The 121896-nt window shown below is 44.0% G+C and overlaps 1 protein-coding gene across 1 annotated transcript; it reads left to right on the top strand.

The window, feature by feature from the left end:
• The first annotated feature begins 17895 nt into the window (after positions 1 to 17895).
• LOC115460185 (myb/SANT-like DNA-binding domain-containing protein 3) lies at positions 17896 to 69982 on the top strand. Its single transcript, XM_030190018.1, has 4 exons — positions 17896 to 17971; positions 40814 to 41264; positions 62391 to 62534; positions 68675 to 69982. The coding sequence occupies exons 2-4, from the start codon at positions 40847 to 40849 to the stop codon at positions 69079 to 69081; spliced, it is 969 nt and encodes a 322-aa protein (XP_030045878.1). The 5' UTR covers positions 17896 to 17971; positions 40814 to 40846; the 3' UTR covers positions 69082 to 69982.
• Positions 69983 to 121896: the final 51914 nt, after the last annotated feature.

The raw sequence follows: 121896 nt of genomic DNA, 5'->3' as shown, positions 1-121896 counted from the left end.
GGAGGAGCATTCCCCAGCAGAATGGCTCATTATCTGTGCAGCACGGAGAGCACAGAACCACCGCTGGAACGAGAGAAGAATATTCCTGCTGTGGGTATGTGCAAAAACAGACCGGGGGGGGGGGGGGGGGGGGGGGAGAAATTTGTAAATGCCTAATGCCAGTACTGAAGAGTGCCAGAGGGCCTATAGCACAGACTATATTTGGGATCGCTTGACATGGAGTCAGAGGAGCCGGAAAACGTGCCCGTCACCATCTGGGACGTGGGCGAACAGGACAAGCTGCAGCCCAGCTGGAAGGATTACCCGCGACCCAGCCAGCAGCAAACAGCGACCAAGGAAGGGGGAGGAGTACTCCTTCCCTGCCTAGGAATCGCTGGAGACTGGCTGCCAAACTAACGAAACAACTGCACACCGACGCACCACCTCCATCATTCGAAAGGCATCCACTCTTTCTTCAACAGAAATGCAAACTAATAATACAAAACAAACAAAGAATACATGGTTTCTCAGGCAGCTGCAGGTAACTCCCTACCCCCTTCCTCTTCCCCTTTTGCCGAAGTGGCCAAGGACGTGCCCAAACATCCCCAGCCTCAGGCAAGCAATCTCCCACCTCGGGGATTCCCCGAGCACCCGGAAAAAGATGGCACTGATTCCTGCAGCGCATAAATGTTCCAGCATTCCCCTGCAGCTGGCCTGAAATGGACCAAACATACTGGATCACCCCCCGACGGCCCGAGACCGTGCTCTTCTCCCTTCCGCCAACTTAAAACAACCATCCCCGTCCTCAGGCAAGCCGTCACCCACCTCCAGGATGCCCAGAACCCCAGCACAATGGAAAAAGATGGCGCAGCTTCCAACAGCACATTTCTCTTCCAGCATTCCCCTACAGCAGCCCTGAAACGGCCAAAAAATACCGACAAAGAACGTGCTCCTCTACCTTCCGCACATCTAAAACAACACTGCTGCTTCAGCACAACACAAAAAAAAAACATGGAAAAAAAAACACTCAACAAAGGCTGACTCCCCTACAACCACATTTACATTTCACCAACAGAAAGACCCCCCCCCCCCTCCACAAACCTCGACAGACAAAACCACACACACACAATACAACAGAAACACACCCTCAAAGCCACACACCAATCCAACCCACTTTGCCAGCACAGCACAGCACATCCCCCAACCCCCAAGCAAAAAACAAAACAAAAAAAGACACACATCAACAACCTGCACACACACCGCACCCTCACACACACACACACACACAAAATAACTCTGTGACATACACACACACACCAAAAAAAACCACATGCTAGCGCCCGTTTCATTGGTTTCGGAAACGGGCCTTTTTTACTAGTGAATATATAATACGCACCTCCAACATTCTGAAGCTGACTGCATGGCTGAGGCATTCCTGCTCTCTGTATCCATCTCCTGAATTGACATCACGTACTTCCGGGTTCGTCACAAGCAGAAGTGACCAACCACACGAGGTTTCTTGGCTTCAGAATGTTGGAGGTGCATTCTATTAAATAGGATTGGTCAGTTCCTTGAAGCACAGCCAGAGCTCAGCGTCCTGCACAGTAACGGTCAGACACCAGAGAGAGAGGGGGGGCCTGACACCAGAGAGAGGGAGGGAGGGGGGCCTGACACCAGAGAGGGGGGGGAGGTATCTCTGTCACACACACACTCTCTCTCTCTCACAGTCAATGTCTTTCTCTCTCTCACTCTTATGTCTCACACTGTATCACATTCACTCTCTATGTGTCACACAGTCACTCACACACTCTCTTGGTCTCATACACTCAGTCTCACAGCAGTGGTGTTCCTAGGGGGGGGGTGGGGGCAGTTTGCCCCAGGTGCACACCGCCGCTGGGAGGGGGGGTGCCGCGTGCGCCTGTCCGTCGTTCGTTCCATGCTCCCTCTGCCCCGGAACAGGGGCAGAGGGAGCATGGAATGAACGACGGACAGGCCGCACGGCACACCCCCCCCCCCCAAGCAGCGTGCACCTGGGTGGGGGTTCTTTCATGGGGGGTGTCTTTTCACCGGGGGGGGGCGCTACACCCGGGAGGCGGGGCGCATTGGTGATCCGCCCCGGGTATCAGCCCCCCTAGGAACGCTACTGTCTCACAGAGAGTCTGTGTCTCACACACACTCTCTCTCTTGCACACACTGTATCTGTGTGAAACACACTCTCTCTCTCGCACACTGTCTCACATACGCACTTGCACACACACTCATTCTCTCTCTCACACACACACACACACACACACACACTCTCTCTCACAGACACACTCGCACCCAGACTCACTCTCTCTCACACACACACACTCACACATTCACTCTTTCTCTCACACACAGTCACTCTCATATACACTCTCTCAAACATACACACTCCGAGGAAAACTTTGCTAGCGCCCGTTTCATTTGTGTCAGAAACGGGCCTTTTTTTACTAGTATTCTATAAACCGAACTAAAATTTAGGCATATTTTAAAGAATACACCTACACACATTTTTTGTGCCAATTTTTTAGGCGTAGTATATGTTGAATCTAGCCCTTAATCTGTTCACAATTTTTTTTTAATTTCTAGCAAAGTGCTCTGTACTTTGTAACAAAGGAAACGTATTGTAATTGGGTCAATCAGTATTTTCTGAATAATGGAAAAATGAGGAAGCTGCTGCTAACATTCTTCATTGAAGAACTTTTTGTAGAGCTGAAAGTTATTTAAAATATTGAACTGCACAGAGCCAGCAGTTCCAATGCATTTTTAGTGGGGAATTGGAGGCATTGATGCTTTAGCATTTGGACCTTTTTCCTGTAGGGTTTTTTGTTTTTGGTCATTGAAACAGAGAACATAAGAACATAAGCGTTGCCATACTGGGACAGACCGAAGATCCATCAAGCCCAATATCCTGTTTCCAATAGTGGCCAATCCAGGACACGTGTTCCTGGCAAGATCCCCCCAAAAATGCTCTCACTTTTTTTGTTTAAAGTTGGCTGGCTAGCAGGATCTCTTCCCTGCTCCCCCCCCCCCCCCCCCCAAACAAAAAAGCACACAGTAACTCTGGCCCATATTTCTTATACATAAATTCTACCTTTTCCATCAAAATTCTATTTATCTCCCCTTGTATAGCTGTCAAGTACAGTACCTATGGCGTCTTCAGTTTCCATATACATGCGATTGCTCCAGAAGTTTCAACTTGGCTATTAACTTACTAATTTTATCGTTTTTGCATTTATTGCTCTTGCCCAATATTCAATCAGTTTTCCATGCACTACTGCTGTCAGTGTCTCCATAACAAACTCAACTCCCACTTCCCCATTGTTGAACAGGAGATAAGTCCTCTAATACATTTTCAATCTCCTGAAATAGTGAAGAGTCTGCTAATACTGAGCAATTCCTTCCCTTCGCCTTAGCTTCTTCCTCCCTGCTCCAGGTTAACATGTATCCGTGCATGTTTTGACAATGTTATTTGCCCAATGAAACAATTTATCACTTGTCAGTAAAGTACTGCATCTGGTAAGAAAAAGTAAATTCTGGAGAAATAATTATGCACCACTATATAACAAATGTGGAGGCATATTTTCAAAGCACGTAGACTTACAAAGTTATGTGGAGAGGTATATCTACTACAGTAAAGTTCTATGTTTCAACGGTTTTTATTGATGACTTGAAGAAATACAAATCCGACTCAGCATCTTAATGAAATTATAACAGTACAAACTCAGCATCATAACAAAACAGGTACAGTAAAGTTCTAATGATGCAAACAATACTGATGTTGCATTGTCATCACAAGATTCATCAAAGATAATTGCAATCTTCTTAGTTTAAGGATCAGTTTTAATTTTTCATTTATTTCAAGGTAAACATCAGGTAAATATGTATCTCAGTCAGTTGTGTCCTTCCAGGAATTGCACCACCACTGCAAACACTAATGTCAAGAAATTCTTTTACAAGCAGGATATTGGCACCTGCTAGTGTCTTCACCCACATCTTACAAATCTGAAAGAGGAAGGAAGAGGTCTTGTGTGCCTTTATCCAATGCGATTCACAATAATAACAACACATTATTGCAATTATAAAGACATAATTGCCATGACTGCTCCCCTTCACCGTGTGTGTGTTGGGGGGGGGGGGGTGCTCTCATGCTGTTCTTGACCCACTCCAATCTGGCTTTCGCCCTCTTCATTCAATTGAAACTGCACTTACAAAAGTTTCCAACGACCTGTTTCTGGCCAAATCCAAAGGTCTCTATTCTCTCCTCATTCTTCTCGATCTATCCGCCGCTTTTGACACTGTTGATCACAGCCTACTCCTTGATTTGCTGTCTTCACTTGGATTCCAGGGCTCTGTTCTTTCCTGGTTCTCCTCCTACCTCTCGTTTTGCACATTTAGTATACACTCTGGTGGATCCTCTTCCACTTCTATCCCACTACCAATCGGTGTACCTCAGGGTTCTGTTCTCGGTCCTCTCCTGTTCTCCATCTACACTTCTTCCCTTGGTTCTCTGATATCATCCCATGGCTTTCAATACCATCTCTACGCTGACGACTCCCAGATCTACCTCTCTACCCCCAATATCTCAACCAGCATCCAGTCCAAAGTTTCAGCCTGCCTATCCGATATCGCTGCCTGGATGTCTCAACGTCATCTGAAACTTAACATGGCCAAAACCGAGCTTCTCATCTTTCCCCCTAAACCCACCTCTCCTCTCCCTTCTTTCTCTATTTCTGTGGATAGCACTCTCATTTTCCCTGTCTCATCAGCTTGTAACCTTGGGGTCATCTTCGACTCCTCTCTCTCCTTCTCTGCTCACATTCAGCAGATTGCCAAAACCTGTCGTTTCTTTCTCTATAACATCAGCAAAATCCGTCCCTTCATTTCTGAGCACTCTACCAGAACCCTTATCCACACTCTTATCACCTCTCGCCTAGATTACTGCAACCTGCTTCTCACCGGCCTCCCACTTAGCCATCTCTCTCCTCTTCAATCAATCCAAAACTCTGCTGCGCGACTCATTTTCTGCCAAAGTCGCTATGCCCACATTAGCCCTCTCCTTAAGTCACTTCACTGGCTCCCTATCCGTTTCCGCATTCAATTCAAACTTCTCTTATTGACCTATAAGTGCATTCACTCTGCCACTCCCCAATACCTCTCCACTCTTGTCTCTCCCTACACCCCCCCTCGGGTACTCCGTTCTGCCCTATCAGACGGACTCTACACTTGTCTTTAGATTGTTTAGATCGTCTTTAGATTGTACACCTGTCCTTTAGATTGTAAGCTCCTTGAGCAGGGACTGTCCTTCCATGTTAAATTGTACAGCGCTGCGTAACCCTAGTAGCGCTTTAGAAATGTTAAGTAGTAGTAGTAGTTGATAAATCTCTATCTGTCCCCTTCTCTACTGCTAATTCCAGACTCCTTTCATCTTGCTGCACCTCACACCTGGAATAAACTTCCCAAGCCTGTACGACTAGCCCCTCTTTGGCCGTTTTCAAGTCCAAACTTAAAGCCCACCTCTTTACCACTGCTTTTGACTCCTAACCACTGCTCACTTGCCCTGTCCTTTTATCTTCACCTCTTTATTCCCTTACCCTTAATTGTTCTGTCTGTCTCCTGTCATATCTAGATTGTAAGCTCTTTGAGCAGGGACTGTCTTTTTGTGTATGGTGTACAGCGCTGCATATGCCTTGTAGTGTTATAGAAATGATAAGTAGTAGTAGTAAAATACGGTTCTGTGTCCACTACCGTGCAGTTGTGCTTCATTGTATACCTTCTGGTGTTATATTGTCCTTATAATGCCCTTTTGGGCCCTACATTTGTACCCTTATCTTTTGACCTTCTGGTGTTTTCCTTTTGGTGTGCCACGCCTAGGTTTTCCCTTTTTTTTTGCATTTATCATAGGGGTTTTCTTTTGGACTGTGTTTAATGTTCATAAGTAATTTGAATAAAAGAGCAATGAGTGAGATGATCAAATTTACTGATGAGAAAAAAATTATTCAAAGGTGTTAAAGCAGCAAAGGGCTGTGAGGAGTTAATAATATTGTTAAGTCTGATAACTGACAAAATGTAATGTGGATAAATGGAGTGAGGCACATAGGCAAAATAATCCCAACCACATGTATAAAATGCTGGGTTCTGAGTTAGGAGTCATAATCCATGAAAACGTTAGGGCTCTTCAGTTTGCAAAAGAAAGTGAAAGGGAATATGACTGACATTTATGAAATCATGAATGGGGTAGGATGATTAAATGTGGAACTGTTTTGGGTTTTTTTTTAATGAGGACACCCCATGAAACTAACAACCAGTAGCAGAGGGGGAAATATCACAGAATGCTCTTTTGTTTGTTTTTAAACACTACAAATTAAGCTTTGGAAACTTACTGAAGGATGTGGTTAAGGTGACTGACATAGGTCAATTCAAAAGAGGTTTGCACAAGATCCTGAAGATAAAGTCCATAAAAAATTATTAGCTGGCTAAGACTTTAGAAAGCCATCACTTAAGCCTTGAAATGCACTATAAGAAAATGGATCTACTTTTTGGGATATGCCAGCTACTGGCAACCCAGAATGACTGCTGCTGGAGTCAGGATGCTGAGTTCAATGGACCTTGATCTGACTCATCATGACTTTTCTTAAGTTCTTATTCAAGATTCCTTTGTTATGTTTTTCTCATTACCTAATGCTGGTTCAGATTATCTTAAGAAAAGGTTAATTTCTTATGTGCCTCTCAGATGTTTGTGCTCTGATGAATATTATTGGATAGTTTCGGCATTAAGGGGCATTTTCCCAAGTGGCTGCTTTCCTGTTAAATTCTCTATATAATGTCTGTTTTCACTTCATCCCTGGTGATCTCAGCAAGGCTATACAGCCAGAAGAAAGGAGGAGGAGGAGAAAGTCACCTGAGACAGTGGCAGAACTTGATACAATGTTCTAGCCCCAAAATGTGCAGTGTGTGACAGCTGTAGAGCCCTTTTCTCTTTTGCCTGAACAGCATCTTTGTGTTGGCCTCGGTATTTGAAAGATAAGAACATAAGAGTAGCCATACTAGGTCAGACCAATGGTCTATCTAGCCCAGTATCCTGTTTTCCAAACAGTGGCCAAGCAAGGTCACAAGTACCTGGCAGAAACCCAAATTATGGCAACACTCCATACAACAAATCCCAGGGCAAGCAGTTGCTTCCCATGTCTGTCTCTATAGCAGACTATGGACTTTTCCACCAGGAATTTGTCCAAACCTTTTTAAAACCCAGATACGCTAACCACTGTTACTATATCCTCCGGCAAAGAGGTCCAGAGCTTAACTATTCATTGAGTGAAAAAAATATTTCCATGTAATTCCTCAAGTGTCCCCTAGTCTTTGTACTTTTGGAATGAGTAAAAATTTGATTTACTTCTACTTGTTCTACACCACTCAGGATTTTGTAGACCTCAATCATATCTCCCCTCATCCATCTCTTTTCCAAGCTGAAGAGCCCTAACCTCTTTAGCTTTTCCTCATACAAGAGGAGTTCCACCACCTTTATCATTTTGGTTGCTCTTCTTTGAACTTTTTCTAATTTCGCTATATCTTTTTTGAGATACAGCGACCAGAACTAACACAATACTCAAGATGCGAATCCATCAAGGAGCGATACAAAGGCATTATAATATTTTCAATCTTATTCACCATCCCTTTCCTAATAATTCCTAGCATCCTGTTTGCTTTTTTGGCCACCACCGCACATTAAGCAGAAGATTTCAGCATATTACCTACAAAGACACCCAGATCTTTTTCTTGAGCGCTGACCCCCAAGGTGGACCCTAGCATCAGGTAACTATGATTCAGATTATTCTTTCCAATGTGCAACACCTTCATTTGTCCACATTAAATTTCATCTGCCATTTGGATGCCTAGTTTTCCAATTTCCTAAAGTCTTCCTGCAATATTCCACAGTCTGCACGTATTTTAACAACCTTGAATAGTTTTGTAACATCTGCAAATTTGATCACCTCACTCATTGTTTGGATTTCCATATCATCTAAAAATATGTTAAATAGCACCAGTCCCAGTACAGATCCCTGCGGCATTCCACTTTTCACCCTCCTCCATTGAAAGAGAGATAAAATTTCTAGAAGTATTAAATGACTGCTTCTTGGAGCAGCTGGTCCAGGAACCGACGGAAAGGGGAGTCATTTAGGATCTGGTCCTTGGTGGTGTATAGGGCATAGTGCGAGCGGTGGCGGTATTGGGTCCCCTGGGAAAAAGTGATCATAATATGAACAAGTGTGAGCTACTATCTGGGATGAACCCATAAAGGAAATCAACTGTAGCTGCATTTAATTTTCGAAAGGGTGACTATAATAAAATTAGGAAAATGGTTTAAAAGAAATTAAAAGCATTGGCTGCAAAGGTTAGGACTCTAACAGGTGTGGACGTTATTCAAAAATACCATCTTGGAAGCCCAGACCAGATGCATTCCATTTACAAAGGTGGAAAGAAGAGAAAACATCAGCCAGCATGGTTAAAAGGTGAAGTAAAATAGGCCATCACAGCCAAAAGATTGTCCTTCAAAGAATGGAAAAAGGACCCAAATTAAGAAAATAATAAACAACATAAGCACTGGCAAGTCAGATGCAAAGCAGTAATAAAGAAGGCTAAAAGAGAATATAAAGAGAAACTTACCACAGAGGCTAAAAATCAAAGTAACCACTTTTCAGGTACATCAGAAGCAAAAGGCCTGTGAGGGAATCCATGGGACCATTAGATCACGAAGGAGCAAAAGAGGCACGAAGGAGAGGACACGGCCATAGCGGAGAAACTGAATGAATTCTTTGTTTCTATCTTTACAGAAGAAGATGTAAGAGATCTGCCTATACCGGAAATAGTTTTCAAGGGTGATGATGTGGAGGAACTGAAAGAAATCTCAGTGAACCTGGAAGATGTACTCAGCCAAATTGGCAAATTAAAGAGTAGTAAATTGCCTGGACTGGATAGCATACATCCAAGGGTACTCAAAGAGCTGATTAGCTGTTAGTAATATGTAAGCTGTCATTAAAATCGTCCGTACTACCTGAAATTAGAGGGTGGCCAATGTGACAACAATTTTTAAAAAGAGCACCAGGAGTGATCCAGGAAATTATAGACCGGTAAGCCTGATATCAGTGCCAGGCAAAATAGTGGAAACTATTATCTATATAAATAAAAATGTAAATGTTCGTTTGTTCAAAATCTTAAATCTCCGAAAGTTCTTCACCGATTGCTTTCAAATTTGGACACAACGTTGCATTCGAATACGCGCATGTTTTTATACACCTACTACTATATAGATGTCACAGCTGTTGTACTCGCGGAGCAGAAGCAGTGCGACGAGTAATTGCAAATCAAACTGAGGAAGAACGGCCATCACCGAACGAGCGAAACGGACAAAGAATGGCTCAAATACGTGCCGAGGAAGCAGCAGAGCGACGTGCAGCCAGACTTGACAATGCACGGTTGCGAGCACGGCGATCGCGTTCTGCAGCTTCAGATCGGCTTCGTTCTCAACAGAATCAACACGACAGGCTGAGTGGCTTAAATCTCCGAAAGTTCTTCACCGATTGCTTTCAAATTACGCGCATGTTTTTATATACCTACTATTATATAGATGTCACAGCTGTCGTACTCGCGGAGCGGAAGCACTGCGACGAGTAATTGCAAATCAAACTGAGGAAGAACGGCCATCACCCAATGAGCGAAACAGACAAAGAATGGCTCAAATACGTGCCGAGGAAGCAGCAGAGCGACGTGCAGCCAGACTTGATGATGCACGGTTGCGAGCACGGCAATCGCGTTCTGTAGAAAATAAGTTTAATTAATATATGACAGCTGTCAATGGTGATCGCGTTCTGCAGCTTCAGATCTGCGTCGTTCTCAACAGAATCAACATGACAGGCTGAGAGTGGCTTAAATCTCGAAAAGTTCTTCACCAATTGCTTTGAAATTACACGCATGTTTTTATATACCTACTATTATATAGATGTCACAGCTTTCGTACTTGCGGAGCGGAAGCACTGCGATGAGTAATTGCAAATCAAACTAAGGAAGAACGGCCATCAGCGAACAAGCGAAACACACAAAGAATGGCTCAAATACATGCCGAGGAAGCAGTAGAGCGACGTGCAGCCAGACTTGACGATGCACGGTTGCGAGTACGGCGATCGCGTTCTGCAGGAAATAAGTTTAATTAATATATGACAGCTGTCAACACACTGCAAGTGCTTGCAATGAAGTTTAAAAAATGGATGACAGCTGTCAACAATGCATGTACCTGCAAGGAAGTTAAAAAAGAAAGGGTTGACAGCTCTCAACCTACTGCATGTTCCTGCAAAGAAGTTTAATAAATGGATGACAGCTGTCACCACATTGCATATTCCTGCAAAGAAGTTTATCACACAAATGACAGCTGTCAATTTATTGAATGTGCCTGAAAGAAGGTGAAAAAGGGATGACAGCTGTCAACACATTGCATGTTCATGCAAATAAGTTTAATTAATGGATGACATCTGTCATCACATTGCATGTGCCTGCAAAAACGTTTTATAAATGGATGACTGCTGCCAACCTCTTGCATGTTCCTGCAAATAAGTTTAATTAATGAATGACAGCTGTAACCACATTGCATGTGTTTGCAAAGAAGTTTAAAAACTGGATGACAGCTGTCAACACATTGCATGTGCCTGAAAAGAAGTTCAAAAAGAAAGGGATGACAGCTGTCAACACATTGCATGTTCCTGCAAATAAGTTTAATTAATGACAGCTGTCAACACATTGCATATACCTACAAATAAGTTTAATTAATGTATGAAAGCTGTCAACACATTGTATGTGCCTGCAAAGAAGTTCATAAAGAAAGGGATGACAGCTGTCAACATATTACATGTTCTTGCAAATAAGTTTAATTAATGCATGACAGCTGTCAACATGTTGCATGTGGCTGCAAAAAACTTTAATGGGTGACAGCTGTCAACCTATTGCATGTTTCTGTAAATAAGTTTAAGTAATATATGACAGCTGTCAACACATTGCATATACCTGCAAATAAGTTTCATTAATGTATGACAGCTGTCAACACATTGCATGTGCTTACAAAGAAGTTTAAAAACTGGATGACAGCTGTCAACACATTGCTTGTGCCTGCAAATAAGTTTAAAAACTGGATGACAGCTGTCAACCTATTGCATGTTCCTGCAAATAAGTTTAATATATGACAGTTGTCTACACATTGCATGTACCTGCAAATAAGTTTAATTAATGTATAACAGCTGTCAAAAATTGCATGTGCCTGTAAAGAAGTTTAAAAAAAATGGATGACAGCTGTCAACACATTGCATGTGGTTGCAAAGAAGTTTAATTAAGGTATGACAGCTGTCTACAAATTGCATGTACCTGGGATGACAGCTGTCAACACATTCCATGTTCCAGCAAAGAAGTTTAGAATACAAATGACAGCTTCAATTTATTGAATGTGCCTGCAAGGTGAAAAAAGGAATGACAGTTATCAACACAGCTGTCACCCATTTTTAAAACTTATTTGCAGTTACATGCAATGTGTTCACAGCTGTCATACATTAATTAAACTTACTTGCAGAAACATGCAATAGGTTGACAGCTGTCATCCATTTATTAAACTTCTTTGCAGCCACATGCAATGTGTTGACAGCTGTCATACATTAAATAAACTCATTTGCAGGGACATGCAATGGGTTGACAGCTGTCATCTATTTATTAAACTTCTTTGCAGGACCATGCAATGTGCTGACAGCTGTAATCCATTAATTAAACTTATTTGCAGTTACCTGCAATGTGTTCACAGTTGTCAAACATTAATTAATCTTATTTGCAGGAACATGCAATAGGTTGACAGCTGTCATCCATTTATTAAACTTCTTTGTAAGCATTTGCAATTTGTTGACAGCTGTCATCCATTTTTTTAAACTTCTTTGCAGGGACATTAAAGTAGTTGACAGCTGTCATTTGTATTCTAAACTCTGTTGCTGGAACACAGAATGTGTTGACAGCTGTCATCCAGTTTTTAAAATTATTTGCAAGGAACATGCAATAGGTTGACAGCTGTCATCCATTTTTAAACTTCCTTGCAGGCACATGCAATGTGTTGACAGCTGTCATCCATTTTTAAACTTCCTTGCAGGCATATGCAATGTGTTGACAGCTGTCATACATTAATTAAATTTTTTTGCAGGTACATGCAATGTGTTGACAGCTGTCACCCATTTATTAAAATTCTTTGTAAGCATTTGTTGACAGCTGTCATCCATTTTTTAAACTTCTTTGCAGGGACATTCAAGAAGTTGGCAGCTGTCATTTGTATTCTAAACTCTTTTGCAGGTACATGCAATATGTTGACAGCTGTCATCCATTTTTAAACTTCCTTGCAGGCATATGCAATGTGTTGACAGCTGTCATACATTTATTAAACTTCTTTGCAACCACATGCAATGTGTTAAGAGCTATCATCCATTTATTAAACTTCTTTGCAGGCCCATGCAATGTGTTGACAGCTGTCATCCATTAATTAAGCTTATTTGCAGGTACATGCAATGTGTTGACAGCTGTCAGACATTAATCAAACTTGTTTGCAAGAATATGCAATAGGTTGACAGCTGTCATCCATTTATTAAACTTCCTTGCAAGCACATGCAATGTGTTGAGCTGTCATCTATTTTTTAAATTTCTTTGCAGGCACATGCAATGTTTTGACATCTTTCATACACTAATTAAACTTATTTGCAGGTAGATACAATGTGTTGATAGCTGTGATCCATTAATTAAACTTATTTGAAGGAACATGCAATAGGTTGACAGCTGTCATCCATTTATTAAACTTATTTGCAGGTACATGCAATGTGTTGACAGCTGTCATCCATTAATTAAACTTATTTATATGAATATTTATTTATTACATTTGTACCCCGCACTTTCCCACACATGGCAGGCTCAATGCGGCTTACATAGTAACAATATAAAAATTTACAAGTCATAAGAAGAATATACAATTTGTAGTAAACATAATATTAATGGGGTTAATGGGTAAGTATTAAAGATCATAAATGTTAAAGTAAATTATAAAGTAAGTTGGATAAACAGTTCATTTCAGGCACAAGAGATAAAGGGGTAATGCGTTAATGTTCATTAGTGACAAATTGATTGAAGCCATCAGGTGTAGAGAATTCGGTTTTATCTGGTTCTGATATAGTTTTGATGATTAGGTCATTTATGATGGTTCATTATTGTGTCTTCTTGAGCAGGTTAGTCTTTAGTAACTTCTGGAAGGCTGTTAAATCGTGCATTGTTTTTAAGGCCTTTGGTAATGCATGCCACAGTTGCGTGCTGATGTAGGAGAAGCTGGATGCATATATTGATTTATATTTAAGTCCTTTGCAACTGGGGTAGTGGAAGTTCAAGAATGTGCATGCTGATCTTTTTGCGTTCCTGGTTGGCAAGTCTATGAGGTCTGACATATATACTGGGGCCTCACCATGAATGATTTTATGAACCAAGGCACAGATTTTGAACGCAATTCATTTGTTCTTTCAGTGGGAGCCTGTGAAGTTTTTCTCTTAGGGGTTTGGTGCTTTTGTATTTCGCTTTTCCAAATATGAGTCTGACTGCAGTGTTTTGGGCAGTTTAGAGTTTCTTAATGATCTGTTCTTTGCATCCAGCGTAGATGGCATTACAATAATCCAAGTGGCTTAACACCATTGGTTGTACCAGACTGCGGAAAATTTCCCTTGGGAAGAAAGGTTTAACTCTTTTGAGTTTCCACCTTCCCCCTCCGATCCACTCACCCCCCCCCCCCACCACCACATATACCACCAGGCAGTAATAACCTAGTACCACTGACTGGGAACAATGGAGGAAGAACCCCACCGTAACCAGAACACCACCCAATCCCCCCTCCCCTGGCCGCCCCCCACAAAAACCTACTCACCCCCCCCCATTTCCCCTGCTCCTCCAATCACACACCCCCTTGTTCCTAATCCCAACCTGTTATCTAACAACAACAATACATTACAGGAACATAGCCTATAAGAATCAGGGTAACACTAACAGAGCCTAAGCAAAGAAAAAGAATACAGCCAGTCCAAACAAGTAAATCAGGTATCTTCCTGAGCGTTCTTATTGTGGCGGGAAACTCACTTCCATTTTTGAAGCTTGACCCTGGCAGTGGAAACCACGTCAACTGGTAGAATATCCTTGTTCATCAATCCAGCACCATGCAATATCTTCCAAACATCAGGTAGCAAAGGAATCCACATCAGGTAGCAAACAAATTCGATGCAACTTGCCCTCCACAGTAAAACAAAGGGGAATGCCCAGCAATATGAGATTTTGTTCTTAACCAGCACTTCCAGCGCAGGCTTCTTCATAGCACGTTTCTGAGACAGAGTAAACCGAGACAAGTCCTGAAAGACCATAACTTTGGCTTCATTATATTCCACAAAAGGCACCTGGTGCGCCCGTTGCAACACTTGCTCTTTAACCAGAAAGGAGGCAAAGCAAAGAATAATATCACGAGGATGGTTGTCCGCTGGTCTCCCAAGGGCCCTATGTGCCCTTTCGATTGCCATGTCCTCCAACCCCAGCAATTTTTCACACACCACTCACACAATGGTAGCTACATCCTCTTTGTCTCCCGATTCAGGGAACCCACGGAGGCGGAGATTGTTCCGATGCCCACAATTTTCTAAATCATCTATTTTATGTTGCAAATCCTCATAAGAAGCCAGGAGCTTTGTTAAGCGAGCATTGGCCCCACTCAGCTCTGATGATTTATACTGTGCCAAAACTGAAACCTCTTCTTTCTGGTGGATAATAAAAGGAGCTCATTGTGAACACTATCCACCCTAAAAGGTTGTTTTGTGGCTGTACATGAGGAATAGTGATATTGAATAAATAAGTGCATGTTTGTGTCCCTAGTCATGCATCCAAAGATGATTTAATCCTTTCAAGAAAGCTAGTTAATTGTTTAACTTATTAGTGGAACATAACCACAGAGGCATGGTATGGTCGCATTTTCAATGTGGTAATACTAGGGCCCTGCTAACAAACAGGTTATTGTCAGTTAGTCTTCACTGGATCAAATTTACTTTCCTTGTGCCATCACTATCCAGTTGGATAGGCAGTGTCTTAAAAAGTGGAGGTTTTTTTTTTACATATATATCCCACATTATCCCATGCAAACTCGGGTTCCATGTGGCTTACATTTGAAAATACAATGAGACAGAATAATAGAATTCAGCAACATCATGAGAGCAAGTAGATGGATATGTCTGAAACATTTAACAAAGCTGAGATTTGCATATATACTCAACTGGGCATTTAAAAGTCAGTTATTTAAACATTATCACATGCACACACATATTGCAAAAGTAAATAACTTCAACAGAGTACATCTAATTGTTTTTTCATTTCCTTTTTTCCATCTTCCAAAATTCCAGACAGCAAATCTACACATCAGTACAAAGCAGTCCAAGTCAGAAACAATACAGTTTATATTTTATTTGTTCAACCACCCTCAGGTTTCGTCTTTGGGTTGCATGTAAGGTCTAGAGTGGAGTGGAGTGGAGGAGTGGCCTAGTGTTTAGGGGTGGTGGACTTTGGTCCTGGGGAACTGAGGAACTGAGTTAAATTCCCGGCACAGGCAGCTCCTTGTGACTCTGGGCAAGTCACTTAACCCTGCATTGCCCACCGCATTGAGCCTGCCATGAGTGGGAAAGCACAGGGTACAAATGTAACAAAAAAAATAGATAAATTAAACCCATCAAAGTTTTAAGCAAATGCCCCAAATATGTAATACTTAGCAATGATGGAATAGTCACATAGCAGGCAGCCAACAGATTTATTTTCCACTAAAAATAATTAACTTTGTATGAACTTAGTGGCTAAACGTATGCTGTTTGCATTTACATCCAAACAGACTTTAAGTAGAAATAAATATATATAACAGAATTGGCACATTTAGACTGATTCCGGACTTCTGCATGAACGTAGCTCATCTCTCATTATTCAATACCTCTCTTAAGTAGTAATAAAAATATCAAGTGCATATTTAAAATATACCACTGCATTCCACAAAAAAGGAGCATATTCCCACATACTATTTTTCTCTTCTGATCTACGCACAGGGAAAAAAGATTTTAAATGCTCCCAGGTTTCAACCTCGGTAAGGTTTAAAAAAAAAACCCCTTTGTAGTTTAAAATAAAAACTGAATGTTGAGCACCTGATTCTTTTAACATGATAATCTGTTTTGGTGGCCTTTTACTACGTAAAAACATCTCTGCATGAATACAATGCCTGCTAGGGTGTCCCTATAACCAGCCCCTCGAAATGACACATCGATTATGATTTAAAAGTAATTACTACTCTAACCAATTAAAGGTTATTGTGTTCTGACAGTTCCTGTGTACATCCATATGCTTCACAAGCCAGCATATTTCTGTAACCGAGATGAAATAAAAATACTACGAATAAGCATGCAGCAGTGGATAGTTTGTTTTGGTGTCACCAATAATGGTGACTGCATGGGAGGGGGGGCAGCTTCAACTTTTGACATCATACCATCTCCTGTTTTCATTAAACCTCCTTGACGCCAAACAGTGAGATTTTTCAAATGGTGCTGCTAGGCCTAAATATGTTTCATGTTTCTTTGCAAATGAAAAAAACCCCAATATATAATATTTGATTTCTTTTTGTGCCTCTGAAATTAAGACAATTCTCAAATGAATGTGCTATGGTAACTAAGCTCTCCAGGCTAAGAATGACCCTCTGTTCAGTGGCTAAAATTATGTACATCATAGAAGCCAATTTTTCAAAATGATGGGGGATGCTAAACCCTAGAAATTACTCCTCTCTGGATACAGTCAAGGAGTGTGCTTAATATTGGAAGTGCTTAAAGCACCCACAGGGCAGACTCATATGATGCACATAGATTTCACTACTATACTTGTAGGTGCAGGAAAATTAAAGAGTTAGGGGGAGGCAAAATACTTCAACCACTTGGTTTTTTCTTCTGGTAGGCTTGCCTTTCATGAAAGCAGTGATCAGGTTCAGTACATTGGGGCTCCCCTGTGCAGCGTGCAAGAGAAAGGGCTCAAAGAGAATATAGGACTAAGCCTTAAAATGCGTCCTAATAAAGAGATTTGGCCGTTCTGTTAGGCTGCCAAGTAAGTCCAAGCACCAGTGCCCGACAACATCTCTGCAGCTTCATGCTTGCAGCCAGGACCAAACCTGTGTACTTTCAAACAGTGGCCACGCCTTCACCTCCTCCTTTATCTCTCTCGCCCTAGCCCAACACGTCGACCACCTCTCCTTCTGCTAGGAGGACTAGTGTTTTTAAAATGCAAAGGTGTTAGCGATATTAAATTGTACAATCCGCAGTGTAACTGTACAGTCTATAGCTCCAAGCACGAGTTGGCCTTTGCCCTCAACACGGGGTCACTAAGTCATCCTAGGTGAGGCGTCACTGTTGAATCCAAGCTCCTCACCTCCATTCATGCATAAGTGTGTGTGTCTGTGCATGAACCGGAAACAGAAGGCACTTCCTCCCGGGGCTGGAGTGCTGGAATCCAGGCCGGGCTTTGTAAGCGGCTGAGCTTGCTCTAGGGAGGAGGAGGAGGAAGGCCCCCCCCCCCCCTCGGCATGCACTTGATTGAAGAGCCGTGCATGTCAGGAGCTGCTGTGGGAGGAATGTGTTGAGTTGGCCTTTGTTTGGGCAGGAAGGGGGGGGCCCCAGCAGCGATCTTGGAAGAAAAAGCAGCGAAAGGCAGTGGTGGGGGCGCCCCGTGCCGCTGCTCCTCCTCCTCTTCCTCGCCGGTGCCCGGGAGCCTGGGCGCGCGCGCTCTTGCCTTTGTCCGAGCTCCTGTCTTCCGCTGCTGTGTAGCAGCCGGGAGCCTGCCCGAGTCCCCCGGCCCCATGCACCAGAGCCCGGTAGGATCCGTTCAGATTTGTGCTGTGCTCGGGATCCAAGTGGACACTTTGAACTAGTGCTCATCTCCCCCTTCCCTCCACCCCCCCCCCCCCCTCTTAACTGTTTTTAAGTTCGGTGTAGAGTGATTTTAATTGTCTAATATCAGTTGTGCATGCTACAGGGTATATAGCAGGCATGAGGCAAAGGCTGGAGGACCATCACTGAGATGTGGACGGATTTTACGAGTTCAGGTTTTGTTTGATTGGTTTTAATTGTGCAATCAACAGTGTATACTCTGCAACCTATAACTGTTACTAGGTAAGGGCTAAGGAAAACGTGCTGCGATGCAAGGACTACTTTTGCAAAGCATCTCTGGCCGAGGGACCTCCAGAGACACCTCAAGAATGCGAGCATGCTCCACAAAGAGCTAGTTGTGAACGTGCCAGATTCTAGAACTGAATTAGTTCTGTAATTTAACATTTTAGCGCTAGTATTAAATTTGTTGGGAAATATTGGGCTAGCAACAAGTTTCAAAGAGCTAGATGCCAAGGCTAGGCATCACCACTTAGAAGGTTTTAATACCTCTGCAGTATTTTATGTGTGTTTTTTGCACTGAATTTCATATCTACTAATTTTTTATGGTCATTACATTAATTCACAGTAATTTGTATTGCTTTATTTTCACCCTTTATCTTTAGCTATCATCCATCCCAAATGATGTGCTGTAATGGTTCTAAGGAACTCTTGCTGGCCCCAGTGCTTTGTTGTCCAAGTTGCACCCTCACTGCAGCCTTTGGCAGAGGTTGCTAGTTTGCCCCAAATATCTTTCTCCCTGGGCCTGAGCACACCCCCTTTCCCCTTGATTGGCAATAGATTTGAATTCAGTTCTGTAATGTTAACCCTGTAAATGTTTTATATAAATTCAGTCCTCTTCATTTGCAGGATACAAGAACAGTGTGTGGGTAAGGGTTCTGCTGAATAAGGAATTTTCCCATAAGAAAAAACGTGATTAAATGTGTGTAGTGTGTGAAAAGCACCCTAGTTTGGGGATACTCAGGTACTATCAAACCCAGTCATGTAGCATTAATAGTTTGTGAGTACAGGAATGAATGCAACTTTATTCATTTTCAGTAGGTGGCTGTATTTCAAGATTGCCATCTAGGATACTTGAGTCACAAGTTCACTAATTATGTCCATGAATATAAACATACTAGTACTTAGGTGCATTTTTAAAGCAAGGCTTAGATTTCATTTGTGTGACTTAACACAGTGATAACAGAAAAATTGTGTATGTTTCTACTATGAAAAATTACTAAGGAGGGGAGAGCATGCAGATCAGGGCTCAAGGAATTTTCTGTTTTGTTTTTGGGTGCATCTTAGAGGGGAGGATTGTTTTGAATAAAGCGGTAACTGCACATTATGTACAGCTTCTTTTCAGCATTCTGTTGGGTTGGAAAGAATACAAATTGGTGTTGCAAGTTAATCACAGTTAACGCTGCAATTAATGCATTATGGGACCCTTTTACTACCCAGCGGTAGGGCTATTGCCAGGTTTGCACACAGGAAATCGGCCCTACTGTCGGGATTGCTCAGGAGCCTGGCAGTAGTTCAACGCTAGGAATGAGTTTTTTTTTATTTTCTAGCATCAGGGGTGTGCCTGGCGATAATCAGGCAGCACCGGAGCCCTCACCGCCTCCTATGGGCTCCTCCAGCAAATGGCTACACGCCAATCTGTTTTGTTGGTGCACAGCCATTTACTGGCCCTTTAAAGAAAATGACCTTTTACTCACAGTAGTAAAAGTTGGCCTTGGTGCACGGCAGTTCTACACACAGGCCACCTTTTACCATCATTTGGTAATAGGACCTTTAAGTTATTAATCATGGTTAAAATAATCAGTCATGTTGCAGTGTCTCCTCCAAACACCTCTTCTGCTCTTTTCCACTCCCAACCCCTGTCCTCAACATAATCTGGCATATTTTCTCCCCACCCGCGATTCAACATCACCCCCTCCCTCCGCACTGGTTTACCTTAAAGGTGGTCTTCTGTTGGTCCCTGGCAATGACCTCATTGTACATACGCTGCCTGCGGCTTGGACTGAAGCTTTCCCTTTGACCTGTCCTGGGGATCAACAGAAGATCACCTTTAAGGTAGACTGGTGGGGAAGGGGGATAGATGGTGGAGGGAGGGAAGCGAGCTACAGACCTGCAAGCAGGACTGGAGAGGCTACTAGTGGAAGCTATGGCTGAAGTGGTGAGCTCCAGTAGCCATGAAAAGAGCTTGGTGCTGCTCATCACCAAGTTTGTGTTGCTGCTGAAGGAGGTGGAGTGGAGGGGAGGAAGGGATGATGAGAGAGAATGGACCCCTAGGGAAGAGAAGAGGGAGGAAAGGGAGAGATGGTGATTTGAGGGTGAGAGGGAGGGATTATCAGTCCTTTTAAGGAAGTGAAGGGGGATAGGATTAGATAGATCACCTTTCTGTGGTTACAATCCAAGTGGTTTACATATGATATACAGGCACTTATTTTGTACCAGGGGCAATGGAGGGTTAAGTAACTTGCCTAGAGTCACAAGGAGCTGCAGTGGGAAATAAATAAAAATACGTTTAATTGTGCGATTAACCCCGATTAAAAAATTGAGAGCGCTTTTCCAAAACTCAGTCTATTTTTTGTAAGTTTTGAGCTATGCGATTAATTTTATTTAAAATGAGTTTTGACGCAGGAGTAAGATTCAGTAAATCTTCCCTTAATGAACCAAATTAATTGCATAGCCCAAAACTTACAAAAAAATGGACTGAGTGAGTTTTGGAAAAGTGCTCTTCAATTTTAATTGAAATGCAGCCCTAAAAAGAATAAATGATTAATAATTTGAAAGCATGATTCCAACTTGCTTTTCCATAAATCTTTGAGTCAAAAAACAAAAGCTTGCTCACATTTAGCAAGGCTGTGGAGTTGCCGTTGGTAAATATTAGGGCTGTACATTGCATTAATAAATGCAATGAACACGTAAAATGTTTAACATCCAGCATTGCTCTGGCTGCACTTCTTTCTTCTCTCCTCTGCAGCTTCTTCTCCATGCTTCTCATGGCCACTGCATTCAATTCAGGCTGCGTGTCACCCGACTCCAAGCCTCTCTCTGAAACAGGAACTTCCTGTTACAGAGAGGCTTCGGCACCGGCGACACAGCAATATGCTTTCACTACAGCGGCTATGAGGAGCAGGGAGATGGAGTTGCAGAGGAGTGGAGGCTGCTGGAGAGTTTGCACTGCCAGCAGAGAAAAAGGGAGAAAGATACGGACTGCACTGGGAGGGAGTGGGCAGAAAGAGAAGAACCAGGGATGCAGGGAGGAGGGGGCAACGGCGGGAGAAAGAGATGAAGAGCGAGCGATATGGGAGAGGGGTGGCAGCGGCAGCAGAAAGAGGTGACAGCGGGAGAAAGGAGAAGAGCCAGAGATGCAGGCTAATGGGGTGCTAGAGAGATGTGCCAGAGAAGAAAGAAGAGGTTCCAGGAGAAAAAAAAAGGAAGAGAGAGAAAGATGCTAGAAATAGGGATGGAAGAATCAAAGAAGGGAGATGATGCTCATAGAAGAGAGGAGAGAAAAAAAAAAGCAAAAAAAATGGTAATCATGGATGGAGGGAAGGGAGGACATAGTGCCAGGTGAGAGAAGGCAAGGGAGGAGAGGGAGATAGGAGGAGATGGAATCAAAGTTCTTGGATGAATGTTTAGGATCAAGTGATCAACCCCACGATTAAAAATTTTAATCGATGGACAGCCCTAGTAAATATGTGCTCCAACTTAAGCTTCAAAATAAAAACTTATAACATTATAATACATTTGCCATATATCATTTTATTCTCTCTCTATCTATATACATACACACATTTTGTTCTGAGTTTAAAGCCTAAATCAGTAGGAGTCAGTCGACAGTAGAAAAATAGAGGAGTCATAGGTTTGGTGTACCGACTCCACAGCCCTCCATTCTAGATAGTTTTACGTTTTTTTCTTTTTTTTTTCTCTGCACTGTGTGATTTTCTTTTAATGGCCAATGGAATCCAATCACCTCAAGAATTTCCAACCCAATGAAATGTTGGAAAGAAATTAGACATTTTTTTCCAATCCCTTATGTCTGTCTGCCTAAGTGCAAAATAACTGAGAATTTATTGAAATGAGACCAGATTTGGCATGGAGGAAAATAGCAGTGAAAAGACACATCAAGTTTAAAAATGGACCAGACTGGAATGGAAGTTTTGGAGAAATTAAGCCATCTTAAAAAATGGCCCAGTGCATTTTTATGAGAGAAGTAATTCCAGCAGTTGCAGCATACTGACTCTGAGAGGTTAAGAAATTGCACCTTTTCCAACTGCTCATTCCTCCCCTCTCATCTCCTGGTCACTGACAAACAGATAGCCATCACAAATATATACAAAGATGTGCACTCATAAAAACATAGTAACATAGTAGATGACGGCAGAAAAAGACCTGCATGGTCCATCTAGTCTGCCCAAAATAAACTCCAATCTTGAATTTGTACCTGTCTTTTTCAGGGCACAGACCGTATAAGTCTGCCCAGCAGTATTTCCCGCCTCCCAACCACCAGTCCCGTCTCCCATCACCGGCTCTCGTACAGACCGTATAAGTCTGCCCTCCCCTATCCTAGCCTCCCAACCACCAACCCCTCTTCCCCCCACCTGCTCCACCACCCAATTTCAGCTAAGCTTCTGAGGATCCATTCCTGCTGCACAGGATTCCTTTATGCATATCCCACGCATGTTTGAATTCCGTTACCGTTTTCATCTCCACCACCTCCCGCGGGAGGGCATTCCAAGCATCCATCACCCTCTCTGTGAAAAAATAGACATCTTTTTTGAGTCTGCCCCCTTCAATCTCATTTCATGTCCTCTCGTTCTACCGCCTTCCCATCTCCGGAAAATATTTTTTTGCGGATTAATACCTTTCAAGTATTTGAACGTCTGTATCATATCACCCCTGTTCCTCCTTTCCTCCAGGGTATACATGTTCAGGTCAGCAAGTCTTTGGTCATACGTCTTGGAACGCAAATCCCATACCATTCTTGTAGCTTTTCTTTGCACCTCTTCCATTTTTTTTAACATCCTTCGCAAGGTACGGCCTCCAAAACTGAACACAATACTCCAGGTGGGGCCTCATCAACGACTTGTACAGGGGCATCAACAATTCCTTTCTTCTGCTGATCACACCTCATAGCCAGACCTCACGGTGGGAGGGGGCCAGAGCCCGAGGTTGGGGGCACATTTTGAGTGCTGCCCTACCGTCCCCCCCTCCCCCACCACCTAAGCCTTGCCTCCTCGTCCCCTCCCACTGCCTCGCCTCGCTTCCCTTACAAACATACCTTTGCTGGCGGGGGTCCCCAACCCCCGCCAGACGAAGCCTTCTTTAGCGCCGGCCGTGTTCGCTGCCTGCCCCCTGCTCTTCCTTCTTCTTGCTCCTCCTGTGCACGCTGACGCTGAGCAGGGAGCAGGCAGCCAATGCGTCCAGCGCTGAAGAAGGCTTCGGCTGGCGGGGGTTGGAGACTCCCGCCAGCCAAACCAGGGGCCCGGATGAAATTTGCAGGGGACCAGGCCCCTGTGGCCCCCTGTAAATACGCCCCTGCTCATAAACACAGCCACACACGTACATAGGGGTTGGAAATAATTCCTTGAGGGATGCTTCACATGCTTTTCCTACCAGGTGAAAAAAAATGACTTTTCCTCACTTAGGGGCCATTTTACAAAGTCGCATAAGGGTCTATGCGCGTGCAGCACATGGTAAAGCAGCATTACTGCCCGGCTAGCGCTTGCGCCTGTTGGTGATTCAGAGCTTGGCGCACGCCGAAAACCTGTTAGAAAATAATTTTCTATTTTCTACCGCGGGGGTGTTCCCAGTGGTAATCAGCAGTTGGCACATGCTGGGCGGTTACCACTCAGGTAATGCGTGAGCCCTTACCGGTAAGTCAGTGGGTGTTGTTAAGGGCTCAGGCCGTAAATAGATGCACACTGGTTTTCATTTTGCTGCACTTCCATTTCCCGGCCCAAAAAGAAAACCCCTTTTTTCCAGATGCGGTGGAGAAATGGCCCAGTGTGCGTCCAATACACAGGCCCACACTAGCATGGACCACTTTTTGGTGCGCCTTTGTAAAAGGGCCCCTTAGACAGAGTGCATCCTCTGCCTTTAAACAGCTTTTTGGTTTATTTAGGACTTTAGTGCCAATTACCTTATCAGATGTTGATGAAGAATGTTTTCCCTTTTCTTGTTTGGCTATCTATTTTCAGGATAAATTATTAGGAATTTAGTCTGTAGTTGATCGCAGAGCCGTAGCCAGACCTCGAGGTGGGGGGGGGGGGCACATTTTGGTCTCCACTGCCTTGCTGCCCCCCCCCCCCCCTCTACCGCCACCTGACATGAGAGGAAGAGAGAGCGAGAGAGCAAGGCAGGCAATGCGGTGGTGCCGCTGCAGACCAGCACTGGACGAAGTCTTCAACTGGTGGGGGTTGGGGATCCCCACCAGCCAACCAGAGTAAATTGGGGGGGGGGGGGGGGGGAAGGCCTCTGTGGCCCCACCTAGCTACGCCACTGGTTGATCATTCCATCTAGGCTTCGGAAACTTCTCTAGCTATCCCTGCTGACCGGCACTGGAATGCCTTTTTTTGGGTTAGTGCTATGGAAGCTAAGGGTTTATTATCCAACCTCTGTTTCTTCTTGTCTATAAGAGAGTTGCCCTTCATATCTTATCTTATCTTATGAAATCGCCACCATCCATAATTATTCATTCTTACATCTTTTGTTAACTCTTTATTACAACAGGGCCTCTATCCAATTGAATTAGGCGGAATTATTCTTACTCCTGTTCTTAAGAAGTCTAATTTTGGTCCCTGTGCTTTCAGCTAATTTTAGATCGGTGGCCAGCATTCCATTATTGGCTAAACATTTAGAGTCTATTGCAGCTTCTCAATTAACTTCTTATTTGGATAGACATAGCTGTTTAAGTCCATTACAATTTAGATTTCGATCTTTCCATAGTACAAAGTTGGTCTTGCTTGCTCTCTCGTTTCAGATGCCAGATCTTTTTTGGCTAGAGGTATTCTACTTATTTTACTTCAGTTTGATAGTTGATTATGATATTCTTCTTTTTAAGCTTAATTCCATTGCCATTACTGATAATGTTTTACATTGATTTAAAGAATTTTTAATAGATCTTACAGGGTCAAAATGAAAGATATTATCTCAGAATCTTGGCATCAACCATGTGGAGTCCCAGAGGGTTCCCCATTATCACCCATTCTGTTTAATGTTTATATGACCCAGATGGATTTTGATTTTTCTTGTCTAGGTGTAAAATGCTACTCTGACATTATGTTTTTGTTACTTCCAGTTGAGAATGGATGGAGTGACATTTCATCAATGGTTATGTCTCGTATCGCTAAACTTAATCATTCCAGTCTTATCCGTGGATTTAAATTGAACACCAATAAGACTAAACTACTCTGGTTGGATAGAAATATTGATTCTGTTCCTGATTCTATAACAATTTCTGATAGCCTTTCTTTAAAGGTCTTTCTGTCAAAGATCTTTGGTGTCATTTTGGGCACCACTCTTTCTTTTGAACCTCAAGTAAATCACATTACACAAGTTGTATTTTTCAAACTTTGTCAGCTACGTTGAATTCATCATTTCTTTCATGCTTATCATTTTGCTACCTTGGTGCAGGCCACTGTATTATCTAATTTTGACTATTATAATATTTTATATCTATCCATTATTTATTTATTGCATTTGTATCCCACATTTTCCCACCTATTTGCAGGCTCAATGTGGCTTACATAATAACTGTATAACAGGTACAGAGTGACAATGTTGAGGTTCGTGTAGGATAAACACATCAAGGAATAAGGAGGAAGGGTTGAGTTGTGATCAATTTGAGTCTTAGTTTCAGTGAGTTTTGAGATCGAGTCATTTAAGTTGGGTTATCAGGGTATGCCTTTTTGAATAAGTAAGTTTTTAGTGATTTCTGAAAGTTTGATAGTCGTGAGTTGTTTTCAAGGTGTATGGTAGTGCGTTCCATAGTTGCGTGCTTGTAAAGGAGAAGCTGGATGCATAGGTTGATTTCTAGTTAATTCTTTTGCAGCTTGGGTAGTGTAGGTTTAGGTATGTGCTTGTTGATCTTGTGGTGTTTCTGGCTGGAAGGTCAATGAGGTCTATCATGTATCCCGGGGTCTCACCATAGATGATTTTATGCACTAGAGTACAGATTTTGAAGGTAATCCGTTTTTTGATCGGGAGCCAATGTAGTTTTTCATGTAGGGGTTATATTAAACTTCATTCAAAATCACAGATCTTACAAAGTATAGCAGCAAAATTGATATTGAGACTTAAAAGATTGGATAGTGCTTCTTGAGCTCTTACTTCCGTCCATTGGCTCCCATTCCAAGTTCGTGTTATTTTTAAATTGTCCTGTATAATATTCAAAATGTTTGATGGTTTTGTTCCTGTTTATATTCTAGATTTTTTTTTTTCATTTCCTACAGTTAACAGTTTTGTTAGAACTAGGGATCCATTTCGCTTGTTTCTGCCTTCTTTCTTAGCAGTCGGATACAAGCGTTATCTTGAGGCTTCTTTCATTTATCAAGCTCCTCATTTTTGGTAACTCTTCCATTAGAACTACGCTCTTTGGGTTCTTATTATTCTTTTTGCAAAAATCTGAAACTTTATTGTTTAAGACATATTTGGGTTAATTTTGTTATATCATTTTAAAAATTGTTACCTGCTTTGAACCACGTTCTATGGGAGTTAGCGGGATACAAGAGCTATATTACATTACAAGCTCTACCCCCAATCTGCTGTACTGCCCTGTCCCTGTTTGGCTGCTCTTAGTGATTCCAAAGTGTATTTCATTTTTGTTGTAGATTCTACCATGAAATTGGTGACTGAACTGGATAGCATTCTTAATAGTTGATATGTGTGTTGGCACCTAGTAACTGAGCTGTGCACTTTACTCTTGAACAAGAAAACCTAAAAATTCCACAAAAAGGGCCCTGTTTACTAAGCAGTGCTATAGGCACGCTAATGTTTTTTGCACGCGCTAATGCTAGATACACCCATAGGAATGTGGGTGTCTCTAGCATTAGCATGTGCTAATTTTTAGTGAATGCTAAAAATGCTAGCTCACCTTAGTAAAAAGGGCGCTTAATATTTTAGAATTTTGCAGGCTTTATTTGCCCTCATAGCATGCTATAATCACTCTTTTTGAGTAATAAATGATGAAGTTGCAATATAGAAATCTTTATTATCAAAGATGCAGAACATTTTAAAGTTTTGTGCAGAATTTCCCCGTCATAAATCCTTACCTTGTTTCACTGCCTCCATCACACCATCTCTTTCCTTCCCTTCCCTTGGCTTGATCACCCCCCCCCCCCCCAAACACACACACACACACACACAGCATGCATGCACACACAGGTTTTCTCTATCACTTAGCCCCCTCCAGACTCAACAGCCCCTTTCCCTGTTCTCTCTCTGCCAATCCTCTCTGTGGAAGACCATCAGATTTTATTCTCCTGTTCTTGCTGTCCCCCCACCCACTCCATTCCCTCTCCCAGTCAGTTACCAGCTTATTTTTCAGACTGTTCTCAAGATTCAGTAGGTGAACAGCTGCATCTCATTTTTAAGTAGCCACAGAAGACTGAATCATCCTGCTCCACCTTAAAGCCAAGAGGAAGCAGGGCCACTATTAGGCTTGAGTGGAGCACACTGCTTCTTTCTCCTGCTAGCTCTTTAACACCAAAATTATCTCTCACTGATAATGGAACCTTGGGAACAGAAAAATGGGGGAAATAGAGACAGGCTGTGCAACCACATGTGTTCTCTGAGTTTATCTCACAGGTACAATAGTCACCTTGTTTTGCAGCTCGTGCACCTGACATTGCTACTCTTTTTTTGCCTTTTGAATTTGTGAAATGCTGCTGCTTCTCTGCAGCACTGATGCTGCTTCCTAGTTCATGTGCTTAATTCTGCTCAGCAATTGCAAAATTCCCTCAGGAGTGTAGTTTGCAGCAGGTTGCTATGTGTACAGCTGTTTAGTGGTGGAGAAGCACAACAGTGGCATCTTGTGGCAAAATTGCAAAACTCATCCTTTGAAATTTGTTGCCAGTGACATCTAGTGGTTAGATATATTATCACACTTGATTTTATTCTTTTCAAATCAATGGAATGTGTGGGTAGTGCTCCATTCAAACAGCCCTGGCCCCCTCTCCTCTAAGTTAGAGACACACTGAGGCAACATATATACACATGCACACATGAAGGAGCTGGAAAAAATTCCATGTTCTGTAGAGAGCTGACCTGAGGACTGCATTTGTTTTGTGTGTGTGTTTGGGGGTGGGGGGTGGGGGAGGTGGTCTTTGCAAAATATAACACTTGACAACAATGTTAATGCATACTAAGTTTTACTAAAAGATCCCTTAGGTCATATATATAGGATCCCTTCTTATGAGAGATGGTCATATGTATTTCAGAAGCAATCCTATAAAGAAAAAAGTTATTTTTCTTTATAGGATTGCTTCCATAAAAATGTTTGGTGTATTTTTGTAATAAATGCACAGTGCTATAATATCGTACTGAAATTTATATTGATCCCATAGCATTTCAAGTGACTTGGCTTTTTAGTCTGCTAAATTAGTGTTTTCTCTATGTAGTAATAATTTTTTGCACTCTTGTATCTGCCTGTTTTGCTTCTTTCATTAACAGTCTGTTCCCTCTCAGCCTTAGTTGAGTTTAACAGCTTATATTGGCTGGTTAGAGAGAGGTGTAACCACTTGACGAAGGGAGGTGTTGATGCCCCTGTACAAGTAATTGGTGAGGCCCACCTGGAGTATTTTCAGTTTTGGAGGCCGTATCTTGCTAAGGATATAAAAAGACTTGAAGTGGTGCAAAGAAAAGCTACAAAAATGGTATGGGATTTATGTTACAAGACGTACAAGGAGAGACTTACTGACCTGAACATGTATGCCCTGGAGGAAAGGAGAAACGGGGGTGATATTATATAGACGTTCAAATATGTGAAAGGTATTAATTCACAAACAAACCTTTTCTGGAGACGGGAAGGCGGAAGAACTAGAGGACATGACTTGAGCTGAAGGGAGGCAGACTCAGGGAAAATGTCAGGAAGTACTTTTTCATAGAGAGGGTGGTGGATACTTGGAATGCCTTCCCACGGGAGGTGGTGGAGATGAAAACGGTAACAGAATTTAAAAATGCGTGGGATAAACACACAGGAATCCTGTTCAGAAGGAATAGATCCACAGAAGTTTAGCAGAGATTGGGTGGCAACACCGGTAATTGGGAAGCAAAGCTAGTGCTGGGCAGACTTCTACAGTCTGCCCTGAAAATGGCAAGGACAAATCAAGGTCAGGTATACATATAAAGTAGCTCATACAATGAGTTTATCTTGATGGGTAGACTGGATGAACCGTACAGGTTTTTATCTGCCATCATCTACTATGCTACTATGAGGGGCATTTTTGAACGAAACGTCCGTTGGGATTTGGACGTCTTTGTAAAATGTCCAAATCCAGAGGCTGGGATAAGCGTATTTTCGAAAAAAGATGGACGTCCATCTTTCGTTTTGAAAAAACCAAGGACGTCCCTAGACTTGGACGTCTTTGACTTTTGGCGATTTTTGAAACCAAAAACATCCATGTCTAAAATGACCAAGCCATTTGGACTTGGGAGGGGCCAGCATTTGTACTGCATTGGGCCCCCAGACATGCCAGGACACCAACTGGGCACCCTTGGGGGCACTGCAGTGGACTTCATAAAATGCTCCCAGGTACACAGCTCCCTTACCTTGTGTGCTGAGCCCCCAAACCCACTACTCCCAACTGTACACCACTACCATAGCCCTTACGGGTGAAAGGGAGCACCTATATGTGGGTACAGTGGGTTTTGGAGGGCTTGCTGTTTCCTCCACAAATGTAACAGGTAGGGGGGGGGGGGGTATGGGCCTGGGTCTGCCTGTCTGAAATGCACTGCACGCACTAAAACTGCTCCAGGGACTTGCATGCGCTATCGTGGACCTGAGTATGACATCTGAGGCTGGCACGTAATATTTTTAAAGATGTTTTTTAGGGGGGGGGGGGTTAGTGACCACTGGGGGAGTAACGGGAGGTCATCCCCGATTCCCTCCAGTGGTCTTCTGGTCATTTCGGGCACCTTTTGTGCCTCATTTGTAATAAAAACACGTCTGGGTAAAAATGTCCAAGTGTTAGACATGGACATCTCTGCCTTTTTCCATTATAGCTCAAAGACGTCCAAGTCATAGGCACGCCCAAATCCCGCCTTCACCATGCCTCTGATACGCCCTCCTGAGATTTAGACGGACTTCAGTTGGGGACGTCCAAAATCGGGTTTCCATTATACTGATTTGGATGTTTCTGAGAGATGGACGTCCAAGTTTCGATTTATGTCGAAAGATGGATGTCCATCTCTTTCGAAAATGTGCCTATACGTATTGTCCCTGAATATTTAAAGGTTTATATTCTCATTAAATAATGAACAGCTTATTCTAGATTTCAGAGTTCCTGAACATCTTCCAGCAAATGTTCCTGCGTTTTGTATGTATATAGCAAGATTTGTTGCACAATAAATTTCATACTTATAATTCTTTTAAAAATTTGCATTAATTTGGGACTGGAAGTAGGTATTGCGTTTATGGGTTGTTGTGGCTTTGGGATAATAGATATTAAACTGCATGAATATATCTAAATAGAATTAGGATTAACAGCTGTGATTTTGCACTGATGATATGGATACTCCTTAGGATACTCACCAAAGATAAAACAGGTTAAGACAAGAGTCAACAAAATAGTTTGGCAGGGTTGTTCCAAGCCTGTTCAAGGGCAGGGTTGACTTCTTCAGGAAGAGAGCATGGGAATGGTGAGACATCGTTATGATGAAAAGTTGATACCATTCAGTACCTTTTGGTGATTTCTGAGGATGGTTTGTGTGATGTGCATGTCTGTACATTTCTGATAGGCAAATGAAGAATTGCTAATGAGCTGTAATCTCTGCATGCAGATCCCATCTGAAGTTGCTGTTTTATAGCAGAAGAAAACTAAGTATGTGTCTGACTGTAACATGACTAGCTGCCAGTTGCCACTTGGGTGTTAATGAGGTGATAACTTTATTTACTGGTGCAGACTGGGTTGGGGACTGAATTGTATTGAAGCTTAGGAATTAAAAGAAGAAGCAAAACAAGAATAAGACAGTGCATTTGCACTAAGTTCATGTGAGCTGACTGTTTGAATCCTTGGAACGGTAAACAAAATTACAGTACTAAAGGAAGTTAATGTATATATTCTCAGGTTCATTTAAAAAGCATCCAAAGAAGGAACTTGTCTGGTCTGAATCTCATTGATGTCGTTGTTAGATAATATTTACAGAGCCAGACAAACATAAGAATTAAAAATTCTTGCCAAGAATCCCGTTCAGGACCCTGACTTGCGGGTTACATATGAGTGTTGTATTTGTGATTCTGTGGTGCAGGATAACCTTTTTTTGTAATGATTGACCGAAGACTTTGTACAGATACATTGAGCACAGTTTTACCAGGCTTTTTCTTCTGCAGTAGAGCTGTTGTTGTGACAGGGACATTTAGAGGCATATTTTCAAAGCACTTAGACTTACACAGTTATGTAGGTCACTATCCTGCTTATAATCGAACGAGAAAAACGCCCAAGTTCCGACCTAAATCGGGAGATGGACGTTTATCTCACAAAAACGAATAACGCGGTATAATCGAAAGCCAAACTTGGACGTTTTCAACTGCACTCCATCGCAGAAGCGTACAAAGTTGACGGGGGCGTGTCGGAGGTGTGGTGAAGGCGGGACTGGGGCATGGTTATCACCCAAACAGAGATGGGCGCCTTTCGCCGATAATGGAAAAAAAGTACGCATATGTAGCTAGAATTTAGGGCACTTTTCCTGGACCCTGTTTTTTCACGAATAAGGCCCCAAAAAGTGCCCTAAATGACCAGATTACCACCAGAGGGAATCGGGGGTGACCTCCCCTGACTCCCCAGTGGTCACTAACCCCCTCCCACCACAAAAAATGTTTCACAACTTTTTATTTTCACCCTCAAATGTCATACCCACCTCCCTGGCAGCAGTATGCAGGTCCCTGGAGCAGTTGTTAGGGGGTGCAGTGGACTTCAGGCAGGTGGACCCAGGCCCATCCCCCCCCCTACCTGTTACAATTGTGCTGCTTAATGCTTAGTCGTCCCTCCCCCCCAAACCCACTGTACCCACATGTAGGTGCCCCCCTTCACCCCTTAGGGCTATAGTAATGACTTGTGGGCAGTGGGTTTTGAGGGGGATTTGGGGGGCTCAACACACAAGGGAAGGGTGCTATGCACCTGGGAGCACTTTTACCTTTTTTTTTGTTTTTGTAAAAGTGCCCCCTAGGGTGCCCGGTTGGTGTCCTGGCATGTGAGGGGGACCAGTGCACTACGAATCCTGGCCCCTCCCATGAACAAATGCCTTGGATTTATTCGTTTTTGAGCTGGGCGCTTTCATTTTCCATTATCGCTGAAAAACAAAAACGCCCAGCTCACAAATTGTCGAATAAAACATGGACGTCTATTTTTTTCGAAAATACGGTTCGGTCCGCCCTTTCACGGACTCGTTCTCGGAGATAAACGCCCATGGAGATAGACGTTTTCGTTCGATTATGCCCTCCATGTAACTCTGTAAGTCTAAGTGCTTTGAAAATGAGCCCCTTGGTGCCGTCTAAAAAATTTTTGCATCAATGTACATTTTTCACATTCTGCTGCCTAAAAAATACAGGTAAAAATGTATTAAAGTAGGAGTTTAAGTCTTCACAGCCTTTGACTTCATACCTGGTGTAAGCATCTTTGGCAGCAGTAATAACTGAAGTAATTTAGAATAGGTATCTACCATCTTTGTGCAGTGGGATGATGAAGTTTTTGCCCATTCTTCTTGTCAGAATACTGAAGTTCTTTTAGGTTGCCAAGGGATGGTCTTTACACTGCACTCTTCAAATCATGTCATCGATTTTCTATTGAATTGAGGTATGGGCTTTGATTGGGCCACTCAAGGACATTTGCTTTCTTCTTGCTGAGTCCCACTCCATTGTTGCTGTTGCTATATGTTTTGTACCATCGTCCTGCTGAAAAGGAAATCTTCTCATTCTCAGGTCTGTGGCAGGCTGGAGCAGGTTTTCTGCCTGAATCTGTCTGTACTTTGCACTATCAATCTTTTCTTTGCTCATCAGAAGCCTCCCTGTTCCTACAGCTGCAAAAAATCCCCACAGCATAATGCTGCCATCACCATGCTTTACTATAGACACAGTGTTAGCTTACCACAGCCTTGAAAAAGGGCCCCTTTGTGATCTTGCAAGTCAGGTACATTTTAGATAGTAACTCGTGCACCCAAATGGAACTGGCCTTGAGCTTAGATTTGGAAAAGGCTTATAATCTAAAATCCAAAACCTGTACGTTTAGAACATTTTGCATATATTAGAGATGTGTATAGTAAAATTCAGATTTTTATTTTTGGATTTTTCAGAATTTTTCCTGATATTTGGGTGTGTTTTAATTTTGTTTTACACACTTGTTTTAATTTAAAAAATGATTAACGCATTAACATACAAACATACATAATATCATGTGCTAAACACTAGAGATGCCCATAGGAATATAGGCAAAAATGTTACCACAGCTTAGTAAAACGCCCTATAAAATGTTTAAGGTATGCAAATGAATGAAATTCGCACTAAGGAACACATCCCTTTTTGTTTTTTTCAGTTGTGGTTTTAGTGTACAACGGGGGTGATATGTACATTGACTTCTTGCCATAGATGACTGGGTAATACTAAGGGGGTCTTTTACTAATAATTAGCCCGTCATATGCAGGAGGGCCCATAGGAGAAAAAAATGAGCCCTGTGGCAGATAACGTGCAATAATCATTAGTAAAAGTTCCCCTAAATATCAGTTTTTCTGTAATAATGCTGTGGATTTTGTGCATGCAGTATTTTATAAGATTTCTACAGTACAGGAATTGGTCCATTATCCTGTTGAGAAACTCTCTCCTCAGATTTTGATCAAGGCAAATTTTTTTGTTGTTGTTTTTCCACTGAACATTTTTCATTGGTCCTCATTCACATGAGAAACCCATTTACTTTATACAATACGTATATAGTCCTGCATCTACTGGGTTTACTATAACAAATAACTGGGAGCCCTTTTACTAAAGCTTAGCGTACATTAATGTCAATTAGTGTGTGCTAAGTGCCAAATGGCCCATAGGTATAATGTAGGATGTGCAGCATTTAGTGCACACTAATTCTGTTAGTACATGCTAAGTTTTTGTAAAAGGACCCTTTAAATATTAATCTACTCGTCAAATATCTGATAAAGCCCCCAACTTTAATTTTACCTCCAACTGACAACAAATTCAGTGCTATCATAGTATGATACATTCTGGTTTTGGAGCACCTAGAGAGTCATCAGTGCTTCCGAATTTTTAACCCTTCAGTTAACAAAAGTAGTTACAAATTTCACCTCAGATAATGATGTTAATAGGACACTTTTACCTCCGTCTATGTGGCTTTTTAATATAGATAGGAGTACTTGCCTGTTGCATTATCCTCTATAAATGAAAAGAAAGGAACACAGATTTCATGAACCTTTTTGTCATTGGCTGCTTTCTTGTATGTCATTTTCTCCAAACCACACTTCCATTCCTTAAGGTAGATGGGTGTGGAAGACCACACTCCATTCTAGAGATAAAAAAACATTTACAATGGATTTGAGAAATAGAGTGGGACTGGACAGGTGAAGACTTTGGATCCAGTTTGTAAAGGAGTTTTCCATAGTGTGGGATTATGTCCGTCTACCAGCAGGTGGAGATACAGAGAATGCCAGAACTCTGCTATATAGGACCCTGGCAGCAGCCTCACTTTCAGTATTCTCTCCATCTAGCAGGTGGACAGACATATCCTGGCAGCTCTGAACTGATGCAAGACCCTGACCTTCGTGACAGCGCAGTTGACCAGTGGAGTTGGGTGTGTCCGCGTGGGCTTGGGGATACACCTGGTGGGGCCAGGTCCCCTCCCCTTTTTCCTCCTTCTCCCTTCTGTGGCACTACCCGGTATAAATAGAGCTAAGATCTCTTGCCTTATAAAAAAGAAGAGATTTTTTGTTTAAAGTAGCAAAGGCTTTGGGGGGGGGGGGGGGTGTAAACGGACTGTTGGAGGCTGACTGTTGTCCGGTCAGAAAGTGCTGCTCTGCCTTTGTCTCGATCCACCTCGCGTAGTGAGTACCTAGGTTACTCGGGGCTCTTGGAGCATGTTTGTGCCAGATGAATCTGTAAAACGCTGCTCTCAGTGTGAAGTCCAGAGAGCAGCATTGGGGGTGTGTGTGACCTGTTCTTGTGCTTCTCCCTTGCCTCCTTCCCAAGCTGCCATCTCTTCTCCCCCACATTCCAGTGTGTCGGACGCCTCTTCTGGAGCAGTTTTAGCGGGCACCGGACTCAGCAGTTTTGCAGCTGCTATTTTGGAAGTGCCAATGCGCGTCCGTTTCCTGACTTCAGGGCAGTTGATCTCATGGGGAGATGGGGTGTCCCCCCCCTGATGTCCAGGCAGATGGGGAGCCTTGCCACAGTGGGAGCCTTCTGAGGTTCCGTTTTCCCCCAAGATTGTGCTATTGATGGAGGCTCCTTCAGAGGGACCCATGGTTCCAGGTCTAAAGCGGGCATGCATGGAACTCTCCAGGGTCCTGGATGAGGTCTCTCTGTTGTCAGTCATCAGGGCACTTCATGGGGGATCCCTTAGAGGAGGGGGAATTGGCCCCGGACAAAGGAGATGATCCCACAGTGGCATGGATGTTCCACAGAGAGGAGTTGATCTTTCTTATTTCTAAAACACTTGAGGTTCTTAAGATCTCTGTGCTGGATCCGCCCGTTTCAGAGACAATGGCTCACCCTATGATGTCCAGGGTCAAGAAGCCCCTGAGAATGCTGCATATTCATCCTGCCATGCAGGTCCTGATTTTGGACCAGTGGGACGCCCTGGAGGCAAGTCTGCAGGTGGTGAGGGCGATGGCCAAGCTATACCCTTTGACTCCTATGGAGTTAGAGTATCTCTGCTTGCTGCATGTAAATTTTCTTATTACTATGGTCACTAAGAAGACTATGTCGCTGGTGAAGGGTGGCACAGCTCTCAAGGACATCCAGGACACGAGGTTGGAGTCCTCTCTTAAGCTCTTCTTTGAGGTAGCTGTGCTTTCTTTGCAGGCCATGGTCTGCGGCTTCTACGTGGCTCGCACCTGTTTAAGTTGGGTGTAGGCGGCCGCTGAGGGGGAGGACTTTATTCAGTCTCTGGAAGTGGGTCTTGCCTATTTGGAGGACCTTCTTTATGATCTTCGGGCGTCTGTGAAGGAGACATCCTTGGCTTTTACTGCTTGGTAGTGGCTTTGGCTACCACATTGGTCCGCAGATTTGGCTTTCAAGATGCAGTTTGCGAAGCTTCCCTTCTTAGGCAACTCCTATTTGGGGACAATTTGGCTAAGATCGTCAACGATTTGGGGGATTCCAAGGGTCAGCAGCTACCAGAAGACGAGGCAAAGCCACCTTCTGGCACTTCCCTGTCCCGTTCCCAGTTTCGGGAGGTGCAGCAATTCCGGCCCGTGAAGTCCAGTTCATTTCAGCAGCAGCCCTTTTGAGGGGATCAACATCTGGCAGGCTCTTCTGCTTCCAAAGTGGTGCAAGCTCCTGCTTTTCCCAATGTTGAGGTCTCGATCCATTCTACCAAGCTAGCCGTTGGGCGTTTGGCACTCTTTCTGGAGGAGTGGACTAAGATCACCTCAGACTAGTGGGTCTTGGAGGTCATTTGGGATGGTTACAAGCTGGAGTTTGCTCAAGCACTTCAGGATTTCTTTCTGGAATCCCCATGCAAGGCGGCTGCGAAAGTGTTGGCAGTCTGGAACACCCTCGACGGGCTGCTTCTGGTCGGGGCAGTGACAGCAGTTCCACCTGAGGAACTAGGCCAGGGCACTTATTCCACTTATTTTGTGGTGCCCTAGAAGGGCAGCTCCTGGTGTCCTGTCCTCGACCTCAAGCAGATCAACAGAGCCCTGTAAGTGAGGAATTTCCGCATGGAGACACTTCGGTCAGCGATAGTGGCAGTGCAGCCTGGGGAGTTCTTGACGTCTCTGGACCTCAAGGAGGTGTATTTGCATATCCCCATTTGGCTGCTGCATCTGCATTATCTTCACTTTTTGTGATTTCTTGGAAGACACTATCAGTTCCAAGCCATGCCCTTTGGGCTGGCAATGGCACTTCTCCATGATCATGGTGGTTGTAGTGGCATTTCTGCGGAAAGAGGGCATCTGAGTACATCCCTATTTGGATTCAAGAGTCCTCAATGGAGGAAAGTGCACAGGGATGCGCCGGGTGGTCAGCCTGCTGCGAGAGCTAAGTTGGGTGATCAACCTTGAAAAGAGCAAATTACAGCCCTCACAGACCCTCGAATATCTTGGGGTATATTCTGATATGCAGGTGGGGAATGTTTTTCTTCTGGAGGCCCACAAGCAGAAGCTGCCCTCTCAGGTGTTCCGCCTCCTCCAGTTGCAAGTAATCCCCAGGCATTTAGAGCCTTCAAGTGTTGGGCTTCATGGCTGCTAACTTGGAGGTACTTCTGTGGGCTTGGCTGCACGAGGGAACTCCAGCTGTTGCTGTTGCACAGGTGGTCTCCTCTGGTCAACAACTATTGCCTCTGCTTTTCCTGGACAGTGCAGGCCAGGATCGGTATACATTGGTGGCTGTGACTAGCCAACCTGTGGCAGGGAGTGTCAGCCACCCCTGACTGGGTCATCGTGATTACGGATGTCAGCCTTTTGGGCTGGGGGGGGGGGGTCATTGCCTGGACAGAATGGCGCAGGGGCTCTGGAATGCAGGGTATAGTATGAGAGGTATCTGTGTTGGATCTGTTGGGAAACAAGAATGGAAAAAGGACCCAAATGAAGAAAATAAGAAGCAACATAAGTGCTGGCAAGTCAGATACAAAGCATTGATAAAGAAGACTAAAAGAGAATATGAAGAGAAACTTGCCACAGAGGCAAAAACTGACAGTAACAACCTTTTCAGGTACATCGGAAGCAGAAAGTCTGCAAGGGAATTCGTGGGACCGTTAGATCATGAAGGTGCAAAAGAGGCACTCGGGGAGGACAAGGCCATAGCGGAGAGATTGAATGAATTCTTTGCTTCAGTATTTACGGAAGATGATGCAAGAGATTATGCCTGTGAAAAACCTAAAAAAAGTGAACCTGCTGTGTGGACTGTTTATGCTCAGGTTGATGATGGGATAGAATTTCTTCATGTCTTCAAGTCCTTGGGTCCTGATGATGGGGATGTCATCAGAGTTTTTCAGGTTGGCTTGCAGTCTGTCTTCATGGGGCTAGGGGACATGGTATAAGGGGATTCAGAATCCATGGTTGCCATGATGGGGTTCTGTGGGAGGGAGTCAACAGAATGGAGTTTCTTCCAGAAGTTAATGGTGTCACATAGGTAGCTGGAAGTGCTGGTAGCATAGGGTCTGAGGATGGAGTCCATGTAGCCAGACACTCCTACCGTGGTGGTGGTAATGCTAGAGCCAGTAGGGTGTCCAGGGTTCCCTGCTTTGTATATTTTGAGTAATAGGTAGAAAATAACTGATCAAGGCTCCTGGGCTGTGTCCAGGTTATTCATTTTGTGCATATCAGTGGGAAATCATTTCAGGAGACTGGGTAGTTTATTCTGATATTCCTCCATGGAATCTGAAGGCAAGGACTTATAAAACGCGTTAGAGAGTTGTCTGTTTGCTTCTCTTGTGTAGCTCGTGGTAACTGTGGCTTGCTTCTTTGATAATGATGTTAGGATTGTTTCTTGAGGCTGTGGATGGCTTCCAGTTCTGTTTTATTAATTAATTTCAAATGGGGCATGGCATTGAAAGCATTCTATGTAAATATCAAGAGGACAGCAGCATTTATAAAAAGTGTGGGATGGGCAGGGAAATAAATAGTTATGTAACCTTGATTTGGTGTAAGCAAGGAAAAGCCCTTTTTTGGAGAGTCATAATGCCAATAGCCTGCCACTGTACTCCTTTAGTACTGGACCCAAGCGGTGATTACTGCCTGACTCAAATCACAAAGACTGAGCACTGTTTGAACATGGGCAAGAGCAGGGATTTCAGAAGGTAGAGTTGATTTGTCTACAGGATAAAACAAAATGAAGAGGTTTTGTGTGTATCTGGGCAAACTGGGCCCTTTTTTTCTTTCATAGCAATGTCATTTCTGCTTCTCTTGTGTCATCTTCAGTCTCCATATTTTGTTCTTGGTTGTTTACCAGTTTATCTTTTCTCCCTCCCCACAACTCTCACTTAAGTGTACACATTGCATAGTCAAACTGAAAATACTGTTCATGGCTTTTGAGATGCAAATTTTGGTTTTACACAGTAAATACCTCTGCTGAGGAGTGTACACCAGTGGCATAGGCAGGATTGACGTTTGGAGGGGCCTGAAATTAACATGGAGGGTACTGGGCAATGTGGATGTTGCCACCACCTTCAGTTCTCTTCTCATTGGCTTGTTCTACATGCTGCTGATTTGGTGGGCCTGACTCCAAATTGGCGACACCATGATACACCCAGGCCAAGCTGTGGCTGTGCCCCTGGTGTGCACAATCTTCTACTTTGAGGGATATTTTCGATATGACACCTAAATCCAACTTTGGACGTTTTGCTGAAAATGTCCAAAAATCAAGTGGTGAACGTGGCCATTTTCGAACCTGAAAAAACATTTGTCTTTTTGTTTCGAAAATGGCCATTTCCTAGAAGTTTTGTGCTCAGTGCGTTTTTTTTCTTTTGTGGCCATTTTTGGAAAACAAAAATGTGCAAAGGAAAAACGCACAAAAACAAGCCATTGGGATGTATGGGGGGGGGGGGGGGGGGGGGGGGGGGGGGGGGGCAACATTCACATCCAAGCAGAGCAGTGGGGCACCCTAGGGGGCGCTGCAGTGGATGTCACATAAAAGGTCCCCCGTTGCCCCTTTATATTGTATGGGGAGCCCTGCAAAACCCACCAAACTTCTGTACCCAACTGTACACCACTACAATAGCCCTTATGACTGCAGGTGTCATCTATATTGTGGGTATGATAGGTTTTTGGTGGGTTTTGGATGGCTCACACTTTCCACCATAAGTGTACCAATTACAGTGGGATATGGGCTTGGGTCCCCTTCTCTACAATCCACTGCACCGACCACTACTCCAGGGACCTGCTTGCTGTTTTAATAGGACTGGCCATAGCATCTGACGCTGTCATAGAGGCTGGTATGTACTGTTTCTTTCACATCTTTGGGGGGGTGGGAGAGGGTCAGTGACCACTGGGGGAGTAAGGGGGGGTCATGCCTTAATCTCTCCAGTGGTGATCTGTTCATTTAGGGGCACCTCCTTATTACTTAGTCGCGATTGAAACAAGTCCAGACTAAAACATCCAACTTTTAGTTTTGGACATTTTTGCTTTGTTCCATTATGGCAGAAAAACGTCCAAGTTGTAGGAACGCCCATATCCCGCTCCCAACGAGCCTCCTTGTGATGTGGATGCATTGCAGAAGAACTGCATAGAAAAACGTCATACAAATGTCTTAGCGATTTGGACGTTTTTGCATGAAAAACGTCCATCTGGCACTTTATGCCACTTTTTGGATGTTTTTCTGTTTCAAAAATGATTCCCTATATGAACTGAGCCCCAGATCTGAAAGGCTTTAATGTTAAGATGTGCACATTTCTTTTCTTTTTCAGGAATTTTATCTTGCTGGCAAAACGTAGTGGAAAATGCAAAATAACGAAATACTCAAGCCTGCCAAATACTTCTCAGAACTAGAGAAGAGTGTGCTGCTTGCATTAGTCGAGAAGTACAAATATGTTCTTGAGTGTAAAAAGAGTGATGCGAGAACCATTGCACTGAAACAGCGCACCTGGCAGGCACTTGCCTATGAATATAATTCGCAGCCTAGTGTATCATTGAGAGATTTCAAGCAGCTGAAAAAATGCTGGGAGAATATCAAAGCACGGACCAAAAAAATTATGGCACACGAGAGAAGGGAAAAGGTCAAGTGGAGTGTTGGCCCAGCTATGAACAGTCATGAGTCGCTGAAAGAGAGAGTTGCCAGCATGATTCCGGAGCAGATTTACTTTTTACAGAATCCCCCGGATGAAGATTCTGAGTTCAAGCAGGAAACTTCTAACCAAGGTATAAACGCAGCTGCACATGTGTGTGTGCACAGGTGGGAGTCAGCTCTTGGGTTTCCAATGGCAGAGGTAATGCCAAAAGAGGTCTTATCACTCTTCAGATTTTGTTATGTTTATGACAGATTTGCATAGGGAAAGTGAAAGTGAGATACTTCTTTTATTGTTTGATATTAAATTGAGCAGTACATTAATCGGCACTAATTTAAAAAAATTTGTTAGTGTAAGGGAGAGAGGAATATAGTCTATGAATCAATAATAGTGTATGTGTTTTGTTGGGGGGGCGGTTGAGAGGGGTTGGCTCAGCATGTTTTCCTCGGGCTACTTTTGGGTTTCCAGCTCAGCCAGTATTGACCTCTGTTCAGGATTGGCATGACCTTTCATTTGCAACTGCCCATGGTTTATTCCCCTATTTCTTTGATGCCCCTCCCACCTCAGCCCAGACATCACTGTAACAGCCATCAGCCAGGGACCACAAAGTAGACTAGATGTACTAAAGGCTGCTACTGCATTAGTGCCATTAACATGCACTATAAATATGCTGTAGGTCCCACTGCAATAAATGTTCATGTGTGTTAATGCATGTTAGCGTGCCATAAGTCTGTAGCACCTTTAAGTAAATCTAGCCTTGTGGTACCCTCCAGGACTCGGCAAAACTGGCCTTTTCAGTCTGGCCCCTAGGTGTAGCTGTTAAACAATGGCTGAAGCTCCTTCTTTCACAGTAACCTCAGCCAGGCTGCAAATCAAACCCAGATTCTCTGCATGGCAGCACACAGCACTTGTCACTTAGCTATTGGGGTGGCTCTTGAATCAATAGTTCTGATGAATTCTAGATATATTTTTAAGGTCTGGCACATAATGCAAAGACTTGCAAATTGGAAAGGTAAATTTTAGAAACATTTGGATCGGGATGAGGGAGGGGCGCCATCCAGATAGAATATAGAGTTAAAATGAAGATGAAAAGTTAAGTGACTGGCAAACCATGCTGCCTATAATGATTGGTGATGAAAGCCTGTGCAGTACATTGTGGATTTTATGCCATCAACACATCTGATGAAGCATTAGGATCTACAAAGAATGGAGTTTTCCCTAGCATCAATTCAGTTATCAACATGCTGCATTCAGTAGATAACATAGCAATATTGTAAGATTTAGTACAATCTCTGCCTAATTAGCAATCTAAGATTTTAAGTGGTTATATAGCAATAAGATGTTTAGGACATAGGCTTGGTTTTCTAAGTGTTGTTATGGAACGACAGTGATTTGAAAACATTTTTGCCCATCCTCCTGATTTCCCCTATTATTGCATACAATATGTCACACTGAATGGTTTCTGATCTTGAAACAAAATGTATATTATACAAAGAGGACCTGAGTAAAGACATTAGCACAGTTTTTATTTATTTAAGGAACACAATTATCTAGCACTCATATCACCCATTTGAAAATAACTGCTCCTTAGCTACCCAGTTGACCAAATTTAGAGTCCAGTGCACTGCCCACTAGGCTACCCCTCATACTTCAATTGACCACATTTAATTTATAATTAGATTCATTTGATTGAACACAACCAGGTTTGATTTCAGCCAGCCCTGTTGAATCTAAACCTGACTTTATGTTGAACCTTACCATGAGTGACGTAGTCACCACAAAGTTTCAACAAGACTGCTATGCCAAGATTAAAGGAAACTTTAGAAGAGATGAGAAAAATGTTGTAGGAATAAATTGGTCTATTAAAATGGTTACAGAGTCATTTCTAATATTCTGGAATGCCACCAAACCATAGTAAGAGCCTTTATCTCTAAATGGAAAAGATTTGGAACAGTGGTGAATTGGCATGCCAAACTTACTCCAAGGGTGCAGTGTCAACTCATCGAGGAAGTCACAAATCAGCCCAAAATGTGATCCAAAGAACTGCTGGTGTCTCTAGCTTCAGCTAAGGCCAGTGTTCATGAAGCCAGAATAAGAGAGATGCAGGACAAAAATGGGATTCATAGAGTAGCAAGGTGGAAACCACTGGTATGCAAGAGTACTACTACTATTACTATTTAGCATTTCTATAGCGCTACAAGGCGTACGCAGCGCTGCACAAACATAGAAGAAAGACAGTCCCTGCTCAAAGAGCTTACAATCTAATAGACAAAAAATAAAGTAAGCAAATCAATTAATGTGTACAGGAAGGAGGAGAGGAGGGTAGGTGGAGGCGAGTGGTTACGAGTCAAAAGCAATGTTAAAGAGGTGGGCTTTCAGTCTAGATTTAAAGGTGGCCAAGGATGGGGCAAGACGTAGGGGCTCAGGAAGCTTATTCCAGGCGTAGGGTGCAGCGAGACAGAAGGCGCGAAGTCTGGAGTTGGCAGTAGCGGAGAAAGGAAAAGATAAGAAGAGTGCACGGGAAGGGGTGTAGGGAAGGACGAGTGTGGAGAGATACTGGGGAGCAGCAGAGCGAGTACATTTATAGGTTAGTAGAAGAAGTTTGAACAGGATGCGAAAACGGATAGGGAGCCAGTGAAGCGACTTGAGGAGAGGGGTAGTATGAGTAAAGCGACCCTGGCGGAAGACAAGACGGGCAGCAGAGTTTTGAACCGATTGGAGAGGGGAGAGGTGACTAAGTCGGAGGCCAGCAAGAAGCAGATTGCAGTAGTCTAAACGAGAGGTGACAAGAGTGTGGATGACGGTTTTGGTAGTGTGCTCGGAAAGAAAGGGGAGGATTTTACGGATGTTGTAAAGAAAGAAACCAACTTAATCTTTAAGAGTAGTAAAATCTTTTTTACACCAACACGATTTATAGCATAAATACTTCAGCAACAAAAGTTAATCATATATATTTTTCCTGAACCTCAGTGATGTAAATCGCCATCCTTTAGATAGAGTCGATTTAATAACATCAAATTCTTCACTGGTTCTTTTATTTTCTTTCTAAATTTATAAGTTTCGTATTCACTATATATGAATTTTTGAATTTATCACTTATCTTTTCAATTTTTCAAAGTTTGTCGGACCCAGGGGATCAACTGCCCGACATGCACGTTTCGCCCATAGTGGGCTGTCTCAAGGACATTCCCCTGCAATATAGATAAAGAGTTCGTTAATAGTCTCTCCAAATATTGGTAGTAAGCCTACATTCAGAGAGTACCCAGAGAACTAAAGATAAACTCACCCCGTGTTTCTTTTAGCGTCAGCTCAGCAAAAGTTATTAGCCAAGATGGCGCCAGCTTTTTTTAGAGCTAATTAAATAGACGCTGCGTTATGACGTTTTAGAGGTTTAAAGTTTGTAAGCCCCGCCCCTCAAGGCGTTCCACCGGCAGCAAAGAAAAACAGTAATGCGAAACTTATAAATTTAGAAAGAAAATAAAAGAACCAGTGAAGAATTTGATGTTATTAAATCGACTCTATCTAAAGGATGGCGATTTACATCACTGAGGTTCAGGAAAAATATATATGATTAACTTTTGTTGCTGAAGTATTTATGCTATAAATCGTGTTGGTGTAAAAAAGATTTTACTACTCTTAAAGATTAAGTGGGTATAAAGAAAATTTAAACTGGATTATATTACTATCTATTGCTATCTGTTGACAATCCGGTTTATAAAAATCAAAAAAATTTGCTCTTGCCTGCTGTGGAGTAAAGAAAGAAACGACAGGTCTTGGTGATCTGCTGGATATGAGCAGAGAAGGAGAGAGAAGAGTCAAAGTTGACCCCAAGGTTTCGAGCTGAGGAGACAGGGAGAATGAGAGAGCCATCAACAGAAATAGAAAACTGGGGGAGTGGGGAGGTGGGTTTGGGGGGAAAAAATGAGAAGCTTGGTTTTGGTCATGTTTAATTTCAGGTGGCGTTGAGACATCCAGACAGCAATGTCAGACAAGCACGCTGAAACTTTGGTTTGGATGCAAGGTGAGATATCAGGGGTAGAAAGGTAGATTTGGGAGTCATCAGCATAGAGATGGTAGGAAAAGCCATGAGATGAGATTAATGAACCAAGGGAAGAAGTGTAGATAGAAAAGAGGAGGGGACCAAGAACAGAACCCTGAGGTACGCCGACAGGCAGAGGGATAGAAGTAGAAGAGGCTCCACCAGAGTGAACACTAAAGGTGCGGAGGGAGAGGTAGGAAGAGAACCAGGAAAGGACAGAGCCCTGGAATCCAAGTGAGGACAGGGTATCGAGAAATATGCTGTGATCGACCGTGTCAAAAGCAGCGGAAAGATCAAGAAGAATGAGGATGGAATATTGACCTCTGGATTTAGCCAGTAATAGGTCATTGGAGACTTTAGTAAGCACAGTTTTGGTTGAGTGGAGAGGGCGAAAACCAGATTGTAGTGGGTCAAGAATAGCATGTGAGGAGAGAAAATCAAGGCAGTGGTGGTGAACAGCACGCTTAAGTAATTTGGAGAGAAAAGGGAGGAGGGAGATGGGTCGGTAATTAGAGGGACAAGTAGGGTCGAGTGAAGACTTCTTAAGGAGAGGTGTGACCACAGCATGTTTAAAGGCAGTAGGGACAGTTGCAGTGGAAAGTGAGAGGTTGAGAATGTGACAGATAAAAGGAATAAGAGCAGGTGAGATGGCATTAAGAAGGTGGGTGGGAATGGGATCAGAGGAACAGGTGGTACATTTTGAGGAAGAAAGGAGAAGTGTAGTTTCCTCTATAGTAACTTCAGGAAAGGAGGAAAAGTAATGAGGGGAAGGAGAGAGAGGGGAACGGACTAGTGGAGGGAGATGTGGCGAGGTAGAGAATTCAAGGTTTATCTTTTGAACCTTGTGAAAGAATTCAGCAAGGGTCTGAGGAGATAATGAAGGGGGGGGGGTTGGGGGAGGGGGCACCTTGAGGAGAGAGTTCAATGTGGTGAAGAGAAGTCAAGGGTTAGAGCCAAGAGAGTTGGTCAGTTGGATATAATAATCCTGTTTGGCGCGTAAAAGAGCAGATTGGAAGGAGGTCAGCAGAGTAACATTAATGCTTGTCTCGCATTTGCAAAAACACACCTGGATGATCACCAAACTTTTTGGGATAATTTTCTAAGAACCGATGAATCAAAAGTGGAACTCTTTGGACAACACAGGTTCCATTATATCTGGTGTAAAGCAAATAAAGCATTCTACAGTAAGGTCATCATACCAACAGGCAAACATAGTGGTGGTAATGTGATGGTGTGGGGAAGGCTTTACTGCCTCACTACCTGCAAAAACTGCCATAATTGAAAGAGCCATGAATTCTGCACTGTACCAGAAACTTCTTAAGGAGAATGTCTGGTTGTCTATCTGTGAGCTGGAGCTGAAGTAGTAATTGGGTTATGCAGCAATACAGTGATCCATAATTAAAAAGCAAGTGTACATCTGAATGGTTGAGAGGAAACAAAATTGAAAGTTGTTTGGATTGGCCAAGTCAAAAGTCCTCACTTGAGCCCAATAGAGTTGCTGGATTGCAGGTCCTAAAATGAGCAGTTCATGCCCAAAAACGTATCAGTGTGTCTGAATTAAAGAAATTACGTGAAGAAGAGTGGGCTAAGATTAATCAACAGTGATGTAAAAGATGGATATAATAATAATACAAAAAAAATAACTATACTTGTATACTGCAGTGGTTCCCAAACCTAGTCCTGGAGGTTCCCCCAGCCAGTCAGATTTTTCAGGATATCCACAATGAATATTCATGAGAGAGATTTGCATGCACTGCCGCCATTGCATTCAAATCTCTCCACTGGTATACCGCTGCTACCATAGAGTTCTAAGCAATTTGCATAATTAAAGAAGAATAACCAAGACCATCACTTGGGAATTACATTACAGAGTATAGAAAGCATATTTAAAGCTTTAATAGATTTAAAAATTTAAAAAAACAATTATTATCCTAAAGAAGATACTAAATTACACAATTAACATAAATATTTCCTAAACAGCAAAGTTTTTAAACTATTTTTTCTAAAAACCAAATAAGAGTGTGGTTGATCAGAACTTCTACAAACTTCATTCTATATCTTAGGGGCTTGATAGGCTAAAAGCATTTCAAATATCTTAGGCCTTTTTGTATGTTTCGCAGAGGGAAAAGCAAAAGGAATTTTCTTCTGTTTCTACTGATGTTAACAAATGAGGAAGCATGTAGGCAGGGCAGTCTCCATTTAGAACTTTATGTAAAATACAAGCACATTTGAATAAAATCCTAACTTCGATAGGAAGTCAACGAAGCCTAACATAAACTCCCTGAAATATTATCTTTTTTATTCAGTGAGTCCTCTGCAGTTTTTGTATCAACTGTTTATGAAGACTAATATAGCTAAAATTTCAATAATCTAGCTTAGAAAGTAGTAGAGACCAAATTAGAAGTCTAAATTGCTCTCAACTAAAATATTTTCTCGTCTTGGCTTTCTCATCAGAAAAAAAGAACTTTTGACTAAAGCAATAACTTGAGCAGTGAAAGAAAGTTTGATCAAGTCATACACTTAGGGTCTTAATTATCGGCAAGAGCACATATCTAGTCTGATCAATAAGGATGTGGTTAATTAAAGGATCTGGTTTATTGTCAAATGGCAAAAATTTTATTTTCTCTGTGTTCAATTTTAATTTATATTTCATTTTGAGGAAGTGGATAATAAAGAGCACTCCCTCACTGTTAATACAGTTTGGCCACCTGGCAGTAGGTGGCACTAGTCTGCAGAGGCTGAGCCTGAGGGGTGAGGCTCAGGCCAGGAGGGTGTTTAATTCCCTGAGTCCGAATGGTTCGGGGAGGCCCTGATACAGAGGCCCATGGGTTAAAGAGACCCTGATACAGAGGCCCTGGGAGGAGAGAAGCCCTGGAATGAGGGTCTCCACAGCTTGTAAGTAAGCTACTTGACCTGATACAAGATAGGGTAAACTTTAAGCCTCGTAAGTATGCTGTTCCTGGGGTCTTGCTGGAAGCAGACCTGTGTGTGATACTGTATATAAACTTTGAGAGTGAAAAGCCTGTGAAGGAACAAGCCTGTTATTTCCTTTTTTTTTTGTACAGAATAAGTCCTTTGCCTTTTTGACATTACACTGCCTCCGCCTGTATTTTATGAGGATTCCATGCCTTGCCATGGTTCACATTATTTCTGTGTATCTCCAGGGCTGGGGTCTCAGTACAGTTTTGGGGGACAATTTATACAAAAGGCCTTAGAGAGAGGGAAATAAAAGAGTATTAAGTACTGGATAAGTGTAAAATATATTAAATAATGTTGGAGATAAAGGAGATCCTTGTGGAACACCACATGAGTTTTGCTAATTATCAGAGAGATCATTATTCAGTTTTATAGGACTTGGTGGCTAAAAAAACCCTTGAACTAAATCAAGACATTATGAGAAATCCCAGTACTCTCAAGCTCAGCTAACAAGATTTCTTGGATCAAACTGCAGGATAAGGACTACCACCACAGACAGAAAAGAGCCCGCAGAACCCCTTTGTGCATCGTCCGCTGAATACCGTTCTCGCTAAACCGGCTGGAGCCGGTCAAAAATGCACAGTGCTGGCCCGGTAAATTTTGTGCATCAGGCCCTTAGTAAAGATCTAGCTGTATCTAATAATGATTCTACAACTTTCTTAGTACTATAACACATCCTGAATCCAGATTAAGATGAGTGTAAGATGTTGTGACAAAACAAACAATCATTGAGCTGAACACAAACCAATCCTTCATTTAGTTTTCCAAAACAAGGTATTGATGCAACTGACCTTCAATTGGAGACAAGGTGGCTTGGTTCCAGTGGTCTGCTGGAACCAGCCAGATTTCTTAATATTTTAAGAATTTTGGGATCTGAAAGCCATATTTACCTAATGCACCAGGCTACTCTGCGGGTCCAGTATTTCTGCAGTTGCACTCTGCCTCTGACCCCTCCTTGGCTTCTCTTAGTCCAACATCTCTCCCTCCTTGAACCCATTTCCCCTGAGTCCAGCACCTTTTTCCTTTTTTTTTTTTTTAAATCTCGCCCCCCCCCCCCCTTGAGTCCAGCACCTCTCCTCCCTCCAAGTCAGCATCTTTCTCTCTCCATGCCCTCCCCTCCCCCCCCCCATTGCAGTCTAGCACCTCTCCTTTTCCCTTCCCTTCACTGCTTCCTGCATACCTGCTCCTTCTTGATTAATGTTTAGGTCCCTTGGCCTCCTTCCATCTCTCTTCCCCCAACAATCATGATCACCCCAACACCACCCTTCCCAGAATAATCTGGGTAAATGAACTATTTGAAAACTTCCCCCTTTCCCTGTTGGTGAAAATCCCCCCCCCCCCCCCCCCCCCCCCCCCCCCCCCCCCCCATTTTTTTCTTTTGAGTTTGTGTGGTCAGGACCTATATAGGTTTGCTTTGTAGCTGCTTTTTTTTTTGTGTGCGCACTGTAGAAGCTGCTGCCCTAGGCAACTGCCTAGTCTTGCCCATAGGCTGAAACCATTTATTACTCTACTTTATTAACAGTTCCAGGCTAGATAGAATATCAGTTCCCCTCCCTGCTTTCACAGCTTCCCCAACCAAGCCAGGAAAAAAAATTAGCTTTTAATATGAAAACTTTTGTCTCTCTTACTGCATGTTCTCCTATCTTAGCTAAAGAACATGTCTCCATATTCTCCAGCATAGTTTAAAGCTGCCTTGGGATATACTGTCTAGAAATCCAAGGATTTCAATCCATGGACTCTTCAAGCTGTGTGTCTGATTATGAAGCCTGCTCAGAGTCCGTGATTTAACTAACTACTTGAGATAATGTGGATAACGTGTTCTTTGGCTCTGGGTTTCTGCAGCATATGATCATAGAAACCACTGTATAAAGTTGAATGTGTTGCTGAAAACTTTCTTTATATTTTAGATCTGTAAGCTAAATTCACTGTGCTCTATAGTTCACATCACTTGCTTTAAATACACCTTAGAATTATAATACAGGTTGTAATGACCTAGTCTACTAAAACTATTTATATATATATAAGAGAGAGAGAGTATATACACACACACACACACACACACATTTATTTGCATTGATTGGGGATTTAGACCACCATTTGAGTAACACCCATGTACCTTAGCTAACAAACGTTATGTCCTTTTCTGTCCTATATAATCTCAAAAATATCTCTCACGTGCTGGCACAAAATGTGTATGTATGTATATATATATATATATATATATATATATATATATATATATATTGTTCTGTGAAGTGCATTTAGAAAACTTCTTTTGAAAAAAAGGTAGGGAAAAAGCCTCAGCAATAAGCCCAACCATCCACACTTTGTGCCAGCATGTGAGAGATATTTTTGAGGTTATATAGTATCTACACTCTCCAAAATCCTTTTTTTGTGATGGATACTTTTGTGGCCTATCACATTTTTCATAGCAGAGTCAAATATTATCTAGTGTGCTCTCAACAATTTCATTCTTACAAGTGTTGAAGCAAAACAGCCATGTGTTAAGTCATGCAAATACAGTTAAAGAATTAGAAGGAAAAGTATACCTTTTTGCAGATGACACATACCCTGTTTCCCCGAAAGTAAGACATCCCCTGAAAATAAGACCTAGTAGAGGTTTTCCTGAATTGGTAGATATAAGGCCTCCCTCGAAAATAAGACCTAGCAAATTTTTGTTTGAAAGCAGGGCCGCCGAGAGCCGGACAAGGCCACCCCCGGGCCGCCCCCCCCCCCACCCGAGATCGCCGGGCCCCCCCTCCACCCACCCTCCGTCGCTCCCGGAACTAACCTTTAATGCCTCCTTTCACCTTCGCAGCAAGCAGCAACAGGGCAGACCTCTCCTTCCTTCCGTGCCCCGCCCTCACGGACATTACGTCAGGCAAGGGCAGGACACGGAAGGAAGGAGTGGCCTGCCCTGCTGCTGCTTGCTGAGAAGGTGAAAGGAGGTGTTTAAGGTTAGTTCCGGGAGCATTTTTGGGGGCAAAAATTAATATAAGACAGTGTCTTATTTTCGGGGAAACACGGTATTAGCAACAGAGTTGATACTTGGAAGGGAATGGAAATCATGAGAAGTGATCTACAAAAATTAAAAGCATCAACTAATGCTTGGCAGTTAAGCTTTAATGTGAAGAAACATAGCGTGATGCATTTGGGTGCAGAAATCCAAAGGATGGGATAGGAAGCGAGCGTATGTTATGCATGGACCAGGAAAAAGATCTCAGGGTGATGGTACCGAGAATATAAAGGTGGGGAAATATAAAGGTGGCAGTGGCCAAGGCCAGAAGGATGCTGAGCTGCATAAAGAAGGGTTTAACCAACAGACAGGAAGTGGTGATAATGTCCCTGTACAAGTTACTGTGTTCCATTTTGGAGAGCGTATTTTGCCAAGGACATAAAGACTCAAAGTTGTTCAGAGGAAAGTGACCAAAATGGTATGAGGTCTGTACCAGAAGATGTAAGAGAAGAAACTTGAAGACCTAAATATGTATATGCTGGAGGAGAGGAGTGACAGGGGAGATATGATGGCTGTTATAAAATTTCAGATTTATTTGATATACCGTCTTACAGATGAAATATCAAGGCAGTTTATAGTATAACAGTATAAGGCAGAACAGAAAAAAATAGGAACTACAGTTATGATAGGAAAAAGAATTAAAACAAAGATCACGTGCCTCCAAACCCCATAAAGCCCACCACTGCCTTGTAGTATTTAAAAGTCAAGATAGTGTAGCAGAAATTAATGGTTGGTCAAAGACCTTTTGAAACAGATGTACCTTTCCCTGATGAAGGGATAAAGGGAGACCTGTTCCAAAGGTTAGGGCTTGTAATACTAAACATAGTATTTCTGGAGGTATCTTAAAAAAAAAAAAGTGACGGAATGAAGGAACGACCAAAAAATGTTGGTAAGAAGAATGGGAGAGTACATGAGGATGAATACAGGATTAAGTAACGGTAAAGAAAGGATGGTAATCCTGAACAGTACATTTTGTGTTCAAGGATAAATATTCTTTTTTTCTTAAATGTATTTACTACTGCACAAAGGGCTGCAAAGTTATTTCCTGTCCCAAAGCCATCTAGATTGGAGCAGGACCTAGTATGGTAATTATGTTTCAACATTTTTTTTATTGAAATCAAAATTACACTGTGCAAACAGGTTATACCAATTAAAGAGACATGGGGTAAACTTTAGATAAGTTCACATCAGCAAAATACAATTTAACGGCTCAACAATTTTTTATACTCTTATTCCCACTCCCCCATCCCAAACATACGAACTAGACCTTCTTCATGTTGTTACTATTTCACCGCATAATTCACATTCCCCAACCCTTCCCCCCACTCTATACTCCCCCTCCCCGAAGAGGGAGAAAGAGAGAGAAAAAAAAAAGACTCCCCACTATTATAAACCATTTAAAACTGAGCTTCACGCACGTGGAGACAGGGACTGAATATAAGGACCCCAGGTCTCTAGAAAACGCCTTCGTGTCTTCTGGGAGGATCCCACCGCCAAGGATAAATATGTTGGTTTCAATAGGCAGCCAGTGTTCTGCTTTTAAGAGAGGTGTAACATAGTTGAATTTTTTTCAACTGTAAGCATCTGATAATCATGCATATAAAGACCCTTAAATAAGGCATTATAGTAATTTAAGTGTGTAATTACTAAAGAATGTATACGAATTTGTAGTGCTTTAGCCGCAGGTATGTTGCAAACAGAGCAAATTTGAATTTTTTTTTTTAAAACCCATTGGCTGATGGCTTATGAGATACGTGAGCAAAATGTCAGCAGGGAGTCAAGAATAACTCCTGGAATATCGGTAGTCTTGCTAATAGAAATCTGTGTGTCTGCGAGAATAAGAGATTCCAATAAGGTATGCCTCTGACCTTTGGACAATAATAGTGCCTTTGTTTTATTTAGATTTAATTGCATTCTATTCTCTTTCAGTCATTGAGAAACATAGAAACAGAGAAAAATGTAGGTTGATAAAGATTTTATGGCCTATCCAGTCTGCCTGTCCATGCCATCTACAGTAAGTTTTGTATTAAATGCCGAAAGTTCTTGTATACCACATGACTCAAAAGTTGGTAAATTTAGTATGTTGTCTACATAAAGGGAATTAATTCTAGTGTCTGTATTTGTGTAGCAGTGAGGATATAAAGATGGTTTTAAATAGAATAGGAGCTAGGAGGGGAGCCTTTCGGTACTTCACATGTGAGAGCGAAAGATTACTGTAGTATCATTATGCCAGAATACATTGTAAGTTCTATCAGAGAGGTAAGAGTTAAACCATTGCCAGTAGTGGAAGTTGTATTGATTCTGTCTTGTATTCTGTGTAGGAGAATATGATGATCCACAGGGTTGAATGCAGTTGAAAGATCAGGAGATAATAGAATTACAACCTTGTCTTAATCAAGGCAGCTTGAATAGATGTGATTCATACCTATAAGGGTTGTTACGATATCATGGTTTGCACAGAAACTGGTTTGATCCAAGTGTAAAAATATTTGTGTGCTTGATAAAAGTAATAAGTGATCTCATATAATACATTCTCCTGTTTTTGAAACAAAAGGGAGGTTTGCTATTGGACGGTAATTGGAAGATAGATCCTTATCTAGATTGGGATCTTTTTTGCTGGGACTCACAATAGCCGATTTCCAAACATGGGAGACAATACCATGACTGAGACTCCTAAGACCATAGATTAAATAAATGGAAGAAAAAGGTCATCAAATCTTTTAACCAGTTGTGATGGGAATGGCTCATGTGGGTGAGTTGTCAGTTTTATGGTCCTTAATGCTTGTGTAACTGTAAGAATTGACGGTGGGGGATTTTAATGTATGTATGAGCCCAAACATTGATAGTTTGTTGTATCTTCTGGAGAAGATTTTAAATTGGCTAAAACATTGCATTGGCTGGTTGAAGCAGTAGGATTAGTGGACGTTTTGAGAGATGGACGTGCAGGTCAGCGTGACTCTACATTTTATTTCCACTTTCACAGGAAGGCATGGAGTTGCTAATACTGATGGTAGAGCAACAAGCTATGCTAGATGGGGCCAGTACTGATGGTACTGCAACAAGCTATGCTAGATGGTGCTATTACCACAAAGGAAGTATTGCAGGCCATCAAGGCCTTGTCTTTGGGCAAAGCACCTGGACTGGATGGCTTCACTGGGGAATTTTTTTATAAAGCATCTACAGACCTCCAACACAGATGGAGATTCTGGACAAAGATCTGGTTGTATATATCCAAAGGCTGGGAATGAACGAAGAGGTGCTGTTGCTGCGAGATTTCAACTTGCCGGATATAGATTGGAATGTTCCATCTGTAGAATCGGAAAGAAGTAGAGAGATCATGGATAACTTTCAAAGTGCTCTGCGTAAACAAATGGTGATGCAGTCCACAAGAGAAGGGCAACACCGGATCCTTCTCATGAATGGGGAAAATGTGTCTTATGTCCAAGTGGGTGCTCCCCTCCCCCTCCTGGGCTGTAGTAATCACACTGTATGGTTTGATTTAAGAGCTAAAGTATAGACACAAAAACCTCTAGTCAAGGATTTCAAACATTCAAACTAATAAAATGAGAGGAGTACCTGAACGAAGAGCTGGTAAAATGGGAGGATATAAGAGAAGTTGAGTGTCAGAGGTCTAATCTGAAAGAAACTATAAAAATGGTAACAGATCTCTATGTAAAGAAAGTAAGCAAAAGCAAGAGGAAAAGGCAAACAGGAGGTGTTTATGAAATATAAAAGAATACAAAAAAGAACACAGAAAAGAATACTACTTAAAACTCAAAGAAGTGAAGAGCAATATATGGCTGGCAAAAGCCCAGGTGGAAAAAAATAGCTAAAGATTTTAAAAAGAGGGGACAAGAATTTTTTAAGGTATATTGGAGTTAGGAAGAAGCTAGAAATGGAATTGTGATTCTGAAAGTGTCGGAGGACTGATATGTGGAGAGTGATGAAGAAAAAGCAGGCATTGTAAACAAATACTTCTGTGTTCACGGAAGAAAATCCTGGAGGAGGGCCTCTTGTCAGCTGACAAAGGCATACATGGGAGTGGGAAAGGGAAATGGGACTTGATATACTGCTTTTCTGAGGTTTTTGCAACTACATTCAAAGCGGTTTACATATATTCAGGTACTTATTTTGTACCAGGGGCAATGGAGGATTAAGTGACTTGCCCAGAGTCACAAGGAGCTGCAGTGGGAATCAAACTCAGTTCCCCAGGATCAAAGTGGAGTAGGTATTGTACTGTTCACAAAGAAAGTGTTTTTTCTGAACAACTGGAAAGACTGAAAATGGACAAAGCTGTGGAGCCGGATGAGATACACCCAAGAGGTTCTGGTGGGGCCCTCTTCTAGATTTGTATAATAGATTTTTGGGAGGTTCCATGAGATTGGAGAAGAACAGATGTGATCCCTCTGCATAAAAATGATAGCAAAGAAGTGGGAAACTATAAGCTCGTAAGCTTCATTTCAGTGGTTGGAAAAATAATTAAGGAGCTGCTGAAGGAAAGGATAATTAAACTACCTGGAATCCAATGGGTTACAAGATCCAATGCAACATGGCTTTACTAAAAGGAATCATGGCAAACAAATATGATTGATTGATTTCTTTGACTGAGTGACCAGAGAACTGAAATGAGGGCATATGCTAAATGTGGTCTATTCGGATTTCAGAAAAAAAAACTTTGACATGGTTCCTTATAGGAGGCTCATGAACAAATTGAACTGTCTGAAGTTAGAACCCAAAGTGGTGAACTAGATTAGAAACTGATTGATGAGCATGGAAGTGCTCTTCTGCTCCAGATTTGTCCGTGATTTTGCTTAAATTGGATTATCTCTGTTTGATGTTGGAACTGACCACTATTAGGAGGAGACAGTTCACCAAATTTCATAACATCTGGGTTGTTTATTGCACTTGGCTGTATACTCCAGCAAATCAGATGTGACTGGAACCTTTCCATTCAGTGGTGGTTATTCTTATTTATTATTTATTTATTGCATTTTTACCCCACATTATCCCACCTATTTGCAGGCTCAATGTGGCTTACAGAGAGTTGTTATGACATCGTCATGACAGGATCTAGATACAATCAATATTAAGCAGAAGATGGAAGAGGGATAAGAGAAGGAAGGGTTATGTAGGGTGGTGTAGGGTATGTTTTAATTCTTAGGTGGGTTGGGTGGTGATAGTGTCATTAAGGGTTCATTTTGTAGGCTTTGTTGAAGAGATATGTCTTCAAGGATTTGCGACAGTTGGTTAGATTGTCCATGGTTTTCAGGGCTGTGGGCAGTGCGTTCCATAGCTGTGTACTCCTGTACGAGAAGGTAGTGGCGTATGCCTGCTTATATTTAATTCCTTTACAGCTGGGGAAGTTCAAATTGAGGAATTTGCGGGCTGATCTTTTGGCGTTTCTGGGTGGTAGGTCCACTAGGTTTAACATGTAGAGTGGGGCATCTGCGTGAATGATTTTGTGTACGGTCGTGCAGATCTTAAACTCAATGTGTTCCTTAAGAGGGAGCCAGTGCAGTTTTTCTCTTAAGGGTCTCGTACTTTCGTATTTTGTTTTTCCAAATATGAGTCTGGCTGCGATATTCTGGGCTGTTTGGAGTTTCTTAATAGTCTGCTCTTTGCAGCCAGCATACAGTGTGTTGCAATAGTCCAGATGGCTTATTACCATTGACTGTACTAGGGTACGGAAAATGTTTCTCGGGATGTAAGGTTTCACTCTTTTGAGTTTCCACATCGAGTAGAACAGCTTTTTCTTCGTGTTCTTCACGTGGGTATCGAGTGTGAGGTTTCGATCGATGGCGACTCCAAGGATCTTCAGATTTTCTGATATAGGAAGAGTGCAGTATGGTGTGGTTATAGTGGAGTATTTGTTTGTGTTGTATTGGGAAGTGAGTACTAGGCATTGAGTTTTTTCTGCATTGAGTTTTAGCTGGAAGGAATCTGCCCAGGAGTGCATGATTCGGAGGCTTTGGTTGATCTCATTGGTGATTTCATTTAGATCATGTTTGAACGGGATGTAGATTGTGACATCGTCTGCATATATGTACGGGTTAAGAGTTTGATTAGCTAAGAGTTTGGCTAATGGTTTCATCATTAGGTTGAAAAGAGTTGGTGAGAGGGGGGATCCTTGAGGAACTCCGCATTCCGGTATCCATGGTGGTGATCTTTCATCATTTGTTGTTACTTGGTAAGATCTGGTGGTGAGGAATCCCTCGAACCATTTGAGAACTGGGCCTCCGATTCCGAAGTATTCTAGTATATGAAGTAATATTCCATGGTCAACCATGTTGAAGGCGCTAGACATGTCAAATTGTAGTAGGAGTATGTTCTTACCAGTTGCAATTGTTTTTTTTTGAATGTGTTCATTGCAGACACTAGTACTGTTTCGGTGCTATGATTTGTTCGAAATCCTGATTGGGACTCGTGTAGGATTGAGTGTTTAGTTAGGTACTCAGTAAGTTGTTTCGTCACTATGCCCTGCATGAGTTTGGTAATGAGCGGAATGGATGCAACTGGGCGGTAATTGGTTAGGTCCATTGTGTTTTTCTTAGCATCTTTTGGCAGTGGAGTGAGCAGGATGTTTCCTCTATCCGAGGGGAATAGACCATTTTGGAGTCTGTGCTTTACTTGATTCGTGATGTCTTTTTTGAATTGTTTGGGGCGGCTCTTATTAGGCTAGTAGGGCACGTGTCTAATTTGCATTGAGACTTGGCGTATTTTCTAAGCCATTGTGAGAGATCATCTACTGAGATCTTGTTGAAGTTGATCCATGATCGGTCTGCTGGGTGTTCACCAGGTTTTGGATCTAGGGATTCAAGGATGGTTGTGTATTCGATGGTTTTGGTGGGTATCATGCGTTGGAGCTTTATAATTTTTTCGTCAAAGAATTTCACTAAGTTGGTTGCAGATGGGGGTGTCTGTGTTATTAGAGGTAACCGGTGTAGTATTTAGTAGTTTGTTTACGAGTGAGAAGAGTTTGTGTGTATCCTTGTAGTTTGGTCCTATTATGGTTTTATAGTACGTTCTTTTGGTTTGTCTGATGTTGTATTTGTATTTTCTTTATAATTGTTTCCAGTCTTTGATTTCTTGCTCCATGCTCTTTCTAGTCTTCTCCATGTCCTTCTATCATATAGTTCCTTGGGGAGGGAATCTCAGGGATGGGATGGGGGTATGAATGAGGGGCAGCCTATTGGAAGTTTGGGTTTTTTTTGTATACCTTCTATCTGGTTTCTGTATCTGTTTTGAAGATTTTCAATAAAATTAAAAAAAAAAAACCCAAAAAACCTGGCTGACCACATAGAAGGGTGGTGAATGGAATTGACTTGGAGGAACGAAAGGTGAGGCATATTGGCATTGGGGCCAATTCTATTCAGTATATTTGGGAATGAATTTGCTTTAGGGTTAGAAGGTCAAGTTTGCCATGTTGCAGATAACACAAAGATTTGGAGTGGACACCCCGGAGGAAGTAGACAACATAAGAATTGATCTAAAAAAAATTGGAAGAATGGTCTAATGTTTGGCAGGTAAAATTTAATGCGAAGGTGTGCACATGATTCACATTGGTGTAGAAAACTATAAGAAAGCAAATAGAATGTTAGGAATTATTAGGAATGGAAAACAAAAATGAGAATGCTATAATGCCTATGTGTTGCTCCTTTGTGCAACTGCACCTCAAATACTGTATGCAGTTCTGGTCACCACATCTCAAAAAATATATAGCGGAATTAGAAAAGGTACAGAGAAGGGTGACAAAAATTATAAAGGGGATGGCATGACTCTTATAAGGAAAGGCTAAAGCAGCTAGGGCTCTTCAGCTTGGAGAAAATGGACGACTGAGGGGAGATAAGATAGAGGTCTATAAAATACTGAGTGGAGTGGAATGGGTTGATATGAATCACTTGTTTACCGTTTTCAAAAATACCAGTACCAGGGGGCATGCAATGAAACTACTTAGTAGTAAATTTAAAATAAACCAGAGAAAATATTTCTTCACTCAGGGGTCTTTTACTAAGCCGCAATAGGTTTTCTAGCTCGCGGTAGAAATCAGCTGGCAGTAAACGCCGAGACACCCATAGGAATGTTATTATTATTATTTGTTACATTTGTATCCCACATTTTTCCACCGTTTTGCAGGTTCAATGTGGCTTACATAATACCGTAAGGCGTAAGCCTAGGCCGGTAGAGAAACCAGTACAAAGTTATATTGTGGTGGAATAAGTTACAATTGATCCAGGCATAATGGGGTCAAAGAGCGGAAGGTTAAAAGTGCCCAGTACTATAATGGGCATCTTGGCATTTACCACAAGCTAAAAATATTACTGTGACTTAGTAAAAGACCCCCTCAATATATAATTACTCCGGAATTTGTTGCCAGAAAATGTGGTAGAAGCAGTTAGCTAGCAGGGCTTAAAAAAGGTTTGGATAATTTCCTAAAATAAACGTCCATAAGCCATTATTAAGATGGGAAAATCCACTGCTTACATTGATAGTAACCGGGCTGATGATTATAACCGGGAATTACATATGCATTTTACTCTCATGTATTGCGTTTTGCCTAATTACTGATCTGTGAATTGTCCATGGTGTCATTCTGTTTACACTGCAGTGCTGGTAAGGTTATCCGTTTTTTTTTGTTTATTTTTACTTTGGTACCATGATTTTATTTGCCCTAGAACATAGCTTGGTTTTATAGCCCTTTTATGACCTTTGTATGAGTATTTGATTTTTGTGCCGTTTTCATTTTTTTTATAATGATAATCGGTCACAGCGTCTTAACCTGTTTTTTATGTTAAGTGGCTTAACCAGTTATTTAATACATTTATAACCGTCTATCATGTTTTAAATGCACCGCTAGCCATTGTTCTTACCTTGTTTTACCTGTTTTCTTTTAATTTAGATTCATTTATCCCCCACACTCATGTATTGCTGTTACTTTCCCTCTGATGTTATTATTTTTTTTTTTAAATATCACTATGTATATCTTCTATAGTGGAGACGGCTTATTCATTGGCTTTTGCTACCTCACCAGGCATTACTCTCAGTTGTCTCAGAGATTTCAGGTACTCTGATTATTTATGCACTAGTTTAGTTATGCTATCTTGAATAGTGTCTGAACACTTGGGGCCCTGTTTACTAAGGTGCACTAGTGTTTTTAGTGCGTGCTAACAGTGTAAACGCCCATAGGACTATTATGGGCATCTACATGGTTGGCGCACGCTCTAAAAATGGTAGCGGGCCTACATGGCTTAGTAAACAGGGCACTTAATGTGTGCTCATCTCCTTTACCATTATGTCGTTTATCTCTGCCAGCAAGTCACTGTAACAATTATTTAAATCATATCCTATCTAATAAAACGCACCTCCAACGTTTTGAAGCTGACTGCGTGGCTGTCTGGCTGAGGCATTCGTGCCTCTCTGCTGTAAGGCTACTGAACGTCACGTAGTTCCGGGAACGTCAGCCGCAGCACTGACCAACCGCACGAGGCCCCGCCCCTGCCGCCCTCGCCGCAACGCCACACCCCCCACAGGTCGCCGCCACCAGGCGTGCAGGCTCGGCCCTTCTCTCTCTGTTAGCTCTGGTCCCGCCCTCATTTCCTCTTTCCGCAATGAGGGCGGGACCAGAGCTAACACAGAGAGAAGGACCGAGGCTGCATGCCTTTAAACGCTGCTTTCCTGTGAAGATGATTTTTAAAACTTGGAGCGAGTGCGGATGGAACTGGGAGGGAGGGAGGGAGGGACGACGACCCTAGAACTGGGAGGGAGGGGGACCCTGAAACTAGGAGGGAGGGAGGGGGGGAGGGGCAGGGTGACACTGGAACACGACGGAGGGAGGGGGGGGGCGACCCTGGAACTCGGAGGGAGGGACGACCCTGGAACTCGGAGGGAGGGAAGGGGGGTGACCCTGGAACTCGGAGGGAGGGGGGCCACCCTGGAACTCGGAGGGAGGGGGATGACCCTGAAACTCGGAGGGAAGGGAGGGGGACGGCCCTGGAACGCGGAAGGAGGGAGGGGACGACCCTGGAACTCGGAGGGAGGGGGGCCCATGGCACACACTCTCATTCTCACACACACACTCTCTCATAGACACACTCGCACCCAGTCTCACTCTCTCTCTCTGTCACACACACACACTCGCACATTCACTCTCTCTCTCTCTCTCTCTCACAGTTAGTCTCACACACATTCTCTCAAACGTACACACTCCAAGAACAACCTTGCTAGCGCCCGTTTCATTTGTGTCAGAAATGGGCCTGTTTTACTAGTTTCTTAATAAATCTTTCTATATGCTTTTACTACATTGTGACAATATATACTGTTGCAGTCCACTTTTGTTTATTTACATTCATTTTATATTTTATTTATGCTCTTTGAGATACTAATTCATCTCTTATACTTGATCATGGATGTTGATTTTTCTTTTTGCATGCAGTTGAAAATAGTGATCGCGGCTGTGTCCGCTGAAACACGGCCCATATTGGGTCTTTTAGTTTTGGTGCTCTAATAAAGCTGCTTTCAATTTGATCTCCCTGGTGGATTGTCGTTGTGTCATCCTGTACTGCTTTGCTTCATTTCAAGCCACCAGTCATTGGAAAGAGTTTGTCGGGACATTTCAGTTATCTTATTCTTATCTGTCATTTAGGAAGAATATAAAGACTCTGCTCTTTCGGAAATTGTACTACAAAAATATTTTTATCCATAATTTTGTCACACTTTTTTTTTTATTTTTGGTTTTTTTTACTGTCCTCCCAGAGGATTGTTCTGGCTCTTTATGTTACTGTTACCCACTTCGAACAGGTGTAAGCAGGATATATGACCAGATGTTATGTTATTAACACAAGTTGTCTATAATTGGTGTTAATTGGTACTAATTAGCAGGCGCATAGCAAAGTGCATAAGTGCAAGGGGGCATGGGTGTGTTAGGGGCGTGCAAGCACTTGTACACACCAAGCTACAGAGTGCACAAGCATATGCACCAACCATTGAGCTAGCATAAGTGCTCATACCTACAGTCAGGTGCGTAACTATGGACTTGCACTAGTATACTGGCAGTTGTGCGCACCATTGTTGATACAGAATTCGCATCCCAGTGCCTAACCTTAGGTAATCGATCGATAATTACCGGTACACCCTATATAAGTAATTTATTTTCATTAAGAACAGTTTAACAAGTTCATACGGTGCTGTTTAATGCTTTTGATTTCATAATTATTTTTATTTTTTAACTTTAGATCCCGACTGCAAGAAAAATGTCTTGGATCTGGAGCTATTTATCGATGAAAAAGGCAAGATCCAAACCAAATCATTTAGGAGATCACCTGCATCCAACTCGGTGTTATTTGATGGAAACTCACCTCCAAGATCTTTAATTAAAGGTATCTCAAGTGAACAATGTTCTCGACAAAGGGTGCAGAGCAGTGGGATACACCGTAGGAAAATATTGGGCAATGGTAGTGGGACAGGAAAAGCATATAGGAATGAAAGAGTTCAAAAAGCTAAACTAAGCTTAAAATTAGGATGTGCAGTATTTGTGATGAAATTTAACAGAGAGCCCTGAGAGGTACTGAAATGCAATTCATTTGTACTCTTTTTCCAGACCCATGGATGTCTGCCTTCTGTCTGTGGGTAAATGCAGGGGGCGTGTTCTGCATTTACTGTACAGGGCAGATGGCACAGGGACATGGCCAGATCAATTTAGCACAGGCCCCCCCCATGCTATGGGCCCAGGCATATAATGCAGTCGGCTTGGGCGATGCAGGTGGTTTGCAATCCCCCCCCCCTTTCACAAACCCTGCATCCTGTGATAAAGCCCTGCTGCCCCCTCTCCATTAAAAAGCCGCCTCCGACAGCAAACCTATCCCCTGGCAGTACTGCAAGACTACTGCTAGAGGTCATTGGTGCCATTTTGGAATGAGGTGCCAACCAGGACTACAGTGGAGGAGGATCGCTGCTGTTTGGCCCCACTGCACTACCAATTCTGATCCCTGGGGGGTAATCGGGAGAGGCCCAGGTTTGCTGTCATAGGGTGGATCTTCTCGTGTGGGGCAAGGCTCTTGATTTGGGAGGTTTGGTACTTGAATCCGGAGGTTAGGCCAGGGTTGTATCGGAGGATGCAAGGTTTGTATGTGTGTTTGGGAGAGGGGGATCAGAGTCTGTGCCACCACAACACTTTCACACACACTGTAAATTTTATTATTTTTTAATTGTTTTCCTAAGGTACTTTTTTTTATCTGATGATTAGAATAAACATAGTGGTGATGTAATAAAATGTTAAAAAACCACTTTGGAGGTTATACTTTACAAAACGTTTGTGTGTTTTTACAGTAGTGGCCTGTTAACAGTGAATTTCCTGAAATGAAACAAGATTTGAAATGAATGATAAATCCAGTGCTAGGATCTTAAAGCATCTTCAGAGAACTGATGTGTTCTCATCAAGGTGGAGAATGATTTGCCAAGAAATAACAATTTTTATACCATGTCTTCTGGGTAGAGGGCCCTATTTGGGTGTAAATTTGTATTGTAGCATGTATTCTTTCTAAGGCCCTGCAACTGCTAATGTAAAAACTAGAAATATGGAGGGTTTGCACTTCGCCATGGTCTCTGTGATATACACCAATCAACCATTTTAGATATCTGGTTACTCAAGTGAACTAAGGTTTTGCAATTGCCATGTAGCAATTAACACATGATAACTGCATGCTATCTTTGTGACGAAAGGCGATCAGTTAAATGTAAATAGATAAAAGGAGATAGAACAGCATTTAAACTATAAATTGGGGGAAAAGCTGACAGTTGCTCAAAAGCATATGGTTTGGATAATGGTATCTTTAAAAATATCACCAAAACAGGGAAGATAGGGCAGCTCGATAGCGAGGCTGCAAATGAGACCATAGTAGACTAAGAGGCATATTTTCAAAGCACTTAGCCTTCCAAAGTTGCATAGGTTTCTATGGAACTTTGGAAGGCTAAGTGCTTTGAAAATATGCCTCCAGGTGTCTTTAAATATGGAACAGATAGATTTTAAAGATTGTAAATTATCACTGTCAGCTGCTGAGCAAGTTGTAAATAGGAACAAACATTGTTTGAAATGTATGTGTGCAAATGCCAAAAAAATAAGGTGGGAGAGTTAGAATATATTGCTCATGCATTGCTCATGCAACTATCATAATTCTGGGTGATTTTAATCTCCATCTGGATAACCCACAATCGTTGGATGCGAACCATTTCCTGAACCTTCTCCGTCTTTGGGACCTAATTTGCCCTAGCATTTGTCCATCTCACTCAAAAGGTCACTCGCTAGATCTCATCTCCTATAGATTCCTGGCCGAAGTGAATTTCCAGCTAGATGGCTACACCTTGGTCCGACCATCTCAAACTGCAATTCACCTTGCACTGGTTAAAATCGGGCATGCCTCAGCCAAGCGAACCCTCTGCATATTACTCAAGAGGAATAGTCGATCCTCAGTTATGTTGGTGGTCAATATACAGTGATAGCTGGATAGCACAATCAGCCTCAGAATACTATATAACTGCCTGGGAGAATAGATGCAGATGTGTCCTAGATGATATAGAGGCATATTTTCAAAGCACTTAGCCTTCCAAAGTTCCATAGAAACCTATGGAACTTTGGAAGGCTAAGTGCTTTGAAAGTATGCCTCATAGCGCCCTTCCAACGTAAAACCTCATACAATCGCAATTCTACACCTTGGTTTACAAAGGAGCTCAATAAAGACACAAACTAGAAAACTTGAAAGAGCGTGGCGTAAAGTGAGAGCTGAACATACACTAAACGTGTGGAAATCCAGTCATAGGAACTACAAATATGCTATCAAACAAGCAAACCGTTCATACTTTTCAACAAAGCTAGCCGTCTGCAGACAATGACGCTAAAAAGCTTCATGAACTCTTCGTTCCTTGATACAAGCAAGATAGTGTCCACGCAAACAGACCGTCCCTCTGCTGACAAACTAGCTACATATTTCAATGAGAAAATCCAATTGTTACGACAACCACTATTTAGTAGTACTACTGTTGTCGAGGTCTTTCTCATGACACTGGACTCACCCCCAGAACGATGCCCAGCTGACCGTAGCTGGACCACCTTTAGCAGTTTAACAGTAGATAATGTGGCAAGAGCACTATCCAAGTTTTCAAAGAAACATTGTGGTCTTGATATTTGCCCTAGTCATCTGTTAAAATCAGCTCCAGATTGCTTCCTTGTTGACTTAACCTCCTACTTAAACCTCATGCTCAAAAATGGGCTTTTTCCTTATGAGCATGGAAGCATTCTTCTCACACCAATTCCCAAGAACCCAAAAATAAAAGCTGATGTTATTTCTAATTATCGGCCAGTAGCATCTATCCCATTACTCATTAAAACCATGGAAAGTATGGTCAATATTCAGCTAAATGACTACATGAAGAACTTCGATATTCTCTCGCACATACCAAGTAAAAGCTAATTCCATCATTTCCGCACCTTCGAAAGCCTATTGTGGGGTACCTCAAGGCTCACCACTTTCTCCGTCCCTTTTCAATGTTTTGCTGATTCCACTAGCTAAAGCATTATCAAAGCACGGCCTTAACCCATTCATTTATGCGGACAATGTGACCATCTACATCCCTTTCAAGTCAACACTAGTCGAAATCTCCGATAAAATAGACGCAAGTTTTTCCATCATGGATTCCTGGGCAAAGGCGTTTTTGTTCAAACTTAAGACAAAACACAATGTTTCATCCTTTGGACTACAATAAAGTAGTCCAAAATACACTCATCATTAAGGACTTCAAACGTTCGATCTCAAATAGCCTGAGAATCCTTGGAGTAGAGTTGGATACCCACTTACAACTGGACAATCAAGTGAAAATCATCACAAAAAGAATGTTCCATGCAATGTGGAGGCTGAAGCATATCAGGCATTTCATAACGAGAGAGCTATTCCGTACCCTCGTTCATTGGCTGGTCCTATCCCACATAGACTACTGTAGCGGGATCTATGCTGGTTGCCGGGACTATATTCTGAAAAGGCTTCAGACAGCTCAAAACATGGCTGGGAGGCTAATACTGGGCAAATTGCGCTTCGATCATGCTCAACCACTACGTTTTCAACTACACTGGCTCCCTGTAAAAGACTGTATTACATTTAAAATCTGCTCACTAACACACAAGATAATATATGGAGAAGCCCCTGAATACATGCTTAATCTAATTGGCCTAACATCTAGAAATGACCTAATATCTGCCTCAATCTACATTATCCCAACTGCAGGAATGTTAAATACAAGACCCTTTTTGCTTCGTCCTTCCCCTACATCAGTCCTAAATCCTGGAATGTTCTGCCAAAACAACTAAAAGAGCTAGTCAACCACCACCTGTTCAAGAAGTCCTTAAAAACATTCTTATTCGACAAGGCTTATTCCACTGGCAACTCCACAGTTTAACCTCTCTCTCTTGTTGACTGTACAGGTTATTTGCCGGTTGCTTCGCCCCTGACATTCATCCCGTGTTATCCCATGTTCCTTCCCCTCCTGTCTCATTCCGTATCTGTGCCTTCTATGTATTGTATTGTATCCTCTTGAATTAATGTAAGCCACATTGTGCCTGCTCTTGTGGGAAAATGTGGGGTAAAAATGCACCAAAATAAATAACATCACCAAAATTCATTCTTTCAGAACACACTACCAAAACCCTTATCCACACTATCACCTCCTGTGTAGACTACAACTTGCTTCTTACAGTTCTCCTATTAAACCATCTCTTTCCCCTTAAATCTGTTCAAAATTCTGCTACATTACTTATCGTCTGCCATTATCACTACACTCACATGACCCTTCTCCTCAAGTCACTTCATTGGCTCCCTGATTATTTCTGTATACAGTTCAAACTGCCCTTACTGATTTAGAAGTGTATTAATTCTACAGCTCTTCGGTATCTCTTATCTTACATCTCCCTACACTCCTCCCCTGGAAACTCATTATCAAGTAAGTCACTCTTATTGCTACCCTTCTCCTCCAGCTCCAGACTCTTCTGTCCATCTTGCTGCCCTGTATGCCTGGAATAGACTTCCTGAATCCGGTACACCATGCTCCCTCTCTGGCCCTATTCAAATCCAGGGTAAAAGCCCATTTTTGCAACTGCTTTTAAATCAACAGCTTATTCGCCTGTCTAATAAAGGAAAAGGCAGTCCCCTGTGTGCAATTTCCAAGTTGTGAATGACTGACAGGGCCATCACTTGTATGAGATTTTCTTGGAGACTATTAGCAGGGTAGCTGGATACTCATTTACTGACTGAAAATAGACAGGTGGCTGAGTTGGCCAGAAGCCAGCTACCTGACAAAAAGCCCAGTGTATATGATTACATCAATTATCATTTCTATTAACATTAACATCAGAACTTATTTCCCGCTACCAGTTTAAAAATAATTCTGGCCTCAACTGGAAGCCAGTAAAGTCTAACATAATAGTTTGAAATGCTATCGTATTTAGAAAGGCCAAAAATTAACCTTATCACCATGTTTTGCACAGTCTGGAGTTTTCAAAACCCCCTTTGTGCAGCCTATGTAGACAGAATTGCAGTAGTCCAAGTAAGACAGCAATATGGCATGCACTCAATGTTCAAATTGTTCACTCTCAAAATAATTTTGGATAACACACAGCTTTCTAATTAAAAAGAAACTTTTTTTTTTTACTAATAAATACCTAATATCTTCACAGCAGAGGAGATCTTATATTCAGATTGCTTGATGATGATAGACTTAAGGATATGTTCAGATTTATTATTAAAAATAGAAATTTAGGGCCCTGTTTACTAAGCCATGCTGTAGGCACGCTAGTGTTTTTAGCACGCGTTAAAAATTAGCACACGCTAACTCTAGAGGCCCTTATTTTTCTTGGTATTGAGTTTTAGTTTTTGAGCAAACGTCTGTTTATCTAACAGATCAGTACAACATTGAATTCTGGTACAATCCGTGTTAAAAATTGATTGTAGTGGAATCAACACTGAGATGTCATCGGCATAAATATAATGAAGAAAACCATATCTGTCCAACAGAGAGCCCTAATATGTCAGCTACCATACTTTGAGTTTTACATGTCATATGTTTATATATTTGGCTTATTTTTTTTTTATATACATTTGTTTGTTCATATGTAGATTGCATGAACTCCTGAAGTGGGCATTCTTATGCCGAAACATGGCTCCATGTCGAGCCTTTTGGTACTTCAATAAACTTTTGAGTCCTTTACAGTTGGTGTGTCGATAAATACATTTATATTTGCTTCTGTGAGCCTCATCTTGGATCACAATGGAAGGCTATTTGTCCATCCCTACTTTCCTTTGGTTCCCCTTTGTAAATCTAACATACAGGTCTCAATAGTTTGTGTTCAGGTAAAAAAAATGAGTGAGTGGTTCTGGAAACACATTTATCTATCTGTGTAGAGAGAGATGAAGGAATGAGATGCCGGTTATGTATAAATATATTTTTAACTTAACTGTCTTTCTGTGATTGTTTTTAGAGTCACTTGTGTCAGACAGAGAGCTGTGTGATGAAGATAAAGAGATTACAAACTTGCCAGTTTGTGAAGGCACCTCCCAGCCTGAGCCCTCATGTTCGGCTGCTAGAACAACAGGTAACAAAAACTACAGAAGTAAAGCTGCCCAGGAGGCTGTTGTAAAAAAGATGCACGAAGAAGAGCACCAGCAGCAGATGTCCATTTTACAGCTGCAGCTGATACAGATGAACGAAGTGCACGTAGCCAAGATGCAGCAAATAGAGAGAGAGTGTGAGATGGCAGAAGAACAACACCGGATAAAAATGGAAGTTCTAAATAAAAAGAAAATGTACTGGGAGAGAAAACTGCAGACTATAACAAAAGAGTGGCCTGTGTCCTCATTTAATAGGCCCTTTCCCAGCTCTCCTTAGTGTGGTACTGCTGGGAGGAAAGAGTGAAAACAAGCAGTCCCTATGGTGCTTTGGCATGAGGCCTCGTTAAATGGGCCTTATGAGCACATGCGTGGTCAGTCAGTGCAAACAGATATTCACTGAACAACTTCGAGGAAAATAGGTGCAAATGAGTCAAATAAAAGGTATTCCTCCATGACTTAGACTGAGGGAGTCATCCAACAGGTTGCTAAGTATGTGTTATATTGTATTATGGTTTGAACCTTTGTTTAGCAAAAGAAGTGGTCCCCTGCTCTCTGAATACGTCTTGAGGAAGTGTAGAAAATATATGGGAATTACTTTATGTAAGATCTGGAAAGGTAGTTTTTACCTTTATTAACAGAGCGAAAGAAATAAAGCTTGCTGCATTCTTATTAAAGTAAGTCACTTCATATGAAGTGAAGTGCACATTTTTTTGAGCAAATGACTTTGGATGTAGGATTTTGACTCTTATGGACTTTACGGTACATCACATGATGAAAGGAATACACAGAACCCAGTTTTTGTTATGTTGGAGTGAATTGTGCCAAACATATGTCAACCTTAGGCTGCTATATTAATTCTAGTGCAGAAAACACTGGTCCAAGTGGAGGGAATTGTGATTGATAGATTTATATTCCTGAAAAACTTAGGATTGTACTTCTTGTGAAGATCAGTTTCCCATGTTATAAGGCTAATATATTTTTTATCATTGAATGATTGTGACTATTTCTTTTAGTTTTATGTTCTAACATATAGAAAGAAAGAGTGATTAACGGGTGGAATTATTCCAGGTGCATACAATTTGGGACTAAGCCCTAGCCAAGGAAATCTGTCTTGGTAGGGCCTGGGTAAAGGAGCCACCACTGGTTGAGGAAAGTAGCTGAAGGAAGGAGGAGGAGGAAAAGGGTAAGAGGTGAGAAAGGGGAAATTGGGGTCAGAAAAGAGTGAGCAAAGATAGGTGAGAGCAAAATTTTAAAGACTAAAATCGAGAAAACATTTAGGAAAAAAATAGAGAAAATGTTCCATTTTCTTATTGTTGCTTGGTATTTCAACCATTGCCCAATTCATAGTTTGTTTGGAGGTCTGTTTGTAACTGCATGTGGGTAAACATGTACGCATATTTTTCTGTTTGCAGACTTTGCAGGATTTTCAAACTGGAAATGTGTGTGCACTTCCACCTTTGAAAATTAATCCCAGGAAAAAATACCTATGTCCTGATATTTAAACACTGGCTGTGGCATTTGAATCAATTCCTGAATATTGAGTGCTGAATATCCATGTATATACTGACCTCCAAATGTTATCCAGGTACCGTTGATGTTCAGAGCTGGCACCAGGATATGTATGCTGATAACTTCTGATTTCCCCTAGATCACCACTCTGGCACTACCTGGATAGTGTCAGGGTGGTCAGTGAGGATTTTCAGTGGCTTTTTTCGGATAATACCACAGAATATTTGGGTGTAACCTTGGTGAGCAGCACAGTACTTCTCAAAATAGAGCTCTGTCTATCCATATAATTGCTTTAACATAAGCTCCTCTCCAGGGTACACATTTTCTGAGTTTGTTTATATGCAGGAACATGAATTTTCAAAAGCCTTTGCACAGTTTCAAACCCTCCTCTCGAGAACACCTCTTCTTGCTCTGAGTAAATATATGTGCATATTTTTGCTCACATTGGGTGGCCAATTTTAAGAAAGCACATTTTGATTGGTAAAGCACTGTATGGATCACAGAACTGTATTTGAAAATTACCCTCCCTGTGTTTACGTAGTGATCTCATCTTTCTCCGAGGACAAGCAGGCTGCTTGTTCTCACTGATGGGTGACGTCCACGGCAGCCCCTCCAATCGGAATCTTCACTAGCAAACTCCTTTGCTAGCCCTCGCGCGCCGCGCATGCGCGGCCGTCTTCCCGCCCGAAACCGGCTCGAGCCGGCCAGTCTTCTTTTGTCCGCACTCGGTACGGTCGTGTTTTCGCCGTGTCGAGCCCCGGAAAGTCGACCTCGCGCGTCCTTTGTCTTCGACGTGTTGTTTTTTCTTCGGAAAATCTTTCAGAATTGTTGGGAAGTGCTCCGGAAGCCCCTTCGGGTTTCGTTTGCCCCTTCCCGTATTTTCAGACTTTGCCCCGGTAAGTTTTCTTTCGTCGTCGGGGTAGGCCTCTTTTCGGCCTCGGTCGAGATTTTTCTCCCTCAAAGTTTTGGTGCTCATTTTCGTCATTTCGGATTTTGATTTCGCCGGCGTGATTTTTCCGCCCATGACATCGAAGCCTTCCAGCGGCTTCAAGAAGTGCACCCAGTGCGCCCGGGTTATCTCGCTCACTGACAGACACGCATCGTGTCTTCAGTGTCTGGGGGCCGAGCACCGCCCTCAGGCCTGTAGTCTGTGTTCCCTTTTGCAAAGGCGGACTCAGGTAGCGAGATTGGCCCAGTGGAACGTTTTGTTCTCGGGCTCTTAGTCGGCATCGGCACCGGGGGTATCGAGTGCATCGACGTCTTCAGCGTCCAGAGCTTCATCCTCGGCTGCCAGTGCATCGAGTGCATCGAGGCATCGGCCCTCTGCATCGGCGCCGAGACATCGGATAGCTGCATCGACGTCGGTGGTATCGGGACCTCGTCTGCTGATGTCGTCGGACGGTGGTGCATCGTCAGGAGTGCAGGTGAGGGCTGTCCATTCCCCTGCTGGTGGCGGTGAGCCTTCGGGTGGGTCTCCCCCTACCCTGAGGGCTCCTGCGGTACAGCCCCCCCGAGACCGACCTCCTTCGGCCTCGGCCCCGAGGAAGCGACGGCTGGATTCTACGTCCTCCTCGTCGGTACCGGGAAGCTCCGGTGACATGCTTCGTTCCAAGAAATCGAAGAAGCATCGTCACCGGTCCCCTTCCCGTGTCGGTACCGAGAGCTCTGGGTCGCCGAGGGAGTCGGCACCCAGTAGGCATCGGCACCGAGAGGACCGCTCACCCTCTGTTCAGGAGGTGTCGATGCGCTCCACTCTGGACAGCCCGGAACAGCCTCCACGCCCGGAACAGGTTCTGACGTCGACGCCTGCATCGACTCCCATGCCTTTCTCCGCAGCCGCTCTGAACGAGAGCCTCCGGGCCGTTCTCCCAGAGATCCTGGGAGAGCTGTTGCGCCCTACCCCTCCGGTACCGGCGGTGCTTGCGCCACCGGTACCATCGAGCGTGGCGCCGGCTGGTCCATCGCCCGAGGTGAGGTCTCCGGCGTCGGTGCCGCGTGCGGTGCCGGCTGCCGTCGCCTCCCAGGAAGGTTCCCCGACTACGTCGGCGGAGGGAGCTTCGCCGATGCGGGCGAGGGAGTCTACCTCTCGACGCCCCCATCGTGGACGTGGCTCCACGGAGTCGAGTCGGGCACGGTTGCAGACACAGGTCCGTGAACTTGTGTCTGACACCGAGGGTGAGGCCTCGTGGGAAGAGGAAGAAGACCCCAGATATTTCTCTGACGAGGAGTCTGAGGGTCTTCCTTCCGATCCCACTCCCTCTCCTGAAAGACAGCTTTCTCCTCCTGAGAGTCTGTCTTTCGCTTCCTTTGTCTGGGAGATGTCTACGGCCATCCCCTTCCTGGTGGTTGTGGAGGACGAGCCCAGGGCTGAAATGTTTGAGCTCCTGGACTATCCTTCTCCACCTAAGGAAGCGTCCACTGTTCCCTTGCACCATGTCCTAAAAAAGACATTGCTTGCGAACTGGACAAAACCCTTAACTAATCCCCACATCCCCAAGAAGATCGAGTCCCAGTACCGGATCCATGGGGACCCAGATCTGATGCGCACTCAGTTGCCTCATGATTCTGGAGTTGTGGATCTGGCCCTAAAGAAGGCTAAGAGTTCTAGGGAGCATGCTTCGGCGCCCCCGGGCAAGGACTCTAGAACCTTAGACTCCTTTGGGAGGAAGGCCTACCATTCTTCTATGCTCGTGGCCAAAATTCAGTCTTACCAGCTCTACACGAGCATACACATGCGGAACAATGTGCGGCAGTTGGCGGGCTTGGTTGATGCTCTCCCCCCTGAGCAAGCCAAGCCTTTTCAGGAGGTGGTCAGGCAGCTGAAGGCGTGCAGAAAATTCCTGGCCAGAGAGGTGTATGACACCTTTGATGTTGCGTCCAGGGCCGCTGCTCAAGGTGTGGTGATGCGCAGGCTCTCATGGCTGCGTGCCTCCGACCTGGAGAATAGAATCCAGCAGCGGATTGCGGACTCGCCTTGCCGTGCGGATAACATTTTTGGAGAGAAAGTCGAACAGGTGGTAGAGCAGCTCCACCAGCGGGACACCGCATTCGACAAGTTCTCCCGCCGGCAGCCTTCAGCTTCTACCTCTACAGGTAGACGATTTTTCGGGGGAAGGAAGACTGTTCCCTACTCTTCTGGCAAGCGTAGGTACAATCCTCCTTCTCGACAGCCTGCGGCCCAGGCTAAGCCCCAGCGCGCTCGCTCTCGTCAGCAGCGTGCGACTCAGCAAGGCCCCTCGGCTCCCCAGCAAAAGCAAGGGGCGAGCTTTTGACTGGCTCCAGCAGAGCATAGCCGCCATCCAAGTGTCAGTGCCGGGCGACCTGCCAGTCGGAGGGAGGTTGAAAGCTTTTCACCAAAGGTGGCCTCTCATAACCTCCGATCAGTGGGTTCTCCAAATAGTCCGGCAAGGATACACCCTCAATTTGGCCTCAAAACCTCCAAATTGTCCACCGGGAGCTCAGTCTTACAGCTTCCAGCACAAGCAGGTACTTGCAGAGGAACTCTCCGCCCTTCTCAGCGCCAATGCGGTCGAGCCCGGGCAAGAAGGGCTGGGATTCTATTCCAGGTACTTCCTTGTGGAAAAGAAAACAGGGGGGATGCGTCCCATCCTAGACCTAAGGGCCCTGAACAAATATCTGGTCAAAGAAAAGTTCAGGATGCTTTCCCTGGGCACCCTACTTCCCATGATTCAGGAAAACGATTGGCTATGCTCTCTGGACTTGAAGGATGCCTACACACACATCCCGATACTGCCAGCTCACAGACAGTATCTGCGATTTCAGCTGGGCGCACGTCACTTCCAGTACTGTGTGCTACCCTTTGAGCTCGCCTCTGCGCCCAGGGTGTTCACAAAGTGCTTGGCTGTAGTAGCAGCAGCACTTCGCAGGCTGGGGGTGCACGTGTTCCCATATCTCGACGATTGGCTGGTGAAGAACACGTCCGAGGCAGGAGCCCTGCAGTCCATGCAGATGACTATTCGCCTCCTGGAGCTACTGGGGTTTGTGATAAATTACCCAAAGTCCCATCTTCTCCCGGCGCAGAGACTCGAATTCATAGGAGCTCTGCTGGATTCTCGGACGGCTCGCGCCTATCTCCCAGAGACGAGGGCCAACAACTTGTTGTCCCTCGTCTCGCGGGTGCGAGCGTCCCAGCAGATCACAGCTCGGCAGATGTTGAGATTGCTAGGCCACATGGCCTCCACAGTTCATGTGACTCCCATGGCCCGCCTTCACATGAGATCTGCTCAATGGACCCTAGCTTCCCAGTGGTTTCAGGCTGCTGGGGATCTAGAAGACGTGATCCACCTGTCCACGAGTTTTCTCAAATCCCTGTATTGGTGGACGATTTGGTCCAATTTGACTCTGGGACGTCCTTTCCAAATTCCTCAGCCACAAAAAGTGCTGACCATGGATGCGTCTCTCCTGGGCTGGGGAGCTCATGTCGATGGGCTTCACACCCAAGGAAGCTGGTCCCTCCAGGAACGCGATCTACAGATCAATCTCCTGGAGTTGTGAGCGATCTGGAACGCTCTGAAGGCTTTCAGAGATCGGCTCCTGGAGTTGTGAGCGATCTGGAATGCTCTGAAGGCTTTCAGAGATCGGCTGTCCCACCAAATTATCCAAATTCAGACAGACAACCAGGTTGCCATGTACTACGTCAACAAGCAGGGGGGCACCGGATCTCGCCCCCTGTGTCAGGAAGCCATCAGCATGTGGCTCTGGGCTCGCCGTCACGGCATGGTGCTCCAAGCCACATATCTGGCAGGCGTAAACAACAGTCTGGCCGACAGGTTGAGCAGGATTATGCAACCTCACGAGTGGTCGCTCAATTCCCGAGTGGTGCGCCAGATCTTCCAAGCGTGGGGCACCCCCTTGGTGGATCTCTTCGCATCTCGAGCAAACCACAAAGTCCCTCAGTTCTGTTCCAGGCTTCAGGCCCACGGCAGACTGGCATCGGATGCCTTCCTCCTGCATTGGGGGGAGGGCCTGCTGTATGCTTATCCTCCCATTCCTCTGGTGGGGAAGACTTTGTTGAAACTCAAGCAAGACCGAGGCACCATGATTCTGATTGCTCCTTTTTGGCCGCGTCAGATCTGGTTCCCCCTTCTTCTGGAGTTATCCTCCGAAGAACCGTGGAGATTGGAGTGTTTTCCGACCCTCATCACGCAGGACGAAGGGGCGCTTTTGCATCCCAACCTCCGGTCCCTGGCTCTCACGGCCTGGATGTTGAGAGCGTAGACTTTGCCTCTTTGGGTCTGTCAGAGGGTGTCTCCTGCATCTTGCTTGCTTCCAGGAAAGATTCCACTAAGAGGAGTTACTTCTTTTTATGGAGGAGGTTTGCCGTCTGGTGTGACAGCAAGGCCCTAGATCCTCGCTCTTGTCCTACACAGACCCTGCTTGAATACCTTCTGCACTTGTCTGAGTCTGGTCTCAAGACCAACTCTGTAAGGGTTCACCTTAGTGCGATCAGTGCATACCATTACCATGTGGAAGGTAAGCCGATCTCGGGACAGCCTTTAGTTGTTCGCTTCATGAGAGGTTTGCTTTTGTCAAAGCCCCCTGTCAAGCCTCCTACAGTGTCATGGGATCTCAATGTCGTTCTCACCCAGCTGATGAAACCTCCTTTTGAGCCGCTGAACTCCTGCCATCTGAAGTACTTGACCTGGAAGGTCATTTTCTTGGTGGCAGTTACTTCAGCTCGTAGAGTCAGTGAGCTTCAAGCCCTGGTAGCCCAGGCCCCTTACACCAAATTTCATCATAACAGAGTAGTCCTCCGCACTCACCCTAAGTTCTTGCCAAAGGTCGTGTCGGAGTTCCATCTGAACCAGTCAATTGTCTTGCCAACATTCTTTCCCCGTCCTCATTCCTGCCCTGCTGAACGTCAGCTGCACACATTGGACTGCAAGAGAGCATTGGCCTTCTATCTGGAGCGGACGCAGCCCAACAGACAGTCCGCCCAATTGTTTGTTTCTTTTGATCCCAATAGGAGGGGAGTGGCTGTGGGGAAACGCACCATATCCAATTGGCTAGCAGATTGCATTTCCTTCACTTACGCCCAGGCGGGGCTGGCTCTTGAGGGTCATGTCACGGCTCATAATGTTAGAGCCATGGCTGCGTTGGTAGCCCACTTGAAGTCAGCCTCCATTGAAGAAATTTGCAAAGCTGCGACGTGGTCATCTGTCCACACATTCACATCTCATTACTGCCTGCAGCAGGATTCCCGACGCGACAGTCGGTTCGGGCAGTCAGTTCTTCAGAACCTGTTTGGGCTTTAGGATCCAACTCCACCCCCCGAGGGCCCTGTTTGTTCTGTTCCAGGCTGCACTCTCAGTTAGTTGGTAAATTTTTTAGGTCAATCTCAGTTATGTCCTCGCCGTTGCGAGGCCCAATTGACCATGGTTGTTGTTTTGAGTGAGCCTGGGGGCTAGGGATACCCCATCAGTGAGAACAAGCAGCCTGCTTGTCCTCGGAGAAAGCGAATGCTACATACCTGTAGAAGGTATTCTCCGAGGACAGCAGGCTGATTGTTCTCACAAACCCGCCCACCTCCCCTTTGGAGTTGTGTCTTCCCTTGTATCTCTTTTGCTACATATGAGACTGGCCGGCTCGAGCCGGTTTCGGGCGGGAAGACGGCCGCGCATGCGCTGTGCGCGCGGGCGCGCGAGGGCTAGCAAAGGACTTTGCTAGTGAAGATTCTGATTGGAGGGGCTGCCGTGGACGTCACCCATCAGTGAGAACAATCAGCCTGCTGTCCTCGGAGAATACCTTCTACAGGTATGTAGCATTCGCTTTAACAAAGATTACAAAGGTAAGATATCTTAAATCTAGCCATCCACCTGTGTAGTCATAGAGAAAAAATGGATGTTTCAAGGACATGACTAGCTGTATTCAATATACAACATACATTATACTATTCACAAAAAGAAAAAAGCACTTCAAGTGGTTGAAAAAAAGGTGTTTTTAACACATTTTTAAAAAATATCCATCCTCCCCAAACACTGTTTAAACTGTACATCCTCGTATTATGAAAAATATAAAAGATCAGTGTTTGGTGGGGTGATCGCTGCTGGTGGCCACTCTTTTGTGATGCCAGACTATTTCCACTTTACACTGTTGGACACGACAGTACCCAAGGGCAGCTCTGTGTTCAGCGTATTTAACCTTTTGTTGATCCTTCTTATAGGAGTATTCAAATTTACTCAGCTCAGATAAGCTCTGTTTTACTTATTAGGGGGCCCTTTTACTAAAGTATGGCAAGCCCACCGTGGGCTTACCGCGCGGCAGTCTGGCAGTAGCGCCTGCTCCCACAACAAGCCATTTCTGGTGCGTCACAATTTTTTTTCCAGATAGCACGGGAGCCCTTACTGATTCCGAAATAGGTGGCGGTAAGGGTTGCCCTGGGAAACATCCGCACGGCAGAAGTTAGCTTACCGCACAGCTATCTCCTTTTTGAAAAACAAAAGCCTTTTACCTGCTGTTGTAAAAGGGGACCTCGGTGTAAGACAAACCTGCCCTCCGCAGGCCCCCTTTTACTACCGCATGGTAAACGAGGCCCTAAGGTTCTTGTTAAATCAATATTTGGAACCAGAGCTAGTCTGGGTTTGCTAGGAAGACTTATACAAGGAAACTTTTTAAAATTTATTATTCTTGATTATTTCTATAATTTATTCTTTCACATTGAAAGTATAAATCAGTGAAACAAACTCCTTTAATGCATTTGTAATTGTATTTTAGACAGCAGAATATATAAAAATGTACAGGGTTGTGACGACTTTTTCAAGGCACTGTTAAGTAACACATAATATATGCAGAAAAGTAATATGGGTTAAAATGCCCGGCCGTGCTTTTGAATCATTTATTTTAATTTGAATGTGTTGCTTAGAATGTGTGCTTTTGTAACTCTCATGTTAGGAACTGAAGTACAAAGTAAGACTTGTAACACCGACTTAGCTACTTTGTTAGTGTATGTGCCTGTTTTGAATTTAGAAATTCACTACCATTCACGAGAGGGAAAGTGCCTGATCATTCTGAAATCAGTGATGTGTATGGCCTGGTTAAGAGCACACTTTTTACCAGGTCCATGCCTCTTAGCTAAAGGATTGTTGCTGTAATTATTGGTCCAACTACACAAAATAGTCAATCCCTATAAAACAGATGTATAGGGAAATCCTAAAAGGAATCATACACTTTTAAATCACTAAAATGTGTAGTTCCTTTTTGGATTTCCCTGTACATCTGATTAATAGGGATTGACTATTTTGTGTAGTTATACATATTGTCTCTTTCCTAGGATTTTTTAGTTGGTAGTAGTTATTGGTCTGGCAGGGTTCGATTGGCATGGAGGAGGATAACAGAGGATAAAGGAACTGGTTCTGATGGAACTAGAAGCTCAAAGAATCATGAGGAAACTAAAGGGTTCGGGGAGAACCCCATTTTGTTCACATATCAAAATGTAATAGCATAGTTGACTGGAATGATTGTATTTGAACAATGTCATGCCTTTTTTCTTATACTTTTAAAATGCATCTCTTTCTTCCTGGGTGTCTTTGTGTTGGCTGTGACCCTTCTGGTCTTTCCAGTTTGCCATTGTCTCTGTTTCTCTTGGCTTCTGTAGCCTCAGTTCTTTTAGTGTTCTGTCGCTCACTGGAGGTAAGTGAAAGTTGACCAAAGCTGCAGGCAGTATGGGGAGCTGTGGAACCGAAGAAAAGACAAAAAATGGCACTCTACACATTTTGCTGCCACTAAAATGTGAGGGTCTCGTGCTAGATGGAGTGAGCTTCCAAGTCTCGTTTGGCATGTGTCTCACTGTCCCTATTTTAAGATGGCAACTGGCAAACATATGACCTAGTCAACTACTGCATACTGAGGGGCCTCAATTGCAAACTGGACATGTTTTCTTTCAGCTGCATTTGCTTTGTAGCATATAACACCCTTTTGTACTGTTAAGCTGTTAACTCAGCTTCCATAATAAACAGTTGCATTTCAGATCAAGTGCAGCCAGATGTGTTTTGCACATTTCAGTCAGCTAGCTAAACTCGGCTGTTTGTTAAATATTTAGTGCAAGTTGGTGGGCCGATGCTCAGAACCAAATGCGGGCATTAGAGCTGATTAGCATTAAACTAGCACCCATATTAGTGAGCGCAGAGGATCTAGTGCGAGAGACAATGTGCACACCAAAGATTAGTGCAAATATCATGCTAATGACCTCGTTAACATCTGTTTGACTACATTTCCTATTCCCTCCCAATGCTTGGAGAACAGTGCACAAAACAAAGCTGCCTTACTGCTGTAAAAAAATAACGTCAGCAAAGAGCAGGTGTTTCTCATGATTCTTTCTTTAAAATCTGCCACTTTTTTTTTTTTTAATATATAAGCTTGTGCAAGGCTCCTAAGTGCTGGTAGTGAGAGACAATTGTGTGCAAGTCAGAGCAAACCCAAAAGTGAAAGCACACATTAGCGCCTGTTTCCTGCTTTCAAATATAAGCCTTCCAAGTAAAAAAAAACAAAAATTGAAATACTTACTAATGATGCCAGATGCCAATGTGTGCTTCACTTTTGAGTTTGTCAGGCGCATGCACACAGGAGCTGAGCTTACCATGAAACTCTTCTGTGCATGCACCAAGCATTTCCACCCCTTGCTTTCACTTTTACAACGTGCATATAATTTGAATACCATTGCCTTTGAACATTGGCAAGGTAGGTGTCTTTGTTGTTCCAGCGGTATGGTTTCTGTGCTGTTGGCTTAACGCGGGAGTTCCGAGCATCGGCCGATGGGTGAGCTGAGAACTGGCGTGTTTTTCTACGAATAGCCTAGAACTCAAGTTCTGTGACTTTTCTTGTTATTTTTTTTTTTTTTGGGGGGGGGGGGGGGGGTTGAGTGTGATGGTAGCAAGCTTTATTTCTTCCGTGTCTTTTTTGTTGTTGTTTGTGACTTGGTCATAACTACAAGTTCGCAGCAGTAATAAAACCAAAAATATTGTTGCTGAATTCAGTTTCAAGTTTTTGAAAGCCAGGAAAAGTTAGCACTGAGCTTATTCATGCCTTTGTTTATTTTGTGTTCTCAATAGGACACTTGATAGATTATTGTTTGTGGGGAGGGTGTGTCTGTTTAGTAATCCACTCATAGATGAGCCCAAAGGAACAGCTCTGCTGAGTCTTACTGCTAAAATAGTTCACCTGTGAACGTGGACTATGTTACTGCCTTTTACTTGACTCTTGGGTATCCTTTGCCTTTAAATAAGTAACAAATGATGAGCCAAATATATTTTTTGTTGGTGGTGACAGAACATATAAACTACATAGTGTGACTACATTCTGACTGCCTGGAGTTGTCTGAATGTAGTAAAATTTGTTCTTGATTTGCACGGTTCAGCTAAACTAACAGTAACACTCTTAGCTTCCAGTTTGTGATACAGTAGGAAAAATTTCTTTTAATTATTATTATTATTGAACATTTGTAAAGGAATGGCAGAGGGACATGGTTATTATTTAATGACAGTGCTGTGCTGGTAACGTGAAGGCTGTTTTATGAGTTCCTTGCATTCAGACCACCGACCATGTTTTATTTTTTAATTAATACATCCTTTCTGATGTCTTAAATGCTCCACCTAGAACCCGTTTACGGCAGTGAGGATCACGGAATAGCACACAGTGTACCTGAATGTATTGAATCGTGTCTGGACCATTTATAAGAGGGAAGTGTGGAAGGGAAGAGACTCGTCTATGGTTTGAAAAGCAGACCAGAGCTGTGTCTAATCTACCCACCACCCCTACCCCTAATCTACCCCACAATTCTGTTAAACTGGTGATGACGAGCATGACAACAATAAGCTAGCATTTGGAGTTTGCAGGTACAGCATTCAGCACATGTAGGCACAATCTGTTGAAGGCATTAAAACAGTTTGGTTTCTTCTAACACTACTGACAGATGAAATGTATTTTATATGTAGGAATGGTAAACTTTAACTTCCCTTTGTTCAATAAACTGAAGTAAAATGTTAACAACTTTTTCCACATCCCAGGAATTTGTGTCATATGTGTACACAACTGCTGTGGCCGCTTGCAGCCCAGTAACCATGCCAGGAACATGGAGAATAGCCTCTATTCTCTGTACTGCTCTTGCACAGCTCCATCGAGCAGTGGCTGGCTATTGCATCACTGGCATAATGACCTCAGCGAAGGGCTGTGGTTCTAGACTTGCCACCACAACTGTTTCTCAAAAGGGTTTGTTACGTTACATATAAAAACATTGCTATATCATTCTTGGTTTTCTTTTGAAGTAAAGTTCAAAAATATTGACCTTGCTATTTTAGAGTAAAAAAAAAAAAAAAGGAAGCATAACTAAAGTTTTTAGCGGTTGTGGGTTGACTTTCCTGTGCTAGCCTGCACCTCCCTTTATCTTTTACTAGCTGGACCCATGACAGGCATCATCAGAGTGACAGCAAAATTTGGAAGCCTAAGGAAGCTCTGCTTTGTGTGTGCAGACTGAGTGGGAACTGCCTTTCAGTGTGCACTTGCAAGGTAGGAGTATTATTACCGAACAGCTGTTCAAGAAGGTGGGATGAGGGCAATATTGTCATGGAGTGTATTTTCAGGTTTCCACCCATCCAAGAGAGGAAGAAGGCCATAGGTATTATGTAGCAACAACAAGTTTCAGAGTAAATTTATGCACATTATTTCTCATTCAAAACGAATGCAAAGCTCAGTAGTTAAAAAATACCAATTAGATAGTTTGAAAATTGACCTCCGTAAAAACTCTAATATTGATGGTGAATTATTGAAACCATTTTTTTCAACCTGTATTTTTCTAGGAAATGTTTTCTGCACTATTTATTGAATGTGCAGTGTACTCTATCATTGTGGTGTGGTTGGTGGGCATGGTTGTCCTTCTTCCACATGGTCTATAAAGTATTGAGTGGGGTGGAACAGGTGCATGTGAATCACTTGTTTACCCTTTTCAGAAATACAAGGACTAGGGCCAGTGCAGCAAAGCTACTACTTAGTAAATTTAAAACAAATCGGAGAAAATATTTCTTCATTCAGCATGTAATTAAACTCTGGAATTTGTTGCCAGAGAATGTGGTAAAAGCAGTTAGCTTAGCAGGGTTTAAAAAGGTTTGGATAATTCCTAAATGAAAAGTCCATAAGCCGATTATTAAGATGGACTTGGGAAATCTACTGCTTATTTCTAGGATAAGCAGCATAAACTCTGTTTTACGATCTTGCCAGGTATTAGTGACTTGGATTGGCCACTGTTAGGAACAGGATACTGGGCTTGGTGGACCTTCAGTCAGTCCCTGTTTGGCAATGCTTATATTCTTATACAAGTTCAGGGCTTATGCTCAGCTACAGTGTTAGTTGGTCAAAAAACTAAATTGGGGCTTTCTTATGAATACAGTCCAGTCTGAGTCTTGCATATAGCAATCTAGTTTAGGATGGGCTGCAGCGAGCTTCAATGGACACATCAGTAATTTGGAATGTGAGGACAGTGCTGGGCAGACTTTTATGATCTTTGTCCTGCAAATGACAAGACGGATTCGAATAGGCTGGAGTAGGTTTGAAGGCAACTCCAGTAGCTGGAAAATAAAGACAGAGCTGGGCGGACTTCTATGGTCTCTATCCCAGAAACACCAAAGAAAGGTCATGATCAAGTATATAATATCATGTTCATTGTTGATTTTAATCTTGAATTGATAATGTGACTGTTATGTAGACTGGATGGACCATTCTGGTCTTTATCTGTCATCACTTACTATGTTCTTCCAAGGTATACATATTGAGGTCTCTGAGTCTATCTCTTTGCACTTAGGAGGGTGACCACTGACGATTTTAGTATTGTGACCTAGCCACTGCTGTGGTCACTGTTTTATCCCAGGCCCTCAAAGCAAGTTTATATTTCATCTCTCTCCTCCTGTTATCTTTCATACCTCTCCATTTTTTTTTTTCAAACATTGATCTTTGCCTTTCTTTCTCTATCTATTACCCCATCCTCTTGCTCCTTTCACCCTTCATTTCTGTGTCTCAATTCATACTCCTACTGAATATCCAGGATTGGATGTGCTGGACACACACAGGACTAACAGCCAGCTAGGCAGTGCTAGCACTCTGTATTGTGCTCTCACCACTGCACTGCCACATGTACTCAATGACAGGCTCTCCGATACATATTCTCTTTCATTTCTCTCCTATTTTTTTTAATACCTCCCTTACCTTTGAAAGACATTCAGAGTACCATTCACTGGGCAGCTTGATTCTCACCCAGACTTCAAACGGTAGTCTCAAGAGGTTGGCAGCTAGGGGGGGGGGGGGGGGGGGGCAGGCAGACACAAGTTTAAAGAAGAAGAGGATCATGTGTTTCATCTTTACCTTTTTCCTACCTGGGTCGTGGCATTGTGGTTGATCCAGGCTGATGGTGTGGGTTACCTGCTTTATCTGGATCCTCTTTGGGGTTTCCCTGTCTCTGTAATGAATCTGTTTAAGTGGTAGTGAGGGCCAGTTGTCTTGCACTGATGTACTTCTAATAGAAGAGGCTGAATCATAGGCTTATAGCTCTTATATCTGGTGGACCTAAAAAGATGTCACAGTTCAAAAGACAAGACATAACTCATAGAAAAGGTGGGGCAAGTTACTACTACTACTACTATTTAGCATTTCTATAGCGCTACAAATCGTACGCAGCGCTTCACAAACATAGAAGACAGTCCCTGCTCAAAGAGCTTACAATCTAATAGACAAAAATAAAGCAAGCAAATCAATTAATGTGGGGGAGTGGTTACAAGTAAAAAGCAATGTTAAAGAGGTGGGCTTTCAATCTAGATTTAAAGATGGTCAAGGATGGGGCAGTAATATTCCAGTAAGATGTGTAAATAAAAAAAAACTTAAAGCAAGACGGTCAATATATTGTTTATGGATTTTCAGAAGGCACTTGGCAACATGAAAGACTCCTCGGGAAAATTTATGATGAAGCCACAACTTAAGTACTGCAAGCAGTTCTGGGTAGCTGCACCTCAAAACAGCAGAATGATGAGAAAAACAATTATAGGGCTGATCAGTCCTCTTATAAAAAGAAAGGCTCAACTGGTTAGGAGAAGAAACAAGTGACAGCTGATACCAACAGAGGTCTATAAAATTCTGTATGGTGTGAACAAGTTATTTATACTATCAAACAGTACTAAGACTAGAAGATGCTCCAATGAAACTATCCAGCAGTATATTTAGGAAATCATGTTTTGAGCCAACATGCAAACTCCAGAATTAATTCTGCTAGAAATGTGGTCAAGACTTATAGAATAGTTGTCACAATTCAAATGACACAAGAAGCACAAACTAGCCAGGTGGCACTTCAGCACTCCTTTCATGCCAAACCATACACAACATATATCCACACCATAACCCAGTCGACTGCAAGCATAGCGCACCTGAAATCGTAGATGAACAGATAGGCCCAGATGCCACTGAATGTACAGCACCGAGACCATGCTGGCACTCATGCTTGCAAGTCCACTGCATGAGGAATGAGAACTTATGCTGGGAGTCTACACATTTGACGCCCGCAGCGTGCCTGATTGGTGCCAGACTCACTGCTGCCACTGGGAGCGAGGGCCCTCGCAGCTTAATTCCCCTGGTCTTTGCAGGAGAGGGCTGCACCACTCACCAACTAACACCTGCATGCAGCCTGCAACATGTTGTGCCCAACTGGCCGCCTGCATATGGATGATTCTGGACCACAAATTCATGCTAGCATGAACACTCACCTTTTACTGCAGTGTTGTAGACCATGTGTCAGGACCAAATCCAAGCGACTATTTTGGCACGTGTGCACAGACTCACCCAGCATCCTGGCCTCTTACAATGCACCCGCCACTCCTATCAGCGACTACTGGTGTGGTCATTTGGAGGAATGGAGAAACAAAAATAAACATCAGGCAAAAACACCGATAGCAGTAGTGTAAAGCTGGATCAGGGCCGAAGTAAATGGGCTTTGCAGCAGCCAGCAAAATAGGAGCACGTGGGCCCACATTACTGCTTCAAACACCCCATTGCTGTGCTCCCAGCCTCCCTCTAGGCAGGCAGCCAGCAACTATTATGCAGCTCCATCTGCAGTTCTACACTGTAGCTGCCCCAGAGTTTGTGCCATCATGTGCCACCAGCTCTATGGCACTGTGCCCCGCCCCCCTCACCGCCAGTCTTCAATGGCCCACAACAAAAGCCCTCTGTTACATTGCTGCCTGGATGTCTCATTGCCATCTGAAACTAAACATGACCAAGACTGAGCTTCTTATCTTTTCCCCTAAACCAACCTCTCCTCCTCCCCCATTCTCTATTTCTGTGGATAACACTCTCATCCTTCCTGTCTCATTAGCTCGTAAGCTTGGGCTCATCTTCGACTTCTCCCTCTCTGCACATATTCAACAGACTGCTAAAACCTGTCGTTTCTTTCTGTATAATATCACCAAAATTCGTCCTTTCCTTTCTGAGCACACTACCAGAACCCTCATCACCTCTCGCTTAGACTATTGCAACTTGCTTCTCACTTAGCCATCTCTCTCCTCTTCAATCTGTTCAAAATTCTGCTGCATGACTAATATTCCGCCAGTGTCGTTATGCTCATATTAGCCCTCTCCTCAAGTCACTTCACTGGCTTCCTATCCGTTTCTGCATACAGTTCAAACTCCTCTTATTGACTTATAAGTAAATTCACTCTGCAGCTCCTCAGTATCTCTCCACTCTCCCTACATTCCTCCCCAGGAACTCTGTTCACTGGGTGAAATCTCTCTTATCTGCACCCTTCTCCTCCACACTCCGTTCCTTTTATCGTGCTGCACCATATGCCTGGAATGGACTTCCTGAGCCGGTATGTCAAGCTCCATCTGTGTCTGTCTTCAAATCTAAGCTAAAAGCCCACCTTTTTGATGCTGCTTTTAACTCCTAACCCTTATTCACTTGTTCAGAACCCTTATTTCATCATCCTCACTTTAATATTCCCTTATCTCGTTTGGCCTAATTAGATTGTAAGCTCTGTTGAGCAGGGACTGTCTCTTCATGTTCAGGTGTACAGCGCTGTGTATGTCTAGTAGCGCTATAGAAATGATGAGTAGTAGTAGTAGTACTAACCCAAAGAATACTGCAACACTTTTCTGCCTAGACCCCTGATGGCGAACCTATGACACGCGTGTCAGCACTGACATGCGTAGCCATTTTCGATGACACGCGGCGGCGCCGCAGCAAGCAGCAGCAGGGCAGGCCACTCCTTCCTTCCGTGTCCTGACCTCGCCTGACGTAACGTCCGTGAGGGCGGAGCACAGAAGGAAGGAGGAGAGGTCTGCCCTGCTACTGCTTGCTGCAACGTGAAAGGAGGCTTTAAGGTTAGTTCCGGGCCCGGTGGCGGTCCTAGTAGCAGTGATTTTTCTTGAAGTGACACTCCACCAGAGTTATGCTCGGTCTTTTGGTGAATTTTGACACACCAAGCTCAAAAGGTTGCCCATCACTGGCCTAGACAGTGCTGTTCTTTTGCTCTTTGGAAAGCATCACCTGGCTTTGGAAGCTGAAAATAATGTCCGATATCCAAGTGGGACAGTAAGAGGGAAAGAAATTCACCAAAAATGCCCCTACAGCAGGGAATAGATTCAAGTGAGCCGTTGGAGTAGCAGCCAAAAATGGTGATTGCCCTTTGCAAACGCTGCCTCTTGCTGCTTCCAGTTGCCGCCTCCTTTCTCTGTCTCCTGGACTTCCTCTCTGGCTACTTGCCTCCCAGTCCTACCCTTGCTACCTCCTCCTTTCTTATCTTGCTTAAATCTACAAGCCCTTTCATCTCTCCCCTCCCCTTCCTCTGGCTGTGTTGGGCTGCCGCCATTTTTGTGCTTGTGACCGCCTAAGAGTCTGGGTCACTGTCCTTAACGCTTACAGGAAGGGTAGTGCAAATCATACCTTATCAGTCAAGTCATATCCACAATGCAGAACATTATACTGATACCACTTAAAAAAAAAAAAAGACAACACACATGAAATTAATCAATACATCACTAGGATAGTAACTAAAGAGACCTATAAAGGGCTTAGTCAAGTATTTTCATCATCAAGACTCCCCTTCCTGCAAATACATCCCTCACTGCCAGCTTTTTCCATCTCTGCCCCAAGATAAGAACTATCACAGTGGACAGGCAAAGCAGGTGACTGTATCCCCATACAGGGGCATCAGGACAAAGGTGGAGGCCAACATGTATTGCCACACATTAATCCACAAGATTATCCACGGTGAATCTCCGGACTGACTATATGTTAAATCTGGTTGACCTCCCATCAAGAAACGTCTGAATCTTTGTGAAATTACCTCAACCTGCACTACCCCAACTGTAAAGGATTCAAGGACAAAACTTATTTTTTTTTGTTACATTTGTACCCCGCGCTTTCCCACTCATGGCAGGCTCAATGCGGCTTACATATTGTATACAGGTACTTATTTGTACCTGGGGCAATGGAGGGTTAAGTGACTTGCCCAGAGTCACAAGGAGCTGCCTGTGCCTGAAGTGGGAATCGAACTCAGTTCCCCAGGACCAAAGTCCACCACCCTAACCACTAAGCGATCCAATTTCTCCTTCCTAGGCAGCCAACTCTGGAATGCCCTCCCTAGACCTATCCGATCAATCTATGACCATCTACCATTCAGGAAAGCACTAAAAACCCATTTATTCAAGCAAGCCTACCCAAACGACCCAGACTAATCTTATGAACCCATCTACCTAACATATACCCATAAGACAAAAACACCGAGCCAGACTTTATCTCCTACCTTACCCCCCTCTCCATTGCCTACCTCCACCTACCTATCTATTCTATTACTCTGTTACACTCTCTAGCAATTTTCTGTGTTCCCCATTACTGTGTAAGCCGCATTGAACCTGCTTTTAGTGGGGAAAGTGCGGGATACAAATGTAATAAATAAATAATAGAGAAAAGCTTAGCCACAGTCTCCTAAAATGCCCCTTTTTTAAGGTACATGTCACACATGCAATAGTGTCTGGGAGTTTCTGTCTGCACTCATTTGGTTGTTTTTGGCATGCACAAACAGAAGCTGGTAGTATCACTCCCCCCTCAGAGCAGCAGCCTGTAGATGGCAGAACTCAGGATCCATCGGCATAAGAAGAGGAGGGGCAGTGGCAATAGCCCATGGGAGTCCTCATGTCCCGCTAGCAGAAATGAGGAGCAGCAGTTAGAAGAATGGAAGTCACCCAGTCTTGCAGGCAGAAGAGTGGATCTAGAGCTGTATGCTGAAAAGCCAGCAGAACTCCCCCAGGTCCTGCTGGTGAATTTAGGTCAAGCCTTGGAGAAGGGGCAGGGGGGAAAGAAAGGGGAAAGGTGAGGGGGGGGGGCTGAGCATAAAAGAAGGGGAGTGATTAAAGAGCAGGAAAAGAGAGAAGGGAGGTGTGGCAGGATGGAGGACAAGGAAAGGGGTGGACTTATAAAGGTGGAGATGAGAGGGAAGAAGCAAGGGAGTACAGCATAAGGGAAGGGGCATATTTAGAGATGACGAGAAGAAAGGGCTGGAGCATAAGGGAAGGTCTAGGGTTAGGAGGAAAGAAGAGAAAGCTGGAGGGAGCAAGGATAAAAAAAAAGGGGGAGAGTGGGGAAGGACAAGGTCAAGTGCAGAGAGAGAGAATAGAGGGAAAGGAGGAGAAGTGGGAGAGTATGACTATTACCCACACCCCATACCTACTCTCTACCAGTACACACACATCCTTTTCTACCTGAGACACACTTTACCATGGCTGTTTCAGTCATGTTTGCCAGGCAGAAATGCATACCTCTGTGACTAAAGTGGGAAAGCACTATTATATCACACTGCACAAGTACATCATTCCACCTGTTACTCCTAGTGAATATCCAGAAAAGGATGTGCTGCGCACGTACAGGACAAGCAGCCAGCTAGGCAGTGATGTCATTGTGCATTGTGGCTTCACCACTGCTCTGCCACATGCACTCAATGCCAGGCTCCCCTTTACATGTTCTCCCTCATCTCTCTTTTACTATCTTTAATAATACTTCCTTTACATTTGGGTCAGACTTTGATTTTTCCATTTTCATTTCAGTTTTGTTTTTTTCTTTCTCTCTCTGCCTCTCATAGCAAACTATTAGCTTTACTTCTTGCTCCTTTTACCTTCAGTTCTGTGTCCCAATCCTTCAGAAAGAGGGAGAAGAGAGGGAACTGTGAGACAGACCAATGGCTGCTTCTAGTTGGGTGATCACAGCCTAGCTCTGGAATGAGATTTAGGCAGCAAGCTGGAAGGCAGAACAGGCATGACAAAAAAAAATCCAAGATATTTAGGATGGCTGTCTCTCACTGTCAGCAAATGCCCCAGTCCCCTCCATGCTGCCTTCCTGACCTTGTGCAGCCACCAGTTTCTCGAGTCCACTCTCTCCAGTCCCCTGTCCAGAACTTCAAAATGATTATCCTACAACTGCTGCCAAAGTCTCTCTCACTTGAGAGAGGACATGAAATGAGATTGAAGGGGGGCAGACTCAAGAAAAATGTCAGGAAGTATTTTTTCACAGAGAGAGTGGTGGATGCTTGGAATGCCCTCCCGCGGGAGGTGGTGGAGAGGAAAACGGTAACGGAATTCAAACATGCGTGGGATAAACATAAAGGAATCCTCCTCAGAATGAAGGGATCCCTAGAAGCTTAGCCGGCGGTGGGAGGCAGGGCTGGTGGTTGGGAGGTGGGGATAGTGCTGGGCAGACTTATACGGTCTGTGCCAGAGCCGGTGGTGGGAGTCGGGGATAGTGCTGGGCAGACTTATACGGTCTGTACCCTGAAAAAGACAGGTACAAATCAAGGTAAGGTATACACAAAAAATGACACGTGAGTTTATCTTATTGGGCAGACTGGGTGGACCGTGCAGGTCTTTTTCTGCCGTCATCTACTATGTTACTTCTTGACATCCCTTGCCTGCAACCTTCCATGTTTGATGTTTTTAACCTGCTTCTCCTGGGCAGTTCTCTCTTCTCCCAGATGATTAATTGTAGTCAGTTACAGCATCTGCCCCATGGTTTGCCAAATGCTCATACATAAACTTGCACCGCCTGCCCACATGTACGTGTTCTCTGTTTGTGTGCCTGCACATTATATAAAATACTTGTCTGTATTGCAACTTTACCCCTGCTGTATCCAACTAACCCCCCCCCCCCCCCCCCCCAGGAAGATCTATACGCTATCCATGTATAAGTGTGCACAATTTTATAAAAGCACTTTAACATGTAAAACAGGCTTTATGCATGGGAAAAGTTCTATAAAATAATTTGGTGGTGTGCATGGCTTTTTTTTTTTTTGTAAGCCACCTAGAATTGTAGATAGTGTGAAAAAAATACATAAAAGAATTTTCCAGGTAACATCTTGGGGTTATACAGATAAATATTACATTTTAAACTTTCCAGTCCTCAGACCTGTAACTTTTATCTGGAGAAAAGTTAACCAGTTAAATACAGGAAGGGAGGGTGATTCAAATTGTACTGGTTTTTAACTCCTTGCAAGTTTTGACTCCGTAACAATTTTAGATTGTATATTGCCTTGACTTGTTTCACAAAAAAGGCAATATACCAAGTACACAATAAACAATTTTTATTTAATTGAGCTAGAGCAGCTGTGTTGACCTGTGCGTCTTTATAAAAGGCTCTGCTGAACACACACACGCATATATATATATATATATATATATATATATCTTGGTAAATGCACATGTGTCTGCAGGAATACCCAATGCCAACAGCCACTGCACAAACTTACATGTTCAAAATAAAAAGTGGCAGCACATTTAAGCACTGGAAATTACAAGTAGATGCTAATCTTGCCTATCTCCTTCCAAGCTGCACCATCAGACTAACCCTGCATTATCCGGATAGGTTCAAGGCAGTCTGCAAGGAAATTCAACAGTACTCTCCAAATAATGCTGCTGAATATCTGTGGATAGGCCCAACTAAGCCATTTATTCAGTTAACAGTGGCTGTTATCCAGCTAAATGGTTTTGAATACTGCACCATTAGTGAATTTTGAATGCCCCAACCTGGATGTCCTAATTCTTCTCTCATTGTCTTATACAAAATGGGGCTTTATTGTTCTCTCATTTTATTAATTAAATGTATTAATAAATAAGTAATCATAAGGATAGAATCTTTGATGATCAAATCTCATGTGTGATGCAGGTCATGACAGCAAAGTGTTCAATCTTTAAAATGGCTACGATTAAAAGTGTTTTTCAGGAAGTTAGGTTAACATTAGTAATAGTGGAGCCTTTGTTGTTCAGTGATGGCATATCTGATTAAAATTTAAATGTGTAAATCTCATATTTCAGAATACTAGAGAAGTTATTCTAGAAACACCTCCACATGTACATAGCAACATTTATATGTGTAGATTCCATAGTTGTGTAAATGGCAATTTGAGGGGCCCTTTTACTAAGTGGCAGTAGCTCAGTTTGGGCTTACCGCTCGTCATTCCAAAACTACCGCCAGACTAGTGCAGGAGCCCGGCAGTAGTTCTTACTCCCAGCGTGTGCCATTTCAGCACTGTGTGCTGTCCGGTTACTGCTAGGTTAGCGCAAAATCCCTTACTGCTACCTCAAATGGTGGCGGTAAGTGCTCCCCCCTCCTCCCCCTGAAATGGCCATGCGGTAAGTGGTTCACAGCCTCAGCATGCATTAAAACACATGCTGATGCTAACGCAGACCTCCTTTTACTGCAGGTTAGTAAAAGGACTCCTTAGAAAGCTACCATTTTATACATGGCGAGCTACTGCACACAGACATTAAAGGGAACATGACTTGGCTGGGTCAAAATACTGCATGTTTGTACCTCCGTTTACAATGGGAATACAAATATATGGAAAAAACATTTCTCTACTGGGTTTGCACAACTTAGAAGCATGCATTGATTTATCCAAAATGCCTATTTTGGCCAGGGCTTCACACGAGGGACTACGGGAGTAATTCTGCTTAATTCCTGTTTCTTATTTCCACCTTCATAAGGAAACAAAATGAAAATCGCAGCCTCATTATATTTAGGTGCTCTTAGTGGCGTTCCTGGGGGGGCTGGCACCCGGGGCAGATCGCCGATGCGCCCCGCCCCCCGGGTGCAGCGCCCCCCCATGCAGCACGGACCCCCCCCCCCCCGGTGAAAGGACATCCCCCCCCCCGCACACGCCTGTCCTCCGTTGTTCCATGCTTATTCTCTGCCCCGGAACAGGAAGTAACCTGTTCCGGGGCAGAGAAGAAGCATGGAACAACGGAGGACAGGCGTGCACCCGGGGCGGACCGCACCCACCGCCCCCCCCCCCCCCCACTAGAAACGCCTCTGGGCACTCTCACTTATTCCAGCCATAGAGCTGGTATAAATGAAAGTATGTACATGCAGCAGATTTGTGTGCAACTCACAGTATTCTCTAAGGGGCCCTTTTACAATGCAGTGGTAAGCCCAATGCAGACTTACTGAGCTACTGCAGGCCCAACGTGGGCACTGGTGACAGTTCCAGCCCTATCCTGTGCTACAGAAAATAAAGCACTTGCAAATAGGCACATTTGTAAGTTAAGCACTATAGCCCTTATCATATGCTAGTATTCTAAACATACGGAATAAAAATGATACAAATAAATAAATTTATGCCCATAAGACACATAAAATGTTAGTGCCTTGGTTATAGAACTGTCCCTGTAGGTGTGTAAAATGGGCCAGCTACATATGGAAGCAGTACTACTTACATATGGAGGTTGTAGAATTGCTACATCCACGTGGTAGTTGCTGAGTTCATGCTGCTTACTTTTTCCACCTGAATATTTGTAAATTGGCTGCTCCTCCTGTGTCTTCATATGTATTGTACAAAAAGTGGCAGCGGAGTTTGTAAAATACTGCCAGAATTCATCATGTGCAAACCTGGATGCCTTCATACCATCTCAACCTTCTATGTATAATGGGCCTTTAGAAGAACAAATTAAGACACTGAGAATCCTGATAATACCTACCCCCACATCCAGATATTCATTACTGACTACTACCCAGATACCGGCACTAAATATACGAGTTTAATTTGGCCACGGTGGCTGGCTGGCATTAAAAAAAAAAACAACACTGACTGCCTCAGTTGGGGTTTTTTTTTTAGACATCACAAAGTCAGCACAATTCTCTCAATCATAGGTGGAGGCCTCAGATCCAAATAACCAGGTATCTGATACTTATACCTGACTCGGCTCAAATGCTGACAGAGAATTTTCTAAATATATATGTGTATTCCTATTGTGAAATGGGAATATTAATATATTTTTTATGCCCGCCCAAACTGTGCCCAAAATTCACCCCTTTTAAATCTGTGCATTTATTGCTATCTACATGTACAAATAGTGGCATTCTGAAATTATACCCACGTGTAAATGGCAATCTACATATGTAAATGCCATTATTTATACACTTACATGGCAATCAAAGCTTCTAAAATGACAGCCTTGATGTGTCTGGTCCATGAAGTTATCCATAAAGTTTCTTGTTAGATTTGAATTCAGCCCTTTTAATACATGTATAATTTCTTTGCATGAAATATCTAATCCACTTTATTCAAAATTCACTTCTAGCTCACTTGGTTATAGTTCCGGAGATGGACTTGAACTAAAATTTGTAGTTGTTTCTGTTAGGTCTTCATTACTTAGCAGTCCTATAGTTTGTTCATTCAGAAAATTGGCCTTGTACTTTGATAAATTGATTCTAACAAGATGGTTTGATGGAATCATTAATTTACTCCTTTGCTCTTGAATATCTTTAGCATTAGCAATGTTTGAAAATGTTTTCAGTATTTTCTTCACTCCAGTTTCTTCTTCTATATACTGAGCTGCTAATAATCTTCTACAATATCTATGTGTGATACTGGAAAAATAATTTGGAAGTAAGAAATGACAAATATTTATACAAAATATTTTAAAATAACACAAACAGCCTGTTATTTAAAGCCATACCCAGCATAATCCACTGAAATTTCTACAGACCATTATCCAGATCACTTAGGAGAGCAAAAAAGCTGAATATCACCATTCTCTGGGTCAATTCCAGCATTGCCCATTATACCCATATAATACTAGTGAATACTTGGATATTAGTGCTAAATATCAAGGTATAACATGACCATAATGGCTGGTGTTTCATATAAAAGTTGACCACTATAGCTGACTATCAGGCTGAAAGATATTGAGCTATTCTTTATAATGTTTTAATTAAGCATTATGATAGGGTCACAATGCCAAAATTTTGGGTGCTAGGAGACAGAGTAAATAGGATGGGGAGTTCCAAACTATGGTGTTTACCTCAAGCCCAGTGGTGTAGCCATGGGTAGGCCTGGGCCCACCTACTTTGGACTCAGGCCCACCCAAAATTGTGGCATTCTTGCTGTGGCTGGCGGGGTCCCTAAACCCTGCCAGCTGAAGACTTCCTCCTCTTCTGGCAATCAGTGCTCTTCCAATCAGTAGCTGGCAACACTTGCCTCGAGCTGATGCCAACACCGGCCCCTCTGTATATGCTCAGTGTTTGCACATGCACAAGCAATGAGCATGTGAGGCCTGCCTGCAGCAGCGATGGCGTCCTCTCAAAGCAAATGCTGCCAGCTTCTGTTTGGAAGAGCGCTGGCTGCCTGAGGAGGTGAAGGTCTTTAGCTGACAGGGCTTGAAAATCCCAACCAGCCCAGGTATTTAATAGTTTGGGTTTGGATTTGGGTTGGGGGGGAGAGAAAGGGCAGAGAGCAGACAGTGTGGTGTTACATAGTAAATGATGGCAGATAAAAACCTGTATAGTCCATCCAGTCTGCCTAACAAGATAAACTCATTTTACATGGTATGTGATACTTTAAATGTATACTTGAGTTTGATTTGTCCTTGCCATTCTCAGGGCACAGACCGTAGAAGTCTGCCCAGCACTGTTCCTGTACTAAAAGTCCTGAAGCTAACGTCAAAGCCCCTTAAAATTTACATTCCAGCCCATCCATATCTATTCAGTCACGATCAGGGCACAGACCGTAGAAGTCTGGTTTTGCTTCCCAATTACCGGTATTGCCACCCAATCTCCGCTAAGATTCTGTGGATCCATTCCTTCTAAACAGGAGTCCTTTGAACAAAGAAACAGTTCCCAGAAGAATTTTTTTCTTTTTGCTTTTTTGTCTGTTTATTTCTCTCTTTGTGTGTAGTCAAGGTTTGTTTCAATGTCAATAGTGGTATGAGAGAGTTTCCAATAGTCTGTTGTTGGTCTTCCTGAAGCAACCAAAGCAAAACATGGTCTATGTTGAGGACCAGATATTTTCTTGACTGCCCACAAAGGGCCCTATTTACTAAGCCGTGTTATAGGCGCATTAACCATGTATGTGTGTTTTAACGCGCGTTAACCATGTATGTGTATTAACTGTGTACGTACCTACAATATCCCTATAGGCACCTACACGGTTAGCATGCGCACTAATTGTAGATGTGTTAAAAACGCTAACGTGTCTTAGTAAACAAGGTCAAAAGAGAGATAAAAGAGACAAAAAAGCAAAATAAATCTTCTGCGAACTGTTTCTTTATTCATCACCACCACCACCACCACACAAGAAAAGTACTCCAAAAATTGTATTGATGAACAGGTATTCTCACAGTTTTTGAAGTACTTTCATAGTCTTGTTGCTTTATATGTTTTTGTGCAGTGATTAAACTGAAGCAATTGGCTACCTTACCCAAAATGTTTGGGCTGGTGCCACTATATGATATGAGCACAATATAATATTTTTTTGTAACAAAATGTTGAAGATTTTGTATATAATTTTACATTGGAGGTTTTTCTTATGTCATAATCCTGCAATAGTCTTGTCCATCCACCCAGAAGTCTTATCTCATTACTACATTGATTTAGCCAGTGCCTTCAGTGAAAACAGAGATGTGCCATGGAAGTTGGTAGGAAAAAAGCAGAAGAAACTCCAAAACAACAGTCACAACACAAAAATAAAAGGAAGGGAGTAGTCCAATGAAGTTTGAAACCAGTGGTTTATTAAAAGCAGTCAAAAAAGGACTCAATGTAATCTGCATTTTGACATACAATGCACCTGCCTCAGGAGTCAATTATAATAACTCTGTAAAAAAATATGCAAATCAAAAATGTAATAAAACCGATTTTTAAAAACATAGAAAAATGTATGTATAAAACAGTAACAGGTAATATAACTAAAAACAAAAAAACAAATGAACATGAAGAAATTACAAAACGGCTATGCAGGTAAAAACATACAAGTATATATAGAAAATAATAATAAATAAATGATTCCCACATAAATATTTATCATATAGAGTGTTCATTATACGTTTCACGTATATCCTGCCTTACATCAAACAGTAAAAACTTTCACATCTAAAAAAACATTTCACATCTAACAAGGGCTATTTAACACATATATAGATCAATCCAATACAACAGTGTCCGAATAAGACAAATGAAATCACCGAGAGGTGTCTGTATTCATTCTATGGATATTAGGTGAGCTCATCCCAACTCAGGGCAGGCTTACTTATTATGTTATACATCCGATTGTAATAGTACTTATGTAGTTTACATAATCATATGCCCTTGCTCGCATGATTAAAACAAATGTAACCAATTGTTTTATCTACTCTTGATTGGCGATTGTCAGGATATGTTATTGTAAGCCACATTGAGTCTGCAAATAGGTGGAAAAATGTGGGATACAAATGCAACAAATAAATAAATAATACTTGGATAATAGAGCACCGGAGTTGCCTGAGCAGAAATATTGAGTACGCACCCCTAGTTTTACACTGGAACAAAAAGTGGGCTCTCAATTAGTAATGAGTTTTTTTTTTTGTCTTCAAGATTATGAAATCTAGATGGAGAGGTGGAGACAGAGATCTAATGTTACTGAAAGAAGAACAGAAGTGGATATATTTATTAAACTCTGTAACACCAATAAGTCTTAACATGGAAATAGACTATAAGCCCGTTTTATGAATTGTTTTACTCCCAGTTCAAGCTGTTTGTATTTTTATTTTGTTCTTTTTATTTTTTATTTTCAGTTATCCTATTGACTATTTTTAGCATTTTGGGGCCCTTTTACAGAGTGGCAGTAAGCCCAACACGGGCTTACCACTCGCTCTTCCGGGACTACCGCTGGTCCAACATGGCAGCTGGCGGTAGTCCCACCCCAGGTGGGCACCATTTCTGGGAGAAAAAGAAAACCATTGGAAATGGCTTGTACGGCGATAACCCGTTGGAAACTGGGCATCACCGTGTGCTGCCCGGATACCGCCAGGTTAGCGAAGGAGCCCTTATCGCCACCTCAATGTTATAGAATACAGCAGAAGTCCGCTTTTGCATGGCAACAGTTAGGCACTATCACCTACACCATGTAAATGGCAGGCTTAAATGTGAGCATGTAAAAGCTGCACTTTAGCATGGTAGCTTACAGTATTCTGTAAGTTATGTGCCTAAGTGTGGGACCCACCCACTGCCACCAACACATACACCTCCCTTGCAGTTGTACACTAAGGGGGTCTTTTACAAAGTGGCAGTAAGCCCAACGTGGGCTTACCGCACGCTAATCCGGAACTACTGCTGGCCCAATGTGGCTGCCAGCGGTAGTTCTGACAGAAGCACGTGCCATTTCTGGTGCTCCAGAAATTTCTTTTCTGTAGCATGTATCACACCTATGGAGATTAGTGAGTTCTAATGCCAAGCAAAGCTTGGCAGTCGAACAATCTGAGCCTACCTGCAAGCAGCTAGCAGCGCAGAGATCAGGACAGACGAGGACTCAGAGCAGGCAGCCAGGAATAGCCATAGTCAATCCAGGCAAAAGTCTCTAGGCAGGCGGCAAGCAATAGCAGTAGTCGGATCCAGGCAAAAGTCTCTAGGCAGGCGGCAAGCAATAGCGGTAGTCAGATCCAGGCAAAAGTCTTCTGGGCAGGCGGCAAGCGAAGAAGGAGCGAAGAAATGCCTTGAGGGTCTGGTTGGTTCTCTCTGCCATCCCGTTAGTCTGGGGATGATAGGCAGAGAAGAGAGTAGTATCTCAAACGCAGAACACAAGGACCTCCAAAATCTGGAAGTAAATTGAGAACCTCTGTCACTGATGATCCGTTGAGGTAAGCCATGCAGACGAAAAATATGTTGGATAAAACTGGAAGCAAGAGTAGCAGCTGAAGGGATCTCATAGGGATGGAATGTGCCATGCAGGAAAATCTGTCCACAACTACCCATATGACGGTGTTGCCATGAGAGAGAGGAAGATCCGTAATAAAGTCCATAGAGACCTCCTGCCAAGGTTGATGAGGAACAGGCAAGGGTTGAAAATGACCCCAACTCTTGCCCGGGGGAGATTTAGTCCAAGCACAGGTGGGACAAGTGGAAACAAAATGCAGAATATCCTGGGCCATGTGAGGCCACCGGAAGTAACGGGAAATGAGATGATAAGTCTTGTGGAATCCAAAATGCCCAGGAAAGGCAGAGGAATGACCCCACTGGAGAACCTTCAGTCTGGACTGGGCTGGAACAAAGGTCTGCAGAGAAGTAGAGGCCACCACAGTAGAGGGAATACAAGCTGGGTTAAGCATAGGACAGATTTCATCAGGCTCCTCAGGCACATTGAAGGCTCGAGAAAGAGCATCCGCCTGTAGATTCTTTTCTGCAGGCCGAAAAAACAAATGAAAGTTGAAACGAGCAAAAAAAAAGTGACCACCGTGCCTGTTGTGGGTTCAGTCATTTAGCATCTTGTAAGTAGAGAAGATTTAGAAGATACCTCCACTCCTGCAAGGCGAGCTTCAGAGCCAATAACTCCCTGTCTCCAATAGTATAGTTGCACTCTGCAGGAGAAAATTTCTTAGAGGAAAAAAAACACGAATGTCTTTTGCCGGAAGAAGCAGTCTGAGATAACACTGCCCCTGTCCCAAGAGAAGAAGCATCCAGTTCCACAATAAAAGGCTTTGCAATAGTTGGGCTGCGGAGCACCAGTGCAGATATAAAGGCGTCCTTAAGTGTAGAGAAAGCTTCCAGGGCAGCAGAGGACCAGTTCGTAACATCAGCCCCTTTTTGAGTCAGTGCAGTCAGTGGAGCAGTGATCAACGAATAATGTGGAATATTAATGCGAAACCCAAGACGCGTTGCAGAGCCCGGAATCCTTGAGGAACCGGCCAAGCCTGGATAGCCCGGAGCTTCGCGGGGTCCATCTGAAGGCCGACAGCAGAGATAAGATGTCCCAAAAAAGGAATAACTTGCTGATGGAAGGAACACTTCTCCAATTTGGCAAAAAGCCAATTGTCCCAAAGCCGCTGAAGAACAGTGTGCACATGCTTGGGATTATCCTGAACAGAGGAGGAGAAAACCAGAATATCATCCAGGTAGACGATGACAGATGAATATAAGAGATCCTGAAAAATAAAATTGATGAAGGCCCGGAAGACCGCTGGAGCATTATAAAGACCGAAGGGCATGATTCTATAATCAAAGTGTCTCTCATGAGTATTAAAGGCCGTCTTCCACTCGTCCCCCTCACGAATTCTTATCAAGTTGTAGGCGCCCCAGAGGTCCAACTTGGTAAAAATAACGGCACCCTGAAGACGGTCAAACAACTCAGGAATGAAGGGAAGCGGGCATCGATTTTTAATAGTGATAGCATTCAGGCCATGATAGTCAATACAGGGTCGTAAAGACCTGTCTTTTTTAGACACACAAAAAAAAAAACCCGCCCCTGCAGGGGAAGAGGAAGGTCGAATAAAGCCCTTCTGCAAATTCTCCTGAATGTAAGTTTGCATGGCTTTAGATTCGTCCCTGGACAGGGCATAAAGTCTACCTCTGGGAGGCATCTTGCCTGGCATAAGGTCAATCAAATGGGCGATGGGGAGGGAGGGAGTCACATCAAAGATGTCCTTAAAATTATGATACTCCACTGGAAGACAGGCCTCACAGGGAAGAATGGTTCCATGCAGAGCTGGCATGTTCCTTGAAGGAGGTTCCACTGGAGAAAGACAAGAGTGGAAACAACGGGAACCCCATTGACTGATCTCACCAGTAGGCCAATCGATGTTGGGTGCATGGAGACGTAGCCAAGGCACCCCCAGGATGACTGGATGAATGGCTCGAGACAGGATCAGAAATTGAATGTGCTCATGATGTAGGAGCCCTACTTGCATCTGAAAAGGCAGAGTAAGGTGAGTAATAGGCTGAGGGAGGGCAGAACCATGAATGGAAGTCACCTGGAGAGCTGGCTGACAAGGAACTGATGGTCCTCCTAGTTTCTCAAGCAGAGTAGCCTCAATAAAATTCCCCCCCTGCCCCAGAGTCTTGTAGGGCTAAAGTGTTCACCATGAACTCATGCCATAGTAATATAATAGGAACTGATATTAAATTGTCCGGAAGGGGAGAAGATTGACCCAGAGCCACCCCCTCCAACAGGCTCGGGTCTAGGCGTTTCCCGGTTTGTTAGGACATCCTTTCACGAAATGACCGGGTTTGCCACAATACAAACAAAGCTTGTTGCTCCGCCGATGGGCCCTTTCAATTGCTGATAGACGATGTCTACCTATCACCATAGGTTCCTCTGTCCCTTCTGAAGCGGAACCCGCGGCTCCTTGGGAAGCTGTGGCCTGCGAATCCCGAGGCAAAGATCTCCAGGGTGGGCGCGAAGAAGACTGCTCTTGTGCTGTCTCCTGGAACCTAACATCAATCCGAATACAAAGAGAAATGAGAGCGTCCAGAGTAGTAGGAACTTCTCGGCCGGCCAATTCAGACCCTGCCAGAAAATGGCCGTGAGTGCCTCCTGATTCCATCGTAGTTCAGAAGCCAGAGTACAAAACCGTACCGCATAAGCTCCCACGGTACTGTTGCCTTGATGAATACGCAACAATTCCCCTGCTGCCGAGGAAGGACGCCCAGGAACATCGAACACCATCCGGAACCGACAAAGGAACTCCCCCAGATCAAAGAGGAGAGGATCCCGTTGTTCCCAAAGGGGTGAAGCCCAGGCCAGGGCTGGTCCGGAGAGTAACGAGATGATGTACATGACCTTGAGGCTATCAGATGGGAAGGATGCAGGTTGTATTTCAAAAAGCATCTGGCACTGGTTCAGGAAGCCCCGGCAAGCTGAAGGAGTCCCATCAAATTGAAGAGGCTCTGCAAGATGTAGTGCCGGGGTAGGAATAGGGGCTCTAGAAGCCCCAACCGCAGGAAGCCGCTGGGCCTGAATAGATGACAACTGTGAACACACATCCTGAAGAACCCCGGACAATCTGTTAAGCTGAGTCTGCTGTTGTTGAAGGACCTGAGCCAAATCCGCCATGTCAGGCTTGTCCGGCGAACTCATGGCTTCGGCTTACTATCACGCCTATGGAGATTAGTGAGTTCTAATGCCAAACAAAGCTTGGCAGCCGAACAATCTGAGTCTACGTGCAAGCAGCTAGCAGCGCAGAAATCAGGACAGACGAGGACTCAGGGCAGGCAGCCAGGAATAGCCATAGTCCGATCCAGGCAAAGTCTCTAGGCAGGCGGCAGGCAATAGCAGAAGTCGGATCCAGGCAAAAGTCTCTAGGCAGGCGGCAAGCAATAGCAGTAGTCAGATCCAGGCAAAAGTCTCTAGGCAGGCGGCAAGCAATAGCAGTAGTCAGATCCAGGCAAAAGTCTCTAGGCAGGCGGCAAGCAACAGCAGTAGTCAGATCCAGGTAAAAGTCTCTAGGCAGGCGGCAAGCAATAGCAGTAGTTAGATCCAGGCAAAAGTCTCTAGGCAGGCGACAAGTAGGAACAACACGGAAAGCAGTCTCACCAACAAGAAGCCGAAGCAAGGAACTGCTGAAAGAGCTCCCCAGAAATAGTCCGATCCTCAGAGGCAGAATAGAATCAGCTGGGAGGAAGAGCCACGGATAAGTCACAGGTCCCGGGCAGGAGGAGTCATCAAAGAAAACATCTAATCCCCTCATAGCAGAAGGTGGGACCAACCCTGGCGAACCCGAAAGTGGGTAGCCCGGGAAATAACGTGCAGGACCCGAACCTACACGCGCCACGCGAAGGCCAGTCTCAGAAGCCAGTGCCGCCCCGGCGTGGACCTCCCCCAGCCATCCCAGAACATGCTCCCAAATCCAAGGAGCGCCGCAACCGACCACACGCTGCCGTTCGTCTCCGCACCGCCGGAGTGTGGCGAAAGCCAGGTGAGGGACTCGACACACACGCTGCCAGTCGTCTCTGCACCGCCGGAGTGCGGCAAAAAACAGGTGAGGCACTAACCAGGTGGTAATTGAGCATTGCCTCATGCTGCCCGGTTACTGTGGGATCCCTTACCGCCACCTCAATGGGTGGCGGTAAGTGTTCCCCACTGCATGCCCACGCAGTAAGGGTTGGGTTACCACATGTCCATTTTTGGGGGAGCTACCACAGGGCCCTTTTTCCCGCAGCTTATTAAAATGACCTCTAAGGTTGTGGAATACTAAATGCTGGTATTCTATAATATTAGCACATGAATGGTATTTATCTGTCCAGAGGCAAAATAATGCTCTGAAAATTTAACAGATTGGGATGAAACTTGGCATAAGGGAAAAATCAGTAAAGAGATACAGCAAATTTTAAAATGGGCCAAACCGGCCTGGGAGTTAAAAAAAAAAAAAAAAAAAAAGCGCTCCCACCAAAAAAATGACTCAATGCATTACTATAGAAGAAGGAGTTCCAGCTTCTGCAGGATAGAAATGGAATGGGCAGTGCTTTTTTTGTGCCGGTACGCAACGGTACAGCGTACCGGCACCTTTTTTTTTTTGCTCCCCCCGCCCCGTGAGTCCATGTCCCGCACGCAGTGCCAGCCCCCATTTCCGGCCGCTGCTGCTTCTCCTGTTGAGCAGCAGCGGCCGCTACACAAAGAAAAAGATTTTTAAAAAAACTTCAAACCTGGCTGAAACGCGGCACCCTGGCACTGTAGACAGCCATTAGGCATTGGCTGTTGCCCCGCAGCCGCTCCTCCTCTTCCCTCTACGTCACTGCGCTCCTCCGGGGTCTTCCTCCAGGGGCAGTGACGTAGAGGCAAGAGGAGGAGTGGCTGCAGGGCAACAGCCAATGCCTAATGGCTGTCTACAGTGCCGGGGTGCTGCGTTTCAGCCAGGTTTGAAGTTTTTTTTTAAATCTTCTTTTTCTTTGTGTAGCGGCCGCTGCTGCTCAACAGGAGAAGCAGCAGCGGCCGGAAATAGAGGCTGGTGCCGCGTGCGTCGCGACTTCGCGCCGTTCGCGGGAAACTTGGCAGGGAGAGAGAAACCAACAGAGGGAAGGATTGGGGAGAGAGAGAAAGAGGGAAAACAACAGAGGGAAGGATTGGGGAGAGAGAGAAAGAGGGAAAACAACAGAGGGAAGGATTGGGGAGAGAGAGAAAGAGAGGGAAAACAACAGAGGGAAGGATTGGGGAGAGAGAGAGAAAGAGGGAAAACAACAGAGGGAAGGATTGGGGAGAGAGAGAAAGAGGGAAAACAACAGAGGGACGGATTGGGGAGAGAGAGAAAGACGGAAAACAACAGAGGGACGGATTGGGGAGAGAGAGAAAGAGGGAAAACAGAGGGAAGGATTGGGGAGAGAGAGAGGGGGGGGAAAACAGAGGGAAGGATTGGGGAGAGAGAGAAAGAGGGAAAACAACAGAGGGAAGGATCGGGGAGAGAGAGGGGAAAACAGATGGAAGGATGGGGAGAGAGGGGAAAAACAGATGGAAGGATTGGGGAGAGAGGGGAAAAACAGATGGAAGGGGATGGGGATGGGGAGAGAGAGAGAAAGAGGGAAAACAACATGGAAGGATTGGGGAGAGAGAGAAAGAGGGAAAACAACAGAGGGAAGGATTGGGGAGAGAGAGAAAGAGGGAAAACAACAGAGGGAAGGATTGGGGAGAGAGAGAGAAAGAGGGAAAACAACAGAGGGAAGGATTGGGGAGAGAGAAAGAGGGAAAACAACAGAGGGAAGGATTGGGGAGAGAGAGAAAGAGGGAAAACAACAGAGGGACGAATTGGGGAGAGAGAGAAAGAGGAAAAACAGAGGGAAGGATTGGGGAGACAGAGAGAGGGGGGGGAAACAACAGAGGGAAGGATTGGGGAGAGAGAGAAAGAGGGAAAACAACAGAGGGACGAATTGGGGAGAGAGAGAAAGAGGGAAAACAGAGGGAAGGATTGGGGAGACAGAGAGAGGGGGGGGGAAACAACAGAGGGAAGGATTGGGGAGAGAGAGAAAGAGGGAAAACAACAGAGGGACGAATTGGGGAGAGAGAGAAAGAGGGAAAACAGAGGGAAGGATTGGGGAGAGAGAGAGAGGGGGGGAAACAACAGAGGGAAAGATTGGGGAGAGAGAGAAAGAGGGAAAACAACAGAGGGAAGGATCGGGGGGAGAGAGGGGAAAACAGATGGAAGGATGGGGAGAGAGGGGAAAAACAGATGGAAGGATTGGGGAGAGAGGGAAAAACAGATGGAAGGATGGGGATGGGGAGAGAGAGAGAAAGAGGGAAAACAACATGGAAGGATTGGGGAGAGAGAGAAAGGGAAAACAACATGGAAGGATTGGGGAGAGAGAGAAAAAGGGAAAACAACAGAGGGAAGGATTGGGGAGAGAGAGGGGAAAACAGATTGGAAGGATGGGGAGAGAGAGGGAAAAACAGATGGAAGGATGGGGAGAGAGAGGGAAAAACACAGATGGAAGGATTGGGGAGAGAGGGAAAAACAGATGGAAGGATGGGGAGAGAGAGGGGAAAAACAGATGGAAGGATGGGGAGAGAGAGAGAGAGGGAAAAACAGATGGAAGGATGGGGAGAGAGAGAGGGAAAACGGAAGGATAGGGAGAGAAAGAGGGAAGACGCTGGATGGAAGAATGTGAAAGAAATAGGGGAGACACTGGAAGGATGGGGAGAGAAAGCAGAGCTGCTGGATGGAAAAGGGGAATAGAGAAAGACTGGAGAATAAGAGGAAGGGGCATGGGGAGAACAAGGGTGAGGAAAAGATGAAAAGCCACAGGTAGATGAAGGAAATTAAAGAATGGATAGTAAGAATGAATTAAATCTGGACAGAGAGAGAGCCTGAAAAATATTGAAGAAAGCAAAGAAAAAGGGAGACAAAAATGACAAATGGCACAGAAGAGTTAAGCGAAAACAAAAGAAAAGAGAATCACAGACTGGGACCAATATGAAAAGAAAAACAGTCACCAGACAACAAAGGTAGAAAAAAATCATTTTATTTTCATTTTAGTGTTTGTAATATGTCCAATTTGAGAATTTACATTGGCTGTCTTATTTTGCACTGGGTATACTGGAGCTGTAAGAGCTTACAGAGATTATTTATAATGAAAAAAAAATCACGTTATTTTTTTCTCCTATAGTACTGTAATATTTTCAACTAGTAAAAAAGCCCAGTTTCTGATGCAAATGAAACGGGGGCTAGCAAGGTTTTCTTCAGAGTGTGCATGTGAGAGTGTCCCTGCCCTCCCCTCCCCCCTCCGAGTCCAGTCCTTCAGTGTTGTTTCCTGCTGTGCTGTGTTTGTGTTACAGAGAGAGTGAGGGCATCTCTCTCCTCCCCCCTCTGAGTCCTTCACTGTTACAGAGAGAGGGATTTCGTGCTGTGCTGTTTTCCTTCACTCATGGGGAAACCGGATATCTCTGGCGCTTCACACTTCCGGCTCGAGGCTTCATAGAACATTGGGGTTGCCTTTTATATATATAGATGATGTCTGTTTATCTGCGCCATGGCTGGTATAGGGGGTGTGGTTAATGTGGGTGTGGCTATCATAGGGGTGGAGCCATATGTGGTGACCCCGCCCATAATGAGTACCGGCACCTTTTTTTCTACAAAAAAAAGCACTGGGAATGGGTAAGACTTGGCTTATGGGAAAACCGTAAAAGACACACTGAGTTAGAAAATGTCCTGCCCCCTTAACAATATATTACTATGGGAGGAATTCCATCTAAATGGAATGGGATGAAACTTGGCATATGAGGAAAAAAAACAATAAAGAGACACATTTAGGTAAAAATTGGCCTAAATCAGACAAGGAATTCCAGAGAAATGAACTCCCTCCCCCCTTGAAAATAGGCTCCAATGAATTTTTATGGGATAAGGAGTTCCACTTTCGGTTGCACAGAAACTTAAGAGTGAAATGTAGCAGTTTGAGAAAAGGGCTAGTAACATACATAGTAAGTGACAGCAGATAAAGACCTGAATGGTCTATCCAGTCTGCCCAACAGTCACATTCATTCTCAATTCTATATTAAATCAACAGTGAACATGATATTATATACTTGATCATAGTCTTTCTTTGTTGTTTCTGGGACATAGACCGTAGAAGTCCACCTGGCTCTGTCCTTATGTACCAACTACTGGAGTTGCCGTCAAAGCCTATCCGAATCCATCTTGTCATTTGCGGGACACAGACCGTAAAAGTCTGCCTGGCACTGTCCTCATATTCCAAATTACTGGAGTTTCTGTCGAAGCTCTCTACAGCCCATCCTAAACCAGATTACTATATCCAAATCTGTGCCTTCTCTGTATTGTATTGTATCCTCTTGAATTTGTGTATGCCACATTGTGCCTGCTTATGTGGGAAAATGTAAGCTCCTCTGAGCAGGGACTGTCTTTCTGTGTTAAACTGTACAGCGCTGCATAACCCTGGTAGCGCTTTAGAAATGTTAAGTAGTAGTAGTAAAAATGTGCCTAAATAAATAAATAAATAAATAAAATATGTGGAACTCAAACCAGTGGCGTAGCCAGACAGCCAATTTTGGGTGGGCCTGAGCCTTAAATGGGTGGGCACAAAATTATCTCTGTCCTGCCGTACCTCCACCTCAAAATATAAATACTTCAGCTAATCAGGATCTTCAATTTCTGTTAGCTGAAGACTTTCTCCGAAGGAGGCCAGAAAGCGAAGATGCTTACCTGTAGCAGGTATTCTCCGAAGACAGCAGGCTGATTGTTCTCACATGTGGGTCGACGTCCACATTGGCCCAGGAACCGGCATTTTGCCAGCAAAATAAAAACAAAGTTTTGCTAGAGTCTTCTAGCGCACGAATCTCATGCACCGCACATTCACACGGACGATTTCCCGCCTGTCGCGTGAGCGTGCTTCCTCAGTTTAATAAAAAATCATAGAAGCAACAAACAACAAGAACAACTCCAAAGGGGAGGAGGGCGGGTTTGTGAGAACAATCAGCCTGCTGTCCTCGGAGAATACCTGCTACAGGTAAGTATCTTCGCTTTCTCCGAGGACAAGCAGGCTGCTTGTTCTCACATGTGGGGTATCCCTAGCAACCAGGCTCACTCAAAACAATGAACATCGGTCAATTGGGCCTCTCAACGGCGAGGACATAACACAGATTGACCTGAAACCATAAACAACTGAGAGTGCAGCCTGGAACAGAACAAAAATGGGTCTAGGGGGGTGGAGTTTGATTCTAAACCCCGAACAGATTCTGCAGCACTGACTGCCCAAACTGACTGTTGCATCGGGTATCCTGCTGAAGGCAGTAGTGAGATGTGAATGTGTGGGCTGATGACCACGTTGCAGCCTTGCAAATCTCCTCAATGGAGGCTGACATTAAGTGAGCCATTGACACAGCCATGGCTCTAACATTCTGAGTCGTGACGTGGCCCTCTAAAGACAGCCCAGCTTGGGCATAAGTGAAGGAAATGCAATCTGCTAGCCAACTGGAGATTGTGCATTTTCCGATGGCGACTCCCCTCCTGTTGGGATTGAAAGAAACAAACAACTGAGCGGACTGTCTGACAGCTTTGTCCGCTCCATGTAAAAGGCCAATGCTCTCTTGCAGTCCAAGATGTGCAAACTGCTCTCGCCAAGGCAGGTATAAGGATGGGGAAAGAATGTTGGCAAGACAACTGGCTGGTTCAGATGGAACTCCGACACCACCTTTGGCAGGAACTTAGGGTGCGTGCAGAGACTACTCTGTTGTGATGGAACTTGATATAAGGTGCATTCACTACCAAGGCCTGAAGCTCACTGACCCTACGAGCTGAAGTAACAGCCACAAAAAAAAAAAACAACCTTCCAGGTCAAGTACTTCAGATGGCAGGAATTCAGTGGCTCAAAAGGAGCTTTCATCAGCTGGGTAAGAACAGCATTGACATCCCATGACACTGGTGGAGAATTGACAGGGGGCTTTGACAAAAACAAACCTTTCATGAAGCGAACAACTAAAGGCTGTCCAGAGATAGGCTTACCCTCTACACAGCGATGATGAGCACTAATCGCACTAAGGTGAACTCTTACGGATTTGATCTTGAGACCAGACTCTGACAAATCTAGAAGGTATTCAAGCAGGGTCTGTGTAGGACAAGAAAGAGGATCTAGGGCTTTGCTGTCACACCAGACAGCAAACCTCCTCCATTTGAAAAAGTAACACTTCTTTGTGGAATCTTTTCTGGAAGCAAGCAAGACTCGGGAGACACTCTATGAAAGACCCAAGAGGCGAATTCTAAGCTCTCAACATCCAGGTTGTGAGAGCCAGAGACTGGAGGCTGGGATGTAGAAGTGACCCCTCGTTCTGAGTGATGAGGGTTGGAAAACAGTCCACGGTTCTTTGGAGGACAACTCCAGAAGAAGAGGGAACCAGATCTGACGTGGCCAGAAGGGTGCAATCAGGATCATGGTCCCACAGTCTTGCTTGAGTTTCAGCAAAGTCATCCTTACTAGAGGTATGGGAGGATACGCATACAGAAGGCCTGTCCCCCAATGTAGAAGAAATGCATCTGACGCTAGTCTGTCGTGGGCCTGAAGCCTGGAACAAAACTGAGGGGCCTTGTGATCTGAGTGGCAAAAAGATCCACCAAGGGGGTGCCCCACGCTCGGAAGCCCATGTTCAGTGACCACTCGTGAGGTTGCATAATCCTGCTCAACCTGTCGGCCAGACTGTTGTTTACGCCTGCCAGATAAGTGGCTTGGAGAAACATGCCATGACAACAAGCCCAAAGCCACATCTGGACGGCTTCCTGACACAGAGGGCGAGATCCGGTGCCCCCTCTGCTTGTTGGTGTAAAACATGGTAATCTGATTGTCTGTCTGAATTAAGATCACTTGGTTGGACAGCCGATCTCTGAAAGCCTTTAGAGCGTTCCAGATCATTCTTAATTCCAGGAGGTTAATCTGCAGACCTCTTTCCTGAAAGGACCAGGCTCCCTGAGTGTGGAGCCCATCTACATGAGCTCCCCACCCCAGGAGAGATGCATTCGTCATCAGCACTTTTCGTGGCTGAGGAATTTGGAATGGTCGCCCCATGGTCAAATTGAATCGAATCGTCCACCACTGAAGAGAACTCCGAAAGTCGGTGGACAGTTGGATTACATTCTCTAGATCCCCCGCAGCTTGAAACCACTGGGAAGCTAGGGTCCATTGAGCTGATCTCATATGTAGACGTGCCATGGGTGTGACATGAACTGTGGAGGCCATGTGCCCCAGAAGTCTCAACATCTGCCGAGCCGTGACCTGCTGAGACGCTCGAACCATGGACACCAGGGGCAGAAGGTTGTTCACCCTTGACTTGGGAAGATAAGCTCGAGCTGTCTGAGTGTTCAACAGGGCTCCAATGAATTCCAATTTTTGGACTGGGGTGAGATGGGACTTGGGATAATTTATGAGGCACCCCACAAGCTCTAGCACCCAAATAGTAATTTGCATGGACTCCAGAGCACCCTCCTTCGAGGTGCTCTTCACCAGCCAATCGTCGAGATAAGGAAACACATGCACTCCCAGTCTGCGTAGCGACGCTGCGACTACAGCTAGGCATTTGGTAAATACTCTGGCCGCAGACACCAGGCCAAAAGGCAGTACACGGTACTGAAAGTGCTGTGTTCCCAGCCGAAATTGAAGATACTTCCTGTGAGCTGAAAGGATCGAGATATGTGTGTAAGCATCCTTTAAGTACAGAGAGCATAGCCAATCATTTTACTGAATCATGGGAAGAAGGGTGCCCAAGGAAACCATCCTGAACTTTTCTCTGACAAGAAATTTGTTCAGGGCCCTTAGGTCTAGGATGGGACGCATCCCCCCTGTTTCCTTTTGCACAAGGAAGTACCTGGAATAGAATCCCAGCCCTTCTTCCCCTGGTGGAAAGGGTTCGACCGCTTGGGCCTGTAGAAGGGTGAAGAGTTCCTCTGCAAGTACCTGCTTGTGCTGGGAGCTGTAGGACTGAGCTCCTGGTGGACAATTTGGAGGCTTGGATTCCAGATTGAGGGTGTATCCCAACCGGACAATTTGAAGAACTCACCGGTTGGAGGTTATAAGAGGCCACCTTTGGTGAAAAAACATTAACCTCCCCCAACCGGCAAGTCGTCCAGTACGGACACGTTTACTGAGGCTATGCTGAACTGGAGCCAGTCAAAAGCCCGTCCCTTGCTTTTGCTGGGGAGCCGCAGTGGCCTTAGGCACATACTGTTGATGAGAACAAGCATGCTGGGACTCAGCCTGGGCAGGCTGCCGAGAAGCAGAAGTGTACCTATGCCTAGCATAGGAATAGGGAGCACTCCTCTTCCCTCCAAAAAACCTTCTAGATGAGGAGATAGTAATAGAAGATGCCCGGCGGGAGAGAAAATCCATAGCATCATTGTGCTTCTTGAGCTGGTCAACCAGATCCTCTACTTTCTCACCAAAAAGGTTATCCCCCCGGCAAGGAACATCCGCCATCCGCTGCTGGACCGAATGATCCAGGTCACAGACACGCAGCCATGAGAGTCTGCACATCACTATACCCTGGGCAGTGATCCTGGATGCTACATCACAAGTGTTGAACGTACCCCTGGCCAGGAATTTTTGACACGCCTTCTGCTGCCTGACCACCTGGTGAAAAGGCTCAGCCTGCTCCAGAGGGAGTGCATCAACCAAGCTAGACAGTTGCCTCACCAAGTTCCGCAAGTGGATGCTCATGAAGAGCTGGTATGTCTGGATTTTGGCAGCGAGCATAGCGGCCTGATACGCCTTCCTCCCAAAAGAGTCCAAGGTTCTAGATTCTCTGCCTGGGGCGCCGAGGCATAGTCCCTAGTACTCTTGGCTCTTTTGAGAGCGGAGTCCACCACCATGGAATTGTGAGGTAGCTGAGACCTCATCAATCCAGGCTCCCCGTGGATCCGATATTGGGATTCAGTCTTTTTCGGGATCACAGGAATAGACAGAGGGAACAACCAGTATTGCATAAGAACTTCCTTGAGTACATTATGCAAAGGAGCTGTTGCAGCCTCTCTAGGTGGAGAAGGATAATTCAGAACCTCGAGCATTTCAGCCCTGGGCTCATCCTCAACCTCCATAGGGAAGGGAATAGCCGCAGCCATTTCCCGGACAAAGGAGGTGAAGGATAGACTCTCTGGTGGAGAAAGTCTTCTTTCTAGTGGAGGGGAAGGTTCAGAAGGAATCCCATAGGACTCATCAGAAGAAAAGTACCTGGGATCCTCCTCTTCCTCCCACGAACACTCATCTTCAGTATCGGACAAGACATCCCTTATAGCAGTCCGAAACTGAGCCTGCCTCGACGCCGAGGAACAACGTCCTCGATGGCGGTGCCGAGAGGTTGACGCCCGCCTGGACTCCGGTGAATCTTCCTCCACCGACTTTGAAGGGAAGTCGAACTGGGTGGCAGGCGGCACCGAGGTCGGGGACCTCACCACAGGCGAAGGGCCAGATGCCACTGCAGCAGACGGTACGGAAGGCGCAAGCACCCCCGGCACCGAAGCAGACTGGCACAGCAACCCTTCCACAAGCTCTGGAAGCAGGGCCCTGATGCGCTCGTCGAGAGCTGCCATCGGACAAGGCTGCGGGGTCGGTAAAGGAGCCAGTGGAAGAATCTGTCGAGGCTCGGGAGCAAGTACTGGGCTGCTAGACCGATGCATCGGCACCTCCTGAATAGAGGGAGAGCGATCCTCTCGGCGCCAACGCTTCTCGGGTGCCGAATCCCTCGACGCCCTGGAGCTTCCGGCACCGTATGTGGAAGGAAAACGATGACGGTGCTTCTTCGCCTTCGCTCATCATCAAGACTCCTCGGTACCGATGAGGAAGATGTAGAATCCTCACGTCTCCTCGGGGCTGGGACTGAGGAAGGTCGGTCCCGGGGGGCCTGCATAACATGAGGCCTCGAGACAGGTGGAGACCCACTTGATGCCTCACTGCTCCGAGCACGAGTTGGTCATTCCGCAGCCATTACCTTCGATCCCGACGTCGATACGTCCCTCGATGTCGACGCCGCCGACCTCGGTACCGATGTCGAAGGACCGGACCGAGCCCCAAAACGCTTCTCTCGTTGGGCTTCTCAAGAAGCTTGGGTCCATTTCTTCATGCAAAGACACAGATTGCAAGCGGCTGGGATATGGTCGGGCCCAAGGCACTGGATACACCAAGCGTGGGTATCAGTACCCAAGATGGTCCGGTTGCACCGAGTACAACGTTTGAAGCCAATGGGTGTCTTCGATGACATGGAAGGAAAAACGGCTTTGGTGAAATTAAACGACGCGATCGTGCCAAAAAAGTAAAAGGCACAAAAGGGGAAAAGGCCGGCCGTGTCGAAAAGAAAGAAAACTTAGAAAGTGAAAAAACTAAGAAAAAATACCAGGTTTTCAGTTTTATTTATTTATTTTAAAAAGAATGAATAACGATAAAAGAAAAGAAGAAATATCAAAAGAATCGTCAAGACTCTCTTCCTGGGCCAGCGAAGCGAACAGGGAAAAACCTCTTCACCTCACCATGGACAATAAAAAACTGAGCGGGAAAGCTCACGAGTCAGGCAGGAAGTCGTCCGCGCATGCGCGCCAGAAGGCTCTGGCAAAACTTTTTTAATTCTGCTGTGGAAATATTTGCCATTTCGGGGCCGCCGTGGACACCGACCCACATGTGAGAACAATCAGCCTGCTTGTCCTCGGAGAAAAAAGATTTGGTTCAAGAGTTCTGAGTCTTCACAGTGATGTTCTATACTTCGGTTAACTAAATGCTAATCTCCTAAGTAGAGAGAGCCTATCAGGAGACAGAGCAGAACAACTTATTTTGGTCTCAACACATATAAGGCCATTGCAGAGGTTTCTTCTGAGGTGTCATTGAAACCTCAGGAATATGGAGTGTAGGAACCTGTGGATGTTTGCACAGAATATGTGCATAGAATATTCCACCAGGTTCCTCCAATGAAAAGTATAAAAGAGAAGTTACTGATCTTACTGGTTGCCATGCAGAAAGGTACACTTAAGTGAGCTGTAAGATCTTGTCAGTAACCAGAGGAAATAGGAGTGCCCCAGCCCTTAACTGGTGAGAGTTAGAAAGCTAAGAGGAGTTTCAGTCCTGGAGGGAAAGTTAGAAAAATATAGAAGTGAAATCCTCCCCTGTGAGTGGGTTTATTGAGAATAAGGAGAGAGAAGAAATCCTTGTAAATGCTTTAAAACACAAACAGGTTTGTAAATGCCTTAGTACAGCTGCACAGGAATGTGGCTGTTTGAACATTGATATATTTGCAGGAAGAGGATGGGTCCCACAGCTCTGCCTGCATGTAAATCGAGACAGACAGGCAGAATGCTGGGAGCTGTTTTACACATTATGACTGGATTAATTCACTGAAGGGAATAAAGTTTATGGGATCCATGATGCACACACACTGAACAGAGCTGGATCAAAATAAGGAAATTGGAAAACCTACTCCCCATGAGTTTAGGGGAGAGGGAGATTGGTGGCACGGTTAGGAATGCACTGTGGGTTTGGTTCTGTGTTCACCTTTGGTGAATGGTCTTAGCTTCTGGCTATGATAGGAGATAGTTCTCTAAAGGGGAAACCCTGCAACTGGTGGTTGAAGAACCCTGTTAAGGGCTGGTAATTCTGAACCCCAGTAGGTAGAGTACCCTTAGAGGCTCTCCTGAAGACTAAAAGAGCAGCAGCTGTTGGAAGCATTGCTCGAGGATCAGAGGCCTTTGGGTGCAGCTCAGGGCAGAATAAAATGGCCTGTGGAGGCACTAGCTGTGCCTAGGGTTGAGAAGAGCAGAGGTAGCACTCTAATGTGGAACCCAGAGTCCTGTTAAGGGTTAGTAAGCCTGAACCCCAGCTAGGAGGAAACCCCAGAGGCTCCTCTGGAAAAGAGGTCCAATGAGGGACAAGGCCTCTGGAGTGCAATCAGCACTAGAGGTTCAGCAAGGGTCAAGGTCTCTGGGGTGCAATATTTTGTTGTATATATGTATATTTACAAGGTTTTTTAATTTTAATTTTATCTTTGTAATTTTATCTTTGTGTTTTTATGTCAGACCCCTGAGGCAGGCGCTTGTACACCGAAACACGGCCCGTGTTGGGTCTTTGTAATAATAAAGGACGGCTGTTATCTCTCTCTTGAAGGCCCAGTGTTGCTTTTCAATAAAGACTTCATGCAAATAAAAAAACAATTTATAAAGGCAACATTCAGTATGCGCCTATGTGCCTTTAAATTACCTCACAGAAAGTAGACGTACACACTTCACAGAATCTGCGGGGCAGCTCTGCGGGGCAGCAGCAGTAAAGGATGGACCGCCCGCTGCTCAGCTGAACCCCAGCCCACTTGCCCAACTCTCCACCAGCTGCTGACCGGCCTACCTGTGCATTCCCTGGTGGTCTAGTGGCCTCTTCATGGAACAGGAAAGAACCCCACTCTTTCCTGCCCCACTGCTGCCACTCTCTTCTGGTGCTGTGCTTTTTCAAAATGGCCACCGAGACTTCAAGTGGTAATCTCGTGAGACTACCGCTTGAAGGTGGCCATTTTGATAAAGTATGGCACCAGCAAGAAAGTGGCGGCAGCAGATTAGGAAATAATGGGGTTCATTCCTGCACCCGAAGAGGCACTCTCACTGCAGCTCCTACTCCTCCTACCTCAGGTAAGTGTGGAGGGTCTGGACGGAGGAAGGGAGTGGCTATAAAAAACGGGCATGCTGTGGGTGGCTATTAAAAAAAGGATGCTATGGATGGGAGGAAGCTATAAAAAATGGGATTCTGTGGGTGGGTGGAAGGGGGCTGCCAAAAAGGGGGATGCTGAAGGAGGGAGGGGCAGCAGCAAAAAAGGGGGGTGGGAGGAAGGGGGCTGCAAAAAATTGAAAATTTTGTGCACAGAATTTGCAAACTTTGCATAGAATTTTGAAATTTTTTGCACAGAATTTTAATTTTTTTTGGCACAGAATTCTGGCAGGAGAATGTGCCAGTAAGAATAGGCCACCTATTCTCTGTCCTTGCAAATTCCTAACATATCACATAAAAGTAGGGGCCATATTTCTGTGTGCACACATACTCCCAGGCAATCCTGAAACAGAAAGATTTGAAATTGTTTGTGGAGCTCACAGTAATTGAATAGTATGAAAATGAAAAAATAACTGTATTATAATAATTAATAGATAAAATGATATAGCTCTTACATCCAAGATGTTCCTAATAGGAAACAAGTTCCCAAAGAAGAAATTAGGACAACAATCCACATCTGTAGATTCCCTGAAAGATATATAGATTTTAAACATAGGAAATATAGCAATAAATAAATATGTCATATATTACAATTATTTTTCAAAACATACATCAGATATATACCTTAATAGTCTTAACATTTAACATTGCTGTCAGAGTTGGATTTAAGTGATTACCCTGATGTTCAGACAGTGCTGGCTAGTATCTGGATATCAGTCCTGAATATCTGGTATAGACTGATTGGTAAAAGTTACCCAGATACCGCCAATATTCTGTGCCAATACCTGATTAACTATCCAGGCTAGTTAGAGGATGTATTTTGCTGTACTGACTTGCTGGATAGTTATTTAAGTATTGGCACTGAACACTGGTGGCACCTGAATAAATTCTGTCTCCACCTTGGCAGGCACTACCTGCAGGGCTGGTGTTAGGCAGGAGCAACTGGTGCGGCCGCACAGGGCCTCACTCTTCCAGGGACCCCGCGCTGCCGAATAGAAACCTGGCTGCACCGGAATGGGGCAGATCCAGCACAGGATCTGATCCCTTGCCTCCCTGTAAGTCCAGTGTCCGCAACCCCCTCCCCCCCCCAAGAAAATACCCTGCCATGTGGGAGTTCCTGGCTCGGGCTTTGCTTCCCCTCCCCGGCTTTCCCGCCTAGGGCATGACATCACCGCAACGTCACAGGGAATCCCAGCACTGATTGGTGGGGGTCACTACACAAGGCGGCAGGAAGGCTAGGAATAAAGAACAGTCGTCGAGGAGAACGGGTCCGACTCCTCCTTGGTGATAGATGGTACGACAGCTCACAGAAGGCAGAAGAGCATGGGGGCAGAAAAAGCAGTTGCAGAAGAAGAGAGCCGGATCATGTAACTAAACCAGCAGTCAGGTTCTTTGCTGCGCTGGCAGCAGTAACAGAATCAAGCTGTCTTGACCGTTGCCAATCTGGTCCTTCCCTCTGCAGGATCCCTCCTGCACTAAAAAGGAAGTTACATAAAGGCGGGATGCTACAGAAGGAAGGACTGGTTGGCCCAGACAGCTAGTTCCTGTTGTTGCTGCTGGCACCAGCAAAGAAATCAGGTTTTGGGGGGGGGGGGGGGGAGAGGAAGAGGTGCTTCGCTGGATCCATAGCGGGAGAGGAAAGGAAACAGAGGGGAAAACAGGGAATACAGAGCTGCTGGGCTATAAGGAGGAAGATAAGATATGAGGCAATAAGTGCTGGACCTTAGGGGTGGAGGGGAAGAGAGGGTGGACAAGTAAATGCTGCATCATAAGGGAGAAGGGTGGGGAGAGGGGACAGGGATTTGATGGACCCCAATTTGGGGTGGATGGGAAGGGAGAGGGAATTGGATCATAGGGATGGAGGTGACAGGGCCATAAGGGTGAAGGGGGAGGCGAAAAGGAAATGCTGGACTAGGAGTGGAGGGGAGGGCAGTGGAGAGAGAATTGCTGGACATGGATGGATGCTGGGGAAGACAGGGGAGAAATGCTGGACATGGATGGGGGAGGGAAGGCAGAGGAAGGAGATGTACATGGATGGAGGGGAGGGAAGACAGAAGAGTTGCTGGACATGGATAGAGGGGAGGAAAGAGAGAGGAAGTGAGATGAACATGGATGGAGGGGAGGAGAGAGAGGAGAAATTCTGGATATGGATGGAGAGGACGGAAGAGAGAGGAAGGAGATGCATTTGGATGGAGGGGAGGTTGAAAATGCTGGACATGGATGCAAGGATGAGAGAGAGGAGACATGCTGGACATGGATTGAGGGGAGGGAAAAGAAAAGAAGACGATGCACATGGATAGAGATGAGGGAAAGGGAGAGGAAAAAAACTGCACATGGAGGGAGAGAAAATAGGCAAAAGCTGGATCCACTCTACACCTTCTCCAGGATTCAGCTTGTACTTAGGGCAAGAAATGAAGAACAAAGGAGGAAAGTAAAGAAATAAATGGACAGGAAGCCCTGGAAACGGACTTAACTGAACAGCAGCAGAATCAAAGACTGGGACCAACATGATCAGAAAAACAAAGTCACCAGACAACAAAGGTAGAAAAAAAATCATTTTATTTTCATTTTAGTGTTTGGAATATGTCCAATTTGAGAATTTACATCTGCTGTCTTATTTTGCACTGTATAGGAGGAAACGTGTTTCTGTTTTCCTCGTATTGTGCTGCATGCAAAATCTGGCTTCTTAGGATTTCAGGTTAATTTTTGAAGAATTTGAAGAGGGGCTATCTCTGTTCTGCATGTGTGACAGCAAGGCCGTGTGTCTGAATAGGGATCTGTTTGTTAGGTTCTGAGATTTTGATAACATATTTCTGTTTCAGATTTGGCAAGATTGTCTAATTCCAGGTCTGTGTGCTAATTTGTTTTATGTCATTTTGGGTATACAAGAGATGTGATTTCTTTTTCATTATAAATTAATTTCTGTAAGCTGTTACAAGTTAATTTTCTTCTCCTATACTGGTGTAATATTTTCAGTGATGCCTGTTTATATGCGCCATGGCTGGTAAAAGGAGTGTGGTTACTGTGGGAGTGGCTATTGCCCCTAAGTTTACCCATAATGAGTACCAGTACTTTTTTTCCTACAAAAAAAAAAAACACTGGCTAAGGAAAAGGGAGGGGAGATGCTTGGCAGGGTGGAACCATATGGTAGAGACCATCAGGATTCTCAGGGGAAATGAGTGATAAGAGGATGGTGAGTACAGAGTGTAGAAGTGAGTCATCGGGGGTGGGGCTAGGCAAGGGGCCCCACCAAACTGGTCTGCATAGAGCCCCACAGTTGCTAAGACCGGACCTGACTACTTGGAAAGTGATGGGGGTGGTTAGAGATGATTTTTGGCATTATCCAGAAAATATGGCTGAAAATCCAGATAGGGTCCCCAGTGAATGAGACGCTTCTCAGGGTAGGAACTACAATAATTTACAATTCTGTATAGGCACTATTAGGGAATTCTATCAAGAACAGTTAATACATGCCATGCTTAGAAAAAGTGGGCTGGAAAAGAGGCAAAATTGTGCCTGTATTTTATAAAATGTACAGCAGAACCCCTGACCCATTAGCCAGTAGATGTGAATGGGATTTGTCAGTGGGTGGGGGCTTAGAGGCTGCTTTTTGAAGTGATGTCCCTTGCAGTTTATAGCATTTTTAGAATTCACATAAAATAATTGTCTTCCCTGATGTGCTTATAATTCATGGAGGCAGATACACTCAGTGGGCAATTCTGTAGTGCGCACTAACACTAGAGACACCCATAGGAATATATGGGTGTCTCTAGCATTAGCGTGCGCTAAAAATACTAACACGTCTTTGTAAACAGCTGTTTAAATTCTTAATAACATCTGCTCTAGAACTGGACAGGAATAATATTCTTCAATTATATTTTCAATGTATGAATGCAACTTATTTGGGACAGAAGTTTCAAATTTTTCCAGATTTTTCTAGAGAAACCCAAATATGCTGGCTATGTTTGATCTTTTATTTTTGGTTTAAGTACCTTCTGCTTTTATGAAAATATTTCATTTTTCTTGGTCCTTGTGGTCTGAATGAGACATTTATTATTTATTGTTACTTTTTTCTCTCTCATTTTAGGTTCCTTTAAAGCTTTATCTACCATATTTCCTTTCATGTATTTATTAATGATGTCATAAAATACTTAAATAATACATTTTTAAAAATACTTGAAAGGCATTATTGTCATGATATATGCAAAACAAACTCATTTGGAGACATTATGCCAAGATCAATTTTTCTTGATATATAGGACCAAATAGATGCTATGTTACCACTTTCATAGGTAACCTCAGGAACCAACAGAAGGCTGATGAATCTGCGACTGTTCAGAGACAGTTGAAAAGGAAAGGATCAGATGATCAGGTACTGCAGCTAGGTCTAACAGGATCACAGTGTATAGGCATTGGTTGCAAAAGACAGTACTAACAAGAAGTTGGTGTATGCCACCTATGGCAACAAGTATCTCCATTTGTTCTCCATGTTTATCCTAAGTGAAATCTTGTAGAACACGTGGAGGGGCATAACTGATAGGGACGCCCAAGTTTTGCTGAGGGCATCCTCGCAAAACGTCCCAATGGAGGGGCGGGGAAACCCGTATTATCTAAACAAGATGGACGTCCATCTTTCATTTCGATAATACGGTCGGGGACGCCCAAATCTTGAAATTTAGGTCATCTTTAGAGATGGCCGTCCCTAGGCTTGGTCGTTTCTTATTTTCAGAGATAATGGAAACAAAGGATGCCCATCTCAGAAACGACAAAATGTAAGCCCTTTAGTCGTGGGAGGAGCCAGCATTCATAGTGCACTGGTCTCCCTCATGCCAGGACATCAACTGGGCACCCTAGGGGACACTGCAGTGGACTTCATAAATTGCTCCCACGAACATAGCTCCCTTACCTTGTGTGCTGAGCCCCCCAAAACCCACTACCTACAACTGTACACCACTATCATAGCCCTTTTAGGTGAAGGGGGGCACCTAGATGTGGGTACAGTGGGTTTTGGAGGGCTCACATTTAAAACCACAAGTGTAACAGGTAAGGGGGGGATGGGCCTGGGTACACCTACCTGAAGTGCACTGCACCCACTAAAACTGCTCCAGGGACCTGCATACTGCTGTGATGGACCTGAGTATGACATTTGAGGCTGGCATAGAGGCTGGCACAAATTATTTGTAAAGATGTTTTTGAGGGTGGGAGGGGGTTAGTGACCACTGGGAGAGTAAGGGGAGGTCATCTGGTCAGTTCGGGCACCTTTTTGTGCCTTGGTCGTAAGAAAAACAGGACCAGGTAAAGTCGTCAAAGTGCTCGTCAGGGACGCCCTTTTTTTTCCATTATGGGTCGGGGACGTCTATGTGTTAGGCACGCCCAAGTCTCACCTTCACTACGCCTCTGACACACTCCCATGAACTTTGATCATCCCCGCGATGGAAAGCAGTTGGGGATACCCAAAATCAGCTTTCGATTATACTGATTTGGGCGACCCTGCGAGAAGGACGCCCATCTTCCGATTTGTGTCGAAAGATGGGCATCCTTTTCTTTCGAAAATGAACCTGATAGTTGTCAAAATTGTGGACTTCATTATGACAGGCAAACTATATGTCCACTTGAAACATTAGACTGTGGCATATATCCATTTTCTTCGGCTATTCTCTTAGCTCTATAAAACTGCTTATACCTTCATGTTTAACTGAGACTTTTAGTTCAGCCTTCTGTAAGATCTCCAAAGCTTGAGGGTAGTGCAATATATGAAGCACAAATGAACATGGTTATCTGAAGTCTCAGGTAAAGCAGAAAGAATGGGTTTCACAATACTTTTTTCTATAAAAGTGCCATTTTGGCATGCAAAATTGACATCATGGCCCTTAAATGCAGCTGCATGCTAAGTGGGATTCTGTAATGGCAAACACGTTGCATACATTTGGGTGCCATAAAAGAGGGGCATATTTGGTGTAGAGAGTGGGTGATCACTAGGTGAGACCAGCAAATGAATGTGCAGACCAGATTCTATAGAGGGCACACTTCTGGATGACATGTAAAAGACGTACTTAAACGTACATCTCAATAAATAGTGCCTAAATGACCGAGAATATGTGTTTTTTGATCTGGAATTTTAGTTGCTGTGTTGTGCTGCCTATTTGCCATCTCACTGCATGGTCAGGCCTCACTTTTCCTCTGACTCACCTAACCCTCTACAGCCGCTGTACCTCACACTTTACTTCATTTATTCCCATTCTACAAAAACTGTCTCCTCGGCTCGTAACCTTGGAGTCATCTTTGATTCCTCTCTCTCCTTCTCTGCACATATTCAACAGATCGCCAAAACCTGTCGTTTCTTTATCTACAGTATTTGAAAAATTCGCCCTTTCCTTTCTGAATACGCTGCCAGAACCCTTATCCACACCCTTGTCGCCAAATCCTGTCGCTTCTTTATCTACAATATTAGCAAAATTTGACACTTCCTTTCTGAATACGCTGCCAGAACCCTTATCCACACCCTTGTCACCAAAACCTGTCGCTTCTTTAACTACAATATTAGCAAATTTTGCCCCTTCCTTTCTGAATTCGCTGCCAGAACCCTTATCCACACCCTTGTCACCTCTCGCTTGGACTATTGCAATTTACTTCTCACTGGTCTTCCACTCAGCCATCTCTCTCCTCT

This window comes from Microcaecilia unicolor, chromosome 1, assembly GCF_901765095.1.
Source record: "Microcaecilia unicolor chromosome 1, aMicUni1.1, whole genome shotgun sequence".
Taxonomy (NCBI): Eukaryota; Metazoa; Chordata; class Amphibia; order Gymnophiona; family Siphonopidae; genus Microcaecilia; species Microcaecilia unicolor.
Note: the sequence above shows the minus strand (reverse complement) of the source record. Positions and strands in the feature narration are given on the sequence as shown.

Coding starts and splice junctions, on each gene's coding strand:
- LOC115460185 (XM_030190018.1), top strand. CDS start 40,847: ATGCAAAATAACGAAATACTCAAGCCTGCCAAATACTTCTCAGAACTA. Junction 41,265..62,390: donor GCAGGAAACTTCTAACCAAG/GTATAAACGCAG, acceptor TTTTAACTTTAG/ATCCCGACTGCAAGAAAAAT. Junction 62,535..68,674: donor TCCAAGATCTTTAATTAAAG/GTATCTCAAGTG, acceptor GATTGTTTTTAG/AGTCACTTGTGTCAGACAGA.